Source organism: Thalia democratica, chromosome 6, assembly GCF_965202585.1.
Source record: "Thalia democratica chromosome 6, ktThaDemo2.hap1.1, whole genome shotgun sequence".
Taxonomy (NCBI): domain Eukaryota; kingdom Metazoa; phylum Chordata; class Thaliacea; order Salpida; family Salpidae; genus Thalia; species Thalia democratica.
Genome location: NC_139170.1, coordinates 35,859,977 through 36,004,155, shown reverse-complemented (window position 1 = coordinate 36,004,155; position 144,179 = coordinate 35,859,977). Strand labels below are relative to the sequence as shown.

The 144,179-nt window shown below is 24.3% G+C and overlaps 1 protein-coding gene and 2 long non-coding RNA genes across 3 annotated transcripts; 2 read left to right on the top strand and 1 right to left on the bottom strand.

The window, feature by feature from the left end:
• The first annotated feature begins 44,423 nt into the window (after positions 1-44,423).
• On the top strand, positions 44,424-46,206 carry LOC145839577 (uncharacterized). Its single transcript, XR_014370073.1, has 3 exons — positions 44,424-44,529; positions 45,259-45,446; positions 46,131-46,206. It is a non-coding gene; the product is annotated as an uncharacterized LOC145839577 (long non-coding RNA).
• Positions 46,207-47,136: 930 nt separating this feature from the next.
• Positions 47,137-55,932, top strand: LOC145839396 (uncharacterized). Its single transcript, XR_014370056.1, has 3 exons — positions 47,137-47,477; positions 47,678-47,981; positions 55,811-55,932. It is a non-coding gene; the product is annotated as an uncharacterized LOC145839396 (long non-coding RNA).
• A 17,429-nt stretch (positions 55,933-73,361) lies between these two features.
• LOC145839586 (uncharacterized) lies at positions 73,362-93,552 on the bottom strand. Its single transcript, XM_082947198.1, has 18 exons — positions 93,379-93,552; positions 92,072-92,218; positions 91,168-91,337; positions 90,321-90,522; positions 89,909-90,061; positions 89,370-89,660; positions 88,902-89,205; positions 86,140-86,321; positions 85,317-85,759; positions 84,775-84,939; positions 81,081-81,265; positions 79,315-79,477; positions 76,346-76,485; positions 76,007-76,138; positions 75,200-75,329; positions 74,661-74,835; positions 74,322-74,432; positions 73,362-74,071 (listed from the first exon to the last, which is right to left on the bottom strand). The coding sequence occupies exons 1-18, from the start codon at positions 93,483-93,485 to the stop codon at positions 73,960-73,962; spliced, it is 3,312 nt and encodes a 1,103-aa protein (XP_082803324.1). The 5' UTR covers positions 93,486-93,552; the 3' UTR covers positions 73,362-73,959.
• Positions 93,553-144,179: the final 50,627 nt, after the last annotated feature.

Sequence of the window (144,179 nt, the reverse complement as noted above, 5' to 3'; positions counted from 1 at the left end):
TGATAAATGATAGCAGATTGTCGGTCAAGTTGCCGAATTTTAGGAGATTATCTGCTATTTTTGATCTCAAAGTAGATCAGATAAGCAAAATAGAACTTCATTTGGAAAATTTTTCGATAAGTTATCAACCGCAGCTTTAAGTTAAAACTATTGATTTTCAAAAAGAGTATTTTGAATAAGATTGAGTTTGTATGTGTTTTGAAAGTGTTACGAATAATAAAATAGATTTCAAAACAAGTACAATTATTTTTTTCAAAAAGTATATAAAATATAAAAAACACATATTTTAATCACTATTTAAATCTTATTTGACAACCTAATAAAAAATGGCAATCTAAAAATGTCAATTGAAACTAAGGTGGTTAATAATTTAGTCAAACAAACTTTATTTTACCACAGAAATTAAGTTTTATAAATACTAAAATTCCTCCAGGCTTTTTTGTATATTATGATAAATTGATTTGTAATATGTATGCTGTATAAGTAAAATTGGTTTCCAACTTGTTTTGTTTAAATCGACTATAATTTATCAACTAGAAGTTACTATTTTACATGATTTAATAATTTTTTTATAAAGAATCAAAAATATTGAATATAAATTTTATTGATTCACTTTTTTGTTTTTGTTTGACTGAAAATACTTTTAAATACTAAAAGACAGCAACAACACAACAAAATAAAAAAGTTGTTGTGTAATTCTAATTTCTAAAAATAAAGTTTAATTTGTAGTTGCTTGATAAAGTTTTCAGCCTTTTATTTCGGTAACTACGGTAACTTAATATACCAAAACTCAAAAAGTTAACTAAAAGTTTTCGTCTTCATAGTTATAAAGTTTTAATCTATTTAGTTAAGATCAGAAATTCCCAAATGGGGGCCATGAAGTTATAATATGAAACTTACTTTACTAGTTATTCTGAAGTTGCAGTAGAGGAGCAAAAAAAAAAGGTCTTAGGTGATTTTAATGGTAGTTTTTTGAGTAATACTTTTGGAGGGGGCAATAGCTTTTCTGTTTTCTTTAAGAGGGCCTTTTGAGAAATTTTGAAAACCTTGGTTCATATGTTGCCTAAGCGAAGTAATGCATTCAGCACGCAGAAAAGTTGTACGAATTCGCTAAAAATTACAAAGGTTCTTATAATGACGTCATAAAGGAAGAAAATAGAAAGTACTTCCAATCTGAAGAATACAACGATTAACTCCTTAGTATAACTTATACTAAACTTAGTCAAACTAAATAAAAAAAAAGTTTATTTTTCTTAATTAAAAATCTTTTGTAGAAAGCTTTATTTTAAAAACAAAAAATTAAGCTTCAAAAATATACCATTATAAATTTAAAAACTGTTTTATTTTTTTGAGCTTTTACAAGTTTTTATGTTCACTAAATTTAACAAACTTACAAAGGTTTGGCAGCAATTTGGCTGAACAAAGCAACAAAAAATGTGAACTATTTGAAGGAGGCAGAGGAAGGATATGAAAGATTAAATGAACAAAATAGTCCTAGACAAGACGTTAAAAGGTAACTGTGGTGTGCGACTCGATAACTAAAAGGTTCTTTATGCACCAGATCCGAAAACCAATTATTTTGAGCATTTTTTTTTGTCGTTCAAAAAAATTTAATTAAGTAAAATGCTTTCTACTTGTATGAAAAATAAGAGGCATCACTGTATGTTTGTTTTGTATTCAGCTTCAAAGTTCAAAATTTGTCACTTTATAATAATCTGTGTGTTTTATTATGATCTATATAGTTTGTATAGCTGTTATAAACAAACATAAAATTTTTTTCAAGTCAAACATAAGCTATAATGTAGTTGTTAAAGTCTGAAAGTATACTTTCAATTGTTCCTAACTAACAACATAAATACCCTTTTTGCAAATGAAAGTTTTAATTTTTTTTAATTTGTTTATTATAAATGTTTATATCGTTCTTGAACAATATTTGATAACAATAGACACCTATTTTAGCTTAAACCGTATGTAAAACTATATTTAATTGTATAACGATATTAAAATATTTTAAGTATTTTGATGTACTGCTTACATCGTACCATATAAAATATTATTTATGGTTAGACACGTGAACATTTTACGGGTTTTAAAACAAAGCTTAACGTTTTTAAAATGTATTGAACCATCGCGTTTTGTCTTATATTTAAATTTGGTAGAATACTTTTACCAGACCATCACAAAAATGAGCTGATTTTCTCTTTTATCTTTTTTTTGAATATATCTTTAAATTAATTTAAAAAATATTTAACAAAACATTAGTAATTAAAAACGTTTTGCAAATATAAAGTAATTATTTTGTAAACTTAATTTTTAAATAAGCAAACGTTAAACTTAAAAGTAAAGAACTTTAAACTTCCTAATAGTTGAAAAATGTACTAACTTTAAACAAAAAAAAAACTGTTATTAATACTTTAATTTATTAAAAAAAAAGATTTGAATTTTATTTATACAAAAGCTTATAAGCCTTTTCTAAAAATCTAAGAAATATTTTATTGAGCTAAAAGACTTTTCGCAACTTATATTGCGAAATAATTTGCTGTATATAAAAAAATATGTCAAAGAAATTTAGAAAAAACAACAAGTCTTCTCTTATTACGCACACAGATAGTCGCTTTATTGTCAAATCGACCTTTTATAAACCATTTCAAAGAATTTTACTGTTTAAAAGATTTGAAAATTTATCAATACTGAATGGAAATTACCAAATTATCATCAAGCGATTTATAATAAGAAGAAAATGAAAATAAGTCTTGCTTTTATTACAAAAAATTGAAAAATTGATATTTTTTTAATCAGATCAAAAATGGTAATAAATGGACGACTTGTGTAATTGCGTTTTAATAAAAAAAAATTTAACGGTTAAGTTTTTATTTCCTTTTATACTATAAATTTATTAAATCTACTAACACAGGAGTGTCTATAGATATGAAAAAAAAACCTGTGTAAAGGTTTTCAAAAAGTCTAAAGAAAACAGTTATTCATAAAGTTACAAACCACCGATTCTTTTTACTGTGAATTTATTCTTTCAAGAACTTATTTCACAAACTAAATTTCGGTCAAAGACTTCGTCAGTGCTTAAATAAATCTAAAAAGATATGTAACAGTCATGGAAAATACCATTTAAATGTAGAAGTTGAAATGTCTTTATTTGTTTTCTTAAAACCAAAACATACAATATTCTTTTTATTGTTATAGTAGATGAAAATGCATTTTAAGTTTTTATTTTGTTTTCTTATTTGTACTTACAAACATGTTATGCAAACAAACAAACAAAATAAAACATATTAGATATTTCATATTAGCTAACGTTTTAAAGTTACATTACGAAGTTTTTGTATTCATCTCTTAAGATTTTTAAATTTGTTTAAAACCTTAGTCGTTTGAATTCTATTTTTTAGTTATATCAAGCTTTGTCCTTATTAATATAGTTTTGCTTTGCAATTTTTCGTTCTAAATGACACATTTCTATTACTCCAGCATAGACTACCTTTAAGTGGTAGAAATATTTCAAACAAACAATTATAGCAAATCACGAACAAGTGATTGTTGTAGACATAAATCCATTTTTAATACTAACCGATTTTTATTCTAAATGACCCTATACTGGACAAGAAGTTGAAAGGCATACGTAGCGAGCAACTCGATGACTAAAAGGTTATTCGTGCACCAGGTCCTACGACCAAATATATTGAGCGCTTTTTTGTCGTTCAATAAACTATAGCATTGAATAATAATAAAATATTGGTATAAATTGCTTATAAGTATGTATGTTGTTAGAAAAAATAGTTTTCTGTCATTGTTTTTATTTTAATTTTATAGTTTGTGTTCAATATATACAACGAAAATATAAAAGTACTGTAGGTAAGTTATTTAAATTTTTTCTAAGTATTTATTATGTTAAGTTTGTACAAAAAAAAATTTGTTCAATACTTTTAGGAAAGTAGTAAGTGCTATAATTTTTTTTATTTTACATTATAAAGCAAGTGTATTTTAAGTACTTTTACAAAATTTGAATTACCAAAAGTAACAGATTATCTGTTTTTAAGAAAAAAAAACGAATAAACTTTACATTTAAAGAAAATCAAGACATTAATCTAATGAAAGATTGAACAATTTACTTTATTACAGCTTAAACATAACACTTTAAAGAAGATTTAATTGTCATGCGGTTGAAAACTTTCAAAAATTGTACATTTTTACAGATTAAATGTGAAAATTTGAAATAAAACAAGTGTTTTAAAATTTAAATACTCTTTTAACCACCAAACAAATTCGTAAAAGTTTTTATTAAATGTAAATTTTAAGCTTTGCATATGTATAATAAAAAATACTTTTAACGAAATTTAAAGTACGCTGTACATTAAACTGTAGTTGTTTAATAAACTTAAACAATTTTTCTTAATTAATTAATCTTAAGTCTCTATGTAAAAGTTTTAAATTTAATTCGGTATGTTTTAAAAACAATTCGATAAAAAGGACAAAGAGAGTTACAATACTTTAGTGATGGTAACAATTTAAAATAATAATAATTTTTAAAAATATCGAGAAAAAAAAGTGTTTTTATAAAAAAAACCTGCTTTTGTTGTTTTGAGAAGGTAAAAGATGTTTTATTTTAAGCGGTTAATTAACAGATAAAACTAAGAGAATTCAAATATCAACACTTCAAGTACTTAAAAAAGATGTTTAGAGGGTCACAACTAAAAAAGTAATATATTTTTGAGAAGTAAAAAAAAGACTGTAGGTCTAATTAATAAGATTATGATAACAACAAATAACTAAAATAAATAAAAAAAGCAAACAACTGTATTTAAAAAAGTATTTTTTTGTCATATCTCAAAAAGTATTTTAAATCTTCTATAAATAGAAAAAAAAAAGGTTTGTAGGTATTAATTAATTAGACCTGATTCGTTTTATTTTTTTTTAATTTTTAATATTTTTTGTGCTTTAGTCCTTTAAACTTCTTTTTTAAAGAATTTAAATTGCCAAAACTTCAGTTTTTCGGATTTTATTAGTCGTGAACCCATTTTAAGCAACAACGATAAAAAAGTAAAAAGCAAAAAATTGTAATACTGGTAAGCATCAGGTCTGACAATTAGTAAACAGTACAGATAAACCTCTTAACTATTAAGTAATACATTTTATGGCATATAAAGTTTAATATCCAAATTGTTATTTAAAAAAGAAAAAAAATACTACAAAATCTACTTTTTATGGAATTTATTTTCGAACCATAAATAAATAGCTATGTTTATTGCCTTGTATATTAAGTCTTTAAAACATGGTCAGTTACGATTGATCACCAAAATTAGCAGGAGCTTAGGACATAAAAAAACATAAATCTTATAAAAGTAAGTGCAATCACATTTTACAAGCTTTATGTGAATATTTTTGTTAAAGCACAATAAAGGTTTTCACTTTTATTAAAAAATGACTTTTAAATGAAAATTAAACATTGCAGGATTTTATTGTTGGCGTTGTCCATTTAAAATAAAAAACATAAGAATTTAGAAATAGACACAGATTTGCGTATTATTAGTAATTAGATTTTATTTCAAGTCATGTTAACCACTGTATTTTTAAGACAGAAAAAGTTACTGTAATTAGACAAAAAAATTATAAATTATATTCGTAAGTTTTAAAATTTAGCTTTTATAAATTTTACTTAATCTTAAGTTAAATGTTTATCGTATTTTTCACACTTTCAATGTCACTTAATTCTATTTTTTGCTAGTTTAAAACAATTACAAGATTGCACAAATATATATTTTTTTATAACAAAGTATATATTATAAAGTTTAAAGTTACAAAATTTGTATTTCTTTCGATTTACTTTATAACTTTGGTGTTGCTGTTAATGTCTTTATTATGAACTGTTTTAAGCAATTAAAAAATAGATATTTAATTCATAATATTAGATAAAAATATTTAATTTAAAAAAAAACTTTGTTTTTACAATAGTTGCGTTCGTTTTAAAATGACTTTTGACTTTTTAACTCAGTATAAGCGGTAAACAATATGACAAATTTTAAAAATTTTGCTTTTATAAGTAAATGTTGTCTAATTTTCATACCGAACAAAAATAAACAGCTTTAATATATAACATTGGAACTTTTTTTGACATAACTTAATCTTATTCATATTTATTTGAATACAAATTTATGACGCAAGTACAGACTAATAGCATTTAAAACTGTTATATAAAACCAGTCTACTTTATTTTTTTGAAATTTAAATGTATGCGTACAGTTGATTAAAATATTTTTGCTGGATATCACGACTTTTCATAGAAAAAATACTAACTGGCCAATAAAGTTAGTTCAATAATTTATACTGTTATAACTTATAAGCAACCAAAATAAAAACTTTGTAGAAAAGTATTGTTGTATATGCTAATTTTTAAAATAATGTGTTTGATGTTTCAGCAAAAGCATAAACTTGTAAATGGACACATTATATATATTACCAAGTGTTTAAACTTTTAATAAAACTTGATGTTGTAAAATCATTAATTATATTGTTTGATAACGCCCACTATAGCAAATGTTTTAGTATAATTTAGCAATTAACATTATTTTTAGTGTTAAAGATTTTTACACAGCTTAAGACTAAAGTTTGTATATTTTATTTTGTTTGTATTTTACTATATATTGTTGGATAACGCCCACTATAGCAAATGTTTTAGTATAATTTTGCTTAATATTAAAGAACTTTATACAGCTTAAGACTAATATTTGAATGTTTTTATTTGTTTACTACTGCTTATAGTATATATTTTAGAAATAGCGCTTGTAGCTAAAACTTGCAGTTTTTTGATGTTTATGTTTCAATATTTAGAGCTATATTCAATAGTATAAAAAAAAACTGTTTTAACTGAAACTGTTATTGCTTAATAACATTCTAAGTATCTTATAAAATTAGGTATGAATGACCAATTGTATACTGTGTTTTTAGTAAATAACACAAATTCAAGCAGTTTTATTTTGTACTTGATTGCAGATTCATTAATTGTAGTTATTTGCACCTTACGATTACAAATCTTGGTTTTCTAATTGTTTAGTGGAAGAAAACTGTATAAATATTTCAACTTTATAGCATTAATGGTCAGTTTAATTGAAATTTATTTACACACACTAAAAAAACAAATCATCCTAACTTAACAAATAACATCCCATAACAACTAAAAGAGTATATTTCAATAAATTAACTATTTTACTTATATTTTATTTTTTATATCACGATGACTTGTAAGTATTTTGATTAAAGCGATTATTTAGTTTACTAAATGCGATTTGAAAAATGCATAATGTATAGCTTAAATATAATACACTTAATGTTATTTATTCCTAATTATGAGTTGTTTTAAAATAGGGGTGGGCAACGTACGGCCCGCGGGCCGGATCCGGCCCGCAGAGTGAAAATGACCGGCCCCCAAACTTTTTTTAATTTTAAATGGAATCCGGCCCGGGGACAACATTGATCCGGCCCGCAAGTGGATGATCCGGCCCGCTAAGCATTTTCAAATTTTATATAAAATCCGGCCAGCCAATTTAGTTATTACAAAATTTGTACAAAACCTTTTTTGAACTATTTCATTAAACAAAACTGTAAGACTTTGACCCTAAAAAAGTTTGTTAAAATGGCTTATTATTTTGTGGGTTCTGTTTCATGTCAATTGAAGTAATCCTTTCTCAAATTATCCAAAAACAATTGTTTGCTGAACTAACTTTGATGATCTTACCTACCATAATGTTTTCATAAAAAATAGACGTGTCAAAAATTGCTGTGGTTTACAAATAAGTATTAAGTTGTTTTTTAAATGTTTAAAAAAGTAAAAAAAAATATCTTTTTAAACATCGACGAATTTTTTAAGTCAAACTGCTCAAATTTAAATTTTTGTCAAGTTTTTCAAGTTTAGACTACCATTTGCACTTTTTCTGCTATTGGTTTTCATGAAGGACTTTTTGATTAATTATATGTTAAGTTTAGTGATGACCAATTGATGACAATAGTTTTGCTTGATAATAAGTTTAGTCGTCGTTTTGCAGACTTTTAACAATTAAGTGAAGAATTCGACATTATTTCATCACTGTCGACGTTTGACACCGAAAATGTAAATAGTAATATTGTTAGAACTGTTGAACTTCAATGTGGCAGTACACAAAAAGAAAAGTTCAAAACTGAAAAATTGACAGATTTTATAACTTACTTAACAAGTAAAAGTCTGTTAATTTAAAATAGATGACAATGAAGTTATTTGTTCTGTTTGAGTCTACATATTTTTGCAAACAAACATTCTTAACCATGTATATAAACAAAAGTAAGCTGCGTTCAAATCTTACTGATACCAATTTACAGTCTTTACTGAGAATATCTACTTCAAATAAACTTCTTGATTTTAAACAACTTGTTAAAAACTTTTATGATCCAAAAGTGTCTCATTGATTACTTTTTATTGTAATTATTCTTGTTAAGTTCTTTAAACTTAACATTTAAAGTATGATGTGACAGTTTTATGTTTTAGTTTTTCGTCTTGTAATATTTTCACTAGTGAAACCGATCTGAATCTAAAAGTCTACTAAACTAAAATGTTTGTTATGCTAAAAATATATATTAATTTCATTTTTGTTTAAATATTTTTTTATTTTATGTTAGTACTCTTATTAAAGTATTTTAGGTGCACTGTTTGATTAATGTTTTTAAAGTACAGAATTTAGTTAAATTTCGTAAGTTAATTATAACTATTTGATATTTTGAGAGTAAAAGTGTTAAAATTTCAAGCCAAAGTAATTTGTTATCTAGACTTAACTGTTTTTTAAATAAGTTAATAAAAAAAATTGATATCAAACATATAATTTTTCTTGCTTTTATAAGATTTTTAGATATATTTTATGTATTATTTATCGAGTCAAAGTTTGTCAACTTCTAAAGATGACCACGGAACTAGTTGTGTTGCTCGATACTTCATACATTTAAAAAAAAACATTTCCGACCATAAACATTACGAGGATAAACCATCTTCAAACCTAATCGGTATTTCAGTGCATTTGCAGATTTTCTAAAACTTTCATGCAACTAGATTTAAACAACTCTAATACATGATCAACCTTAAGTATATTGTCTATTTTTTTGCTTTTTATGGTATTATTGTTTATTAAATCAGAATAATTTTTTATTTTGTTTTTTTTTATACATGCAAAAAATGTAATGAATCTTATTTAGCTTAATTAAATTAAATAACAGTAGTTTAATATTGTATTGTTTGTTAATTTCTGAAAAAAATATTATCACTATAAACTCCAGATAAGGATTTCCAAAATTAATTGATTTCGAATAGTTAGCAATTTTTTTTTGTTTTAGCTGGAAATGTTAGGCTCGAGCAACTTTTAGTAACCAAATTATAATTTTTTAGGACTAACTAGTATTAATTCGGTCCAGAGTTATAATATGCATAGAATTATGAATACTTAACTTAATTTAACATAAAATTTCATACTTAAGAACCTTGGTAATTAATATATTGATTCAAAATTCTGAAATACCCGATCAATAAGCATCTAACCGGATCCAAACCTTTTTGAAAATAGCTTCCATTCGGGTCCAGATTTTTGTCTAAAATTAGTATTTAGCCGGATCCGGATAATATGTTTAAAATGGGATCCGGATCTAAAAAAGGATCCAGCTGAATCCAAAAGATCACTAACTTGAAATAATCCGGCCCGCTGAGGACTATATTTTTCTGGATCCGGCCCGTCAACTATTTACGTTGCCCAACCCTATTTTAAAAGAATAACTAACTTTAAAAATCCACAAAAGTTGCAAGAGTTATGAAACTGATAAAACTATGCTATTGTATTTACACACTTTAAATTCTCCTATTATAAAGCTTCTTTTTTATTATATCTTAGTCATAAATACATAAAAACACTGTTTAAATTCTAAATTTTAGATTTTATGTTATTCTATGATGAAAAATAAAATGTACGTAAAATAATATTTTATCGGTAATTCTATTTTATCTTGATAAGAAGTAAAATTATTTGTTTTAATTGAAGAGTAAATGTTTATTTCCAACCGTTAACTTTACAAAGTTCTTTACCTTAGAAAAAAAATAACTAAAAAAACTTACTTAAGTACGAATGTTTTTCGAGCTCTTATCTGTATGAAAAGTATTTAAAAGTATTTCACAGTATAAAAATAATTTAAGTATTTTGATTTCATTGAAAACAGCTAATGTTATTTTTAAACCTTTATACTTAAATTCCATTTTTTTTTATTCCAAACATTTGTAACATAATTTAAATACATAGTTTAAAAATTTTTTATTAAAACTAATAAATCACGAACTAAAGTATTAAAAAAAGTTCACTAAAAGTTTATGTGATTAGAAAATATTATTTAGCGATAGTTTTACAACGTATAAACAAGTTTTAAAAACGTCAAGATTTTATTTCAAACTGTTTTAAAACTTGTAAATAACATAAATTTGTTTAAAGAAATTAAATTTTTCAGTGAAAATTTTTCCGTATTAAAATAGTATTGTAAAAAACAACCAATATTTTACTTCAGTCTCTTTATAGTTTATAATAGAAACAATTTCTAAGGTCGTAGTTTGTGTAAATGGTAGTCAATTATATAAAACTGTAAGAGGCTTGTTTTTCAATATATAGTTTGAACATAATTTTAAGCGGTTAATCTTTGACCAAAACAACTTTAATATACTATACGCCTTTATACTTAATTATTGTTTAGTTTATGTTATAGTATAAACAAGTTTTGTTACCTTGTAAACTAATTAAAGTTTACAATAACACAATGTTGATGAAACAGCATCCCAAAATGTAACAACTTTGAATGAGTTTGATTAAATTTGTTTCTCATCATAAATATCAGCAGTCTGTTTATAATTTTATAAGTTTTAATAAAATATGTTTTAATATTCTAAATACAAGGATGGATTTTCTTAGTTTTAATTTTTTAGATTGCAAATATAAAAAAATGTCTGAGATTAAGTTATCGGCTCTAAAACTCAGAAACATAGTATTAATCTCAAGCTCTTCTAGTATATTTTATCATACAAAGTTGAAAACAGTTTGTTTAAAACACATATTTACTAAAAATATGTTTTCTTAAACAATCTGTAAAAAAATGAATTAGTTTCAACAATATATATGTAAAAAAATCTTTTTTAAATTTTAAAAATGGTCTTTTAAAGTTGTAATTACAAATTTTTAATTTACTTTGTTTTTTGTATTAGTATGTAAAACTGGTAAATTATGTTTAGTTCAGTTTTGACATGGTAATATCATAATCTCTTTTTACGCTTGACAGCTAAATGTTTTTATGTCGGTTTGGTTGCTTATCATGATAGACAGCTGTTGATAGCAATCAAAAAGTTAAAAAAAGATTAAACCTAAAAGTATTAATTTCAGTTCACTACTATTATATATTTAGTAGATTAGGCATAATGTATTGATTTTTATTTAGCAGAGAAGTTATTATCAAATAAAAAACAAATCAAACTGTAAGTTGTACAAAGTGTTTACTTCAATCTGATTTTATACAAAAACAAACAAAAATAAACAGAGAACAAATTAAGTATAAGTCAACACTGCAAACATAGACAAATTTATTATCTATAATAATAATTTATATGTTCTAAAAGAAACACAAATATTTTCGAGTATACTTAACCTATAGATATCAATTTTTTTTGACTAGTTTTAATAGTCTTCATTTAATAAAATGTTCTTAAGAATGGTACTACTAATTTAAAAGTTACTTTAGTTCTTAGCTTTTTATCCCTTTCTCAACTTTCAGTCACAAATATTTGCAAAACTTTATATTAATTTATTTATAAATAAAAAAAAAATATTTTGTTGTTTTAAAAAGTGCTAAAATGTTTTTAGTTGTGTTCATCTTATATTTTTTACAACAAAACCGTAATGAAAGTCTTTACATTTCATTTAATATTCTTGAGTAAAATATGATAATTCAAATGTAGAAAATATAATATTTTCTTTAAAACTCTACTTTAACAATACAGACAGACATACTAAACTTTGTTTTATTTGATGTAAAAGTAAGGATCTAAGTTTACAAGCTAAATACGTTTATTTGCTAAAGTTATTGTTAGATTTAACAATCTATTATTAAAAAATCAAAACCTTTGTAACCTTTTGCGACATTTGAATTTTATTGTTATACTGTTTTACTTTCTAAGTAATTTATTTATAATGTTTTCGTAGATTGTAATTGGCAATTTTCGGTATGTTCATTAATTAGAATTATTTGTATCATACTAGTTAATTAAATCATAATAAAGTCTGTTTTTAAGATTTTATCATTTTAAATATTTGAAATTCATTGTTTTTAAATACTTTAATTTTAATTTTTATATTATAGAATATTTTTTGTTTGTTTTATAACTTATAAGTTTATAAAAGTATTGGTAACAAAAGCTAATTTATTTTTCTTATGTGTTTTTTGTTTATTAAAAAAAAAACTTTGATTGCTAATATTTCACGGATATTTCTAGCCTATATACTTACCTAATTGCTAGTTTAAAATTTGTAAGTGAAACTAAAAGGATCGATTCCTACTTTGGTGAGATAATTATTTTTAGCCACCTTTATCTTTTTTATAAATTGAAAAGTACAAAGATAGTTGCAAAAACGCTAAAAAAATTCAAGATCTTTCATTTATAAACGTGCATAAAAAAATTAAACAACACTACAACATTATTTTTTTAAAGTCAGTATATTTAATATAGATATATAATAACTATAGCATAGATTAAAATCGTCCCAAAATCATTACTCATAGAAAACTATAAATTTGATAAACATAAGTATGTTATGATTTTTTCTATTAAAAGTTTTTTATAAGGTTTACTGAAATGAAATAAATATTATAGTTTATAAAACTACCTAGCTACATTATAATAAGGTCACGCACATCTTTAAATTAATTTTTATTTTTAATTAAAAGGATAATTAGGTTAGGAGTAACCAGCTGTAGAAATATGTTTAAATGGTTAACGTTTATAAATGTTGATGAAAGTATTTCCTATTTTAATAATCTTTTTATGAAACTTTAGTAGTATACATTAGACTTATCTTTATTAATTTTTCTTGTTTTGTTTTCAAAGTTTGTAACCTAAAATAGAGCCAATGAATAAACTTTGCACGTGACTAGTTCAGATAAATTAATCATGATATTTTTTCAAAAAAAGATGTGGCAACCATACAAAGATACCTAAAAACTGCTTAAATTGTATATAACCATATAACCACATATATAAATTAAAGTATTAAAATAAGAAAACTTTAATGCTGCTAGTTCAATGAAACTCGTTTAAAGATTGGATATTATTCAACACTTATATTTGCATATATATTAAATATTTTGTTGTGTTATTTTTATACTTAATTTTTTAAATTGATATATACAAAAGCCCTTTCAGTGGGCTGTGTGAAAGTTATTAAACTTACATATATTATTTTATATTTATCAATATATATATATATATATATATATGTATTTTGGCAGCATAATTTTTAAAGAATTTTTTTGATACGATTTTAGTTAATAAGACAAGTTTGAGTAGTTGACAATATCACAAAAAATACTTCTATACAAAATAATTAAATAGTAAACGTAACATCAGGTTTCGAAATTGTTTGTTTGCTTATATATCTAATTTTGGTTACATTTTCATGTTATTATAAACAACTAAGGTTATCTTTTTTCTATGATGTTCAATAAACTAATTTATTAGTTTTGCCGGCATGTAACATAATTAAAACTCATTTATACGTTCATTAAATTTTGTTAACTACCACAAGCACAGTTTGACAACGTATACAAAAACCTGTTTCTAAATTGCAAAATTTTTATGTTGTTCGTAGATATGACCGATTATAGATACCTGACAGTTACTTAAGTATGTGGGATACCTTAGAAAAGCCGACTAGTTGAACGATTTCGTTTAAATTAAAAGTAAATTATCCCTAGTTAAAATCTAATCTACTAAAAATAAACTGAGTTCAAAATAAGTTTTTTTGTGTATTTAAATTAAAAAAGTATCATATGCTGAATTTTTTTGTTTATGTTACCTATGTTATTACAAAGTAAAAAAAATACATTTTGAAGAATTTTACGATAGCTACAATATTTTAATATTCATAAACCGCAACAAAATTTTTTATTAGTTTTGCTGTAGACCTCTACAACTTATTACTAAAAGTATATTATGTAAAAAAAAAGTTTTGATTTGTTATTTTTATTATTTTTATGAATTAAGACAACTTCTGTTAAGTTTTTTTTTATTATATCGATAATCTAACCATGTTTGGCATTTTTTTTGTAATTGTTGCTGATAAAAAAAAACATATAGTTTTTTATTTCAATAGTCTTCGTATTATCTTAATTTAAAGATTTTTTTCTCTTAGCTAGCTAAGCAAGTAAACCATAATAAACAAAGCAAACTTTGATATAGTTTGAATTTAGCTTAATAAAAAAAAATTACACCGTAACAATTTTAAGTTATTTCTGTTATGAAATGTAAACGTTGATTTTAGTTAATTAATTTGATTTACATACCGACTAAATCCGGAAAAATAACTAAACTAGAAGTTTCAAGATCATTAATATTAATAGCAAAAATAAAGTTATGAGTTATGTTTTACTTTCGTTTAAAATTTTACTCGATAAATAAAACTCGTATCTGAATCTATTAAATATTCTGTTATTCATTTGAACTAAAGACAGTCAGTCAGCTTTATACAAAATATTAACGCACTACGTATCATTTTAAAATAAAAAGTTTGTAATTTGTCAATATAAAAAACCACTATTACTAAAACAACTATATTTTCCCACAAAAAAAATCGTGGTAGAACTTAGCTGAATTTAGACGAAATTATTGCTAACATGTGTACAGTAAAACAAAAAAAAAAACATATTTTAATTTACTTTTTTCAGAAATACCAGTTCAGTAAAACCAAAATATCACAATTCAAGCGTTTTTTAACCATAAATATTACTAATCTAAAGTCATACAAAGACTAAATAGGCTTGAAAGATAATCATTTTAATATTTGTGCACACTTTTACTGAAAATAAGGTACTTATTGTTGTATTTTAGTTTTCTACAACAAGTGAACTTAATATTTTATATACGATGTACTTTGAAACTTTGTTGCGACACTAGCAATATAAGTTTTATGTTTGAAAATAAACAACTATAAGTAAACTTAATTAATAAAAACTTGTAAAGTTAAAAGTTCAAGAAGTTTAATATTTAACTTAGTTGCATGATATAATACTTTATATTTAAATGATCTTTTATAGCATAAATTAAAACATAAATAATCAAGTAAAAAAATTTTAGAGTTAGTTTTTAAAAAAAAATATACTAATAAAGCTTTTACATAACTTGAAATTAATTTACATTTGCGCATAAATATTTCTTTTACGAAATTCTAAAACTTTCCGATAATCTTCCAATTTACGTAAATAATGACAAAATAGTTGCTGTAATTTGTTTTCAATAAACTTCGCACGTAAAAGTAAAATTTTCTTTTGAGCACAATACTTTTACTTGATTTAATTTAAAGTTATGTATAAAATAGTTTAGAACAAAAAGTCAACACTAAAATTATGAAAAACAGAAAAAATAAAGTGTACTTGAAAAAACTGTATAGTTTAGTTAAAAAAAAAGTTAGTATATAAAGGGTCATGTTATATTTTGTCTTATTGATAAAACGGAAATGGGTCAAAATTGCACAAAGACAAAATTGCACGAGGTACTAGAATTAACGAGGAGGCAAAATTGCACAAAAAAATTTTGCACGAAAGACAGTTTTGCATGTAGGGTCATTTTTGCACGACGGTAAAAAAACTGAAAAAAGAACTATAATAAAAAAACAATAGAATAAAATAATAAGTAAAAAAAAACTACCGACCGAAGGTAAGGGTTAGGGGTAACAGTGATAGTAACAAGTAAAGTCACAATCGAATAATAATTAATATAAGAATAAAAAGATAAATTTAATTAATTGAAAAAAAAATACTGACCGAGGATAAGGGTAAGCAGTAACAGTGATAGTAAAAAAAAAAAAAAAATAGTATAAATAGATATCAAAAAACTAAAAAAAAATTAAAAAAATCATCAACTCGTGCAAAAGTTTCTTCGTACTAAATTGACTCTCTGTGTAAAAGTTTTTTCGTGAAATTTTATCTTAGTGCAATTTTGTACCCTTGTGCAAATGTGTCTTCATGCAAAAGTATCTTCTTGCAATTGTGTGTCCTCGTGCAATTTTATTACCTTGTGCAATTTTGACACCTACCCAGATAGACATTTATATTTTAGATTAAAAAAGTTTATAAATAAACAAAAAGTGTTATAGTTAGATTTTGTCATTGTTTGAATAAAACACAAAATCACTAAACAAAGTTAATTAAGTTTGAGTTCATATATGTAACCTTCTTTTGTTTCAATTTTTCAAACAAAAAAAATTGAGATTTTAGTACTGTTTAGTTTTTCAGTATTAGTAATTTTTGAAACTTAATAACCCTAAGTTTAGAAATATGCAAACAAGACTAACAAATTAAAAAAAAAAATGATTAATTGTAAAAGTTTTTATAAAACTTTCATTACTCGCACTAAGTTAATAAACTCTATTTTTAATCTAATTTCCTCATTACTTTGTTTACTTTTAGATTTTATAAAATACAAACGGTTGTGAAAATGTTTTACTATCATTTGTAAACTCAATATTGTTTATAATTTTAGTAAGGTTTAATGTGTCTCTGTTAATATTGACAACAGTTTTCTCAAAAATTTCAAAGGTTTTTAGATACCAAAATTTTTAGTATAAGAATTTAATAATCTAATATATTTTAAATTAAAATTAAGTGCCAAGCGTTATTTTTCAAAAATATTTTTTTAAACTAGTTAAAGTTTTATAGAGCTATTAACCACAAAAAAATCTTAAGTCGAACACATTTTTATATTTTAAGCCTACTTAATGCATGTTTTTGTACAAATATAAAACCAAAATAATTATTAAATTAATTATGTTAGCAATATTTATAAACTAGATTATTTTTGTAATAAAGACAACTCTTAACAATGCCTAACTCATACAGCTTTGTAGTTTCATCAAAACGGTTACTTTTATCAATTAAACTGTTTTAAGTTCCTGATAGTAAAATAAAATTTAAATTTTAACAAGGAAAATCTAAAAAAAAAAAACTTAAAATTTAAAAAAGTTAAACAAAACATATTAACCTTTTAATTTATTACTGTTTTTACGTTCAATTGAAACAATTGTAAATTGATTGATTAAAACGAATTATAAAAGTTTCATGACATCAAGAAATGCTTTTACTCAACAGTCATAACCGACAAAAAAGATCAAATGTATTGTTTTGCTATTTTCGTTTAACATTAAGGTCTTGTGATATGATTTAAATTTCAAAGCTATTAAAGAACACGGTAGGAATTAATGAAAAATTATGATTAGTAATGGTTGTAATAACTTAGTTTTAAATCAAGCTGACACATATTATTAACCGTTAAACAGTTGTACTTTGAAGGTATTATAACTTAAATAAAACATGTTAAATTATAGTTTATAAACTCTATAAAAATACTAAAAATAAATTAACTTTATAAACTAACTTTAAACTAAACTTAACATAATTAATTTGCAAAATTTAATTTACGATTTATCATTTATAATCTTCAATTAAATGTTATTCTTTTTGTTAAGTATAGTTTTATAAAAGCAAAATAGTAGTAATTTTTTCTAAAGTTAGTAAAAATTTAGATTGTTTTTATAGTGCTTTTAGTTTTGAACCAAAGCTAAATTAAAAATAATGGAAAAATGTTAAGATTAGCCTTTTACAAATTAAAACAGTATAGTTGTTTTACAAGTTCATACGAGTACAAAAAAAATCTATTAGTTTTTAATCACGTAACCGCTTACATTTTTTGTAGATTTCTTAATTTTTAATTTACTGATTGACAATTAATTTGATCATGATTATACGTTTTTTGACATTTACACAAGTTTTGTTTTAGAAATATAAGAGCAAAAATTAACTGAAATAAGTGTTTGTCAACCAATAAAACCAATATAATAACGTTTTTACATACATGTTTTTAAAGTGATCATAACATTTTAAGATAAGGTTCAAAAACTTCCGAAATAAATTTAATTTGAACATTAAATAGCTTAAATCAAGTATCTCAAGAATTATGCTACTGACTTTTAAATTTTTGTGTATCGATAGTTTATTAGCAATTATGAATTAAACTAAAATTGCTTGCCGCTTTTGAAACTTTGTCACTAATGATAAAACCAATATGTATGTTCTAATTGTATTGTTACACATAACAACTGAAAGTTCAGCTTATTAAGGAAAAATTGAAACTTAAAATTAAAAAAAGTCTATGTTTTAATTTATAACGTTTTTATGTTGTTTACATAATTTTAAATAAATAAAACCTCAAATTAATTATTAACATTTTCAACGTAAACAAGTAACTTAAAAGTTTTTAGTTTTTTTTGTTCGCTTGTTTACACTAGATTTAACATTTTTCCGTGAAATTTACATAACTGATTTAGTTACAACTTGCTGCTGTTATCACAGAAGTAAGAATCAATTATGAGAAAAACATCAAATCTGAAACAACATGTGGCAAATAAATTTTTAGCAAACGTATTGCAGTATTGCAGCAGAGGTTTTTGTCAATCAGTTTTACCTGACAATCATTTTAAAAGCTGACATCGCCTAATTTTGATTTATACATTAATTATCTTCTTTAGTCTTAAGTGGACAAAAGCAATGTTGTTTCAAAATTTAGTTAAAAAAAAAGCTAATTCTATTTTTTTTGATTTCTGTTATTTCAAAAGAACAATCTTAATTACAACCTCGTTCAAGTTTTGTGTTAATGTTTTTTGTAACAACAACATTTCAACAACAGTAAAAAGCTTTAGCTTCTAAATAATTAAACTAATTAAAGTATACATGTTAAGTTAAACCTAGTCAAACTCTAAACTGTTCAATTTTATTAACGTTGTTTCAACTGTTTACCTTACACTAAGTTTTAGTATAAAAGAACAACTCATATTGTTTATCTAAAACTAATTTATCTAAATTTTAAAAATTGCTTATACCGCAGTTAACAATAAAACTGTTATCAAGAAAAATACAAATTTTATTAAGTGTATTTTAATTCTTATTGAAATTACACAGAGAAACTTTATTATCTGTTCAACATATTGAACAAAAATATTTTTTTACTTTAGTTGAAAACCTTGAAGTTTTTTAAAGTTTATTTTAAGACTTTGAATTATTATCTAAGTATTTATTGAATATAATATATTTATAATTATTAATGTAAAACAGCATAATCTTTAAACTTAATGATGACCTAAAGTTTTATTTTTGACAATAATTAAAGGAAAATGATAGAAAACTGCATAAAAATAAGTTCTTTTTAGTAGTATGTTTTTAAGAAAAATTAAAAAAACAAATATAAAGATTAAAGGGAAAACTTATTTTATTTACTAAAAAGTTAAATTAAAAAGAAACAACAACATATATTCATAAATTGAAATTAAAAATAAAAAACTTTTGGTAAACTAGTAGCAAGATTTATAATTTTTTTACAAATGCAAACCTAAGATGATTTAAACTATTTAGAAAGTTTAAGTTAGACATTGTATTAAAATTTTTACTTATTGATTATTAAAACCAATTAAATACTTTTACTAAAATAGGGCAATTAGTCATAAACGTATCATACTTCTCGTAACGTATACAAAATAAGTAAAAACACTTTTATGGTAGGTAATGAACTTTTTAAATCTGTTTAGTTGTGATCCTTTTCAATTAGATATGTAGAACATAACTGGTTGAATATGAATTATTTAATATTATCAAATAAATATAATATACCTACGCATACACGTTATTAGAAGTTTTATCTATGTTTTATCAAAAATATTTTAAGATAAACACTATAAATACTAAAATATTTTCAAAAACGTTTTGTTTAAAATTTACAAGTGGTCTTAAAAGTAGTAACTTGAGTTTTAAAGTGTCAAAAATAAGTTTAACAACAAACAAAATGTACTAGTAAAGTTTGAATTTAAAGTCTAAATACAACTTCAAGTATTTAGACTATTCAATTATTTAAATAACTAGGTTGCAATTTAAATAATATTTATTTGATTCAGATTACTATCAGTCAATAGTAGATGTTCAAGCTTGCAAGTCAAAACATTTTGTTATCAATAAGAGAAAAACTAGCCTAACAACTTGAATTAAAAATGCAACTGGTTATGTAAACAAAACGAACTAATTTTACATATGCATGTTACACATAAAGTTCCGAGTAAATATAAACTAGTTTACCATAGTGTTTTATCAGTTGTATTACTAAACTGTTTCATACCAATACTAAGTTTATTAACAAACAAAAAGATCTGACAAAGTTTAGTTTAAAATATAAACAGTTTATAGGCGAATTATTAAGTGTTTATACAAACATATTTACAATCGAGTTCACTGTGCAATAGTTAGCAGAGGTTTTCAGACAAACCTAAATGTTTTTTAATCGTGGTCTGATGAGAAATCTAGTTTGTTTTTGTTTACGTCTACTGCAGTTTCCTAAATTAACCATAAGCACTTATAATGTACATAAGTTTGTGTAAAGTTGTTGGTTTTTATCTTCAAGAGAATTTTGTTTAATCTCATTAAAACAACATATTTTTCGAAAGTAGTTAAAAAATTAGAAAAGATAAAAACCATTTTGTTTAATTTAAGTTAAAAAAAACAAATTAAAACAAAAATTTTGTTAATATTTTTCGTTTTTACCCTTTAGGTATTAATTATTTAGAAAAATGTAATTTTTCTGGGAAACATAAGAATTATTATTAGATATCCCAACTTTTAAGTAGTTTTTTAGTTTAAAAATATAAAAGTTATTGATTTTCTTAATATGTTCAATAATGTACAGCGAATAAAAAACTTTTTGTTATTATGAAGTATGAAGTTGTAGCTTTATTTAATCTATATAAAAATTAAGTATCAACAGCAAATGACAATCTACATCTACAAAGTTATTCAAAACTATTTTAAAATTATCAAACGATTAAAGTAGGATACACATATTAATAGTTTAATTTTTTTTTACTTTCCTAACAGTCTTTCCTCCAGTCTTTGTGGTTAATGTTTTTTTTACCGCAAAAAAGTGTAGTTTTAAAACTTGTCGTGCATTAGGTTTCGCAACAAAAATTATTAAAAAAAAATTTTTATAGAACACAAAATACTATTTAAAACCGACTAAAAGGAAGAAACTCTTAAATAGTGAAATAGGTAAGAATTCTAGATTATGTGTTATACTAAATTATAAGTGCGAAAAAAGTGTACGACTTTTCTTTGCTTAAATGGTCACTTAAAGTTTCTCTATCACTATCTATGACCACAAAAGTTGTCAAAATCTGCAAAATACCTCTAGACTGTGTTAATGTAATAATGTAATTAAGAAAATTTGAAACAACATGTGTTTATGTTGCTTAGTATCAAATAAGGACATTATTTTTATAGTCTGTTTCAATACTGCTTAAATATAAAAGTTTACGCTTTAAGCCAATAAGTCGTTATTAATACCTATTAAAGTTTAAATTACTAGAAGCTTTTGTTTTAACAAATTTTTATAACTGTCTCAATTAAAATAATTATATTTTATTAATTTAAGTACTTTTGAAGTTATATACTAAAAACATATATAAAACTTCTTTTGTAAGTTTTTTAATGTTTTTGTATTCAAAATAACTTTAAGATATACATGTTCCATAAAGTTTAAAGAAAAGAAAAAAAAAAACAGGAACAATAATTATGCCTATAAGTTTTTTTTTATAAACCAAAACAAAATAAAATAACTAAATAAAACGTATATCAAAAACTGTCTTAGAACGATTAATGGTTTAATGTTTTTCAGTCAAATAGTCAAATGGTTTTATTCCTTTTATAAGTTTTATTGAACTGACTATAACTTCAATCATTTGATTGACATGAAATAAAATGAAAAACGAAACGTCAAAATTATTGATATCTTTATTAGTTATATCAAATATACTGTTTGTTGTCAGATATTGTGTTGCAATTGCTAATGATAAAGTTTTTGTTGATTTCGCTGAAAAATAATATAAACATGTACTAAAAAAAAATGTAATACACATTTTTTGTTAATCTACAAGTTAAAACATTGTACAAAATGTTTTGAAATAAACTATTTAACCTAATTCACTTAAAAATGATTTTATATTGTGTATTTTAGAATTTTAGTTGTACTACAATGTAATATTCAAACTGGCTATGTCAAAAGTAGATCGTTCAATTAAAAGTGTTTATAAAAATTAATACGTCGCTACGACAAATATTTTCAGATGTTTTTATGTAAAACGACGAAATATGATTGATTTTTTTATGAGAGTTTAAACTTTTTGTTTTTCCCTAAAATTTTTATTTTTAAATATAACAAAATTATTGTAGTTAACTTTTTTCATACATGACTTTAAAACAGTTAAATGTGCTGTTATGTTTTTAAATTTACAATAAAAAAAAACAAAAATTAGCGGTTAAATTATTAAACAATAAAAACCTATAATATTCTAAAGGTCAAATAAAAGTTTTAAAACTAAACTTTTAAGTTCAAATTTTGTTTTAAATATATTTTAAGAAAAATTGAATTAACAAAAATAAGAAGTATACTGATACTAAAGTTTAGTTTTAGTTTTGCTTTTATTAAGTACAAAAATAAGTTTTTTAAGAGTGTTTTAGTAACATAACGTACATATATTTTTCTTATAATTTTTATCAAGAGATTTAGATGTTTAAAAGAATAAGTTTTTATAATAAAAGTATTAGTTTAAACCAGGTGTATAGTTAAAGTTTCTAAAAATAGATCATACTTTGTTAAAAATAAAATCTTTAATATTCAGGTAAAATTTCAATTAACTCTTATTTAGATATTCAACAATTTTAAATGATCTATAACATAAAAAAGTGATAATTAAGAAATTAACGTTGTCCGTTACGGTATAAAGTATGTTTAAAGTACAAACAGATTTAAAGCTTATACATAACAAACATCAGAAAACTTTTAATCTTTTTTTTTTCTAAAAGATCAGAATTATATTACACGTTCAAGTCTTAAGGGCTCTTATCATTAAGCTTAGTGTATTTAAAAAAAAACACTCAAATGAAGTTTTAAATAAATCTTATTTTTAAACAGTATTCTTTTGACCATTTTGTTCTTGATTGTTTTACCTATAAACCTATTAGTTTTTAAAATTAATTTAAAAGCAAGTTTGTACATTATGTGCAACTACTAATTAATTATTAATACGTCAAGTTCAGTTAAATTTAAATTCGAACTTTAGATCAGACATAGTTCTCAGGACAAGAGAAAGGAAACCCTGGAATCAAGTTTGTATGTCGACTCGAGAAAGCGCGCCAATTTTCAAATTGTCGGATTTTTTCCCACCAAAACTGGCAAGTTTAAAGTTGGCGACAAACTTAGTGAGTTTTAAAAATAAATAAAATAAATTTTAAACATATGTCTGCTAATTTTAATTTTTTTTTTTTTTTATTATTTTTTTTTTATACATAAAACAAGTCTTTTTCAACAACACAAATATATTTCAACAATTTTCTTCAGTGTGATTACAATTGTAACAAGGTAAAACAAATTTTAAACTTATATAGCCTTTTTAATTATATGAGAAATTATCAATCAATTAGTAAAAAAAACCCTAAACTATAACAAAAAATTAAAAACAACAAGGAAAACATAATTAACTGTAACATTTAAAACAAAACAAAATTAGTCTAATTTAAACAAGGATAATGAGTAATCAAACTCTCTTTGTTTGCATAATTCTGGCTTGTCCAAGTGAATATAAATAGCTTCTATTTTAATTAAATCAAAAATGTTCGTGCAACTTCTTAAAACTTTGAACTTTGTCTCACTGTAATTATTACCACATTTAGGATTTTTTACTAAGCGCTCTGAAATTGATGATCTTTTTGTTGCGTTTAAGGTTGCAATACTCATTTTCTTCGGTTGATTTTTGATATGGTCTTTCACGCACTTAGGTACGTGCTCTTTTATTCTTGTTTCTAAATGCCTAGATGTTTGTCCTATATAGCTGTTTGCGCAACAGCATTTATACGTGTATACCACGCAACTTTTGTGTTTGTAGGATATTAGATCTTTACCTCTAGGATTTAGGATAGCAGCAGATGTAAAAATTACTCTTGGTTTAGAAGCATGGTAAACTTTTTCTGTCATATTCTTGATATCTCTTTCAACTTGTTTTGATTTTTCACCCACATAGGGCAAAATTAATAGAACAGGACATTTCTCTGGTCCATAAGGTTTTGTGTACTTTAGTCTTTTCAATTCAGTTTTGAATACCTTATCAATCAACGGATTAGGGTATCCGTTCTTTATTAGTAATTCTTTTATAACCTTAAGTTCATTCTGAAATACTTCTGGCGAACATATTTTATTTGCTCTATGAAATAGGGTTTTAATCAAACCAATTTTTTTTCTTTTACTGCAATATGACTGAAAATTAAGGTATTGACCAGTAAATGGTTTTCTGAAAATAGAAGTTATGAAATTATTATCCTTTCTTTTGATTAAAACATCTAAAAATGATATTTGATCATTTTCTTCATTTTCTTTTGTAAATTTTTAGCACTATGCAAAGAGTTCAACCTCTCAAACAATAAATTACTAACTTTTACACTATCACTGATAACAAAACAATCATCCACGTATCTCATGTACTTACAATTTGAATCGAATTCTGGTAGAACTTTGTATTCAAGATAGCCCATAAATATGTTTGCCAATGTAGGTCCTAATGGGGAACCCATGGCAATACCATCAATTTGTCGGTATAATATATTATTAAAACTGAATTCAACTTCTTCTGTTGCGAGTCTCATTAGTCGAACAAAATTACTTCTTTTCAGAGTCGGATTTTCAAGGTTATATAACATTTCTGCACAAATATCTATCACTTCATTTAAAGGTACACTTGTAAAAAGACTTTTTACATCAAAAGAACAAAGAAATGTGTCTTTAGCTCCCTGGAGTTTTAAGTCATCTACAAACTTGAAAGAGTCTTTTACAATATATCTAGAAAATTACTTCAACACAGGATCCAAAAGACTATTTAAGTATCTTGCCAATTCATGTTGTGGAGATCTTATCATAGAAAGTATAGGCCTCAGAGGTATATCCACTTTGTGTAGTTTTGGTAAACCATATAAACGAGGTCTTATGGAACCTACCGGTCTAATTAAATTATAATGTTCTTGAGAAAGTTCATTTTTATCCACTAAATCTTTTAATATTTGAATAATTTTCTTTTCCAACTTAACTATAGTTAGCTTATCTCCTACAGGACCTATTTTCAAAAACTTCTTCTCATCATTAATTATGTTCAACATTTTAGAATTATAGTCCTCTTTATTGAGAATTACGATTCCTGAACCTTTGTCAGGTTTGGTAATGACAATATGTTCATTACTTTTAATCTTAGTCAGGCTACTTATGATTTCTTTTGAATTAATTACAGAACTATGTTCTGGCTTAAGTTTGCAAAAGTTGTGTGCAACTGAGACTAAGTTTGCTTTCAAAGCAACTTCATCCTGTTTTGAACTTGGCTGGAGTTTTAAAAGTTGATTTAAATATTTCTCAAATCCTAAATAAGTAGCAACTTGATCAACCTTTTTTGCGGGGAGTGAAAAATTCATTCCATAGCTTAACGCAGTCAAGTCTTTTTCGTCAAATTTTTTTTGAGAAGATAAGTTTTTGACACTTTGCTTGGTGAAGTTTCCAAATTTAAGTTCTACCAGTCTGTTTAGGTTCTTTTTGTTTTTTGCCAAATACTTCTCTTGCTGCTTTTTAGTAATATTTTCAGAATAACTAATAAATTCATTAAAATGTTCTTCTTTTAACTTTATTTTTAAACTATTTTTAATACTAACTGCAGAGTCTTTTAATAGACTAGTTAATTAACCTCTCTTCAATCTTTCTGATTTCCAACTTTAGAAAAATCTTTTCAACTTTGTAGCTGTATTTTAATCTACTTTTGTAGATTCTAGCAATAATCCACTTAGGACAAACCAATTTATTCAAACATTCCTTTAGAAAATTATTTAACAGTTCATTTCTTTTCACTTTACATTCTGTTGATATAAGCTTATTACAAACAAGAACATTATAATTATTATATTACATTATTACATTATTACAAGAACATTATAATTTAATTAGACCGGTAGGTTCCATAAGACCTCGTTTATATGGTTTACCAAAACTACACAAAGTGGATATACCTCTGAGGCCTATACTTTCTATGATAAGATCTCCACAACATGAATTGGCAAGATACTTAAATAGTCTTTTGGATCCTGTGTTGAAGTAATTTTCTAGATATATTGTAAAAGACTCTTTCAAGTTTGTAGATGACTTAAAACTCCAGGGAGCTAAAGACACATTTCTTTGTTCTTTTGATGTAAAAAGTCTTTTTACAAGTGTACCTTTAAATGAAGTGATAGATATTTGTGCAGAAATGTTATATAACCTTGAAAATCCGACTCTGAAAAGAAGTAATTTTGTTCGACTAATGAGACTCGCAACAGAAGAAGTTGAATTCAGTTTTAATAATATATTATACCGACAAATTGATGGTATTGCCATGGGTTCCCCATTAGGACCTACATTGGCAAACATATTTATGGGCTATCTTGAATACAAAGTTCTACCAGAATTCGATTCAAATTGTAAGTACATGAGATACGTGGATGATTGTTTTGTTATCAGTGATAGTGTAAAAGTTAGTAATTTATTGTTTGAGAGGTTGAACTCTTTGCATAGTGCTAAAAATTTACAAAAGAAAATGAAGAAAATGATCAAATATCATTTTTAGATGTTTTAATCAAAAGAAAGGATAATAATTTCATAACTTCTATTTTCAGAAAACCATTTACTGGTCAATACCTTAATTTTCAATCATATTGCAGTAAAAGAAAAAAAATTGGTTTGATTAAAACCCTATTTCATAGAGCAAATAAAATATGTTCGCCAGAAGTATTTCAGAATGAACTTAAGGTTATAAAAGAATTACTAATAAAGAACGGATACCCTAATCCGTTGATTGATAAGGTATTCAAAACTGAATTGAAAAGACTAAAGTACACAAAACCTTATGGACCAGAGAAATGTCCTGTTCTATTAATTTTGCCCTATTGTGGGTGAAAAATCAAAACAAGTTGAAAGAGATATCAAGAATATGACAGAAAAAGTTTACCATGCTTCTAAACCAAGAGTAATTTTTACATCTGCTGCTATCCTAAATCCTAGAGGTAAAGATCTAATATCCTACAAACACAAAAGTTGCGTGGTATACACGTATAAATGCTGTTGCGCAAACAGCTATATAGGACAAACATCTAGGCATTTAGAAACAAGAATAAAAGAGCACGTACCTAAGTGCGTGAAAGACCATATCAAAAATCAACCGAAGAAAATGAGTATTGCAACCTTAAACGCAACAAAAAGATCATCAATTTCAGAGCACTTAGTAAAAAATCCTAAATGTGGTAATAATTACAGTGAGACAAAGTTCAAAGTTTTAAGAAGTTGCACGAACATTTTTGATTTAATTAAAATAGAAGCTATTTATATTCACTTGGACAAGCCAGAATTATGCAAACAAAGAGAGTTTGATTACTCATTATCCTTGTTTAAATTAGACTAATTTTGTTTTGTTTTAAATGTTACAGTTAATTATGTTTTCCTTGTTGTTTTTAATTTTTTGTTATAGTTTAGGGTTTTTTTTACTAATTGATTGATAATTTCTCATATAATTAAAAAGGCTATATAAGTTTAAAATTTGTTTTACCTTGTTACAATTGTAATCACACTGAAGAAAATTGTTGAAATATATTTGTGTTGTTGAAAAAGACTTGTTTTATGTATAAAAAAAAAATAAAATAAATATTATGTAACTTGAAAAAAAGACATACAAACCACATAATTCATTAGAGGTCTTATGACTATCTTAAAAGATATATATTTTTACCTAATCCTGACTAAGTTATGATTCTACAGCGTTTATTTATAATTATATGAGAAAATTTTTGCTTTTAAAGCTTAAATTTAATTATGTCCTAGTTTGTGTGAAAATCAATTATTTCAATGGGAAAATACTAAGAAAAACTATATCTATATGGTTATATTCTTTTTTAACTTATAAAATGCTTTACTTTAATTTGATAAATCGTTTTGTTATGTTGGTTGAAATGTACTGCTATACCTATTTAGAATTAGAATTATATTTTTTCGAAAATTAAAGTATATTGTTTGTAGAAAACACGTGTTAAATTTTAACTTTTTACTTAATGTAATTTGAAAACAACTACAAAAATCGTACAATTGGTTGATACTTGGTAGTAAAGTGTGCATGAAACCAAACCACACCTTATACAGCCTCATCCAGTCATGTTATAATCAAGATGGCAGTTAAATACAGCTGTTTTAATTGTAAACACGCGCTTTAAAGCTCTATAGTAAATTGAGAGAAATTTGGAGAAATAGAAGAAACTAAAGTGAAAAGTGAGAGAGCTAGAAGAAAAAAGAAATTTATAAGCCAATAAGCTTTTGCTTTCATAAGAAATTTTAATTCTATTGCCATGCTTTTTATTTTTTTATTCTACTGCGGGGATTTTTCGCTCTCCGATTTAACATCACTGGCCTCATCACTAACTTTTCGACTTCTCAAAGTAAAATGACAAAATATTGTCGCAAAAACTTACATTTGTAAATTTATCATGTTTTTTATGTTTTTTAGATATTAAACATCACCGGCTAAACATGAACGTTTACAACGCAACCAATTTGTTAAAGAGTCGAAAGTTTTGTGATTTCGTAACCATTGACAACTGGTTACCATGTCAACATGCTGGGACCCTTCGGCAAAGCGAAGTCGTGTCAGCGCGTGATCGAAGGATATCAACTGACTATTTTCATGAAGATAGTTTCGGGAAGCAATTCTGATTTTGTTCCAATCCGGTTCCAGCTTCCGAGTGAAATGTTTAGTTTTTTTGCAACGTCATGGAAGGCGAGATTTAGGACTATTTTTTACGGGAAAAAACGTTTTATATTTTGATATTTTCTTTTATAACTCAAAACTGTAAGTTCGTTTTAAAAAATGTTTACAAAAGAAATTGTAAAACTTGTATAAGTATGTAAAATATGTGGACTTTATCTAAACTAGGTATCTTTTTAAAAATAAACTTTATTATAAGAAAAAAACACAATACCAAATATTTAAATTAAAAGCAGTAAAAGCAGTTATTAATAAATACACGTTTAGGTTTATGACTAAAAATGCGAAAATGCATTTTTATATATGTGGTCAATAGGAAATCCCAGAATATGTTTAATCTTTAATTTGAAAAACTTTTTTTTGATCGTGTGGTTCTGTTTAAACATTAAAAACATCCTTTTTAAATTTACAATTTAATTTGTAATTTTGTTAACGACTTTTCGACTTGATTAAAACAGGCAAAAAACATTTTAGCTTTTTATAAACGTCTAGAAATACTGAAAAATTAAATGTGTAAAATAGTTAAATAAGTGTTTTAATAATAATTAAAAATAATATAAAGTTAAAGTTGTTTTATAAAACTTAACACTTTACCTTTAGACAAAACAACTTTGAAAATGAGAAATATACTTTCATCGGGTTATTCCCCTCTTATGGTTGACAACAGGGCGGCGGTTTGTAACCCTAGCAACCGTCAGTGCAGGGTCGTGTGCAGATTCGGCCACACGATGGCGGGTTTTGGGGTGGCGTTCAAGGTTTGCAATATCATCACTGGTAACTGGATGCCCCAACCCATACCTATGTAAATATTGCTTAAAATAAAATTCAATGTGCATGTGCAGACTCATTTTTTAATAGTTTACCATTTTAGAGTATATAAAATTTTGATTGGTATTTTGTATCCATATACAAAATACCTTGGTTAAGATATTTTTAAGATGAGTTTTTTATTTTGGTTTTACAAAGTTTTAAAGATTTTAATTTTTTTCTTGTAAATATTATTTTTTTTAAGTATTACATCACTCGGGATTGGGAAAGTTTTAAAAAAATAAGCGCATAAGTACTTTAAAGTATATTTTATTTTTGTTATAACTTTGAAAAAGTATTTTTTCTCACATTTACTTGATATAGTAAAATGTTTTCGAAAAAAAAATTTCTTTGTTACATATTACAAAAAAAAAATCTTACTAACTTCTGTAGAAAAAAAAGCAATAACTTTTAGAATATTAAAAAAAAAAGCAAAATTTTTCTTTCAAAACAAAAATAACAGTTCACGTTAAGAAATTCCAAAACATAACCCAATGAACTCTGTTGTAAAATTTTTAATTACATAATTTAAAGGTCCTTTTTTCAATGTAAATCACATGTAATAGCACATCTGAGTACTGCCAGTTTTTTCCCATAAACAAATCGTGAACAAACCTTATTCTGTACACTTACGAAAACGACTTAAAGTTAAACTTTAAAGTGTTATTTTATTGATTGTTAAAGTGAGTAAAACTTGACTTAGTTATATATTTTGTACAATATTTCTTTAGATTACAAGTTTTAATTTTTGATAAGTTATCTTTAAGTACTCTTTCCGATAAAATCTAAATGTTTTATATTGAAAATTTATTTAGTCAGACTAGTTATAAAGTTCATTCGTTATTTCTTACAAAATGCATAAAATAAAAAAAATAGTTTGACTAAAAATAAAAAAATGTTTTCTTACAGACTTGATCACGTATTAAGCTAGTCAGTTTTTACAAGCGAATCGTGCTTAAAAATATGGTGCATTACATAGAATTATAAATTTAAATGAAACGTTTTCCTTACAAAACGTTTTGAAATATATCATATAAAAAATAAGATTAAAAAATAAAAAATACTGTTTAACTATTAAAAGAAAAGATAAAGACAGTTTAATTTTAATGATAACCATTTTTTAGCAATAAATTTAATTTTCTTAGTAAAGCGGTTTTTATTACACTTTAAAACCATATTAGATTCTTAACATCTAGTAAAAACAACAAATTTTAATTGAAATTTTTTTCTTCAGTTAAAAAATACATTCTGTAATACAAGTTTAAAAACATTTCAAACTACTAACTTAAGTTTAAAAATCTACTCTAAAGAACTGTTAATTTTCAAGTTGAATTTTATTTCTACAAAATTTTAAGTCTACAAAAAAGTAGAAAACTTAGAAAACTGCTACATAGAGTCTCCAGATAAGGTAAAACCTTTTTTTTCGTATTAAAAACGTTTTAAAATACTAATACCTTATATCTTGATACCAAAGTAAAACCCTTATACCATGGTAGTGATGTAAGATGTTTATAAAAACAAATTGGCCATCAACCACAATTAATACAAGTTGTTATGTACTTTATCTTCGAATTTTAACCTCAAAGCCGTTTCTTAATCACGCTATTTTGTTTACACTTACAAGTTTTATAATATATAGGTTTTGTGAAGAATTATTTTCTAAAACTATATAAAGCTGTCAAAAGTGACAATTAAATTATTAATTGATATTTATAGTATTAGCATTTAATGCTAACTACATCAATAATTTTTTTTAAGTTTTTGATTTGCTTAAAGCTGCTGGTGATCTACAGTCTTATTTAAGTACTGATATAGTGAAAATTTAAGTGACAAAAGTAGAATGAGTAGAACTTTTGATACTTAATTAAAAATTAAAAACATAAAATTGCAAACTTTTCTCATTAATATACGTATTAAAGCTCAGTTGTTGTAAACCTTTTGTAGTTTTTGTTTAAAAATAGTCAAGCTTAATTGTCAGTAAGTATTTTAAATTCTACGAGTGAAATTGTTTGGTATAGCACATTAGGCGTAAAAATCTAACACATTATCAATGAGCTTTAACTTGACTTACATTTTTCTGTAGCTAATGTTTTTAGTGACGTAACTATTGAAAGTTTAAACAATTTTATATTTGTAATAAATACAAAATTTTGAAATTTAGCATAAAAGCTTTATAATAAATTTCAGTTTCAAGAAAATAGTAGCTACATAAACACTTTTTAAGACTACATAAAAACTACATAAAAGCACATAACATAAGATACTTATCACCAGTCACTTTTTAAACAGATAAGTTTTGATAAAATAATTTTTTATGTTTTACATGCAACGATGAAATGTTTAGTTTTAAAGTTTTAGATTGCAAACATAAAAAATTGTTTGAGAGAAACTTATCGGTATTACAATTTAAAAACATAGATTTAATATGAAGCTCTTGTAGTTTTTTATCATGTAGAACTTAAGGTTTATCTAAAATAAAGTTTTATTAAAACTATCAAGTTTTTGCTTAAACAACTAGTAAAAAATTAATTTCAACAATAGATTTCAAAAAAAGCATGTTTTAAAAATACCTGTTAAAACTTGTAATTACAAGTTTTGAATTCTTTTTTTTTGCGTTAGTAGTAAAAACTGGTAAATTTTTTTCAGCTGTGTCATGATAAATATTAAATCCTTTTCTAATGTTTGACATCTTGACATCTTAATGTTTTTATGTGGGTTTAGTGACTTTTCGTGATAGACAATTATTGATAGTAATTAAAAAGTTTAAAAAAGATATCACTTTAAAGTTTTAATTTAGCTCACTACTATTACGTATTTAGTAGACTGAACATAAAATGTTAATTTTATTCTAACAGATCATTATTGTCAAATAAAACACAAATCAAACAAGTTGTATAAGTTGTTTATTTAAATCTAATTAGAAAAAAAAAACAAGGAATAATTAAATGTTAGTCAATAATGCAAACATAAACAAAAAAATTATCTATAATACCTATAAGTCATATGTTTTAAAAGAAATACAAAATAAATTTCGAGTATACTTAACCTATAGATATCAATTTTTTTGACGAGTTTTAAATTGTCTTTATTTTACTAATATGATGTTGTAAGAATGGTTCTACTAGTTTATAGTAAGTTTAGATCCAAATTTTAAATACTTTTAAAAATTTTCAGCCGTTATCATTTGAAAAACTTTAAAATAGTTCAATCATTAGTTGGAAAAAACTTTTTGTGGCTTTAAAAAATTCTAAAATGTTTTAAGTAGATCTTCTAGTTTTTTTTTACCACACAAACGTAATGAAAGTCTTAACACATCATTTAATATTCTTAAGTAAATTCTGAATACTTAAATGTAAATTTATAATATTTTCTTTAAAACTATAACTAACAATAAAGACAGAATACCAAATTTTGTTTCTTTGATGTAAAAAAATAAGGGTCTATGTTTACAAGCTAAATACGTTTATTTTCTAAAAAGGTTATTGTCAGATTTTATAGTATGTTATTAAAAAATAATCAAACACTTTGAAACCTTTTGCGACATTTAAATTTATTGTTATACTGTTTAATTCTGAAATAATTTATTTATAACTGGTCTTGTAGATTGTTATTGGCAAATTTTTGTATGTTCCTTAAAAAGAATCATTTGTATTATAATAAATGATAGAATCATAATTAATTAAATTTTTAAACTTTTGTAAATTCAATTGTTTTAAAGTCTTTTTGTTTTAAACTTTAATACGAAAATTTTTTCTATAGATAATTTTATGTTTGTTTTATAGCTGTAAACTTATAAAAAAATTAATAATGAAAACTAACTTTTAGTTCTTGTGTATTTTATATCTTATTGAAAACTTTAATAGCCAATATTTTACGACAATTTTATAGCATCTGTATCTATGTTATAGCTAATTTAAAGTTTGTAAGTAAAACTAAACGGATTGATTTGTACTCTTGGTGATGTATTTAATGTTAGCCATCTTTATCTTTTGTATAAATGGAAAAGTATATATATATAATTGCAATTATACTCAATATATGAGATGTTTCATACCTAAACATGTACACAAAGTTTCAAACAACACTACAAGATGATATTTTTCTAATTAGCAAATATATGTCTTTTAATGTTTACTGAGATTAGTTACACCGAAGTATTTTTGAAAGTATTTTATAAATATGTTGGTATATAGATAGTGTACAAATTTTATATTGTGCTATTAAAATTCGTAGAAGATTTGATAAATGAACAAAGTTAGGACCAGTTTAATTTATTTGTAATACCTAGTTTATCATTTTTTTACAAAATTTAATAGTTATACCGAACGTCGGTGTCGTCCAAAAATTATTTTTTAAAATAAACTAAAAGTTTGATAAATAAACTTGATCTTCATAAATATGTTTTGATATGTTCTAAAGCTTTACTGAAATAAAACAAAACTATTTTCTAGAAAACTACCTATCTAAAACATTATTAAGGTCATGGTCATTTAATAAAGCCAAAATTAGGTTAGGAATAACCAGCTGCAATAATATAATGAAGCGGTTAACCTTTATAAACGTAGATGAAAGTATTTTTTATTTGTGTTTTTTATAAACTTTTAATATTATACATCATATTTATCTTTATTATTTTTGTTTCTGTTTGGTTTTTTAAGTTTCTAACATAATTAGAGCTAATAAAACAAACCATGTACGTGACTAGTTCAGACAAATAAATTACGATTTAGTCTCAAAAAAGTAGGTTTTCAGGTTTCGGTGCAACCATATAAAGATACAAAATACTTAAATTTTACCATAAAACCACATGTAAAGTTTAAAGTTTTCAAACAAGAAACTTTTAACGCTGCTTAAAAATTGGTGTTTACTCCACACTTATATATATATATTTTAAGTTTTGCAGCTAAGTTTTTAAGTTTCAAAGCTATGATTTGTTAGTCTAAACGTTTTTGACAATTTTAGTTTATAAGAAACAGTGTTTTGACTTTGAGTAACTGACAAAAAATCTTCTGCACACATCAATTCAATGGTGAACGTAACGTCAGGTTTTGAAACTGTTTGTTTGTTTTTATATCCAATTTTGGTCTCATTTTGGTGCTATTGTAAGCAATTAAGTTTATCTTGTTTCCATGATGTCAAATAAACTAATTTCTTGGTTTTGCCGGCATGTAATATAATTAAAACTTTTTATATTTTGCTACAAGTACAGTTTAACAACGTTTTTGAAAATATGTTTCTTAAAAGGAGAATTGTTATGTTGTTAGTCGATGTGATCGATGACAAATGCCTACCACTAAGTTAAGTATGTGGGTTACCTTAAAAAAAGCCGATTAATTAAAAAAAATATTTTTATTTTAAAGTGTTTTATCCGTAGTTGAATATAAATTTTACTAAAAACATATTGGTTTCTTAATATGAATTTTGTGTATATAAATTAAAAAAGTATATTATGTTGATTTTATTGTTAATTATACAAAGTTTTAATAAAGTAAACAACTTACATTCTGAAGAATACTACAACAGCTACAATGTTTTAATATTCATAAACCGCAACGAAATTGTTTATTAGTTTTGCTGTAGATCTCTACAACTTATTATAAAAGTATAATATGTAAAAAAAAAGTTTTGATTTGTTATTTTTTATAATTTTTATAAACTAAGACGGTTTATAATAAGTTTTTATATCATAAAGCCTCGCTAATCTAACCATGTTGGGCAACATAGTTTTGTAACTATTGCCGCATAAAAACAAAACATAGCTTTTTGTTTCAATAGTCTTCGTATTATGTTAGGTTAGTTAATATTTTTCTCGACTAACATAACAACTTAAACATTATAAAAAAAAAACAAGGCAGAACTTTGATATAGTTTAAAATAAATTTAACTAAAAAAAAATAACTCCGTAAACAATTTAAGTTATTTCACTGTTAAGTTTTAAAGTTAAAATATAGATTTTAGCTTAATTAATCAAACCTACATATCGACTAAAATCGGACAAATAACCAAACTAAAAGTTTCAAAACAATTAATTTTTAAAGCAAAAATAAAGTTATGAGTTTTATTATATGAATAATCGTTTAAAGTTTTACTCATTAAGTAAAACTCGTATCTGAGTTTATTAAATATTCAAGTATTCATATAGACTAAAGACACTCAGTCAGCTTAAGACAAAAGATTAACGCACTACGTATCATTCAAAACAAAAAAAATATAATTTGTTAATAGAAAAAGCCATTATTACTTAAACAACTACATTTTCCTACAAAATAAAATATCGTGGTAAAACTTAGTTAAATTTAGACGAAATCATTGTTAACATGTGTGCAGCAAAACAAAAAAAAAAAACATATTTTAATTTATTTTTTCAGAAATACCAGTTTAGTAAAACTAAAATGTCACATTTAAAAATTTAAATATTTTTTAACCTTGAATCTTTATAAGCTAAAGTCATACAAAGACTAAATAGGCATGAAATATAAGCATTTATTTTTTTGCAGTCTTTTTCTGAAAAGAAGGTAGTTATTTGTTGTACTTTAGTTTTCTACAACAATTAAGACTAATACTTTACAAACGACATACTTTAAAATTTTGTTGCTACACTAATAATATCAGTATTGTATTTAAATACATATAATATAAACATACTTAATTTATAAAAGCGTTTAAAATTAAAAGTTCAAGAAGTTTAATATTTAAAACGTTGTATTTTATCAGACTATACATTTAAATGATTCTTTATAATATAAAGTAAAACATAAACTTTATTCATGAAAAACAGTTTTATAAATAGTTTTTGAATAAAAAATTAACTGTTAAAACTTTTACATAACTTTAAAATTAGTCTGAATTCGTGCAGAGGTATTCCTGTACGAAATTCTTAAACCCTCCGATAATCTTTAAATTTACGTAAATAATGACAAAATAGTTGCTCTAATTTGTTTTTAATAAACTTCGCACATGAAAATTTATTTTTTAAGCACAATTCTTTTATTTAATAATAACTTTAAGTTATTTATAAATTAATTTGAATTGAACTCATGAACAAAAAGTTAAACGCTAAAACCACGAAAAACAGTAAAAAAGTGTATCTAAAAAAACTTTATAGTATAGTTAAAGTAGAAGTAAGAGAAAAGAAGTTTTCAAAAATATTCATGTATATCAAAATTAAAAAAAAGATGAAAAAATTATTATCAAGCTTAATTTAATAAAGGTAAAATGCTAAAAATTAATTAACTAAAAACTATTGTAATAAAATTTGATTAATAAATTTTGAATATTCATCAAGTTTTACTTATTGTTTGTCGTTATATTAGAGTTATATTAAAACTAACCTATAACTGTTAATTTAATAAATTACTTACACACTTATGACAAAACAATTTTAACTTATGTTAGTTAGTATATTGAGGATTAGGTTATATTTTATCTTATTGACAAAACATATACAGCTTGAATACAAAAAGTTTTAAATTAATAAAAAATACGTAAAAAAAACTGTTATTGTTAGAATTTTTTATCAAAATAAAGTACAAAATCACTAAACAAAGCTCATTATATTTTCAAACTTTAAAGTCATATATACAACCTTCTTTTGTTTTCAATTTTTTATTGTTTAAAATACAATCAAAAATAGTTTTGAGATTTAATTATTGTGTAGTTTTTGAAACTTGCTAATCCTATTGTATAAATTTGTACATAAGACTATTTAACTAAAAAATATTATTATTAATTGCAAAAGTTTTTATAAAACTATTATTTCTCGCACTAAACCTTAGTTTTAATCTAATTACATTATAACTTTGTTTACTTTTAGATTAAATAAAAACAAACGGTTGTGAAAATGTTTTACTATCAGTTGTAAACTCAATTTATTCATAGTTTTATAAAGGTTGAACGTTTTTCTGTGAACATTGACAAAATTTTTCTTAAAAACTTCAAAGGGTTTTAGATACCAAAATGTTTAGTATACAATATAAAAAATCTAATATTTCTATGTTAAGTTAAAGTGATAAGCTTTATTTGTCAAAAGTTCTTTATTAAACTATTTATGTCGAACTTTTAATTTGTTTAGTGTTGATAATTATCTTATTAAAAAAACAAAGCAATGCCCAGCCCATATAGCTTTGAAGTTTTATCAAAACGCTTAGTTTTATTTATTAAACTATTTTAATATTTAAACTCTTTATAACAAAACAAAGTAAAATAAAGCCAGAATAGCTAAAAAAAAAATGTTTAACTCAAAACTTAAAAGTAAAAAAAAAATTAAAATATAAGATTTGATAACTTAATACTGTTTTTATGTTCAGTTAAAAATTATCTTGTAAATTTATAAATTACAAAGAGTTATAAAACTTTCATGAAATCAAGAAATGTTTTTGCTAAATAGGCATAACCGACAAAAAAGATCAAAAGTATTGTTTGTTATTTTCGTTTAACATTAAGGACTTATAATATGTGTTTGATATTAAAAACTATTTACAGAGCACGGTAAGAATATATGAAAGATTATGATTAGTAATGGTTGTAATAACGTGAATTTAAAACTAAGCTGACACATATAACCTAGCGTTAGACAGTAGTACTTTAAAAGTATTATAATAATTTAAACAAAGAATGTTAAGTTTAAGTTAATAAACTCTATGAAAATATCAAAAATAAAATGGCTATATAAACTATCTTTAAACTAAATTAACTTAATTAAATTTTAAAATATTATTTACGGTTTATCATTTATAACCTTCATCTAAATGTTTTTCTTTTAGTTAAGTATAGTTTTAGAAAAGCAAAGTAATAATAATTTTTTTAAAATTTAGTAAAAATTTATAGTGTCTTTATAGTGCATTTAGTTTTAAACCAAAGCTAAATTAATAATCTAGGAAAAATATTAAGATTAACCAATATTAATTAAAACGATAGAGTTGTTTTAAAAGTTCATACGAGTACCAAATAAATTTTTTAAAATCTATTAGTTTTTTACCACGGAACCGCTTACATGTTTTGCAGATATCTGAACTTTTAAATAATCAATTGACAAATAATTTAATCTATGTTTTACGTTTTTTTGAATTTAGAAAAGTTTCGTTTGAGAAATATAAGAGCATTATATTAATAAGTGTTTGCCATACGATTTTCAACCTACACAATAATTAATTTACACACATTTTTTAGAAAATATCACAACACGTTTAGATAAGGTTTCAAAATTTGAGAAAATAACTAAATTGAGAACTTAAACTTTAAAAGGCTTAAATCAAGTATCTCAAGATTTATACTACTAACTTTTGAAACTTTTGTGTATCGATAGTTTATTAACAATTGTGAATTAAACTAAAACTGTTTGCTGCTTTTGAAATCTTGTCACTAATGACAAAAAAATATGTATGTTCTACTTGCATTGTTATACATTACAACTAAAATTTTTGTTTATCAAATAAAATTGAAATTTAAGATTAATAAAACTATATTTTTTAATTTATAAAGGTTTCATGTTGTTTACATGATTTTTTAATAAATTAAACCTCAAATTAATTATTAACATTTTTAACGTAAACAACTAATCTAAAAGTTTTAAGTTTTTTCTTTTGCTTGTTTACACTATATTTAACATTTCTGCGTAACATTTACATAACTGATTTAGTTACAACTTGCAGCTGTTAACACAGAAGCAAGTATTAATTATGAGAAAAACATCAAATCTGAAACATTATGTGGCAAATAAATTCTCAGCAAACGTATTGCAGTATTGGAGCAGAGATTTTGCCGATATGTTTTACCTGACAATCATTTTTAAAGCTGACATCGCATAATTTTGATTTATACATTAAATGTCTTCTATAGTCTTAAGGGGACAAAAGCAATGTTGTTTTAAATCTTAGTTAAAAAAAAAGTTTAACTCTATTTTTTTTTAATTCTGATATTTCAGAAGAACTATTTTTATTTCAACCCTGTAACAAGTTATAAGTTAAAAAGATATCGTAATAACAATTTAAAAAAAAATAGATAGCTTTAGCTTCAAAATAGTTAAACTAATCATAGTATACAATTCGAGTTAAACCTAGTCAAACTCTAAACTTTTATTAACGTTGTTTCGACTGTTTACCTTACACTAAGTTTTAGTATATAAGAATAGTTTGTAATGTTTTAGCTAAAACTAAAATATCTAAATTTTAAAAATTGCTTATACCGAAGTTAACAACAAAACTGTATTCAAGATTAATAAAATTTTAATTTGATTAAAATTTTTTGAAATTATACAAAGAAACTTTTTTTACCTGTTCAAAATATTGTACAAAAATTTTTTTTAAATTTTAGATGAAAATTTTAAAGTTTTGTAAACTTTATTTTAAAATTTAAATTTATTATCTAAATGTTTATTGAATATAAAATATAGAATTGTTAGTGTAAAACTGCGTAACTTTTAAATTTAATGAAGACGTAAAGTTTTATTTTTTAGAATATATAAACAAAATCACAGAAAACTGCATCAAAATATGCCTGTAAAATTATTTATAGTAGTATGATGTTAAGAAAAAAAAATGTTTAAAACAAAAATATATTTTTTTACTTTAACCTTAGAAAAAAAAGCAACAACATATATATTATAAATTAAAATCTGAAATAAAACAATTTTGGTAAGCTAGTAGCAAAAATTTTACATATTTTTTAAATACAGACCGAAAATGATTTAAACTGTTTAGTAAGTTTAAGTTTAAACATAATTTTTAAAGTTTTACTTATTAGTTATTAAAACAAAATAATATTTTTGCTAAAATAGAATAATTAGTCATAAAATAACGTATCATTCTACTTCAAACGTATACAAAATAAGTAAAGAACTTCTCAAGCTAGGTATTTGAAACGTTTTAAATCTATTTAGTTGTGATTATTTTCTATTAGATGTGTACAACATAGCTGGTTGAATATGAACTATCTGATGTTATCTTAAAAACCTAATGTATCTATTCATAAAGGTTGTTATAAGTTTAAACTATATTTTATAACTATATTTTAAGAGAAATACTCTTAATACTAAAGTATTTATAAAAATATTATGTTTAAAATTTACAGGTGGTCTTAAAAGTAGTAACCCGAGTTTAAAAGTGTCAAAAATAGTTTAACTACAAACAAATTGTACTAGCAAAGTTTGAATTATGAGTCTAAAAATATTCTTTTTGAAATTAAATATTTATTTTGGTTCGCAATATAAGCAGTCAATAGATTATGTTTAAGTTTGCAAGTCAAACATATTTATATCAGTAAGATAAAGACTCGCCTTAAAACTTAAATAAAAAATGCTATAGGATATGTAAATAATTCATAGTAATATTACATATGTATGTCAAACATTAAGCTCCGAGTAAACAAAAACTAGTTTAAGATAGTGTTTAAACAGTTATATTACTAAACTGTTTCATACCAATACTAAATTTTATAACAAATAAAAAGATCTGACAAAGTTTACTTGAAAAGATAAACTTTTTACAATATGATTATTAAATTTTTATAAACATGTTTACATTCAAGTTCACTTTGCAATAGCTAACAGATTTTTTCAGACAAACCTACTGACGTAGATTTTAACGTGACATAATTAAATTTTAAATGTTTTTAAATCGTGGTCTTATGAGAAATGTAGTATGTTTTTTGGTTCGTGTACTGCAGTTTCCTAAAATAAATTTAAGTAGCACTTATAATGTACAAATTTCTGGTAAAGTTTTTGGTTTTAAACTTTAAGAGAATTTTGTTTAATCTCATTAAAACAACATATTTTTTGAATGCAATTAGAAGATCGGAAAAGATAAAAAATATATTGTTTTATTAAAGCTAGATAAATAAAATGAAAACGAAATTTGCAAATATTTTTTGTTTTAATCATTACTGATTTTTAATCAAAATGTAACTTTTCTGAGAAACGTAAGAATTAGTATTTAATATCTCAACTTTTAAAGTAATGTTTTTTTGTTCAAAAACATAAAACAAACTACTGAAAATTTATAGCATGATCAATAATTTATAATAAACAAAAAAATTATTTCTAATTACTATGAAGATATAGCTTTATCTAAACTATATAAAAGTTAAATAACAACAGCAAATGAAAATTTACATCTACAAAATTATTCAAAGCTATTTAAAAAGTATTAAACATATATTTAACTTAATGATTAACTGTTGATTTGTTTACTATACAACAATCCATTCTTTGTGAATTGTGTTATTTTTTACCGCAAATAGTTGTAGGTTTTAAATTTGTCGTTCATTAAGTTTCGTAACAAAAATTATTTGTAAAAAAGTTCTATGGAACACAAAATACTATCTAAAACCGACTAAAATGAAGAAACTCTTGATTAGTGAAATGGGTAAGAATTATATACTATGTTCCATACTAACTTATGAGTGTGAAGAAGTGAACAACTTGGAATGCTTTTCTTTGCATAAATGTTGACTTAAAGTTTATCTTTTACTATCTATGACCACAAAAGTTGTCAAAATCTGTAAAACACCTCTACGCTGAATTAATGTAATACTCTAATTAGCAAAAGTTGAAATCTCATGTGTATATATTGCTTTATAGTAAATAAGGACTTTATTTTTATAGAATGTTTTAATACTGCTTAAATATAAAATTTTAACGTTTTAAGCTAATAATTGGTTATTAGTACCTATTAAAGTTGAAGTTACTAAAAGCTTTCGGTTTATCAAATTTTTGTAACTATTTAGAAAAAAACATTTAAATTTTATTAAGTAAAGCGTTTTTGAAGTTATATACTAAAAATGAATATAAAACTTCTTTTCTAAATTTTAAAATTTTGTACTCAAATTACTTTTAGAATATATATGTTCCATAAAGTTTTAAAAACAGAGAAAAATCACAAACAATAAGTATGCACAAGAGTTATTTTAGTAAACTAAAACAATATAAAAAGTATATATAAAAATGATTTAAAAAGATAATTATTTTAATGCTTTTCAGTCTAATAGCCAAGTGGTTGTATTCCATTACAGATTATTGTTTTAAGTTGTATTGAACCGATGATAAAATCAATCATTGGATTAACCAGGAAAACAAAAACCATAACGTCAAAAAGATTGATGTTTATATTAAATAGTTTATTTGTTGTCAGATGATGTGTTCCGATTACTGATGATGAAGTTTTATTTGTTCTAAAATTGTATAAAATAAAATTCCAAAACACTGTTTTTTTTTTAAGTACTAGTTAAAGGATAGTAGATAATAATTTAAAATATATTAATTTAAAGCAGTTCACTGAAAAATATTTTATATAGTGTATTATAGATAATTAGTTTTACCGTAATGCTGTATTCAAATAAACTATGTCAAAAGCAGATGTTTCAATTTACAAATGTTTATAAACAATTACTACGTCGCGACAAAAAATATTTTTTAGGTGTTTTTTTAAGGTGACGAATTGTGATTGACGATAGCTTTTTAACGTTTTATTTTTTCTACCAGTTTTTTTTTAAGAAAATTATATATAACATTTTAAATATAGTTTAATAAATTTCATTTTTTTAAACATGTAAAAAAAAATGAATAAGCATTATATAAAATGAGTGTAAAAAGGTATATTATTTTTAAGGTGTCATAAAGTTTTAAAACTAAATTTTTTGTTTTTTGAAAAAAAAAATGTTTTGACAAAAATCAAATTAACCTTTATAAAAAGTACACTGATACTAAAATTTGGCTTTCAGTTTTGGTTACATGAATTACAAAAATATGTTTTTTATGAGTGTTTAAAAAACATAACTCGCAATTATATTTATTTTAAGATTTTTAAAGACATTTTAGATGTTAGAAGAATTATAATACTTTGATAAAATTAGCAGTTTAAACCACCAGTAAAGAAATTAAGAAAAAAAAAACATATTTAGTAGAAAAAAAAACTAGTTATCAAATAAAAAAATTGATTAACACTTATTTAGATATTCAACAACTTTAAATGGTCTACAACATAAAAAGTGATAATTAAGAAATTGACGTTGTTCGTTACGGTATATAACTTTGTTTAAAGTAAAAACAGATTTAAAGCTTATACAAAACAAACTTTAAAATTTTTAATCTTTTATGTTTCTAAAACACCAGAATAATCTTGCACCTTCAATTTTTAAAGGCTCTTATCACGAAGATTAGTGTAACTGTAAAAAAACATCGAAGCGTAGTTTATTACAAAGCTTTTATTTTTAAGATTATTCTGTTTTACTTTTTCGTTCTTTTTCTCTCTGCAAGTTATTTGAAAAGTATAGAAGAAGGTATGTACATTTTGTATGACTATAAACAATTTTCTAGTTAATATATTTTCATTTTACGACAATATCAGTTCAATTTCTAAACGATCTTTAGATCATATATAATTGTCTGGGCAAGAGCTTTAAAAGTAAAATCTTGGTATCCAAGTTCAGATGTTGACTCGAGAAAGCGCGCCAACTTTCAAATTCCCGGACTTTTTCCCACCAAAACTGGCGGGTTTAGAGTTTGCGACTAACTTTAGTGAGTTTTGAAAACAAATAAAATGTATATTATGTAATGTAAAATTATACATTTAATCGACAAAATTGCTTAAAGGTCTTATAATTAATTTCAAGTACATTTATTTTCATCTATCCTGACTGACTTATTTTTTTAGCGTGTATCAAGATTATATGAGAACATTTCAAATTTTAGAGCTTAAATTTAATGGTAATTCTCCTAGTTTGTGTGAAAATAAATTGTTACACTGGGAAAATACTAAACAAACTAATAAATTACACATAATTGCTTTTATTTTTTGTAACTCATAAATTACTTTAATTTAATTAGATAAATCGTTTTGTTATGTTGGTTGAAATATACTGCTATATCTATTTAACTTTTACAACAATATTTTTTCAAAAATTAAAGTATATTGTTCGTAGAAAACACGTGTTAAGCTTTAACTATTTACTTAATATAATTCGAAACTACATAAATCATAAAACTGATTGATACTTGGTAGTAAAGTGTGCATAAAACCAAACTACACCTTATAAAGCTGCATTATCATCAACTTTTCGACTTTTCAAAATAAATTGACAAAATTATTTCGCAAAGGTTCACATTTATAACTTTACTTAGTTTTTTGTCTTATTTAAACATTAAACACCACTGGTAGTCCACGAGCGTTTACAACGCAACCATTTGTTAACATGTCGACAGTTTTGTTGTTTCGCAACCATTGACAACTGGTTACCATGGCAACAGGTCAGGACCCTTCGGCAAGGCAAAGACGTGTCAGAGCGTGGTCGAGGGATACCAGCTTATTCTGTCCCTTAAAAAAGCTTCAGGAAGAAAGTCTCAATTTATCTACTCAATTACAATTCGGTTCCATCTTCAGAGAGAAATGTTCAGTTTTATCACAACGTCATGGATCAAGGAAAGTGAGATTAAACGTAAGCTTAAAAAAAATATTTTTTTTCAGAAGAGAAATATTTTATATTTTGACGTTTTCTTTATAACGCAAAGCTGTAAGTTTGTTTTAGAATATGTTTAAAAACTTTTTGATAAAAATACCACAAAAGGAACTTGTAAAACTTGTATAACTATGTAAAATATGTAGACTTTTACTAAGTAAGGTATTTGTTTCAAAATAAACTTTGTATAAGAAAGTTATACAATACTAAATATCTAAACTGAAAACAATAAAAAGAGTTTTCTTATTTAATAAACTTTCATGTTTATGACTAAAAATGCGAAAGAGTATTTCCATGTATGTGGTCAGTAGAAAATCCCAGAACAAGCTTAATCTTTAATTTGAAAAACCTTATATCGATCGTATGTTTTTGTTTCAACATTAAAAACATCCTTTTCAACTTTACAATTTAATTTGTAGTCTTGTTAGTGACTTTCCGACTTAATAAAAACATGCAGAAAATGTTTAAGCTTTTTATAAACGTTTAGAAATACAAAAAACTAAATATGTAAAACAGTTTAAAAAATTTTTTAATAATAATTAAACACTATGTAAAAATAAAGTTTTTTATTATAAAGTTTAACACTTTAGCTTCTGACAAAACAACTTTGAAAATGAGAGAAGTTCTTTTATCGGGTTATTCCCCTCTTATAATTGACAACAGGGCGGCGGTGTGTAACCCTAGCAACCGTCAGTTCAGGGTCGTGTGCAGGTTCGGCCACACGATGGCAGGTTTTGGGGTGGTGTTCAAGGATTGCAACGTCATCACTAGTAACTGATGCCCGAGCCAATACCTAAGAGAGTATTGCTTAAAATAAAGTTTAGTGTGAATGTGCAGATTTATAATATGTATATTTTTTAAATAGTATCTTAAAGTTAATAAAATTTTAATTGGTATTTTGTATCCATATATATTTACCTTGGTTAAAATATTTTTAAGATGGGTTCTTGAACTTAGTTTTATAAAGTTGTTTACAAAGTGGGCAAGCTTAAGCGAAGGTTTGCAGGTTCGTCGAGTCAAGTGAGAAGGTTGAGCAGTTTGAGGGTTCAGAGGGAAAAGAAGCAGCCAATAAGATTCGAACCTTTTGAAGAACAAAAGTTTTTTATAGTAGTAAAATGTCAGCAATTTATTTATGGCATAAAGCTGTCTTTCAATTTGTAAATTTCTTTAAAGCAAGTTTTCCCAATATTTTTCATATGCTATCCCTTTGAATAATAGAATAAGATTCTATTTGAACAAGACTTGTTCGTAAATAAAAAAAAAAATATTTAAAACGATTTTGATAAATACAAAAAAATCACGAAGAACAACAGACAACCAAGGGAAGATTTGAGATACTTAAAACTAAAATATTCTTACTACCCCTTTGAAGAAATTAAAAATGCTATGGTCTCCTCAAATAGAATTATTCAAAAAACTAATCTTAGATAGATCACACCACCTCCAGAATATCTAGTCTAAGTTTCAAATTATAGTCACGACCCACTTAGCCCCTTTGCAGCTTAAGTTTCTGAAATTGCCTCAAATTTGAGGCTGTACGGCCCATCTTGCGATATGTTTAATAACTGATATAAACTACTGAAAATTCTAAAGGTTGTTCATAACTTGTTATAACATACTTAATATTGACTATTTTGTTGATTTCTTAGCTCGAACTTTTAATGTGATTTTTTTTTCTGCTAGTACATACCTTATAAACTTGTAAATTTTTTATTTAAAACAAATAAAAGTTATAGTGAATACGAAGAGGAAAATTAATTTGAAGAATTTAAAGAAAAAGAAGAAAAATTAGACGAGGAAGAAAAATTAGTTCAATTTACCATCAACATGAAAATATCAGAAAAGAAGCTCGGAAACAACAAACTTCATTTCCAAGAAATTCTTGGAACAAGCAAGAAAGACCCACACTTGTGGCGGGAAAAATTTTTAAACTTGAAGGGCTCGAAAACTTTCCGGAAGAACCCTAAACTGAAGAAGATCCCCGATAAAATACCCTGACTATTCGTTCAGGTACAAAATAACATTTAGAGAAAAATACTAGCTAGTTAATGCAATTTAATTAAACAAAAGTATTTTTTATTAATGCTATTTCAATATTTTCAAACTTAATTAAAATTAAATACAAGTGTTAAACTTAATTTAAAAAAGTCTAAAAAAAAACTTTACATAAAAAAGCGAGTAATTGCAACAACTAAAATTTTTTCATCCAGGGACGCCAGATGGGGTGGGTACACCCAAAAACCGCTACTTTCCCCCTTCGGTCGCGTGATAGGCTGCCCCCCAGTGACAGGAACCGTGCGGGTGTTCAGTGTGTGGCCTGGGGGCTTTAACGGTCAGGCGTACTTCAGCAGGGCGACCACTCCATTGTACGGGGGCTGGGTTGCCATGGTGAGGTTCAGCATGCCGGTTGTCAGGTTGGACCCGTTCAACACGGTGCCACATTCGTCGTCCAGGTCGGGGTACGAGTACTTGCTGCTGCCTAAAGCCTACGCCGCTAATTTGTACCTCGATCAGGTTGGTGCAAGAATTGTAGTTTTAGTTTCGACACTGCACTTGTTTATGTTTAAGAATATTATAAACAACAAGTTATATAACATTTACTTTTTTATAAGACAAGTTATATTTGTAATTTGCGTACTTAGAGTTTACATAAAGTGTCTTATACATAAAAAATAAACAAAAACTTTTTAAATCATACTTTTAAAAGTTATGGTTGTTGTTTGAGTATACTTACTTTTGTATTTTAAACAAAGCTAAAAAAAAAAACATCAATGTGCAACTTATACTAATATACTTTAAATGTTAAAGTCTAAATTGTTAAGTAAGTGTTAAAACAAAATTTTACAAAATTTAGAATCAAAGTAAATCACTTTTCTGAGTTATTTTGTTATAGTCTAATGGTTTAAAACGCAAAATTTGCTTAATCTAAAAGAAAAAAAAAAAAAGTTTGTACAATTAAATATATTAATAACAAACTTAAATAGTACTTCTCCTTTATTACACTAACACAATGTTCACATAGTTTTCACACATTTACAATTTAACACAGAGAAACATGTGTTAGTGTAATAAAGAAAACGTACTATTTAAATCTGTTAATATTATATTTTCCAGTAAAATTTTTTCGCTAAGATCTTTATTAGCAAACGTTTAAATTTATATTTTTAATAGTTACAATAAAAAGTACTCAGTTTTTTCATCGAACAGACAAAAATACTCAAGTTAAATAAAAAACTTATTTATTCAAAAAAAACATCTACTCACGTTTAAATATTTCAAAACTAAACCTAGTGACCTCTATTGTGAGATGTTTTTAATTACATAAAATGTTCTTATTAAAAATAAAAGTGTTTTTCTTAATGTAAATTAAACTTTCTAATTAAAAAAGTCACGTGAAAGAACCGTTATACATTCACTATCTGAGTTCTGTCAATTTTTCTCATTTACAAATCGTGAAGAAACCAAATTTTTCCACTAACGAAAAAAATAACTTATTATTAAACTTCAATATTTTGTTGATGTTATAAAGTGAGTAAAACTTTTATTAAGTACAGTTTTTGCACATTGATCACTTTCGTCTTACAAATTATTATTATTTAATTATTTGTTTTTAAATGCTATTTCTCATAAAATTCATGTGTTTGACATGCAGAATTTATTTAGTCAAATTAGTTCCAAAGTTCATTCGTTACTAGTAACTTAATGCCTAAAAATAAAAAAAATATGATTAAAATAAATCATCAACTTTTAGACTGACTTGATTACGTATTAAGCTAGTCAGTTTTTACAAGCAGATCGTGCTTAGGTATATGGTGCATTACATAGAATTATAAATTTAATTTATGTTTTCTGAATATTTGTCAGAGTTTTACTTACGAGAATTACGAAATACTTTGACACATATCATACTTGTTATATAAAAACTGTTTTAACAAACCAAAAATACGTAAAACATATAAGAATTAGAACTGCTTACACGTTTTGTTACTCATGTTTGTATATTAATACAAGTCATAAAGACAGTTGAGTTCTAAGGATAACCTTTTTTAACAATAAAGTTGTTTTCTTAATTTTGCAAAAACGTTTTATTGCATAAAAAACATCGTTAGATTCTTAACATTTAGTAAAAACAAAATTTGTTAATTGAAAAGTCTTTCATTAGTTAGAAATCATATCAGGTTATAAATATTGTTTAATGTTTCACAAATGCAACTTAAAACTTTAAGTATTGACCTTAAAGAATTATTACAAAATTGTCTTGAAAATGTTTTGAAACTGCTATCATTCTATAAAAATCTGATTTCCAGATAAGCTTAAAACAATACTTTCGGAATAAAAAAATGTTTTAAAATTTTAATACCTTAGTTCTTTACACCAAAGTTATAGCTTAATACCGTGGTAGTGATGTAAGGTGTTTATAAAAACAAATTGCTTCTTAACCGCTATTAGAAAAAAAATCTTTGTTTTTTTCTTCATATTGTAACCGCAAATTCATTTCCTAATCACGCTATCTTATTTACACTTACAGGTTTTAAAATGTAAAGGCTATGTGAGGACTTTATTGTAGTTGAAATTATATAAAGCTGTCAAAAAGTGGCAGGATGATTTAGTAATTAAAATTTAAAGTATTAGCATAATACTATAACAATAAAACTCGCAAAATGTTTATTTCTAACTTAAAGCATCTACTTTTTACAACTGTAGTACTACGTTGGAAAATTTAAAAGCCAATTATAAATAAATGAATAAAATTTTATTATAAAAAGATTTACAAAAAAACTTGAGGTTTCCAAGCTAACATCATTTAATCGTGTTTACAACTTTATTATGAACCATAAATATATCATGTAAAGTTTTTTTTTTTAATTTAATAAAACTTAGTTTTTTTCAAAACAAAACAATTATTAATTTTTAGAAATATCAAACAGTTTTATTTATAAATAGTTAATATACTTTTTAATTAAGAATAGTTCAAAAGCAAACACGATTGTATTTAGAAAAAGTTTGAAAGTATTAATAGAAAAATTAGGCTATTACATTAAATTGTAAAGTTTTTCAATGCACAATTTTACAACATAAGAAGACAGAATTTATTTTTAAATTTAAATTTTTGTAGTATATAGACAAAACGATAAAAAACACTATCAAAAGTAATTAACCGTTTAAAAGTAAGTAAAATTATTTTGGTTTAATTTCTAACTAAGAATAATTAAAATTAGTTGTCAATAAATTATTTTTTATATTACAGTTCTTTTATTTTAATGCATAAAAGGGAACAGTAAGTCTGTCATGGTAATAATTCTAAAAAGTTTGAAAAAATTATGAATTCGATTGACGTTTTTTTAAATGAATTTATAAATAGAAATATTTTCATAAATATACTTAAATGAACTTTTGTCAGTGGTAAAACTTAACATAGTAAAACTTCTTTAACTATTATTACCAGTTCTTTTAAAACTTATAAAACGTTAAACTTACAATTCTAACTATAAAATCTGTATTATATTTGTTAAAAAAAATAGTAAATTCTACTAGCCTCACAAAATATGATGAAACTTTAACGTAAAACTTTCGAAGAAAAAAATCTTTAGTAAACATTAAAAATTTAAAAATGTTTTTTCGTTATTGTTTAAAAAAAAGATTGAAAGTGTTTTAAAAAAATTTAAGGTAATGAGGTATTTTAAAAGCAGTGAAACAAATAAAATAGATTACAGCTATTTTTTGCCTTTGTTATTTATTCAATAAAGTCTCTGTTTGGCTATTAAAGTTGTATAAAATTACTTTAACTGTATATAATGTCTAATATTAATATGTAATAAATGTCTAATAATGTTTGATATAAAAAATAACTTTTTTATATCAAAACACTCTTTAATTACGCATCAAAAATTTTTTAACTAGTTTAACTAAAACTATAAAAGTTATACTATTGTAATTAAGTTGAATATCTTTAATTAAACACGACTTTGATAAATAAACAAAAAAGAAAAAAAGTGTTGAATAAATATTATAGATCTAATTTTAAACAAACAAATTTTATATCAAATAACACTTTAAGTCTGGTTTAGTAAATAAATATACAATTATATTAGGGTGACTAACAAAATATTACGGCAAGTTAATAAATAAACAGTATAATCATATTTTCTGCTTTTTACAAATATGTACCTACAAGAGTAGGTCTCAAATATGCACGAGCAGACAAAATTGCACGTGGGGATTTTTTTGCACGAAGATACTTTTGCACGAGCAGAAAATTTTGCACAGAGACAAACTTTGACTATCAATTTTAATTATTTTTTTATTAATTTTTTTTTTTCATTTTACTATCACTGTTATCCCTAACCCTTAATTTCGGTCGGTAACTTATTATTGTTATTTTTTTAATAATAAATACTTTTTAAATTATTTTTATAACATTCATACTTACCCCTAAGCCTTACCCTCGGTTAGTAGCTTTTTTTCTTTTTAAGTATGTAATTTATTTTAAAGTTTTGAATATAAGTTTATTTTATTTTTCTCTTTTTGTGTGTCCTGTTTAAGTGGCTCAGGTTTTAATGCATGAGTCCAACATTGCACAATAATCAACATAATAATAATAATAATAATAAAGTAATTTATTTTTATTTAGTAATTTTTGTTTAATGACAGTTTTTATAAGTAATTTATTTATTTTTATTTTTATTATCACTGTTATCCCTAACCTTCGGAAAGTAACTTTATTTTTATTTTTTTAATTTTTTTTTTCTTTTTTTTTTTACTCTGACTGATTTTATTTATTTACTTTAAAATGACCCTCCGTGCAAAATTGTAACTCTTACAAAATTGACCCTTGGTGCAAAATTGTCTTCGTGCAATTTTGTCTTCTCGTTCTAATATGTCTTCGTGCAAAATTAACCTTTCGAGCAAATTGTCTTCATGCAATTTAGTCCCTTCGTGCAGTTTTAACCCGTTCCCACCTACAGAGTACATATGTAAAATTATTAAAATTTTAATCTATTATGGCTTATTAAACTGCTAATACCAAACTAGCACTTATCTTTTTTACACAAACTTAATGACTCTTTTATGTGTAAATAAAATTAGTTACTTTGGATTAGTTACTCTATATTAACATGGTGTAATAAGGTCCTTATTTTTACTAACATGTATTACAGGTCACAGTAAATACACTTTGCATATATTTAAAAAGCTATTGGTATTTTAGATTTCAATAAGTTTTTACGAGGTGTTAATTTTTTAAGTGAACTAAAACTACAAAACTAAGCAATGTTTAATTGATTCTGCGCGAAAAATTTTTAACCTTAAACCTAACAGGATTTATTTAGATTTTCCTAAAGCAGTTTTTTAAACAAAACTAACACTGAAAGTATTCTATTTAATTTATTTAAACATTTAAATAATTTTAAAGCACTACTTTAATTTTTCACACATTTAAAGTAAGTGAAAATTTTTAAATTTTTGCTGGTTAATGTGCTTAAACCGCAACAGTTAACTTTCAGACTATCTTTCTTTGAGTTTTAAGTCTTTTGATATAATTGAAATATATATACAACATATTTACGAAGCTACATAACTTATATTAATTTATTTATTATACGACTTACTGTAATAAACAACGAATTTTAGTTCTAGAACTTAGACTAAACTTATTGACTGCTATTTATTTTACAATTGTTTTGTTTTTCTTGATTTTTTAAATTGTAACTCGTTTTAGTAAATAATAATTTGTAATCGATGCTTTGTTGCTTTGTTTGTTTGCATTGAACATAACTAAGTTTTTAATTGAAATTTAAATGGTTTAGTTCGTAAAAATATTAGCATAATACTTAAAAAGTACATTGATGTATGAAATTTGTGTTTTTTTTTGAATAAAGTCATTATCTGGCTATTTAAATTGCATAAAACTTTGTAAACTGTGCAGTGCATAATGTCTTAATATAACAGTTGCTAAGTTTGCTGCATTATATTTTCATGTTTAGTAAAAAAATCGAAGAGGTATAAAATTGTTGCTTATTGTTAAACAATTAGTAGCATATTAGTGGAAAACATAGCTTATTTTACTTGTTTACCTTTTTAAACAAAACCTTTTTGTGTCAACAGTATTTTATTCTGCTTGAAAGCTTTCTAAAATTTTCAAAAACAATATATAAATGTTAGAAATAAAAAACACTTTATTTTTTCAAAGAGCATCAAGATTATTATCGATTATACTAGATATTTTGTTTTAAAAATTGAAAGTAAATCAATTATTTCCTACAAAATTTAATAGATCATTTCTAGTTAATGACTATTGAAACTTTTGTTAACTTGTGAAAAATAAGAGCCATATTAAAATTTCACATCAGATACCATGAAAAAATAAACTGTAGTTGTGTCAATTCTTATTGATACTTAATCAAATTACTTATAGTTTATAATTAACACAAATTAGTACATAAAACGTTGTATTTATTAGTAAATGTACTCTCGACGACCTTGTAGAAAACTTCACAGAAAATTACTAAACTACATTCGAATAAGCCGCTTAGAAACATGCTTGATCTTAATTGCGATAATTCAAAGATAATTAATCATTTCACGGTTTAATTTCTGTGCAAACCAAACTCACTTCTAGAAAAACCCAATAGCATAATCGAACGTTATAACAAAATGATAGTTGTTGAAAATTGTTTTCTTAGAAACAATTTTAGCAAACTGTAAATAGGAAAAAGATGTAACGATTAGTTACATAAGTTATTTCTAAAGTTTATTTATTAGATTTATTGATATGGTTTTGTGAAATTAAGAAAATATGTAAGTAGATAAGGTAAGTGTAGGTTTTAGTATTCGTTGGATATGTACTTCCTTGAAAAAGTGCATTATCTTAGTTATTTAAAGTGAGACGTTTGATATCTAAAATTAATTTAAAACCTATACTTAAAACTATAACTTTCAAAATATACGATCTGTTATGACGTGTAGTTTTATATGTAGACATAATTTTTTTTTGATTTATGTGTTCGATTTGTTGATATATTAGTTTAACCAAAAGTAAAAAGTAAACTTTTAATAAAGTAACCTAACATTTTGGAGTTGTTTACATATTATTTTTTTTCAAAAACTATTGTTTCTTAATAATGTAAAATAAAAGGTTAGCTACTTAAAATTAATTAAATACAATTAGTTGAAATAAACCTTATAAAACAAAAAAAAAAGATATTTAAAACTTAAGAGGCTAACTGATCATACCAGAAAGTTTTGCTACAATATTTCTAAATAAGTACTCTTTTTGTACTTTATTTACGTAAAATATTTTTTAGTAACTTACTTAAGTCAAATTAGTTTTAATATAATTTATACAACTATTAATTTAAAAAACTTTATTATAATTTGTTGACTTTAATAATTTAAGTACGTATTTTATTGCAACAAAAAATTGCTTGTTTCTTTAAGTTTTTGGAAGTGTTTTTTTTTAATGCAAACTATACTGCAACATAGCTTTGAGAACATTTCAAACATCAAGTAAAAAAATCAGTAGCAGTTTTAGTTTGTTTATTTCTTATCATAAATGCTTAGTATCATTATCTGATAAGACTTACTTGATGTTTTTACAACTTCCACTTAATGATAAGTTTGTTCAAGTTTACCTAGCGAGACCTACTAAAAAAAAACAAAAACAGCTTTAAAGTAAAAAACCTATCACTAAGTAATCATACTTATGGTCATTATGATTAACTATGATCAATTCTGATATTTTTACAAGATTAAGTACACTTATAGATTTTTACGTAGTCTTTAATGTTCGGGACATAGACTAAAATAATACTCAAAAGTTTAAATGAGTTTAATTTCTAAGTCTAAAACAGAAACAAATTTTCTTTGATGTTTTATCTTCTGTTTTTAAAGTTTTTTATATAAACTAAAGTTTGTAGTTTGCTTATGTTTTAGCGTTTAAAACTCTTTAAATTTTTTTCAGTATTATTTGAAAAATAAAATGTTTATTTTTATCTCATTAAATTAAACTTAATCAGAAATTAATGCTAACAAAATACAATTTGTAGCTACAAAATTCTAAAAGTACTAATTATAAGTTAATAATTTTCTTTTTTCTATCATGAAAGTCTCGTCATAAGTTTATTTATTAATATACTAATTACTAATAAAAACAAACTTATATATGTTTAATTACTAAAATTTATTTATCAGCTATTAATAAAATTTGTTTGTTTAAATGTGTTTATTTTCGGTTTAGAAAGTTAACAGGAAATTTTAAAAGAATTTGAGAACTAGTGAAAAATATATTTAAAATTTCTTTTAAGTTATTCTTAATTATTATAAACACTAAAACACACTATAATCAGGATCGGGAAGCGTGAAAACAACGATGATAAATGCATTCGGAGCCACCATGTTATCATGGGGTATTCAGGAATTCAAACAGGGATACCAGTCATCAGGTTTGTACGAAGATGCGTTGGATCAGGTCAGGTGGGCAACTGACTACCTGATGAAGTGCCACCTCGATAAAAATAAACTCGTTGTTCAGGCTCGTTTTTTTTATTAGTTAAGTAAGGTTTAAAATAAGTTTGAAAAACTAAACTAAAAAGTATTTTTATGTTTAAGTTTAAAAAAAAACTTTAGCACTTAACACTTCAAAATAAGAAACGAGTGGAATACTAAATATCTGTATAAATATCTAAGCCTTTAAGTATAATATATGTAGAAAAAATAATATAACTTTTAAATTTGTTAATAATAATTAAAATTTACAACTAATTGTTTTAAAAATTACTTTATCTTAATAAGTGTTTTGTGTGATATCTAACATCTTTTGCATACTTTTTAAGCTTCTGACATAAGAAAAACAAAGAAATTTTTTAAATAAATTTTATTTGAAAAACTATTCATATGTTTAAACTACATATTTGCTTTTGTTAAAATTTCTAATGAAACATTAACCTAAAAAATTTCAACAATTTTTTATTACTTTAAGTACAAACGATATATTAACCGTCTTTTTACAAGTTTTTAAAGCTTATGATAATTTTAAAATAAGAAAATAAATTAAATTGTGATTTATGATTAACTACTACTATACTAAATTAAAACTAATGTTTAAAGATCGTAAAGTACTTAAAAAATAATTTTATAGATAGTTACTTATTTTATTTTGTACAACTTATAATGTAATTTGTACAGTGTTAACAATTTCGATGTTAATGCGAAATTATTTTAATCGAAACATTAGAAACGCATTAAGGTTAACAGTACCCTTTGTACTTGAGAATTATGGTTTTATGGTAATAAAAATTTTCACCATAATTATATTCCTAATTTCAAAATATAACAACCACGTAAAACGTATTTTGGTGTTTTTTAAGGAATTTCAGAAACGTTAAATTGTATTTATAGTGAGAATTCTGATGTTTTTGTCAAAAAATGTTTTAAAATTTTAACAATTTTTTCATTTGACCAATTTTGTACTTTTATTATAATAAATAATACAGTAAGTTAACCATGACGTTTTTTTCAGTTTTTCATTAACTTTAATACAAAGTTTAGTGCTCGTATGTCTTTAAAACACTTTTGAACTTTTTACGTATTATTGTTCTCAAGATTTCGTAAAAAGTGATATACAGTCTTGAGCCACAATTTTAAATTTTTTTATTTTTAAAACCGCTTAAAATGTGACCAAATCACAAGTTAAATGCAAAAAAGTGTGACCAAATAACAAAGAAAAGTCACGCTAAACAACATTTTTTAAACAAAATTTATATAATTTTTATCAAGTTCAATTTCACATTTCAAGTACTGTACTTATTTTTCAGAACTTGAAAAAAAACAAGTAACTTAAAATCAAAATTTAAAGTATTCATACCTGGAATAGAGCTCATTCTTTATAGCTCATTCTTTTATAGCTTTAAGAACAATTTAGAGGGATAAAACGATTAAAGTTTGCTTTTTTTGCTTTACTTAGCGCACGTCATTAACTAACTAATTTTTGTTTTATACAAAACTGATTATCAAAAACTTGGTAGAATTAGAGTTTTTAGAAAATAAATGTTTTTGTTAAATAAACACTAGTGAATTTAGACCAAAGAAAAACTAGGACGTTATAAACTAATGTAAGCAATATTATGATGTCATATTTGACTACTAATTGTTTTGTTAATTACAAGCTACTATAACTATAGTCTTGGATAAATAACTAAATAATTCATGTGTATGCTAAAGTGTAGACTAAAAACAATGCCTAGAGTTTTAATCAAAACTAAAACCTTTACCTAAAAGGTAGGAGCATACCAGAAACTATCTGAGAGTTGGAATCCACCTGAAGTGGACAGTGCGGACCAAAGACCGGTTTATTCTGGAGATGTTGGAAGTCCTGGTACTGACGCGGCTGCTGAGACTTCTGCCGTACTGGCCGCCGCATCTATAATTTTCAAAAATATCGGTGATATAAATGTAACAATTTATTTTGTATTCATAAACTTTTAATTGAAATTTTATTACATTTGGTTTTTATTTATTTATCAAATTATTAACTAAAACTAGTTCTGGAAAAAAGTTTAGCAAATTGTAGAACTATTTAAGTTTAACATTCAAAGCTTAACAAAATAGGTGCGATTCAAATACTTTTAAATAATCTTTTTATCTTCAATGACAAATCTTAAACTTATATAGTTAGTATAACTCGAATTAGGACTTGAGTGTTAAATTCGGAAATAAAAAACTTTAACTGTTAAAAAAGCCTTCGATATATTAAATATTAACAAAAAAGGTTTTTGATAGCAGTTAAAAAATTAAATTAATATCGTCAAAAGTGTTATATAGGGTTTTTAAATGTACCTTAATAAAGGTAACTTATTGCTTTCTTCTATTTCGATTTTTTATTAATTTATCTTTCATTTGTATTTATTTTTTATCGTTTTTAAAAGCATTTATTAAATATTCTATTTGATTTTATCCGAAAATTTAATATTCTTATACAAATTGGAGTTTTACCTAAATATTTATTTAAAGGTTAAAAACAAAACTAAGGTTCAAAAAGAGTTTTATAATTAAAACAATAATTTAGTTTACACATGCTGTAGTAGATAAAAGTCATTATTTTTTTCTAATATTAATGTAATATTATTTTAAACAATACATTAAATTATAATATTAAATGTAGAAATTTTTTCAACTACAATGAACGCTTAAAATAATTTCTTTAATTAAAAAATTTGATTCTATGCATTTTTGCATCTTGAAGAAAAAATCAAACATTTGCACAAAGTTAAGAAACTTTTTTTTTGTAAAAAACAAATGAAATTGAACTTGTTATTTGTTAACTAAAATTTTTGCTGCTTTCATCTCTAATTACTTTAACAACATTGTCAGAAACCTTGTTCTATTTTATTTACTGAACTGCTATTTAGTTTTAAAACTTTGCATCACTTAGAAACAAAGTTTAAATATTTTATTTTATTTGTAATAATGCTTATTCGTTAAAGTTTAAATTGGTATCATATGCACAACACTTACTATACTCTTAAGACTGAGCTAAGAGAATAAAAATTTAAGATAAAACTTTTATTTACACCAGTTGGTTATCAAGTTTATGTTAAAAAAAGGCTTTTAATTGAAAATTGTTCCAATATAAATGTTAGTTTTGAATATATGTTTTGTTCATTCATTTTAGTTGAAAGATAGCTCATATTTAAACAAATTATGTTTAAAAACACTATTTATCTATTATTTGCATGTGTTATTATTTTATTGTTACAAAATTCTTTAAATTTTACTTTTATTTCTTAAATTTATTAAATATTTCTAAATAAGATTTTACTTTTATTTGTTTCACGATGATTTTTAATAAAAGCTGAGATACTACACAACATTTTTAAAAGTACCTCATTATATTTCTAAACGCTGTATCCCTGGTTTGCTATTTGTTACTTAAATTGTTGCGGTAATAATTTAAAGTTGTTTCGTAATAGAAAACTTTTTGTTAGTTTATGTAATAAATATGCAGTAAATTTCAAACAGAATTAAAAAAAAATGCTTATTGTCGTTAAAAATGTGATTGATAAAGTTTGTTTCTAAAATGAAACACGAAGAAAGAAATATTTCTACCAGACCATCATAAAAATTAGCTTTTCTGAAAACTAATTTAAGATATATATAACAAAACATTAGTTGCTTAAAAAAACAGTTGACAAATAAAATGTAAATATTTTGTAAACTTTATTTTTAATAAGTAAACCTGCATGAAACTTTTCTAAAATAGATATAAAAAGTTCTTGATAGTTGATAAATTTAAAAACCTGATACAAAAAGAACTATTGATTAATTGTCATTACTTTAAGTAAATAAAAAAATGTTTTTCTTTTTATGTATAAAAACAAGTTACAAGTTTTTCTAAAATAAATGAAAGCGTTCATTATCTAAAAGATTTTTCGTAATTTTTATTGCGAAATCAATTTATGTAGGCCAAAACGCGTCATAAAACATTTTAAAAGAGCTAAACAAGTCTAGTTTTATTATGCACACAACTAAACCTTTATTGTCGAGTTGACTTTTATAACGTCTATTATAACTTTTTTCAAAGAAGTATACTGTTTAAATTTTTTTAAACAATTATCAATGCTGAATGGAAATTACCAAATTATCATCCAGCTTCCAATAAAAAGAAAGCAATCACAAAATATAAGCTGTGATTTTATCACATAAAATTGGTTAAATTTAATGAAATTGAAAAATTGGAAATTTCGTAATTTATATATCTGCTATTAAAAGCTTATTCTTAATAAACTTATGATAAACACGTACATATTTTGTTATTTATATCAAGTTTTTTTAGTTTTTTTAACTCAAAACTATTTTAGTGCATTCAGTTTTATAAAATGAATATAATTAATAATGTCATAAAAGTTTCTAAAATGTTCTAAAAGCTAAAAATTAACTTTAGTTTTTGAGAAGACCTAAAAAATTTAATTGCACTTTTTTCAAATTTTTTGTTCAATTTTTATTAATTTATTTCTGTTATATTAGAACGTAATAGACAGAAAATATTTAAAATGCAAACTTTTACAATAAAATGATGTTAATATTAGTTTACCGACACAAATTATTTTTAACCTTAAAAAACTAGTCGTTTATTAGGTTAATAAATATAGGTGTTATACTTTTCTCCTATAAAAAACTAATTCAAAGAAATAAATTGCAAATTTATTTAATTAAATTATTAATAATAAAATATATTTAAATTCAAATATTAGTTTCGGAAAAAAATATCTAAATAATGAAACTAAGCTTTTCAATAAAATAACAATATTAAGCCTGTAAAAGTTTATATAAGCTATCTAATTGTTTAATATGAATTTATTTGTTTGTTAAAAAAATATTAGTTGTAGGCTAAAATTAATTTGAATAGAAATTCGTCGTCAGGGAGTTTTATGACAAGTAACATCATATTCTATCACAACTAAACTTGTAAATGTTTATTTATTATAATGTTTTAAACTTACGGACTAACATAATTAAAATTAAAAAAAATATTTAAATAAAAGTCTAAATTGATCATCGTAAATAAATATAAAAAAACATTTCATAATCACTTTGTTTAACGACAGTACTTTCCAATCTGTGAAAAATAAAATATTCTGGTTCGATAATATTTTCTTTAAAAGTAATATCATTGAAAATAAAAAGATGTAGTAAAAAATAAAAAGGTAAATTTATTGTTTAAGTAAGCTTAACTAATCGTTTTGTTTGTACTTATTAGTGTAAACATTTTTATTAAAACTCATTATCGTATTAAAGATAAATAACAAATTTTTGAGCTAATAAATTTTAATTTAAACAAAATTATTTAGTGCTACGTTTATTATGTTTAGACAGTTATTAATATTTAAATAAATACCAGAGCTACTAAAAAACAAATAAATAAATAAGTAGTTTAGCATCAAAATGCGACCACTAAACTAATTGTTTTAAAAACTAAACTAACATAGAAGTGTATTTGAAATTATAACAAAACTGTGCATAACGTTATAATTAGTAACGTGGAAAATCAATTATTGTAAAAACACTTTTGTAAGATTGTCTTAGCTGGAAATAATATTTAGATTCTTATCTATTTTTTTTCAATTTGTACCTTTAAACATGTTACGCAAACAAGCAAATTAAAACAGGTTTAATACTTCATTTTAGCTAAACTTTAAAAATTAAAATGCAAAATTATTGTATGTATCTCATTAAGTTTTTGTTTTAAGAAAAAATATTCATTATAATCATAATCTTAAATAAATCAAGCTTTTTCCTTATTAGATTGTTCAAATATTTTTCTGAATGTCACGTTTTTATTACTCAACAATTTTAAAGTGGTTTTAATATAGCAAACCACGATAAAGGAGAATGTGGAAAACATAAACCTACTTATAAAACTGATCGAATTTAACTAAATAATAGTTAAAAATCTTAAAAATGTTTTTATTTTGATATATTAAATATAATTAACTTTTTAATATTTTATTTCCTTTAAAAACAAATTGAAAAACATCTTTTTACTTTGTATAGAAAAACTATTACTATTCATTGAGCAAAAAGTTAAACTAAGTATATATTAAATAAGTTTATATTAAACTTAAAACAGTATTCGAGTATTTTAAGAAAAGTTTTATTTCAACTTTTTTTTTAAAGAATGTATATTTTCAAACAATGGAAAATAAAATTTTACTGAAAATTACAGATTATGTTTTTAAAGAAGATAAAGCGACCAAAAGTACATTTTATAGAAATAAAAATTTTTATCGGTCAAAAATTTGATTTTTTTCGTGTTAATTAAACATAATACTTTAAAACAGTTTTAATTGTCAGATTGTCACATGATTGAAAAATTCCTAAAGTTTTTAACGTCTGAATGATTGCATGTAAATGTAAATTAATATGAATATATATACAAGCTTAAATACGTTTTTAAACACGAAAATAATTTGTAAAAAGTTTGACTGAATGTAAATTTACAACTAAATTGTTACTACTCTATCTCTACAAAAGTATATTTAGTGTTAGAAAATCAAATAAAAAGTTTACTGGACTAGTTTAACTTTATTTTTTCCCACTTTAGTGTTTAATAAAATTTCAAAAAGTGCGTTAATTAAATAAGAAAATTCTCTTTTTTCGGAGATTTAAACTATTGCAAAATAGGTAACTTAATAGGTACAAAAATTCAATCAAAAATACTTTCAAAGTAATTAAAAAAAAATTTTAATTTTTTTTTATAACGTTTACAATATTTTTTAAATCCTGAAGTAATTATAGTAGTTTTTTTCATAAAAATTTTGCTGCTTTAAACTAGAAAATTTGTTAAATATATAAACTTATTAAACAAAAAAATAAAAAATAAAAATCCAGTCACAAAACTATAGTATTTACTAAATAAAGTTGATAAAAATGTCTAGATATTATATAAAGTATGTTAAGTAAAAAGCACTGTAATTACATTTTGAATAGTAGCTAGTATGTTTTAAAGTGTTTTAATTTAACTACATTTCAATTTAAAAGCTTTTTTTATGTTAAAAACAAAAAATAAAAAGCCAACTACAGATACTTACTTCTATTTATGTAATTTATTGTCAAGCCACAAAACAGCAGATGAAATTTTCGGTTAAAACAATAATTCTCAAAAAACTATTTAGTTGGTTTCAGCTGAACCACTGAAAAATAAATAGAAACTTTTGGTCATTAAACATCAATATTTCATGTAAAACAGGTTCAAGTATATCTATTTTATTTTTATTTAAATTTCACTGGTTTATTCATACAGGAGATAAAGGTTTCTACTTATGTTTGACCTATGGGACTTTTAACAAAAGTATAGTAAAACTGTTTTTTTTTAAATGTTTGTAATAAAAGGTATCTTCTTTTAGACACAGAGACTGTTTCTAAAAATTACTAGTAGTTTTAAACGTTTGTCATTTACGTAAAACTGTGTCTATTTTAACTACATATTAATTTTATAGACAAGCTACTGAAATTAGACAAGAAAATTACTAATATTGTATACAAGTTTTATCTAAAAATAAATATGTTTAAAAATTTGAATTATAAATGTTTTTATTAAACTATAAATAGGTTTAAAAAGTTCTTTTATAAGTAGTATAACGCATTTTTTTCATTATTAATGTCAAACTAACATTATGCATACTTCAAAAGGTAAACTATATCATTTAAAATAAAACTCAAACTACAAAGATATATACTACTACAAGTAATTTTGTAACAAATTTTTATTTCTTAAGCTTAAATTTACGAAATTAGTGTTTCCCTAAGTTTCTAATGTTGTTACCAATGACTTTTTTGGTGAATACAGCCGTATGCGTTTAAGTATTCAAGAATGGTTTTTTGTTCAAACTTAATAAGGTTAATTAATAAAAAAATTTTAACAAGAAAATCAATTTTTTTTTGATTAATTTTCTAAGGTAAAAAATTACAAAAAATTGTAAATTGTTTAACTGTATTACAAATTCGGCATTAATAAAATCTTGTTTGAAAATATTTTATAATGTTTCAATTATATATTGAATGCTTTAATAAAAATATGTTTAATTATTTCTTACTTTTATAATCTGAAATTGTGTTACAAAAGGCAATCATTTTAAGAATCACTTCATAATAAGAAAGCTTAAAAACATCGAATCCAGCAAACCTTATTTGTTTTGAACCTTAAAAGTTGTTCAACTTAAATAATTATTCTATGTTTCACAAGTTTAGTTTTGGATTCCAAACACAATTTAATCAAGTTTGAAAAACGTTATGGTCGTTCAGTGAAAGTCGTGTTAAAAACAACTTTAAACTGAACAGTAAAAAATTATTAAGCGGTATTAACGAGTTACATCCATTTTGGTAAAATCTAAGTTATTTTGAATTAGAGCTTATATTCAAACTTAGTCATGTCTTAGTTTATTAGTTTCAATGAAATTTTACCTGAGCAATAAGTTAGTCTTAAAAAGCTAACTTAGTTTGTTAATTTATCTGAATGCTATAACTTTTTCAATAATAAGTATTTCTAATAAACGTTGAAAAAACAAAGCAATTTTCTGTTTTCTGATATTGATAGTTTTCTGAATATAATATTAGTATTGATGTTTTTACAATTTTATGTTCAATATAAGCGGTAAACAGAACAAAAGGTTTAAAAGCTAGCTGCATGCTTTTATTGATAAACGAGATCACATTTTATATTGTTATGATATTATAATTTAGCATTTTAAATTTGTTTTGACAGCTAGCGATGTTATAAAAATTAAATTAGATACAACTTTTGACGCAAGTTTAATAGCATTCAAAACTGTCTCATATAATCACAACAGCTATAATTTTAAATTCAACCAAAATGTACGTAAAAGAATGTGCTTTTTTCATTTAAAACCACGAATTTGTGCCAATGTTTTTATCGGCCAACTTGAAAAACTTAAATATACTTACTGTTATAAACAGTGTGCATGAAGAGCTTAGTAAGAGCTTAATTTATTAAAGATATAAAGCATTTACTATATATGCTTTACAGCTGTTTGATGTGTGTCTCGTAAAGTAAAGAAAGAACCCTTTTACTATATAGTTTTAATATTTCGCTATTTACATCGTGTTTGATTTTATTTTATCAATGTCTTCATTATAAAATTTTGTTGTACAAAAACTTTATTTATTTAATTTATTTTCCATTTTCTAAATTCTGAGTATAAAAATAATCTAAATAAAACTTTTTTAGTTGATAGCTTTGTAAATATTATTTTTATTCTATATCATAAATATAAGTATAAAAAAATAGTTTTTATTCATGTTTATTTTTTAACTTAAAAAAAAATTGACAAATTGTTTTAACAAACAAAATTGTTTTTTCCCTAACATAAATTTTACAGATTTCTATAGCTTAGAAAAATACTAATAAACTTTGTTGATAAGTTTTGATGATGAAGAAATGATCTTAAAATGCTTATCCGTACTATATTTCTCTACTATACTAGGTATTTAAAATACTTCTACAATAAAACAAATAAGTTAAGTATTTAAATTTTACCTAAAACAATTAAGATCACTTTTGAACCTTCATATTTAAATTCTAATTCCTTTATTTTAAAAATATGAACGTTCTCTATATATAAATTTAAAATAAAAAGTTGTTACCGAAACTAATGAATCACGAACTAAGGACTTTACAAGTTCGTTACAAGTTTGTGTGATTGGAAAATATTTATTTGACTATAGTTTTACAGCGTCGAAGCTACTTCTAAAAACGACATTTTAACTAATTTTTAACTAGTTTTATCCAAAAAATAAAACGTTATCTGTGTAGTTTTACTATATTTTTTTTTGATAAGACACAATCACAAGGTTTTAAACTGTTTTAAACGATGTTGAAATGTCAGTTCTTCATAGTAAATACACAAGTCGCTTTTTTTTTATATTATAAGTTGTAGTAGTATCTATCTTAACATTCTAAGTGCAGGAATTAACTTACTAAGTTGTAAGGTTTTAGGTTGCAAGCTTAAAAAGTTTTCAGAGAAACTTGTTTATCGGCGTAACAACTTTCAATTACTTTTATATCAAACTTTAGTAGATTTTTTCATACAAAGCTGAAAAATAAAGTTTATCTAAAATAAAGTTTTATTAAAACTTTAACGTTTCTGCTTTTAAAATCTGTAAAAAAAAACTTTATTTTCAACAACAGACTTCAACTAAAGCATCTCTTAAAAAACCTGTTTAATAGAATAAATAACGGACATTAAATATATTTCATTAGTATTTAAAACTGGTAAACTATGTTCAGTTCAGTTTTGACATGATAAATATCATAATTCTTTTCTAAACTTGACAGCTAAATGTTTTTATGATGGTTTGATGGCTTATCGTGAAAGAAAATTGTTGATAGCAATCAAAAAGTTTAAAACAGATAAATTTTAAAGTAATTATTTAGCTGTACTTCTACGACATATAAACTAGATATAGTATAAATTGATGATATTTTTGTAAAATAGAAGTTATTATCAAATAAAACACAAACCAAACTGTAAACTGTACAAGGTATTTAATATTTATTTCAGTCTAGTTTTCTACAAAAAATAAACAAAAATAAGCAAGGAATATCTAAGTATTAGTCAGTGAAAACATAGATAAATTGTTGTCTATGAAAGTTATAATTGTTATACTACAAATATCTAACACTAAAAAAATTTCAAAAAAATTAGATCTTGAGATATCAATTTTGTTGAATGAGTTTTAATTGTCTTCAATTCGCTAAAGGTCTAATAATTTAAAAATAACTTAAGTTCTTAGCTAAGTAACAACTTTTTAAAATATCAGTCGAAACTATCAGCAAAGTTTATTTAATAATTCGTAATAAATACACTGTGGTATTAAAGTGTTTAAAAACGTTTATAGATGTTTTTTTTTTACCGCATAAACCTAATGAATACTTTTTTTCTTTTCATTCAGTAATACTTAGTGAGTTATAAATATTTTAAATTTTAAATGGACAAAGTTTTGTTCTAAATTTTTTAAAAAATAAATACAGACAGAAATATTAAAATGTTTTATGATGTAAAATATTAAAGGTGTAAATTTAGTATATAGTACAAGTTTAATACATTTCTTTGTTAAAATTGTTCATTTGAATCATCTAAAAAAACTTTCAATGATAACTATTTTTTTATTGTCAAGTTTTTTTAACCGTTTATTTATAACTGTTATTGTATTTTTTTTCTCAATTTATTATGTTATTACAATAAAACTCCTCGTATTATACTGGTAAGTAGAATCATAACAAATTCTTTTTGATTTTGTTATTTAGAAATTTTTATAGTTATTTTGTTACTTGCAATTAAAACTTTGTACTAAATATATTTTTCTTGGTAATTTTACTACTTGGAAACATAAAAATTATTACTAATAAACATTTTTTCACCATTTAAAAAACTCTGATAGCCCTAGTATTACGATTATTTTGAATCACTTTAACGTATCTTAAAGCTAGTATAAAGTTAGTAAACAAATCTAAAAGACGGATTTTAACTGTCGGTAAAGTTATTAGTTTTAGCCATTTTTTTTTAACATAAATAAAAAGTAAAATATGTGTTTAAAAAATACTAAATAACTAAATAATTTTGAATGTTTAAATGTATTTACAAACCTTGAAACAATAGAATGAATTAATGTAGTTTCATAGCTAATTTTTTTAAACTTGAGCTTTTCGAGAGTGTTTAAGAAATGCTTCAAAAATAGATTTAATATCAAAACAAACAATGTTTTGTATTTGAAACTTTAAATTAGTATATGTTTTAAAAAGTATTAATATCCGATGAGTTAAACTAATTTGCAATTTCCTAGTTTTTTATTTTGTTTGTATAAAACTTATAGCTTCTTCTTACTCGTTTAATCCTTCCAAAGTTTATTGTCTATAGACATTTAAACAGATGATAAATATGAATTATATATAATTATATATAGAAGTGATAATTGTATAACAAAAATCTTTTTATACATTTTACTTAAATAAAATGAAAATTTTTGTCTAGGAAACTAGTTTGCATTAAGTAGTTAAAGTAGCTTATTTATTTAATAGACCTCATATTAGATTAAAAGTAAGCAGCTGTAAAAAATTTACTTTAGATGAAGAATGTTGACCTTTAGACATGATGAAGAAGGTGTTTTTTTATGTATTTTGTTTGTGTTTGGTTTTTTCAAGTAAGTAGTCAAAGAAAAAGTTATTAAATACACTCTATACGTGACTCACTGAATTACATTAATAAAGATTTAGTTTCAATAAAGTAGGTTTTCAGGTTTTGGTGCAACCATAAAATGATACCCACCAGCTGCTTAATTTGTAACCATAAAACCAATAGCAAGATTTATATCTTTCAAGAATGGAAGTTTCTAATGCTGAAAGTGTTAGTAAAATTCCTTAAAATTTTGAAATTTTCCTTATTTTTATATATATGTATGTAAACTAATTTTCTACTTTTTAAATTTAGCAGCATAATTTTTATAATTATAAACTACTGTTTGTTAGTCTAAAACATTTTGACTTTGTTTTATTATACGACAAGTACCTCATTTTTTCATAACTGACAACAAAAAAATACTGTATACACATTAATTAAATGAATTGTAACAAAATTTTAGAAGCTATTATTTTGCTTTTATGTCTAATTTTGGTCTCATTTTGGTGTTATTATAAACAATTAAGGTTATCTTACCTCTATGATTTTCAATAAACTATAATCGTGGTTTTGCCGGCATATAATTAAATTAAAACATAACTGAACATAATTTAAGTTTGAAGAAATACCACAAATACAGTTTGAGAACTTATACAAAAACCTGTTTCTCAAAAGCGAAACTGTAATGTTAGTAGATGTCACCATTTTTAGACAACTATCAGTAAATAAATTATGTGACTTAAGCTTAAAAACACCGCTTATACATACAATTTATTTATTATAGATTTTAATAAGCCGAAAAGAAAAACAGTTAACAGAAACTGTTTTGGTTTCTTAAAAAAAAAACTACTTTTAATTATTTATTTAAGTAACAGCTATCGAATTACTCTGATTTTTTTTACTAAAAAAATAATGAATCGAAAGTATTTACATTCTAAGAAATATTTTATCTACAATATTGGTAATTAGCTAAGAAACTTCATATTAATTTTTGTATAGACCTAAGGTATAAAAATTAGGTTATATGCATAAAATTTTAACAAATTATTTGAAAAAAAATTATACAAAATTCAATTCTAAAGTTAGTTCTTTTACATACATCTTATACAATATTTTAAATTCGTTTTTTTTTAATATATTTTCTAATCTTCTTAAAACGCGTTATTGTTTATAAAAAATTGTTATTGTTTCAAGTTTTTGTCAAGGTCCTAATCTGAAACAAGAATCAAGTACGTAGATCTTAATCCCTTAAATCAGCAAAACAGCAAATAAATTTAGCTGTGGGCTTTTTTAAGTATGATAAAAAATATAAAGATTAAAGATTACAGGTAAAATTTATTGATTTGTTTTTGTCAAAATAAAAACTTATATTTTGTATGTTTAGAAACAGTCGCTATATATTTTTTTTAAAGTTGTTTAAAATATTAATACAAAATATGTAAAACTTTATGATTCGTTAATGTAGCTTTGAAAATATAGTTTTCATAATAACCAATTAATCTATCATCTAAAACGTTTCAAAACCAAAAAAAATTTTGAAAAATATAATGAAAGTTCTTAAGTAATGTATTCAGATAAAAATAATATTTTATCGTACTGATAAAAAGTATTTTTATTTGCAGTAGTTATTAGAAATTCATTAAAACTTTTAAATATTTTTCTTTGTTGCTTTATAGAATTTTTTTTTCTGCTTGATTTTTGTAACTCGTTTAAACCAGAAAATGAATTTATTAGTCTCATTTTTTACTTAAATTAATATTGCTTTACGGTAATGAACAGGAAACTACGGTCCAAGATCCCGTAAGCTAAAATCCCGACCTGCAAATTATATTTTGAAAAATTATTTTTTTAAACTTTTTATTTTTGTAATATACCAGTCTTCTCTTAATTTAGTTTGGACTGATCCTTGTTTCTAACATAGTATAACTTTTATTTGATTTTATTTTTCTTACAAATATATTTTTCTTTTAATAAAAGTTTTAAAACATAGTTTCGTCAGCATAAGACTAGGTTACTTATAAAAAGCTGTCTTTCCCTACTTTATGTACTTGCTTGTTGGTTTACATATATCTTGTTTAGTTTCTTTATTTTCTTTGAATAAACTAAAAAACAAAATGTTTAGTACAACAATTATTTAACAGTCTCTGATTTGTTTAGATCTCTCTAAATGCAATAAAAAAATTAAGTTACTTCTTTATAATGCTTTGTACGAAACATTTTGATGTAGAACTTGTTAAGTTTTTATAAATCAACTATATTTTAGTGTAACAATTAACAAGGTTGTACCGAAATAAGGTTTAAATTTTATAAACTGTGTACTAACAATTTTTTAACGAAAATAATTAGTGATAATGTAAGGAAGATTATAATTAAATTAGGAAGGTGTGAAATTGTTTACGGCTTATAAAATGTAATTTAGGCTTGTGCATAACATTAAATATGTTTGTGACTAGCTGAGGTTATTGTCAAAAATAAAAGCACATCGTTAAGTGTTGATGATGTAATGAAATCAACCATTATAGTACCAATATATAATTTTTGTATTAAAAATACTTCAAATTATACAATATTTACCAAAAACAACGATATCTTTCCTTACATTAGAAGATTTTAAATTGCATATAAAAATTTAATTTTTTATAATTGTTTGTACCACTTTTACTACAGAAGTTTGATTTGTTGTTCAGAATAGTTATAAACTTGTCCAGCTATCAAAAAAAACAATTCGTGTCAAATACTTGATATAAATATTTAAGTTAAACAACTGTTGATCTTATCAAACTTACACATTTCAAAACAAAAAATAGTATTTTTTAAGCTTTTAACAAAAATAAATGTTTTTCCGAACAAAAATTTTAACAATTACTTTTTGTTTCTACAGCGAAATAAGTTACTATTAACTTATAAAGCAACAAAGTTCACGATTTCAACAATGTTTCAACATACTGGGAAAATAATGAGGCAAAATGTGTATTAAAAGCATTATACAGCGCTCAATTTGTCAATTCACCTGTAATTATGGTTTTAGTAAACGGTGCATGATATCAAGTGCAAAACCAAAATTGTTTTTGCGTACAACAACAAACTATTATACTCTTTGAACGCAAAATAAATTAGGTAGTTATAGTTTATAGTGTTTTTATACTGTTTGTTGTAGTGTAATTTTCGTAAAATTTAAACCAAACATTTTGTTATACGTAAAAGTTATTAATAAAGTTTGTACGTTCTAGAAAAAAATAAAGATATATTTTACATTTATTGATTTAACTGTAATGGTTTTAAAAACCAGGCTTTATTTAAAAAACAATTAGTTTCGACGTACAATAATATTTACTAATAATTAAGCTTTTTTTTAAAATTTCATATTTATTTTTGAACTTGTTGAAAAATCTGTTTTTAACTGGATATCTACGAAGTATAATTTACAAGCCGTTACTAACAAAATGTCAAGTTATTACATAGAAGATAAATAATAAACCAAATAAAAACATACTAAATTTTCATAATACACTCTCAAAAATATAATTAGTTTATAACACAGAAAAGAGCTTAAAGTAATTAATGATTGTTTTTGACTAATTTAATTTTAAGTATCTTGGTCAATTGTCTAAAACTATGAAATTTTTAATAAAAAAAAACAACAATTTTCGTTTGATAAACATTTTCTATAAAAAAAATATTTTATTAAAAATGAGTCGGTAAACAAGAACTTCTACATTGAATTATTAATTTTTTTTTAATGACAAGTTTCTTTATTTATGTTAAAACATATAGTAATTTTTATAAATAAATAAATATATTGAATAAACAATGCTTAAAATTATCATCATGATTGCTAAAGTTTAAAAAGGTATTCTTTCAAAATTCAAAGCTTCTCAACGTATTGAAAGCATAAATTTCAAAACTACTTTTGAATTTTTACCGTTTCTCTCTGTAAGTGTTTTCCACTAATTTTTAAACTACTTTCTTGCAGTTTTAGCACTTTTTTACAACTTTTACTTTTGTTTATTTTTAATGCTACAATACATTTTCTACTAATCTGAATTTACTTCAAACATTTTTTTTAAGCTGAAAGTTTAAACCTCTATTTGAAAAACAAAAAATAATTTACGACTAAAAAATACTTAAAGTTTATTTAAGTTCTTAAAAGGTGATTATGGTCGAAAAAGTAGGACGGTGTCGTATTTACAGCAGCAGTTATGCCTTAACTTTTCATTAACTCACGGAACACAATACTTCGGTTGTGTAATAATTTGATGGTTAAACGTAATTTTACTCTCAGTTAACTTAACGTTCAATGTTCAATTTACGTCACCCGATACCGATTTTGAAGATTAAAACTTATCACGTTACTGGAAAGATCATCAAAAAATGCCAAGATTTGTACCAATATCAAACTGCAGTTGAACCACTTAAATCATGTCGGTCTGTTTACGCTTTGAAAGTTCAATATTTGCACGTTTGTGCGCTTCGAAATTCTTGTGGCTAAAAGAAAGCTCCAAGGCTAGAGATGACCACTTTTAAAGATTTGAAATAAATTTGTTTTATTTAAAATGTTTAATTTTACGGTGTGGTTGTAAAATGAGCACTAGTGTAAGTAAGTGGTTTAGGTTGTTTGAAAAAACTTATTCAACTTTTATTTTGGTTAAGAAAAATGTCTATAATTACTAATATTATATTTTTAACCTCAGACAGGTCTTACTTTATAAGGATTTTACAAACATGCTTATATTTTTAAAGCATCAAAAGCTTTAAAAATTGTTCTTCATTTTTTTTTTTGAGCAATGAAAATATATAAGTTTTCTATATTTACTTGTGAATTGCAAATTAATGCTAATTTTATAGTTGTTTGCAATCAGAGCTATTATGCATAAGTATTTTTTCCAAATATAGTAAGTAAATTGGAACTGAATGATTACATACAGTTACACTAAAACCACCAATAATTTATAAAACAAACAAAGTTTTATAGACTAGAGAAATGTATTGTAAAGTTAGGAAAAACATATCAATCATCAGTATATAGAGTTAAGTAATTTAAAATTTCGCGTTTAAAAAACAAAAAAGGTACATTTTATGCTATTAAACTTTTTGGTTTAAAGATAAACAACTAAGGTTTATCATATAAATAAAGCTATCAATTTAGAAAGCTTTATGTTATAGATAAAATACGTAAGTACTAATTTATAATAAGTACAAAAACGTTGTTAGACTTTAAATAGTATAAATCGAATTGAAAAAATTGCTAAATCTATGATAAGAAGTAAAACTTTGAAGTTTTTAGTTAGTGTAAAAATGTACTACGTATTCTAGTAATCTATAGAAGTAGCAAAAAAAATGTTTACGAAATTGTTCTTAGTAATTTCATGCAGGCATAAAAAAAATAATAATAACAAATAAGTAAAATAAAAACGATAAGTTTTTTTGTTTGTCGCCTATATATTTTTTAAGTAATGTATTACTGTTTCCTTTGTAAAGTACAGTACACATTACAGACGTATTTAAACTATTTTATATGCTTTGCAGGAATTAGATTGTATGAACAAAAAATTACAGTATTTGATCTAAAAATAATCTTTAGGCAACTTAATGTAAGAAATTGCACGTGTTGCTATACGCGATACATTTTGTTAGCCGGTAACAAATACTAATTTAGTGTATCAAAAATAAACATAAAACACAAGTAGAAAAGTGTTAGTCATAGTACTTACGGAGTGGAACTGAAAATTTCAAAAATAAAACAAAAAGAAATATATGATTAAAGTGAGCGCTGTGATTTTCAGCTTGTCTTTCTGTTGTTCAATGTGCTAACCAACATTCCTCATAAACTTCTGCAATCCAACCGCCAGACTTTGGAAGGCGGCGTTCGCTGCTATGGAAACGTCATTACCTAGCTCGTTGCTAGCAATATCTTCATACCTTATCAAAAAGTTATTTTAAATTAATAGTTTAAACACAACATTTTTCAAAGAAAATGGTAATCTGTATTTAAGAAATAACTAAAAGACTCCATAGTTTTTTGTTGCTTTGTTTAGAACTTAAAAGGTTTTCTCTTTCTAGTCAAAAGTTTTCGTTTTGTGTTCAAAGTATCTCGTATAGAGTTTAAGTATAACTCTTAAAAAACTTATTTAGCCTTTATAGACAAACGAAACACTTGAAAAAAACTGACTTTTTAGTAGGACTTGGTCCGCTAACAAGGGCCCCGTATAACTTATTAATGCTTGTTTTTGATTCGTACAAATGTTCTTGTTTACATGGCAACGGAGATGTCGGGCACGAACTGTAAAAATATATAATAAAATATAAATTCTACGCAAACACAACATGTTTTTAATCTTTTAGTCATTGTATAGTTAGGTGTTTAGAAGTACTTAAAAAGTTATACTAAAGTATTTAAATAAACAAAAAATTTAAAGACAAACCATAAACTTAAGTTTTAGTTTTTTTCGTATGAGCTTAAAACATACATTACAGTTTTTGCTATTTATAGTGATTTTGAATCTCAAACCTTCCTCTGTGATGAGGATTTTCAGGAGAATTTTCACCGAATCCGACGACATAACTCATCTTATCCCCACCAACCAGCTGCGTCATCTGTTGCTTGGCAAATAAAACGTATCTCCTAGCAAATCTAGCATTGGATGCCATAGGAACCGATGACAGCGCTAAAAAGGCCGCGTTTGCTGCATAAAGACCATTTAATTAGTTTAATTTACTGTTTTACTATGTCAACAAGTTCTAAACAAGTTTATATTTGTTCTAAACAATAATTGATAAAGCTTATCTGATTGTTGTTAATATGGGTTAATAAAAACTTTTAAGTCAGCTAAAAAAACTCTACATTACGATAAACTCGTGTTTCAATATAATGAAAGAAAAATATGCTTAAGTTTTGATCTTTTAAACATTGATTTTATTAACTTTTATCGTAAACATTTCATTCATAAGTAACGTAACTAATATTTTCGAGTCTAACAAAACGATTTGAAATACTAGAGATTCTTAATGAAAAATATTATGATGTTAAAAAAACAGGTTTTTACAAACCAGTATTCATATTGGTGTTGAGGCCGAGTCTTAGAATGTCATTAGTTTTGTCATTTTTCATCAACCAGTCTAAGTATTCCCATAGCACCAGTTTGTACCTCATTTTCTTTGTCTTCTTTGCTAATAATAACTGAAAAGAAAAATTATCTAATAATGCACAACACTAAACTTTTTAAAGACATAAACAAAGTTAAAAAAAATATATACACTTTGCTAAATTTAAATACAAGAAAAAATATGTATAAAATGTCTGGATTCAAAATAACCAGATTATGAAATATAAAGTTCTATTTCTAAATTACTGTAAAGTGTTTACGTGTTTGACCTCAAAGGATTATTCAAATGTTTTTTATGGTATGATTATAAGAAGTACTTAACTGTTATAGAACTAAGTATAGTTTTACATAAAACAGAACCGGTATTTATCAAAACGGTATAAAAACTTGCAACAAACAAAATACAAAAGGTCAAAACATTTATTACCTAAAACGGTGTTTATTTTGTTGATGAGTAACAATTTAAAATACTATATCACAATTTAAAAACCAAAATTAAATTCAAATACCTATTTTTTTATTAAAATTAGCTATTGATTTATAACAATTATATAAGCAAAGTAGCACAAGGTAAAAACATAAATGTATATATTAAACTAAATTGAAACACAATTTTTTTAGAACTTAATACATTATTTATTAAAAATATTTCAGTGCTGTCTGTTTTTAACACTTATAAAACTGATACTACATACATACTAGTAGGGTGCATTAAACTTTGAACTTAAAGCCATATAAAAAATAAACATACAGTGATGCCTCTTATTTTTTCATCCCAGTAGAAAGCATTATTTTGTTCATTTAATTTTTCATACCCTTCCTCGGCTTCCTTCAAATAATTCACATTTTTCGTTGCTTTGTTTAACCATATTGCTGCCCAAACCTGTGTCAAAAATTATTGTCAAAATAAAACAATATCAGCTTGAGCGAAAACTTTACTCATCGTTTTTAATGATTTTTCACAATTCAAAGATATGCTTTTTAAAGTTATAATTATTCTAGGTTTTCAAAATACTTTTTAACTTAGCAAAAAGCTTATTTCAACTGTTTTAAATATTTAATTAGTAAAATAAATGTAGATTTTACTGACGAGTTCATCATTGTATTCTTCAGATGGGAAGTACTTTCTGTTTTCTTCCTTTATGACGTCATTATAAGAACCTTTGTAATTTTTAGCGAATTCGTACAACTGTTCTGCGTGCTGAATGCATTTCTTCGCGTATGCAACATCTGAATAAAATCAAATAAATTTCCTTCATAATTTTATTCACAAACTTCTGTGGGTTTTAGTTTGTAGGTTAATGTAATTACTGAGAGAAACATTATTATTTTATCTAGCAAATACAAACTAAACTTATCTGATAAAAATTAAAACAACGATATTTTTTAAAATTTGTTGTAGTACAGCTTTTTATTTGATATTATGAAAAAATTGTTGAAAAAATTGTTAGTCTACATAAAAAACACAGAGTTTAACCTATACAAATAGTTTATTTAACAGATGTAATGTATTGTAATTAAATTACTGCATTTTAAAAAATAGTAAATATATTTAATGAATTACTGTTGATTTAGACAACACTAATTATAATCCAATTTTATTTGCTTAGCGTTAGCACACAATATACAAAAGATTTTAACAAGGTATACAGAAAAGATTTGTGGAAATTTTAGTATTTCAAGTACTGTAACAAACTTTGTTTTGCTGAGTTATTTACCGCTTAATTTCAGTTGAGAACTTTAGATTGTCACCTTTAATTAGGTTGTCAAATAAAGTTTCAGTTAGGAATTCTGTGTTAACTTTTTACTGCAAAAAACGAATCTTTGATTTTGTTTACCATTTCAATATGTGCTTTATAACATTTACAAAAAATACAATATACATGCTATTGCAAAATAATTTCCATGACAACCAGTTGTGTCAGCTAAAAGCTGCGGAATAATTTATAGAACAATTTTCCAACTGAAGTTCTATTTCGCTTATCTAATCTACTTTGAGATCGAAAATAGCAGATAATCTCCTAAATGACGGCAATTTGACCGACAATCTGATATCATTTGTCAAAAATGTAGGTTCGGTTACACACTTGTATCTTAATTTGGTTTATAAATAACGTTCAATACCTTTAATGGGTCACTATTGTATATTGTTTACACAACAAACGTTTTAGTACGTATTTTTATAATGTTTGCCTTTTATAGTATCCACGAAATTACTAACTTGTAACTTTTATTTCAAATTATAGTTTATATCAAAGTGTTTTTTTTTAATGGATCTTTTAAATTTTGGGAAATAATCTCACTAGTTATTAAGTACCATTTTTATAAGTTACGAAAGAAAAAATATGAAATAGAAAAATTCCGAACATTTAAAATTTAAATTTTAATGCTTCTAATATAAATACAAAAAATATTTTTTTAAATTTTTTGAAACATTATTTAGTTTTCAGTTTAATTTTTTTATGCTTCATTTTTTTAAACCACAAACATCCATCAATCTCCTTTAAGAGATTATTTTGACTTTTAACAACTTTAAATGAAAGTTTTTATCGATGTGTATGGAATTAAATTTAAATTTAAGTTATATTTAATATACTTAAACTGCTTACACTAACTAATCTTTTTTCATCAAAATCTTTATTTTGTAAATCTCCTTATAAAACTCTCGAAAGTTTTATGTTTAAAAGGTGTTAGAAAAAAAAATATTTGAGACCGAAACTTATCAAATACTTTTAATAATCAAAATACTGCTTTTATTTTTTTAATTCTGACTTGTACAATCCTTTAGCTATTAGTAGTATTGACTAATGTACGAATAAATTTCGTTAGATTCATACGTTTAAATACCATATATGTTACTTTATATCAATACTTTTAGAACTATTCATTATAAACAAAGGTTCTTATAAATACTTACCAAATGTTTATTTTTTACAATTTAAATTTAAAAGTATATAGTTTTTCTCCGAAAACAACCTGCAAATTCAAGCTCTAGTTACATTAACTATAAAAAAGTAAATTTTGTCATCAGAATTTAAAAAAAAACACTAAAAAGATTGTTTAAAACGGGTGCACGAATATTCTAATTCTAACAATTCAAATTCTCAACAATCTATAAATAGCCACAACTCAAAAAGTAAAACATACTTGAAAAAAAAAGTTTGTTAGTCTAATTAATACCTTAAGACTATTTTTTTTCTTTTTCGGAGATATTAAACACTTTTTGAGCTGTTTAAGCTTAAAAATTATAGAATATATATATATATATATATAGAATTAAGTTATTTAACTTAATAAATTAAATTTTTCACACTGAGCCCACCTTGAGGGCTTTATTATTAAAAAGGTTTATTTAAAGATGCAAAACTCAAAGGACTCGAGTTTCGTGACAATTCACTCATCAGCTTCAAAACAAATTTAAATTAAAGCACAAAACAAAATCATGTTTTGCATGATTTTTGATAGTTTCAAAATTACGTCATAATCTTTTTATGCAAACATTTTTTAAATTTCATTAGTGATTTTGTTTTGTGCTTTATTTTAAACTTGTTTTGAAGCTGATGAGTGAATAGTCACGAAACTTGAGTCCTTTGAGTTTTGCATCTTTAAATAAACCTTATATATATATATATATATATATATATTGTTTAATTAGTTTTAGAAAGTATGTTTGAATTTTTTTTAAATTTTTTTGAAAAATTTGCTTTTTTGTATATATTTATTATCACAATCTTATAAATTAGAACTAACACCACATATATATTAAATACGTATTACTTTTTGAGATATGGTATTTAAACATTTGTTTGGAATTTGAAATTTTTGAGTTTAAACTGTCCAAGTTTGAATCATAATGTAAGCGTATAGAACCCATACCTATATTATAAAGCAGCGCATGCTAAACTGACTGTATCTATAATTATTTTTACCAGTAGTGTTTATCCACAAATATTAAACAAAAGTTTAAATAAAACTTAGGTAAATAAGTTTTTTAAATATATCTATAAAATTATGCTAAAAAATTTATAAAAATAAACCAAGTTGTTGCATTTATCTCACCGATATTTTTGAAAACTATAGATGCGGCGGCCAGTGCGGCAGAAGTCTCAGCAGCCGCATCAGTACCAGGACTTCCAACATCCACAGAATAAACCGGTCTCTGATCCGCACTGTCCATTTCAGGTGGATTCCAACTCTCAGATGGTTCATGGTATGCTCCTACCTTTTAGAAAAAGGTTTTAGTTTTGATTTGAACTTTAGTTTAAGTAACGTGTAAATAGCAAGCAGTTAGTGGTTAAGTATGACATCATAGTACTACCTACGCTAGTTTATTATAAAGGCTCTTGGTATGCTCATACCTAAAATTAAGAAACAAATGTCTTTTTTATTTTTAGTTTAATTTAAAGAGCTTGTGAATAAAAAAACAATGATTATGCGTCACAACAATGATTATGCAAGACAATTCTTTCATTTTTACATAGATTTAAGTCATTTTTAAAATTATTAGACGGACTTATATCTAACACTTACTTAGTTTTCTAATTCATTTCAAATATGTAAATATTGAATTGTTTTTAGAGAAAAAAAGTAAAATCTATCTGTTTTATAGTTGATATCTATAATAAGTCTGTAAAGAATAAGCGTTGTTTCAACTATAACTGCAACTTAATTAAAGTTTATAAATATTTTATCTTAGATAAACAAATCTTTTAATCGACGTTTGAGCAAAATAACAGAATGTATTCAAAATGTTATATGGTTTCCGAAATATACTGTATATAATATTTTTGTCTATCGTGACGTTTCTTTGTTATTCAGTCACACTTTTTGCATTTAACTTGTGATTTGGTCACATATTATGCGGTTATTATTATAAAACATATTTTCGTATTTTTTTTGGCTATAAAGAATGTATGACTTTTTACGAAATCTTAAGAACAAAAAAACGTTAAAAAGGTCAAACACGGTTCAAAAACATACGCAAATTAAACTTTGTTATTTGTTAAAGAAATTTTTGGTATAAGTTTGTTCAAATATGTATTTTAAGTATATTTTCATTGAGTTTTTATAATTAAAAAAAAAATATTGTTGGTTTAGTTCGATTAGCAACATATCAAAACCTTTCAATATTAAAAAAAATCCTAAGTTTCCTTGATTGTTAAAACAGTTTTACATTTTTGAAATTCCTTCAAAAACACCAAAATACGTTTTAGATGGTTGTTATGATGCTTTGAAATTAGGAAAATAATTATGGTTAAAATGTTTATTAGCATGAAATTATAATCCACAAGTACTACTATTTAACCTTAATTCTTTTTAAATGGTGAGACTAAAACGGACGGGTTGAAAATTAAAAAAAAAAGTATTTTGTAACAACAATTTTGATGTATTTAATGCAATGAAATTTTAACTACTTTGAAATAAATTTTATAACATTGATTTAAAAATTAGAATAGTGCTTAAAAACATAACTTTTTAATTTTTTTTAATTGTTTTTACAAATAAGAAGTTAAAGAAAAATGCAAAAATATGTTCTTCACCACACAAAACACTTATTAAAATAAAGAAAGTTTAAAAACTTTTAAGTTTTGAGTATTAAACTTTTACTAATAAACTTAAACTATATATCTTATTTAAATCCATAATACATTTTACCACACATTTTATACTCAAAAACTACTTAGGAATGTTTCTTCCACTCGCTTATTATTTTTGAAACATTTATTTTAGTAGTAGTTTTTAAAAAACTAGAAAATAGGATATACTTTTTATTTTAGTTTATCGTACTTATTTTAGACCTTACTTAATTAATAAAATAAACCAACTTGAACAACGAGTTTATTTTTATCCAGGTGGCACTTCATCAAGTAGTCAGTTGCCCACCTGACCTGATCCAACGCATCTTCGTACAAACCTGATGACTGGTATCCCTGTTTGAATTCCTGAATACCCCATGATAACATGGTGGCGCTAAACGCGTTTATCATCGTTGTTTTCACGCTTCCCGATCCTGAATATAGTGTGTTTTAATGTTTATACAAATAAAAAAAAAACTTAAGATAAGTTAAAAAAAGTTTTACTAATGTTCGAACTTTTTTAAAAGTGCATATTAATTTTTCGAACCAAAAATAAATACTTAATTTTTGAGAGCCATATTTTAATTTATCATTAAATACGAATTTAAGCTGAATTTTAAAATTTAACTATTTATTTTTGATATTATTGTACTTATATAAATTTAAAGAGTTTTAAACGTTAAAATATAAGCAAATTACACATTTTTCTTCGTATAAAACTTCGAAAACAGAAGATAAAACATCAAAGAAATATTTTTATGTGTTAGACGTATAAGTTGAACTCATTTAACTTTGAGTATTAAAAGAATTTATCTCCTGAACATTAAAAAATCACGTACTAAATCAATAAGTATACCTAACCTTTTAAACATTTTCCGAATTTATTAGGTAGTAACTGAAAGTATGAATAATTTATGATAGACGTGTTAATGTAATTGTTTTCTTTTGTTGGAAGCGTAAGGTAACCTAAATAGACTTATCCTTAACTGAAAGTACTAAAAACATCAAGTAAGTCTTATCAAAAACTTATATTAAACTTTTTTTTATTGTATGATAAAACAGCCAACTTAAATTAGTATTGAAAGTTTGTACTTGATGTAAAAAAAGATTCTCAAAGCTATGTTGTAGTATAACTTGTATTCTGTTCTGAAATCTGTAACTGTTCTACAATGAAAATTTATATTAATAAAAAAATATTTATCACTTTTGGTAAAGCTACAATACTTACAAATCTAACTCATGAACTCAAAAAACAACTTATGTAACTTATACACTTCAAAACAGATCAATATAGTTTTATAGTTATTATGTTACTACTGGTGTAAAACTTTAAAATGTCATAATTTTAGATGTCATAGCTCTAACTTGGAAAAATAACACTTTTTTGAGGAAGCAATTTTTCAACGAATACAACACTTACCTTATAAACTTAAGTATTTTTTAACTTTTATAAAACCATATCTATTAACCTAACTAATAAACTCAAAAAGCATCTTATGTAACTAAAAAACTTAATAACTAATCAATAGATCTTTTTCCTATTTACGATTTCCTAAAACTAATTTTTAAGAAAATTATTTTAAACTATAATTATTTCGTTATAACGTTCGATTGTGCTATTGGGTTTTGGTAGATGTAAACTTGGTTTGCACAGAAATTAAACCGTGAAATAATAAATTATCTTCGAATTATCGCAATTAAGATCAGGCATGTTTCTAAGTGGTTTATTCGAATGTGGTTTTATGATTTACTGTGAAGTTTTCTACAATGTCGTCGATAGTACAGTTATTAAAATTTTTAATGTATTAATTTGTGTTAATGCTTAGTATTTATTAATTTAATTGAATATTATTAGAAATAAACAAGATTATGTTTAAAACTTTATGGTATCCTGTGTGAAATTTAGATATGATTTTTAATTTTCACAAGTTGGTAAAAACTTTAAATATCATTAATTAGAAATAACCTATCTAAGTCTGTATAGAAAAATTGCTTTATTTTCTAATATCGAATTAAATTTCTTGTATAAGTGGTAATAGTTTTGATAATCGTGGTTAGGTAAATTTAAAAGTTCTTATTTATTTTAACTGTTTAAAAAATAACTTAGTAATGCAAAATTAATTGAACTTTTAAAGCAGTCAATATAAGTGTTTTTAGGGTCAGTTTTGACCATAAAATAATATAAGTAAGTTAAGATAAGTTGTATTTGATTTAATATAAAAAATTATTAAAAATTTCGTATATAATTAATTATTTTTTTTTCTTTTTTGTAGTTAAATTTTGGTTTTAAAGTAATTACGTAGTAAAAAAACAATTATATCCTATCATTTAAATTTTATAGTTTTTGAATATATACAAAATGCGTTTACCGACTGAATTAATTAAAAAACAGTTATCACTGAAAACGGCCTAACTACACCATGTTATTAAATAAGAATTATTTAATTAAATAGATTTAAACATGAACAAATATACCGTTAATGTTGTGGAAACAAAGTCTTATGAATAAGTGTAGTTGTGCTAATATGGTGCAGGCGAGTTGATAAGTTCTGTTTAGTCAACATTTTGAACAATTTAACGTATGTATTCCGTAGATAGGTATTTTAAATAATCAAAAAGAAGATTAAACTATTTATATATTGTTAAGCCATAACAGTTTATTAGACACTCAAAATTTTGTACTTACTAAATAATATTTAAGACTGTATTTTAATCTATATATAATATGTTTAAAATAAGATCTGTAAAACTTATGCTACGTTTATTTTAATTTTTCTAAATATTCAAAAGAAGTGTTTTTCAAAGCAATTTGCTTATGTTATGTTAGTTAAAGTTCATAACTTTAGTCAAATTAAGTGAAATTTTTGATGAGTATTTTAAGACTACTTTAATCTAAAATGAATATTTTCAAATATTTTAAAGCTTAAATTTAAATTAATATTTATCTTAATTCAAACATTTTTTTTTAATTTTGCAAAGGATGAAAAAATCAGTACTTGCAACATACTAAGCTAACGTTAAAAACTACAATTTATCCATTATGTACCGATAACGAAGTTTCATGCAATTTAAGACACTTTGTTCAATGAAGTACAAAATGAAAAAAAACGACTAGAAGCTCTTTTATGTGTAGTAGTACTTTAAAACCACATTATTATAACTTACTTTGAAAGCTTTTCTTTCAAATGATTATAACATAAAACAAAATTTGATGTTTGAATGTGATATAACATCACAAACCAAAAAAAGTATTATTTATATTTATCGTACTTTGCTAAATTAAATAAAATGTTTATTTTCTAACTACAAAAAAAAATATATATTTATTTTAATTCACAACATACGATTAATATATTACAGACACTATAACTAGTATATTTTATCAATTTTAATAGTTGATTATTAGAGTTTTTTAAAATTATGTCTTACATATTAAAAAAAAATTAATACTCTTATATGAAACAACTTAAATCAATCTTTTGAATTTAAAATAAAACTATTTTATCATAGAAAGACGTTGACAAACTTAATGATTATTAAATTTTATAAAATTCTTACTGCTTTTTTCCATCTATCAAATAGTTTTTCTCGTTTAAATGAAATAATACTGGGAATAAAGCTTAATTATTCCTAAATAGAAACTAGAAAAGGTTTTGAAACGAAGGGTATAAAACAAACTTAAACAATTTGACATAGGCCACAAGTATTCTTAAATTTATTCAAGTATTCTAAAAGGTTTATTCAAACCTTTTAAAAATCGTTTCTAAACGTGAAATAAATATTTTATTTACCAACAATTGCTCTTTTTTTACAAACTTTTAACTTTGCAAGTTTGAATTCTATGTATACGTATTTATAATGGAACATTCTAATTGTCCATATTATTCAAGTAAAACTTTTACAATTACTACGTATCAATCGAATCTAACTACAAAATACAAACCATCGTAATATCCTCCACTCAGATCTTCACCAATCTTACATCCATCTTTCAGGTTGGAATCCCCTCTCCAGGGTATCCTGTTGTTTTCAGGAAGTTTTCCAGATCTTTGAGCTTCGAAGAACAAAATGGATCCCCTGATTACTTCAACGTAGTTCTTCAGTACTCCTGAAATTTATCATAATTTTTAATCTGTCAACTCTTTTGACCTTATCATTTTTTTTCTTTTACTTTTAAAAAGAATTTCAAACAATTTTTACTTATTTTAAATTCATCATGTATGTTTCGTTTCTTTTTTTTTATTGATAAGAACGTAAACTTAATAACATTATTAGTTAAAGTATTTATCAGCTTAAAGTTCAGGAAAAATCATAAACTTTTATTTTAAATACCGCACAACAAAACCATAATTTTGTATACTGTTTTTATTTAAAGCATTTTAAATATTTTTTAATGTTTTAAAATACTATATGGTTATTTTTTTTTAATACCAAGAATTTTTTTTTTAAATACACAATTTATACGTTTAAGTTTCAAATTTTCACCATTATTTTCATTAAAGTCGGTTTGTCCACCAATTGGGTTTCTACCGTTAGCAGCTGTTGAACTGCATCTAGTTGTTACTTTCTTTGTAGTTGCTTTTGTTGTAGTTGCTTTTACTGTAGTTATCTTAGTTGTAGCTGGCATAACTGTTGTTGGTTTTACTGTCGTTTGTTTTCTTGTAGTTTGTTTTTTTGTAGTTGGTTTAGTTGTCGTTGGTTTTATCGTAGTTGATTTTACAGTAGTTGGTTTTATTGTAGTTGGTTTTGTTCTTGTTTTTTTCGTAGTTGTCATTATATTCATTGCTATCATTGGTTTATTTGACGGTTTTTGCGTTGTTGCTTTTGTAGTTGTCGTTACTTTTTGAATTAATTTATTTGTTAAGCTACTTTTTTGATTATTTCGTTGTGATGATGGCTTTGGTTTGAAGTTTTTCTCTAACTCTTTGCTGTAAATATAAAAAATAAATTATCTTTAAGAAAAAAAAGCCTATCAAAACTGTAACTTGAAATCATTTTAGATATTTAAAGTTAACTTTATTTAAATAGTAACTCGGAATATTGAAAGAAAAACAATTAACACTTTTTAAAATTAGTTCATAACTTTCAAATTAAATTCTATGTAGACTAAAAAACTAGACCTTCTAATAGAATGAACGTTTTAGTTAACTCAAAAAAACTGAAACTAGTATGTTACCAACAACATTTCATGTTGATTTTTTGATTTTTTTTAAATTATTTATTAAAAGAATGGTTCTTTTTTTTTTCAAACTAACAATAACTAAAACAAGTTTGAACTAATGCAAAAAGCAGTATATTTACTACTAACAGTTTGTCATCTAAAACCCAGGCATAACTAAGTTCTTGCGAGTAAGCATCGAATGGCAGGAGTTTTGGCACACCCTCAGTTGAACTGTCATCAGGGCAGAAACCATACAATGTGGCTGTACCGGTTATTGGTCCGACCCCGTTGAGTGGGTTCGTGTTACCGTTGAAACCAATTGTTAGACTCTGTTGGGGTGCAAATGTTAATATATCACTTACTGGTTGTAGTCTTTCAAAAAGTTTTCAAACTTGACAATACAAATTTGGAACAAAACTTTTCATAAAAGTTCGGTGTATTTCGTATCTTTTGATTATTTGTCCAAATATTTTAAAACTTTACATATAATCAAAAACTTGTTTTAATATTGTAAAATTGTGCATTAGTAAACTTTTAAATTAGATAAAGTGAAGATGATTTTAAACCTAAGAAAAAATATTTAAAATATTAACACTTTTAAACTATTTCTGAAACACAAACCTTTTTTAATCTATTATAAATTACTAAAACTTTATTTAATTTTAAAAGTGTTTAATAATTCTTAAAATGTAAAATTGTTTAGTCTAACTAAACTAGGTTATTTCTAGTTTTGTAACAAAATTGTAGATACGTCTAATTGATGTGAGCTTACAACAAACACTTTTAGTCATTTTATTACGCTTTTTTATTGATTTTCAGTCATTTAATATTAAAATTTAAACTTTTAATCATTGTAGTTTACAAATTTTAGATGGTCAACAGATTCAGTTAATTTAGTAATTTTTTTAATTTAGTTGTTGTAGTTAAAGTTTAATGTACGAGCAATTTTAATAACTTCCTACATGTCACTTTTCGACAGCTTAATATATTTTACGTAGAAAAAGTATTTAATGCATATATATATGTATAACCTAATTTTTTAAAGACTTATTAGTGTAAACAAAATAGCGTGATTAGGAAATAGCTTTGCGGTTATAATTTTGAGAAAATTACAAAATAGTTTTTTCTAATTGTGATTGAGGGGCGATTTATTTTTTTAAACATCTTACATCACTGACATGGGTTTAAGTTTTAACTTTGGTATTAAGTTCTAAGGTAGTAAGGTTTTAAATTTAAAGCTAAATTCAAAAGTAAAGGATTTAGCTTATTGAAAAAGTACACATCACAGTTTTCTAATTTTAGACACTTTTGAAAACTTGAAAGTTTTTAAACTTATATTTTCAATTCGTGATTTGACAGTTTTTCGAAGTAATTTCTCAGACTAAAGTTAATAGTTTGAAAAACTTATTAGTCTGTTTATGATGATGTGTGCTTTAACTATTAAAAAGTTTTGTAATGGAAGTTTGTTGTTTTACTTGATGATAAAATTAAAATCATGTTTTTTAATGTTTAAAAGCGTTTTCGCTATGCTAAGAAAACAACTTCATTGATAAAAAAAGGTAATTTTAAAACTAAGCTGTGTTTATGACTTGTTTTAATAATTAAAAATGAGTAGCTAAATGAGTAAGTAACTTTTATTCTAATATGTTTTAGGTATTCTTTGTTTTTAAAATAATTTTTTATATAACAAGTAGGATATATGTAAAAATATTTTGTAATTTTCGTAAGTAAAACTCAGACAAACATTCAGAAAACATCATTTAAATTTCTAATTCCATGTAATGCACCATATTTTTAAGCATGATTTGCTTGTAAAAACTGACTAGCTTAATACGTGATCAAGTCTGTAATAAAACACTGGTTTATTTTCAGAAAAATTATTTTTACTTATTTTAGGAGTTTGTAGGCAGTAACGAAAAGCTTTAAAACTAATTTAACTACATAGAATCTAAATTTAAAATTTGTAGACTTTATAAAAAAGAGTTCTTAAAGACAACTTGTCAAAAATCAAAACTTGGAAGAAAAAAGTTATTAATGTATAAAAATTATACTTAACTCAAGTTTTCCTGACTTTTAAACGTCAACAATACAATAATGTTTAAGTTGTATTTTCTTAAGTATAAAGCTTTTTTATTTACGATTTGTTTATGGGAAAAAAGTGACAGCATTCATATTAACGCATGTCTATCGGTTCTTTCAAGTGTTTTTTCTTAATTAGAATTATATTTCAAAAATCGTTTTTAGTTTACGTAATTTAACTTTTTTAATTTAAAACATCTCAATGTAGAGGTCACTGGGTTTTGTTTTGGAATGTTTTAAAGTGAACTGATTTTTTTGTTTTCGAAAAATATTTTTTCTTTATATTTTAATTAAAGTTAAGTATTACATGTGTTTTTGACGAAAAATATACTCATTGCTTAAATTTTATCATATTGAAAATAAAAGTATTCTAAACCATTAAACTGTATCAATTTATTTGAAGAAAGTTAGTTATTTTCAAATTTAATTCAAAACATTGTAAAGCAATGATTAAACACTTATTAGTCTTCTACAATAAAAATTATATAAAATATAGTATATTGGTATAATTAAAAAAAGAACGATTTTGAATTATATAAATATATTATTTGATGCAAACTTTAACTACACCTACAACAACTATATTTTGAAGAAGTTTAACTTAAAAAATAATGTTGTTTAAATTTTTCATGCATTAAATAGATTAATATACTTTGTAAATTATGTAAATTCTATTGACAAAAACCACACAAGAAATATAATTTATCAAGCACCAAAATGTTCAAGATAAAGGATAGCGGCGCATGATTTACACTAAAGACACTAGTATAGTATTGAATTTAGACTCGTACTCCGCAAACTACATTATTATATTTCAAACAAGCACCAACCTGATCGAGGTACAAATTAGCGGCGTAGGCTTTAGGCAGCAGCAAGTACTCGTACCCCGACCTGGACGACGAATGTGGTACCGTGTTGAACGGGTCCAACCTGACAACCGGCATGCTGAACCTCACCATGGCAACCCAGCCCCCGTACAATGGAGTGGTCGCCCTGCTGAAGTACGCCTGACCGTTGAACCCTCCAGGCCACACACTGAACACCTGCACGGTTCCTGTCACTAGGGGGCAGCCAATCACGCGACCGAAAGGGGAAAGTAGGGGTTTTTGGGTGTAACCACCCCATCTGGCGTCCCTTGAAAAAATAGGAAATAGTAGTTGCAAACTTTGACTACTTTAAAATGTTTATTTAGCTCAAGAAAGTCTGGTATTTTATTTCATTTTTACAGTTGAACACTTGAGTATCTAAATAAGTTGGGTCAATTTTTTAGTTTTAATCTGTTAAAGTTAAAGTTTTACCTGAACGAATCGTCAGGGGTGTTTTGTTGGGGCTCTTCTTCAGTTGGGGGTTCTTCCTGAAAGTCTTCCATCCCCTCCAATTTAAAGACCTTTCCCGTCACAAACTTAGGTTTTTCTGACAAATGGTCCATTTTCTTGCTGCTTCCGAAAAGTTCTTGGAAATCGAACTTGTTGTTTCCGAGCTTCTTTTTTGAGACTTTCTTGTTAATTGGAAATTGGATTAGTTTTTCTTCCTCGTCTAATTCTTCTTCTTCTTCAAATTCTTCAAATTCACTTTCCTCTTCGTATTCGCTAAAATAAAGTTTTGTTTATTTTGAGCAGAAATTCAAAAAAAAATCACGTTAAAAGTTCAAAATAAAAACTTATCGTTAACAAAGAAGTCAACTTTAAGTGTAGTAAAGTAGGATGTAAATAGTCTAAAGAGTTTTTGCTATTTTTTACCTGTTTTTAAACTTAAATGAACAGAAACATTTTTCTAAAAGAATTATAAAAAAAAACACAACGTTAAGTCATAACTACATAGTTTACAATTCACAAACTTTTCTTCTTCACTATATTCCTCTTCTTCTGTGTAAGGCTCGAATCTTCTCGACTGCTTCTTTTCCCTCTGAACCCTCAAACTGCTCAACCTTCTCACTTGACTCGACGAATCTGCAAACCTTCGCTTCGGCTTGCCCACATCGCGAACACACCTACAGAAGAAAAAATAGGTTTAATTACTCATAAGTAATTAAAAAATAATAGATACAAAAAAAAATTAATAACACTTTGTAAAACCAAAATCAAGACCACATCTAAAAAAATACATTAACCAAGGAAAATATATATGGATACAAAAGTTTCAAAATTAATTGATAAATTACTTATTTTAAATAAAATAATGAATTAAACCGTGTAAAACAACATTTTACGAACACATCTTGAAATAACTTAACCAAAAATTGAACTTACTTAGGTATGGGTTGGGGCATCCAGTTACCAGTGATAACGTTGCAAACCTTGAACGCCACCCCAAAACCGGCCATCGTGTGGCCGAATCTGCACACGACCCTGCACTGACGGTTGCTAGGGTTACACACCGCCGCCCCGTTGTCAACCATAATAGGGGAACAACCCGAAGAAAGAACTTTTCTCATTTTGTTTGTTGTTTTGTCTGACAGTTTATTTAACTATTATATGCTAAATGCTGGTATAAAGACACGTTTAAATTACAAATTTTTCTATTTGTTTAAGCTTTTAAATATATTTCACTTTATAATATTGGAAAAATTTAATAAAGGGCTTGAAGTTTCTCAGCATGTTTCAATTAAGAAGAACATACTTAACAAGATTACAAATTACGTTGTAATTTTGAACAGGATGTTTTTAATGTTTAAACAGAATTATGTGATAAAAAAAAGTTTTAAAAACTACGAAAAAAAAGACTAAACTTGTTCTGGAATTTCCTATTGACCACATACATAGAAATACTTTTTTGCCCTTTTTAGTCATAAAAAAACGTGTATTTATCAAAAAACTTTAGATTTTGCCTTTAGGTTAATCTAGTGTATAAGATTGTTATAGTAAATCTGTTTCAAAAAAGAAATTAATCAAAAACTAACACCTAGTTTAGAAAATATCAAAGTGTTTTACATACTTTAGACGCAAATTGTTTTATTAAAAATTACTTAATGTTTTAAAATATCTTTAAAAAAAAACAAAATCGTGTTTAGCTCCGAAAGAAAGTTATGAAAAAACCAAAGTATAAAAACTTTCTTTTATTTTAAATTATTTTTTGTATATTCTCATTGAATTTCACCTTCCATGACGTTGCGGAAAAACTGAACATTTCTGCCGGAAGCTGGGACCGGATTGTAGCTGAGTGGAATAAAATCAGAATCGCTACCTGGAGCTTTTTTAAGGAACAGAATAAGTTGGTATCCCTCGACAACGTTTTGACACGTTTTCGCCTTGCCGAAGGGTCCTGACCTGTTGTCATGGTAACCAGTTGTCAATTGTTGCGAAACAATAAAACTGTCGTCATGTTAACAAATTTGTTGCGTTGTAAACGTTCATGTATCACCGGCGATGTTAAAGATTTAAATAACATAAAAAACATGTTTGATAACAAATGTGAACTTTTGCGAGAACTTTTTGTCATTTTACTTTGAGAAATAGAATAGTTGATGATGATGCAGCTTTATAAGGTGTGGTTAGGATTTATGCACACTTTACTACCAAGTATCAACCAATTTTATGATTTATGTAGTTGTTTTCAAATTACATTTAATAAAAAGTTAAAGCTTAAGACGTGTTTTCTACTAACACTATACTTTAATTTTGAAAAAATATTATTCTAATTTTAAATAGGTATAGTAGTACATTTTAACCAGCACAACAACCGTTTTAACATATTAAAATAAAGTAATTTATAAGTTACAAAAACAAAACCAATTATGTATAATTTGTAAGTTTTTTTATTATTTTCCCAGTGAAATAATTGATTTTCACACAAACTAGCAGAATAACCATTAAAATTAAGCTTTGAAAGTACTCATTTTCTCATCTTATTATAAATACACGATGTATGTTTAGGCAGTCAGACAGAGGTAAAACTAAACAAATTATAAGAGAGTCAATTGATAAGATCTCTAGGCAATTATGTCATTCATAGGTTTTTAAAAGGTACATAACAAATTGTCATATGTTGTTTTAAAACTCACTGAATTTTGTCGCCGACTCGAAATCCGCCAGTTTTTGTGGGAAAAAGTCCTACAATTTGAAAATTGGCGCGTTTTCTTGAGTCTATATCTGAACTTGGATTCCAGGGTTTCACATCTAAAGCTCTTGGCCTGAGAACTATGTCGGATCTAAAGGTCAACTTATTAGTTATATTAGCGAATACATATAAAACATACTCATTAGAAATATTCTTTTTGTTTTGATAGATATTCTATACTCGCTTATGTAGTTTTTAAATACTCTGTAAAAACCAAAAAGGTTTTATATATACAACAATTAAGAACAAAAAGTTAAGCAAAATCTTTTAAAAAACATGAGCTTTATTACAAACTACGTTTAATTATTTATTACAATTACACTTATCTTCATGGTAAGAGCCTTTAAGACTTGAAGATGTAAGAGAATTTTGGTGTTTTAGAAAAAATAAGATTAAAAGTTCTAAAGTTTGTTTTGTATAAGCTTTAAGTCTGTTTGTATTTTAAACAATTTATACTCCGTGACGGACCACGTCAATTTCTTAATTATCATTTTTTATCATATTAGCCATTTAAAGGTGTTGAATATCTGAAAGTGTACTAGGTAGATTTGTTTCTTTAGTATATGGTTTTTAAAATTTAATCTGTTTTTAGTTTTACTTTACAGACGCTTTTTCACTTTTCTATTATAAGTTATACTTTTTTTTACAATCTTAACATTTAAAACCGAAAAATTGTAATAATTTTAAAACAAGTTACTAAAACCTCTTGAAAAACTAGGAGATTTTTTTAAGAACAACTAAAAAAAAGTTTTTAAGCAGTAATAAAAATATATCGCTGCACTGTTTTACACCAAAGTCTAAAATTTTATTATATTATTGTTTTTATAAATTTTATATCATGTAAAAAAAAAGTTAATATTATTATTTTTAATATTGCTTATGAAAAAGTAGATCAAAAACATTTTGTATGACTTTTAAACAAAAAGTTGTAGGGAAAAACAAAAAATTTTTTTAAGTCGTCAATCATACATTATCGTCTTTCAAAAAACATCTGGAAGTATTTGTCGTAGCGACGTAGTAATTGTTTATAAACATTTGTAAATTTAATGACTTTTGACATAGTTTATTTGAATATTAAAGCGCGGTGGACTAGTTGTTTTACATAAGAAATTTTAAAAAATGATTTCTTTTTTTTTAAACGACTTTTTATTCTTGCTTAAACATTTTGTACATTGTTTTAACTTGTAACTTTGCAAAAACTATGATTTAAATTTTTATTTAGTACATGTTTAAAAACAACAAAAAATTTACTTTTCAGCGAAATCAACGAAAACTTCATCATTAGTAATTGGAACACAACATCTGACAACAAACAGTATATTTGTTATAATTAATAAAAGTATCAAAAACTTTGACATTTCGATTTTTGTTTTTTACTTTTCAACCCAATGATTGATTTTGTCGTCGGTATAAAAATCTTTATAAAAATATCTGTAAAACATAAAAATAATAATTTGTTTTAAAACAACTTGTGTTTAAACTTTTATAGTGTTTTTCTTTTAGTTAATTATAAAATTTTGAGTATTACTATTATTCTTGAAGTGTAAACACTTTGTTTTATCAAAACTTTGTTGGACACATAAATGCAAAATTAATGAAATGTACAAAAACAAGTACTATGTAAATTAAATAGTTAATCACTTCCCAATATTTGATGTGGTATAAAAAAAAAAGAATATTTTTATAGATAGTTATAGAAAATTGATGCACCAAATAAATTCTGATAATTTCAATTTTAACAGGTACTTAAAACCACCTATATGCTTAAAAAGTTACATTTTTTATTTAAGTAGCACTGAAACAATTTACTTATAAAAATTTCTTTTTTTGCTATTAAGCAATATATACACACGCTGTCTCAACTTTTCTTAATTAGAGTAGTACATTTATACAGCCTAGAGGTGTTTTACAGATTTTGACAATTTTTGTACTGTATAGATAATGATTGAGAAATATATAATGACCATTTGAATGAAGAAAATCGTTCCAAATCGTTAATTTCTTTTACACTCATAAGTTAATTTGATAAATATTAAATAAATCTTATCTGTTTTAAAACATTACTTATTTTAGTCGGTTTATAAATACTATTTTGTGAACTTTATAAATTTTATAAACATTTTTATGTTTTAAGACTTATTGTAGGGCAAGTTTTAAAGTAGTGTTCTTGAATTCAACCTAAAACGTTTTACTGTAAAAACACCTCTTTAGGGTGTGATTAGAAATACAAATAACAAAGACTGTAATGTTGATGAGGAAATAAATTACTTTTAATCTCTATTAGTAATTTATATTACGTTTTTATAGGTATATTATTGATTCCTGTTGCAATCTAATCTTTATATAAGTTACACAAAGCTAAAACTTCTTTGTAATTAAAAATTATTATTTAGTTCGTTTTAAACTATTTAAGAAATTGAAATGTTTCAATTTTGTTTTTAAACTAAATCAGCTAGTAATTTTGGGTATTAATCAATAACTTTTATGATCCTCAAAATATTTAGATTTAAAAGTAATAAAATAATGGTACGTGAAGAACAAAATATAAAAAATAAGAAAAATGTTTGGTTTTAATTGTTTTTTCCAACTTTAATGAAACTAAATATTATTTCATTCTTTCTTAATCTTTTAATTACTCAAGAAATTTGTGTTGTTTTAATGAGATTAAACAAAATACCCTTGAAGTTATAAACCAAAAACTTTTACATAAAGTATACTTTGTACATTACCTGTGCTACTTACACAACCAATAATGTTTAAAGCTTTACTCTGATTTAACAAATAAAAAAAAGTTTTTATAAGAAATAAGTTTATTCTTTGTTCGAGTTTATTAATGTTTTGTTAATTTGAACAATATAAACTGTCTTAAACATAAGTTTTAAATTCTTGAAAATGTTATCAAACTTTTCCAAAAACTTATAAGCTTATGTAAAAGGTTTAAATTTATAAGCTGTTTTTAAACAAAATTAAAAACTTGAACGTTGTTCAGTCTTTCAAGTAACAAGTTCTGTTAAACACTGAACAAAAAATAAGTTTTAAACAACTTTCAATTTTAGGAAAACCTTAAACACGTTTCGTTTTCAAACGTGTTGGAAACAATGACACAATGTTGAAAAATTTCAAAGTAGCTAATTCATCAACTTATCTATATTAAGTATGCCGAAACCATTTAAAAGAAAAAAGGTCGTGAATTTATAATAAGAGTACTGTGTTATTAAATATACTAAATAAAAAATGCTAGTTTTATGTTTTTATAATCTTTATATTTATAATTGTATGTATCATTTATATTGAAAAATAATTAAAATGAGACGTATGAAAACAACATTTGAAAAAAATTAAAGTTAATTATTCCCATAATTTTATTTTTAACGTTGGTACTAAACCGCTAAAGTTATTTTGTTATAAATCCTTCTCAAATCTTAAATTCTTCAAACTTGTCATTCAATTCTCACCAAGTAATTAATCAAATTTAAAAGTTTGTATAATGTAGTTTGGATTTTTTTTTGTAGAATAAACAACAAGTTTATAACAAAAGAAATACACTATATGTTCTAAGAAATAGTTTTCAATGGACGTATTTTCAACAAACAACGCTCTTCTTTAGTTTAAATAAAGTATAATAATCTTAATTCAAAACTAATCTTACAAAATTAATTTTTTTTTGTCAAGCCTTTAAAATTAAAACTTATCATTAAACTATTTTATATACTTTTTATCGTTAGTAGATAGAAATTCTGTGGCAATCAGATTGATTTCTATAGCATATAAAATGCGTTTCACATCAAACAATTAAAATATTTGATTTTGACTGACATAAAGGGAGATTGAAAGAACACTTTCTTAACTTAACATGTTAATGTTTATTGAAATTAAACTAATATTTAATAACTACTAGCAATAAATAAAAAAAAAATTTTTTAATTTTTGGTAAATTTTTATCATAAAAAAATAAGAATTATATGTTTTGGCAAGTAAAAATGTAGAAAAAACTACTCAACTGACTTAAAAATTTAATTTTGTACAAAAACAGTTATTCTTTCTTTAAATTAATAACTCTATTGTAAAGACTGCATTTTGTACTCTAGCTTAAAAATTTTAGAAGATAGTAATTTTTAGTTGTTAAAAAACTATCGCAAAAACAAAGTTTTTTTTTCTATTTGCAAAAAAAAACTCCTCTATCTATAAAACAAAACAAGTTACAAGCTGTTTGGCATACTTTGAAACTTATATGGCAGTACTTTTCATTCACAAGTTACATTTTTACTTTTTTCTCTTCTATATTTTTTTTTTGCAATACTCTCTGTGGTACACCGTTGGCAAAATTTTTAGACATATTAAAATTTGCGAGAAACATATTAATAAAACAAACTTTTTATTTTTTTAACACACTGTTTTTATATGTTTTAAAATACTTTTTGAAAAAATTAGAAAAATTAAAAACGATTATTTTTTTTTTCAAAAATTTTATATCTTTTCTTTCAAAATTGGAACTTACTAACTAGTTTATAGAATATTTAATAAGACCTTTTTACCTTTTTTAATGTATATTTTAAATAAATTATGTTCAATTTTGTACAAGAAAACATATAAATTACTTATAGAACAAATTTTTATAAAAATAATATAGTAAAAACCGTATCAAAATTTAATAACTTCTGTTCTTTTATCCAATCTTTCTAAACAATTCTCAACATATTATTTATAAAAAACTTAACTTAATAGCCAGTTTTAAACTTTTTATTAATCTCCCAAACTAATTTCCAAAATTTTACGAAAAGTCGCTTAAGTCAACATAAAAGAACAAAATAAATTTGTGCAAAATAAATTGATTTCTCAAAATCTAAACATAATTGTGTGCATGCTATCTCATACTACAAGTAGAAGTTTATTAAAAACTAATTGATTTCAAATATATTTAAAACCTTACAAGCGAAGTTAATTTAGGAAACTGCAGTTGACGTAAACAAAATCAAACCAAATTTCTCATCAGACATTGATTAAGAAACAACTTAACATAGTTATGTCACGTTAAAATTACGTTGGTATAGGTTTGTCTGAAAACATCTGCAAGCTTATGCACAGTGAACTTAAATAAAAACATGTTTATATAAATACTTGGTAATCCGCCTATAAACTGTTTATCTTTTTAACAAAACTTTGTCAGATCTTTTTGTTTGTAATAAACTTAATATTGGTATGAAACAGTTTAGTAATACAACTAATAAAACACTATGGTAAACTAGTTTATATTTACTCGGAACTTTATGTATAACATGCATATGTAGAATTAGTTTGTTTTGTTTACATATCCAGTTGTATTTTTAGTTTAAGTTGTAAGGTGAGTTTTTCACTCTTAGTTAACAACATGTTTTGCATGCAAACTTTAATATTATCTTTTGACTGTTTGTATTTTGAATCAAAAAAAAAAACTTTAGTTTCAAAAAAGTTATTTTTAGACTCATGATTTAAACTTTACTAGTACATTAATGTTTATGATTAAAATTTTTTTTGACATTTTTTAAACTTAGTGACTAATTTTAGGACCACCTGTAAATTTTAATCAAAACCTTTATTGTAAACATTTTAGTATTTAGAGCAGGTTAGCCATGACAGATATTCAGGGGCCATAAGCAGCAAAGGGGGGACATGAGGTCATCAATTGAAACTTACACTAGATATTCTGGAGTCGATAATAAAAAGTAAAAATATAGGTCTCAGGTGATTTTAATGACAGTTTTGAAACTTACACTGGAGATTCTGGAGTTATTGATGAAGTAGTTTTTGAGTATTTTTGTTAGAGGAGGCCATAGCTTTTTTTAATTTCTTTAGAGGGGCCATTTGTAAAAAGTTTGGGAAGCCCTGACTTAGAGAATTGCTCTTAAAAGATAGTTAAAAACATATAACCTAGTGTAAACTTTATTAAACTTTGTATGAAATGCATATTTACTTGTATAAACAAGTTGATTTTGGAGGTATCTAATAATTCATATTCAAACAGTTACGTAGTATACATGTTATAGAAAAAAAATGTTTTCAAATTTTTAAATACGTAGTTTGACTGTGTTATATATTAAAAACTTTATGTAACTTTATGACTAATTGCCCTACTTAAGAAAAAATATTAATTCGATTTAATAGTTTGTAATTGAAAACTTTAATGTAGTGTTTAAATTTGCTTAAGCTTGTAATAAGAAAAAAAGTAATTTAGTTATAGTTTAGTCTTTCATGCTTGTTTTATTTTAAAAGTTAAAGGCTTATTTTTAAGCAGTTTTCTGTCATCTTCTATTTATTTATTTTCAAATAAAAATTATTTTGAAAGGAATTTAGTTTAAAATAAACGAAGATTTACCAAATAATTAAATATTTTTATAAATAAAAAAAATAAAATGTAAAGCAAAATCAAACAAAAGTTTAAACTTTTTAACAAAGTTAAGACACAAATTGTAGAACTCATCGATGGGTTATAACATTTTTCTGTGTAATTTTAAAGAGAATAAAATTACATTAAAATAATATTTATGCATCTCTTGAATACAGTTTTATCATTAACTGCGGAAAAAGCAACTTTTAAAATTTAGATAAATTACTTTTGAATAAATTATTAAGAACCATTCTTTTGTACAAAACTTCACGTAAGTAAACAGTTGAGACCAAGTTGTTAAAGAGAAATAGTTTAAGGTTTGACCAAATTTTACTTTACTTGTAGACATTACAAAACTTTTTTTTTTTAAGCTAAAATTCTATATTTTCGTCTAAAGACTTTAGTTGAAAAGGCTTCTTAGAATGAAATTTTGTTTTGAAGTTTACATTATCATATTTATATAACATTTATATATATAGTGATAGTAAAGTTTTACAAATCCAATTTCTATAACGAGATTACTTTTGTCCATTATAAACTATATAAAGTGTCAATTGTAGAAGTCAAAGTTAAGCGATGACAGCTTTAATAAAATTTTTCGGGCAAAGCTGATTTGCACAATCTCTGCTGCAATTCTACATTACATTTTCTAACAATTTTATTTGTCATTTACTATTTCAAATTAGTATTTTTCTCATAATTGATACTAATTACTATGTTAACAGCTGCAACAATTTAGTAATGCTTTTATAAAGTTACTTCTGAAAGTTTTATTAAAAAGTATTACAATAAAATTCATTCTGGTAAATTGTTCACGCTAAAAATGCTTATAATTAATTTAAGGTTTGATTTGATAGAAAAAATATATATAAATATCATAGAAAGCTAGATAGTTTTTCTATGTAATGGAATACCCGTTACACTACTGCTCCATTTAGTTGAAAATTGAATCATGTAGAACAAAGTTACAGTTTGGATAAATTGAGTGTGAAATATTTCTTAGGCTAAGTTCAGCTATATGTATACTAAGTTCGGGTAGTTACATGCATATTCTAGACCACCTTGCTGCTGCCAACATTTAGACACTTGTATTATTTGTTGTTTATTGTTAACTTCTCTCTTTTAAATTTTATTTCTTATTAGCTGTGTTTTGATTTAAATTTGAAGTAGTTAAATGTAATTTAATTCTATACACTTCTTAAAGTATATTATCTTAAACTATAAATGTGTTTTAAGGTTCTTATGACATTTAAAGTAATTTCTAAACGGTAAGGTTATTTTTATATTGCAAATGGTTCTTTATTTTTGTTAGTGTTTGTAATTGTTCGTAACATAAAATACGTTCATTCATGTCATGCCTAGTTTTGTATAGAATAGACTAGGTGTTTTTAGTATCATTATTAGTAAGGTTATCATTATTATTTATTGTAGGTTACAATGTAGGTTTAAAGTACACTATACCACTTCTACAACTTTATGTAGGTTATTTAAAGGTAAAAAATACGTAATTTTTGCGAACGCCAACTATAATTCAAAGCTAAAAACTAGTATGAAATAACTTTAGATATTAATTAAAGTTATTGTTTTAAGTTTGTTGTTTTATACTTTTGTCATCTTTGTAAGTACTACTGTATGTAAACTGTAGTCGAAGTTTTTGGTTAATAAAAACTTTTTGTTTATATGTTTACAAAATGAGTATACATACAGTGTTTATTATTAGTGATAGAATCAAAAGTTGCAAACACTTTAAAACTAAATAAAAGTTGTTAAAAAACTGTTGATAAAAAATAACTTCAAATGTTGAGACTTTAAATGTTTAGATACTTGATTAAGATCCTAAATAAGTAAATTGATTTGCTTAAAAAACTTTTTTTTTTATCTTAAACATGTTATGGCTACTTTTTAAACACGTCTGTATAAATAAATTTTTGTTGGTTTACAAGTGTATGAAAACCGTTTACTTTAGCTTAATTTTATCTTATTTTCTTTAAACGAAAATTTTGTAAAGTCTAAAAATAGTAGAAATGTGGTTTAATTAACTGTCAATCAGTAAATAAATGTATGATATCTATAAAACATGTAAAAAGTTTTTTGAAAAAAAAGTAATAGATTGCAAAAATTTAATTTTTTTTCCTATGAACATTAAAAAAAAAGTCTATTGTTTGACTTTATATAAGGTTTAGTTTGACTTGCAATTTTTTTTTATTTAAATTTTTTTACTTACCTTTATGAATTTATACTTGAAACAAACTCAATTTTTTAAATCAAACTTGAGAACTTTTACTTTTAATTTTTTTTTAGAATAATTTCTTTTACTCAGTTTTTATACATTTATACTTAACTAAAAACTTTACATTTTATTAAAGCTTTTGAACTAATAAATCTTAATTATAGTTTACATGTTAATTATGTTCAGGCTTATCTAAAAAAAGGTATTTAGTTGTTAAGTTTTTAAATTTTTACTTGAAGTTATTAAAATACTTTCAAAGTACTACTTTCTAACGGTAGGTTATATGTGTCAGCTTAGTTCTAAATTCACATTATTACAACCATCACTAATCATAAACTTTCACTAATTCCTACCGTGTTCTGTAATCAGTTTTTAAATTCACTACATTTTACAAAATCTTAATTTTAAAGGAAAATAGCGAAACACAACTATTAATCATTTGTCGGTTAAGACAAATATACAAGAAAATGTCTTGATTTCGAAAAAAGTTTGAACATTTCATAATTTCTTTAATCTAATTTATAGTATCGTTTTAATGAAACATAAAACATTGATTTTTATTATTATTATTTTTCTTTAATACAAAAGAAATTAAAAGTTAAGCTACTATCGCTTTAACTTCACCATTTTTAAAGCTTAAAACCTAACTTAAAACTTTTTTTATAGATATCATTTAATAAATTTATAGGTGGATGTAAAACATGTGTTATAGTTCACATTTGTTAATTGCTATAAGTTAATTCTTTCTATTAGATTGAATTTATCTACTACGGTATATATATGTCACTCAAGCTCAATCTACTTGCTATAAAATCAAAAATACCGCAAAATATTACTAACACAATTAATTTAATAATGACTCTGTTTTTTTATTTGTTAAATTGCATGCATTTTAAGTCTTATTATATTTCATGTGTCTAACTGTAAAATTCAAATTAATTTACTTATTATTTATTATTAATTAGACAACTTCAGATTTAGAGTTTTATTCAACACGTAGTTTCATGCAAAGCAATGATCACGATTCAAAACTCTATAAAGTAAAATCTTATTATTTATTAGCCATAAACGTTCAAATAAGTTTATGCAAAAGTTGATGTCAACCAAAGCTAGTAAGTCTTAACTTAACTAGAATTTTTTTGGTTACTAACACTAAAAGTTTAGGCATTCAGAAAATTTTGAAGTTTCCAAGAAAAATATTGTAAATATTTACAGAAAGATTTTACTCTTATTAAAAATATAGATCAAAAATAATTAAAACTGACAACAACAACGTTTTCACAACTTTAAGTTTTATATAAAACTTAACATTAAACTAAGTTGATAAAAAAAATATATTCAAATTTTTTCAACTTAGTACGGAAGATGGAAAATCCTTAAACACTTTGTTATAAAGGCACATTATTTTTAATTAAATAATTTTATTTAGCGTTATACATTTAGGATTAGGAAGTTTGATAAACGACGGATTCCAACAAACTAAAGTAGTTCTTAAATTTCGAGAATTTATTTTAAATTTAATTTGAAAACAAAATAAATTGTTAAATTAGTTATAAATAACTTCAAACTTTAAAAAGTTAATGATCAATGTATAGTGATTTTAGTGTTCTAATCTAATAATAGAAAACATTATAATTTTTTGAATTTACTTGTAAATAACGTTTTAGTTTAAAGATACGTATGTTCAATCAACTAGTTAAAAAATTAAACTAATCTCAATATACTACTCTATTTAAAATCTTATGTTGTTTTTTTTTGTCTAGATCTAATAAATATTTTAGTAATTTATACAGTTGTGAGTTAGTATAAAATGTGGAAACTATAAGGATAAATAAAAAATACAAATAGTCGATTATTTAAAGTTTTTTTAACAAATTTTATACATATTATTTTTTATAAGTTGAACATTAAATACATTAATGTGGACTAATTTAAAACAGTTTACTTTAATAATAACTTAAGGTCGATTACCATTCAGAAATACTAACTTAGATTAAAATGTACATTTTAAAATAAAATACGTGTAAGTTGATTGATTAAATGTATCTATTGATTTTAATCCTTAACTCTATTTCAATAGTATCACCAAAAAATTACGAACTTATTTAAGGGTATTCTGTTTTTTAGATCTTTGACATTAAGTTTAAAATACCTTACTTTTACCTAATCTGTATTATACAAAACTTAAAAAAAATAAATAAATTATTGTGCTCCAAAAAAAAAAAACAATTTTCACGTTTATCAATTTATTGAAATCAAATTAGAGCAACTATTTTGTCAATATTTACGCACATTGGACGATTATCGGAAGGTTTAAAATTTTAGCAGAGAAATATCTTTGCACGGACTTTAATTAATTTGTTAGTTATGTAAAAAGTTTAAAAGTGTATGTTTTACTAAAGATCTAGTTATTAAACTTTTTTCAAGATAATGTGTTTCTGTATACTGTAAAGAAACATTTAGATAAAAACTATTATAGCATAAAATGTATTGAAATATTTCACTTTTTGAAATTTTAACTTTAAACATATATAGTAAATAACTATTATTTCGGATGTTTGTATTTAAGTTAAAAACTGAAATATTAATGAACGTCGTAATTAAACATGTATCTTAGTTGTTTTAGAAAAAAAATCTTTAAAGAACAATTCTTCAAAGAGAAAACTAAATGTTTATTTCCCATCCTTATTAAGAATCAATCCTTAGCCCATAAAAAAACATAGTTTAAATAACATTTAAGCTTTAAATGTGACATTTTGGTTTTACTGAAGTAAAGTTTCTAAACAAAAAATTAGTAAAAACCTGAAAAGATTTTTTTTTACTATAAACATGTTAACAATGATTTTGTCTAAATTAAGTTATGTTATACCACGATATTTTATTGTTTAGGAAAACATTGTTGTTTTGGTATTAATGGTTTTGAGTATTGACAAATTACAAGTTTTGTTTTTAAATTCTATGTAGTGTTAATATTTTGTAAAAAGCTTACAGTTTTTTATCAGAAATAAAAAGCAAAATGTATATAATTTTATTTAAAGAGTGGAACTTTGAATGTTTATTAAAAAAAAAAGTTTTATTTAGTTTTTTCAACAATAATAATTATCTTAAAATTGATAAGTTAAGTAATAACTCTTTCTTAACAAATTAAACTTTTGCTTTTTTCTTATTTTGCCATACTCTCTGTGGTACATAGTTGGTAAAAATTTTAGACAGACTTAAATTTGCAAAATAAAATTAATTATATAATACATAAAACAAATTTTGTAATTAGAAAAAAAAATATTCTGGTAAAAAAAAGATTTTGACATAATTTTGATAAATGAACGTTCGTTTTTTTTAATATATAGTATATCTTTTCTTTCATAGTTGGAACTCACTTACTAGTTTACAGACAGTTTAGTAAAATATTTTATGGCCTTTTTTTCTTAATATCTATTTATAAATAAATATTTTTTACTCTAATTATACAACTTTATATAACAACAATAATTATTTTTTTTTTACAAATAAAAGTAGTCATACCAAAATTAATGACAAAATTAAATAAATTGTTTTGTTTAATTATATCTCTCTGAGTATATCTCAAGATGTTATAAAAAGATTTACAAAAAGCGTTACTAAAAAAAAAGGAAGTCGCTAAAAAATATAAAAGAAGAAAGTATTAAGATGCAATACCAGAGGATTTCTTAAAATTAAACAAGTTGATTGTAAAACCTTAACAGTATTGTGTGCAGTCTGTCTCGTATATCAAAAAGAAATTAATTGAGAAACTCATTGATTAGAAATAAACTAAACTGCCTAACAGGCAAAACGGAGTTACGAAACTAAATTGCAGTAGACGTAAACAAAACAAACTAGATTTTTCATCAGACCACGATTAAAAAAAACATTCATTATTTAATTAGATCACGTTAAAATTTACGTCAGTAGGTTTTTCTGAAAACATCTACAAGCTATTGTACAGTGAACTTAAATGTAAACATGTTTATATAAATACTTTAAATCCGCCTATAAACTGTTTATCTTTTTAACTAAACTTTGTCAGATCTTTTTGTTTGTTATCAAACTTAGTATTGGTCTGAAACAGTTTAGTAATAAAACTGATAACAAACCATCGTAAACTAGTTTTTATTTACTCGAAAATATATGTATGACAAAATATATGTAAGATAATTGTTTATCTTTAAACTTTATCTAAACAAGCAGTTGCGATTTTGATATAAGTTGTAAGGCGAGTTTTTCTCTTATTGATAACAACAAACAACAAACATATAATATCACAATGTTTTGACTTGCAAGCTTGAACTTTATCTATTGACTGCTTTTATTTCGAATCAAAATAAATACTTGAATATCAACCTAGTTGTTTTTAGACTTTAAATTCAAACTTTACTACTACACTGCTTGTTGTTAAACTTGTTTTTGACACTTTTTAAACTCGAGTTATTACTTTTAAGACCACCTGTAAATTTTAAACCGAACATTTTTGTAAATATTTTAGTATTTAGAGCAGGGTTTCACAAAGATGGCCACGACAGATATTCAGGGGCTCATGAGCAGCAATAAGGCCATGAAGTCATAAATCGGAACTTACACTATATGTTCTGGAGTGAGTTGATGGTAAACACTAAAAAAAGTCTCATTTTATTTAAATGACAGTCTTTAAACTTTCACTAGAAATTCTGGAGTTGTTAATGAAGGGCAAAAAAAGGTCTTAGACATTTTTGATAGTAAGTTTTTGAGTAATTTTATTGAAGGGGGCCATTGCTTTTTTAATTTCTTTAAAGGAGGTCTTTTAAAAAACAATTTCTTATGTATTTTGAAAATCTGTTTGAATAATTTATATTCAAACAGTTACGTTGTATACATGTTATAGAACAAAATATATTTTCAAATATTTTAATACGTAGTTTGATTGTTTTTTTATGTGTTATATCCACAAAATTTTATGTTACTTTATTACTTATTGCCTTACTTTAGCATAAATTTTAATTAGGTTTAATATTTTGAAATTTTAAAAAAATGTTATGTTTAAATTTGACTTTATTTCACTTAAGTTGTTAAAATTAGTGTAAGACTGTAATAAGAAAACAAGTAATTTAGTTATAGTTTAATCTTTCATGCTTGTTTTAATTTAAAATTTAGAAATATATTCTTAAGCAGTTTTTGTCATTTTACTCTCATTTATTTTCAAACAAAAACTTTATTGAAAGGCATTAAGTTAAAGTACAGTAGACTATCACTTAAGTACGCAAATTGAACCCGACCAAAAAGTGCGTACTTAGCACGGGTAGTGCGTACTTTTTGACGACATAGTATTATATGAATTTTAGTTGTTTGTTTTCTTTCTTACAACAAGCCACCAAATAATTAAGCCAAATAAACAAGTCTTTTTATTTTAAACAACATTTAATACATAATTCTAATGTGCAAAATTTTTTAATAGATTTTAAAATGATTTATTTTTTCTAAAAAAAAGTTACTACACAATTAATACATACATTTAATATAGAAAGTCAATGTCAGTCAATGACATAAAAAAGAATATTAAGCCATTTTTTGTATTGTTAGAGGGAAAGTACCAAACTACATTGTGTTTACCAAACATTTTCAAAACATCAATGTGTGTACGTTTAAATTGAGTTATGACTTAACTATGTTATATTTGTAGGTTTTTTAACTTTGTCATCTAAATTTATTTGTTTTCTAGCATTACAACTCAAATATCATTATTTTTTCACATTTCTGCAACCACTGCATAAGTATTTAGTTTATTAACATTTAATAACGGGACTTTCACAATCTCAGGCCACTTAGACTACTCAGGATTACTCACCCTAGTTTAAAATTTGATATAAATATATAAAAAATTTAGATTTTTTTTGTCTTTCTGGATAAGTGGATAAGTCTTAAGACGAGATGCGTACCAAAAAAAGCGCGTACTTAAGCGGTAGTCTACTGTATACGCAAATTAAAAAAAAGAAATTATTTATAAAAATTTAAAGATATAAAACAAAATCGAACAAAGGTTTTAGTTCAAAAGAAAAAAAAAACACAAGTTGCAGAATTCATGAATAAGTTATAAATTTTTTCTTTGTAGTTTTAAAGAGAATATAATTACATTAAAATAACATTTATGTTTGTCTTGGATACAGTTTTATTGTTACTTGCGGTAATGCAATTTTCAAAATTGAGATAAACTACTTTTGAATAAAACATTAAGAATCATTCTTTTGTACTAAACTTCACGTAAGTAAACAGCTGAGATCTATTTACTAATTAGAGATAGTTTAAGGTTTGACCAAATTTTACTTTATTTGTAGACATTAATTTAATTTTTTTTTAGCTTAAATTTTTTATTTTCGTCTTAAGGTTGCTTTTGAAAAGGCTTCTTCGGACGAAACTTTATTTTATGGTTTACATAAACATTGTTATTTTTAAACTATATATATATAGAATGAGAGTGATCTTTCTATAACGCAAAATTCTACAACAATTTTTTTTTCTTCCATTAAAAAACTATATAAGATGTCAATTGTAAAAGTCAAAGTTAAGCAATGTCAGCTTTTTAAATGTTGGTCGGGCAAAGCTGATTTGCAAAAAATTTGCTGCAATGCTGCATTACATTTTTTGACAATTTAATTTGTCACTTAGTAATTCAGATTTTATTCTCATAATTTATACTGGCTATTGCGATAACAGCTGCAACAATTTAGTTATGCTTTTACCGCGTTAGTTATGAAGGTTTTATTAAAAACAACACGACACGAAAAGACAACAAAACTTCATTCAGGCTAGTTGTACACGCTAAAAATGGTTATAATAAATTAAAGGTTTGATTTTATAAGAAATATTGTGAATATCATTAAAACGATAAAGTTTTTCAAAAAAAAAATTAAAATACCAACTATAATTCGAAGGTAGAATTAGTATTAGATAACTTTAGATTTTACTTAAATATATTGTTTTAAGTTTATTTATTTTGTACTTTTGATGCTTACGTATAAACTGTTTACGTAAGTTTTTTCTTTAATAAAAACACTTTTACCTCTTCTGTATACAAAATTAGTATACATACTTTGTTTATTATTAGAATAAGTTTTTTTTAAATTGTAAACACTGTAAAATTAAATCTTAGTTGTTAAAAAACTGTCGACACACAAAAACTTCAAATGTCAGATTTTTAAATCTTGTGGTGCTTGATTAAAAACTTGTAATGTTTAAATTGAGATAGTTTTCAAAATAAGATTTTTAATTTTATCTAAACATGTTATGGCTAGTTTGTAAACATCTCTGTAGAAATGAAATTATATTGGTTGACAATCGTATGAAAACTATTTATTTCAGTTTAATTTTCTCTCATCTTCCTTAAACGAAACTTGTGTAAATCTTAAATAACGTAAAATGATGATTTAATTAACTGCCAATCGGTAATTAAAAATTTAAACATCTACGTAACATGTAAGCGGCTACGTGATTAAAAACCTTATAGATTTTAAAACTTAATTTGTACTCGTATGAACTTGTAAAACAACTTTATTATTTTACTTGATAAAAGATTTAATTTAAATTTTTCTTTTTTTTTTTTAATCACTTAATGCATTTATTTTTAAACGCACTTAATTTGTTAGGTCAAACTTGAGAGTATCTAATTTTTTTAGAACAATAACTTTTACTTAATTTCTATACAATTATACTTAACTAAAAACTTTACATTTTATTAAAGCTTTTGAACTAATAAATCTTGATTATAGTTTATATTTTATTTATGTTCAGTCTAATTATAAACAATTATTTAGCTGTGTAAATTTTAAACGATTAGTTTAAGTTATTAAAATACCTTCAAAGTACTACTGTCTAACGGTAGGTTATATGTGTCAGCTTAGTTCTAAACTCACGTTATTACAACCATTACTAATCATAATCTTTCATTAATTCTCACCGTGTTCTGTAAACAGTTTTTAATTTCAAGTACATATTAAAACTTATTAATGTTTAACGAAAATAACAAAATAATACTTTTAAAATTTTTGTTAAAGATACTTTTAAAGTACTACTTTCTAACGGTAGGTTATATGTGTCAGCTTAGTTTTAAATTCACGTTATTACAACCGTTACTAATCATAAACTTTCATAAATTCTTACCGTGTTCTGTAAACAGTTTTTAAATTCACTACATGTTACAAAATCTTAATTTTAAAGGAAAATAGCGAAACAAAATTATTAATAATTTCTTGAGTTAAGACTACTAGACAAGAAAATGTCTTGAGCTCAAAAAAGTTTGAAAGTTTTATAATTTCTTTAATCTAATTTATAGTATCGTTCTAATGAAGTACAAATCATTGAGTGTGTTTTTAATTTCATTCCACTATTTCAATGTAAAATAAATTAAAATTTAAGTTACTATTTAAATTACTTTTCAACACTTTAACGGCTTAAAAACTTAACTTATAACTGTTTTCATAAATAGCATTTAATAAACTTATAGATGCATTTAAAACGTGTGTTATAGTTCACATTTATTAATTGCTATCAGTTAATTCATTCTATTTTGTTTAATTTATGAACTTCGGTTAGGTATGTCACTTAAACTCAATTTATTTGCTATAAAGCTATATTTGCCGCAAAATATTACAAAAACAAATAATTTAATAATGACTTTGTTTTCTTTTATTTGTAAAATAGTATGCACTTTATAGTCTTAGTATATTTGATGAGTCTAACTGTAAAAAAAAGTTAATTTAATTATTATTTATTACTCATAAACGTTGAAATAAGTTTATGCAAAAGTTGATGTCAAACAAAGCTAGTAAGTCAAACTTAGCTGGTATTTTTTTAAGTTTTGGCATTTAGAAAACTTTGAAATTTTCAATAAAAATAGTTCAACATTTACAGAAATACTATATTCTTATTAAAAATATAGATTTAAAAAATTAAAACTATAACAACATTTTTTTAACAACTTTTAGTTTTATATAAAATTTAACATTTAAAAAAAGTTGATAAAAAAAATATATTCAAATATTCTAAACTTAGTACGGGAGATTGAAAATCTGTAAACACTTTATTATAAAGGCACCTTATTTTTAATAAATTAGTTTCATTTAAGACTTATAAATTTAGGGCTAGGAAGTTTGATAAACTACTACTACTAACAGACTAAAATAGTACTTAAATATCGAAATTGTTATTTTTTATTTGTTTTTAAAATGAAAGTAAGTGTTTAATGAGTTATAAATAACTTCAAACTTTTTAAAGTTAATGATCAATGTATAGTGGTTTTAGTTTTTAATCTAATAATAAAAAAAAATGATGTTTTAAATTTTTTTGTAAAAGTTAAATTAAAAATGCGTATGTTCAATCAACTAGTCAAAGATATAAACTCATCATGAATATACTAATCGTTTTAGAAACATATGTTCTTTTTGTTTTATAAAAGCCTATAAATGTTTTAGTAATTTATATAGTTGTGAGCCAGTAAAAAATAAAGAAACTACAAGGATAATTAATACAGAAAAAAATAGTCGACCACATCAAAATTAATTAACAAATTTTGTACAGAGCATTTTTTATATGTTTAATTTTAAATTAACTTATGTAAATTATTTTTTAATAATTAAACTTCATAATAAATTAAGGTTAATAAACATTTAGTAATACCAACCTAAAGAGGTTTTTAAATACTAAAACATAACACGTGTAAATTGTCTGATGAAATGTTTTTATTGACTTTAATTCCAACTTATACTTCAACAATATCACTAAAATTTCTTAAGCTTACTTTAGTATTTTGTTTTTTAGATCTTTGACATGAGGTTTAAAATACCCTCCTCCTACCTAATCTGTGATATACACAACTAAAAGAATATTAAATAAAAGTATTTTGAATTAAAAAACCAACCTTCACGTGAGAAGTTTACTAATAACAAATTAGAGCAACTATTTTGTCATTATTTACGTAAATTGGAAGATTATCAGAAGTTTAAAAAAATTTACATACATATTTTTACGCGAGTGTAAACTAGTTTATAATTTATTTGAAAACTTTAACAGTATTTGTTTTATTTTAAAAATAGTTACTAATGTTTTTTTCTTGAACCAAGATAGTTTATTTTTTATACTATAAAGAAACATATAAATATAATGTATTATAGCATAAAATGTATTGAAAAACTATACTTCTCGAAATTTTAACTTTAAACATATCCATAAGTTAAATATGTTTGCAGATATTTGTATTCAAGTTAAAGTTTGAAACATTAATGAATGTCGTAAGTTAAACATTAATCAAAATTGTTATAAAAAACTAAAAAAAATAAACAAATACATCATTTACAGAACAATTCTTCAAAAAAAAGTAAATGTTTATTTTCTGTGCTTATTAAATATAAGACCTTAGCCAATGAAAAAGCATAGTTAAAATATGATTTAAGCTTTAAATGTGACATTTTGGTTTTACTGAATTAGAGTTTCTTAATAGAAAAATAAAAACCTGATTTTTGTTCTATTAACATGCTAATAATGAACTCGTCTAAATTTAGTTGAATTCTACCACGATATTTTTATTGTGTGGGAAAACATTATAGTTTTGGTAATAATGGTTTTGCATACTGACAAATTACAAAAAAGATTTGATTACTATGTAGTGTTAATATTTTGTCTTAAGCTTACAGTTTTTTGTCAGATGGAAAAAACAAAATGTGAATAGTTTTATTTAAAGAGTGAATCTTAAATTATTATTTTTTAAATATTAACTTTAATTTTGTTATCAATAATAATTATTTATAAATTTAAAAGTTGAGTAACACTTTTCATTCACAATTTAAACTTTTACTGTTTTGTTTTCTATTTTTTTTTTCTAAATTCTCTGTGGTACACCGTTGGTAAAAAAAAATTGACATACTAATATTTGCAAGAAAGCGTTAATTAAATAATGTATAAAACATATTTTAGATTTTTGTAACAAAATGTTTTAATTCTGTTAAAATAACATTTTACAAAGTTTTAAGAAATAAACGTTCGTTTTTTTCTAATTAAATTGTATATCTTTTATTTTAAAATTGAAACTCACTTACTAGTTTACAGACAGTTTATTAAAAGTATTTATGGCATATTTTCATCAGTATAAATTTATAAACAAATACTGTTTACCCTTTTAATATAAATGTTAAAAAACACTAATAACTTTATTATATTACAAATTCTTCTAAAAATAGTTAGACCAAAAACAGTATTAAAATTAAACAACTGGTTTTATTTAATTAAGTCATTCCGAGTTTTTCTCAACAGGTTACAAAAAAGTATTACAAAAACTGTTATTAAACTAAAAAGAAAGTTTTAAATTTCTTATTTATCTTCCACAATTGTTTCAAAAATTTTACGAGTAGTCGCTGAAAAATACAAAAGAAAAAATTACTAAGATGCACTACCAATGGATTTCTTAAAGTTAAAAAAGTTGTCTATAAAATCTAAACAGAATTGCGTGCAATCTATCTCGTATATCAATGATAAAATTAATTGACAAAAAAATTGATTAAAAATAAATTAAACTGCCTAATAGGCGAAGCGGAGTTACGAAAATAAATTTCAGTAGACGTAAAGAAAAAAAAAAATCATCAGAGCACGATAAAGAAAATGTTTATCATTCAATTATATCACGTTTAAATTTACGTTGATTGGTTTGTCTGAAACATCTGTTTTGCTTTTGCTCAGTAAGTTTTAATGTAAATATATTTATATAGATGCTTGGTAATCCGCCTATAATCTGTTTAGAATTTTTATGAAATTTTGTCAGATCTTTTTGTTTGTCATCAAATTTAGTATTGATATGAAACAGTTTAGTAATACAACTGATAAAACACCATTGTAAACTAGTTTTTAATTACTCGCAACTTTATGTATGACAACAAGTATGTAAAAATACTTTGTTTTATTTATATTAAATATTTTGTATATAATTATATTATCAAATTAAGTTTTAAGTCGAGTTTTACTTTTATTATAACAAATGTTTTGCCTTGCAAGCTTGAACTTTATATGTTGACTGTTTGTATTCTAAATCAAAACAAATACTTGAGTTTCAACTTGAGTTATTTTTAGACTCATAACTAACTTTTCTAGTACCTTTTGTTTTGTTGTTAAACTAGTTTTTTATTTTTTTTAAACTAACTCAAGTTAATACGTTTTAACTTACTTCTTGTATTTAAGACAGTACGTTTTTGCTAAACATTTAAGTATTAAGTGTATTTGTCTTTAAAGATTATTAAAAACATTTTATCAAGTTTCAACTTTTTGTATGAAATACTTTTTACCTCCTTAAATCGGTTGCTTATGAGTTTAGACTATATCTATTTGTTTTTATTAAAACAGTTATGTTGTATACATCCGATGAAAAATATCACAACTAAATAAATTTTAACTTTTTTATACATATTTTGACTAATATCTTACTTGTTATATGTCTCGATAAGAATATTATGTTACTTTATGACTAACTAACCGATGTATGCAAAAATAATAGTTAAGTTTCAACAATTTTTATTTTTAACTTTAAATAATTCGTTTAACTTAAATTTACTTTACTAGCTTAAATTACTTTTAGCTTTTGTTAAAAAAATCAAAATAAACTAGTATAAATCTTGTTATTAGTTATTAACAAATTTTACCTTAATTTTTTTCCTTAAAAACATGTTAAATTCTTATTTTGTCTTTGAACGATTTAGTAATACAATAGGTTTTGTTTTACTTTTGCTTAATTGATCTCTGTTGAAAAAAAGAATTTTAGAGACACGTTTTTATGCGTTTTTTTTCTGTTTTCAAATAAATAATTATTTATTATTTTTTAATTTAAAGTACACGCAATGCTCAGAAATAACTTAATATATACTAAGAATAAGATAAATAATAAAAAACAATTTCAAATTAATACTGAACAAAAGTTTAAATTTTTAAATAAGCTTAATTTTTTTTTAGAACTCTTGAATAGTTAATAAAGTATCTATGTGTTTGTATTGATAACATTTTTATTGATAATTGCGGTAAAAGTTATTTTTTAAATAAGATAAATTACTTTCAAATTGAACATCAACATCCATTCTTTTGTACTAAACTTCACGAAAGTAAACAGTTGAAATCGCGTCGACAAAGACAAATAGTTTAGTGTTTGATTAAACTTAACTTGTATACTTTATTAAACTTTTTTCTTGAAGCTTAAGTTATATAGTTTCATCTAAAAGTTGTTATTTAAAAAGCTTCGTAGGACGAAATTTTATTTAGAATTCACATAAAGATTGTTCTCTATTAATAAAGGAGATATAAAGAAAATGAAAGTAAAATAAAGCAAAATTCTAGTATGAGGTTACCTTTGTCCATTATAAACTATAAAAGATGTCAATAGTATAAGTCAAAGTTAATTAAAAAATGGTTTTAGGAAAAACTGATTTAAAAAAATATATGTTGCAATATATTTTTGACAATTTAATTTGTCACTTGTTAGTTCAGATTTCTTTTTATTTTTCATAAGTAATACTAGCTACTGTTTTAACAACTGCTGCAATTTATTTATGCTGTAGGTTAGTTATAAATTTAAACTAAAAGGCACGAAAACAAAATTAATTCACCCTAGTTGTTCACGCTTAAACCAATTTTATGTTTGATTTAATAACAATAATCTAAATAGTTTTTTAAGATAAAAATATCTATTTTTTCTAAACACCAACTATAATTCAAATCTAAAAACTAGTCCTATAAACCAGAGATATTTTTATAATAATTTGTCTTTTACTTTTAATAGTTAAGTATAAAATGTAAGCGTAAGTTTTTCTATAGAAATAAAACTTGTAGTTCCTAAGTATTAATACACTGTTTATTATTAGTGATAGAATCAAAAAAATGTCAAACACTTTTAAGGTGACTCATAGTTGTTAAATAACTATCGACACAAAAAAACTTTAAATGTCAGAATTATAAATCTTGAGATACCTAGTTTAAGACTTTAAATGTTTAAACTGAGTTAATTTAAAAATAATTAGTTTTTTAAACCTTTTCTGAACGTGTTATGGCTACTTAGTAAACATCTCTGTAAAAAAGAAATTATATTGGTTGACAATCGTATAAAAACTATTGACTTTATCCTAATTTTATCTTATCTTCCTTAAACGATACTTGTGTAAAGCCGAAAAAAAAGTACAAATGAGATTTAATTACCTGTCAATCGGTAAATAAAAATTAAGTCATCTGCAAAACATGTAAGCGGTTGCGTGATTAAAAAGTAATACATTTTAGAACTTTATTTGTACTCGAATGAACTTTGAAAAACAACTTTACTGTTTGACTTTATATACAGTTTAGTTTGACTTTTGATTTTTAACTTTTGTTTTAATATTTGAAAAATCTTTGTGCATCTATATTTTTAAACCCAATCAATTTTTTGAATTGAAATTGGAAACTTTTATTATTTTTTAGAACAATTACTTTTACTCAGTTTTTATACATTGATACTTCATTATAAATACTTAATACTTTGTTAAAGCATTTGAACTAATAAATATTAATTACAGTTTACATGTTAATTATTTTCCGTTTAGTTCAAAAGTATTTCTTTTTTTAATATTTACATTTAGTTTAAGATATTGAAATACATTTAAAGTAATACTGTTTAACGGTAGATAATATGTGTCAGCAAAGTTATAAATACCACGTTACTACAACCACCACTAATCATAATCTTTCACTAATTCCTACAGTGTTCTGTAAATAGTTTTGCAAATAAGCTACGTTTTACATAACCTTAATTTTAAACGAAAGCAGCAAAACAAAGTTATTAATTATTTTGTAAGTGTGACTACTAAACAAGAAAATATCTTGAATTTAAAAAAGCTTAAACATTTCAAAATTTTTGAATTTAATCTACTGTATCGTTTTAATGAAAAGTAAAACCAGGTTAAATCGTAGATTTTTTTTAATTAAATTGTTTTAATTTAGAATAAATTTAAAGTTACTACCGCTTAAATGTAAAGCTTAAAAATAAAATATTAGATTAGTTGATAAAACTAAGCGTATATTTGCATCTACAAATTTATAAGGGAATTACTAAAACTATTTTTTAACACTTTTACTGCTTAAAAACTTAAGTTTAAGCTGTACTCATATATAACATTTCATAAACTTATACATGAACGTAAAATCTGTGTTATATTTCACATTGCTTAGTCACTATCATTTTATTCATCTACTAGGTTAAAGTTATAAACTTGAATTAGGAGATGTCATTCAAATTTAGTTTAATTGGTCGATGGTTAACCGCTAAATTATTACTAACATAATTAATTAGTGATGGCTTTATTTTTATTTGTACAGTAGCATGCACTTTATAGTCTTTATATATAAAATGAGTTTAACTGTAAAATTAAACTTTTTTTTTAATAAATAGCCGAAAACATTCATATAAGTTTACACAAAAATTTATGATAAAGAAAGCTAATAAATCTTAACTTAGGTAATATTTTTTCTTATTAATACTAAAAAATTTTGCATTTAAAAAATTTTCTAAGGTTTCAATAAAAATAGTGCAATATTTACAGAAACACTATATTCTTATAAAAAATATATATAGAAAAAATTTAAAACTGATAAAAAAATTTTTTCTTAAATTTTTAGTTTTTTATTTAAAAATAAACAAAGTTATAAAAAAATATTCCATTTTTTAAATTTAGTACGGGAGATGAAAAATCTGTAAACGCTTTGTTATAAATGCACATTATTTTCAATTAAATAGTCTCATTTAAGACTTATAAATTTAGGGCTAGGAAGTTTGATAAACTACTACTACTAACAAACGAAAATATTATTTAAACCTCGAAAGATTCGTTTTCGTTCGATTTGAAAATGAAAGTAAGTGTTAAAAGAATTATGATTGCCTTCAAACTTTGTAAAGTTAATGATTAATGTATTGTGATTTTAGTTTTTTAACCTAATAATAAAAAAATTATAATGTTTTCAATTACTTGTAAATAACTTTTCAAGTTAAAACTGCATATGTTCAATCAACTTGTTAAAAATATAAACTAATCCTCAATAAACTAATTGTTTTAAAAACATATGTTCTTTTTGTTTAATCAAAAGCGTATAAATATTTTAGTAGTTTACACAGCTGTGAGCTAATATAAAATAAGGAAACTATAACGATAAAAAATAAATAAAAATAGTCGCCCATTTGAAGTTTGTTTAACAAACTTTATACTGCACATTTTTTAAATGTATAATTTTAAATATACTTATGTGAACTATTTCTTATCATTTTACCTTCATAATAAATTAAGGTTAATAAACATTCAGATATTATCGATAGTTTGTAAATTTAAAACATAGTACGTGTAAATGGTTTGATGAAAAGTAATTATTGACTTTTAATTCCTAACTTCTATTTCAACAATATCATTAAAATTTCTTGAATTTACTTTAGTATTTTATAGACATTAGATTTGAAATACCTGAATTCTATTTAATCAGTCGTATACATAACTTTAAAACATTGGTAAATAAAAGTATTGTTAAGTTAAAGTATTGTGCTTCAAGGAAAAACCAAATTTCACGTGCGAAGTTTATTAAAAACAAATTACAGCAACTATTTAGTCATTATTTACGTAAATTTTAAGATTATCGGAAGGTTTAAAATTTTTCGCACAGGAATATCTTTGCACGAACTTAAATTAATTTTTAAATTATGAATTTCTTTTATCAGTATATGTTTTGTTGGAATACTAGTTATAAAAGTATTTTTTTAGAATAACGTTATTATATTTTTTATACTACAACGAATCATTTAAATATAAAATATTATATCATAAAACGTTTTGAAATAATGAACTTATAAAATTCTAGCTTTAAACATTTTTCTAAGTTAAGTATACTTATGGTTGTTTTTGTTTTAGTAAAAAACTAATATTGTTAATGTTGCAACAACATTTTAAACAATGTCGTAAGTTAAATATTAATATTGATTGTTTTGGAAAACTAAAAAAATAAATAAATAAACACATTCTTTACAGAACAATTCTTCAATAAACAAAATTTAATGCTTATTTTTAGTGCTTATTTGGTATCAGACCTTAGATTAAAAAAGTACATAATTTAAAATGTTTTATGTTTTATATGTGACATTTTGGTTTTACTGAATAAGGATTTCTTAAAAATTATACTAAAAAATATATTTGTTTTCGATATACACATGTTAACAATGATTACGTCTAAATTTAGTCAAACTCTAACACTGTTTAAAATATTGTTTTTTTGGTAATAATGGTAGTTTATAAATTACAAACTTTTTTTGAATACTGTAGAGTGTTAATACTTTTTCTAAAGGTTGAAGTTTTTAAAAGGTTTTTTTTTGTCATGCGTGAAGAGCAAAACGGATATAACTTTATTAAATACATAAAACGTAAATGATCACTTATTATAAAAATATTAATTCTAACTTTGTTATAAATATAATTATCTGAACGTTTATAAGTTGAGTAATAACTTAGCGGTATCTGGCCATATTTTCAAAAAAAAATCCAATTTAGCGGTGCTTTATGATAAAAAAGGTAACATAAGTCATTGTAGCTTTGAAAACTCACAAAGAAAAACAATTCTAAAGTAAGTGATAATAGCATCTTTTAATTTTCAGTTCTGGAGGTTTAAGAAAAACTAAAATAAAACTTCTTCTTGTTTATTTATATTATAATGTTGTATGTAGATGTTGTAATGTTCTTCGAAAGATAAGTAAATTTAATTGTTGAATTTTTAAGTAAAAGAAGCAAAACAACTCAAAATTTGAAACTTTATTAATGGAAGTACACTAAAATTTCTATAAAAAGATTTATGAAACTTACTGGATTTAAAGCTTTGATTGTTTATATTTAAAAAAATAAAACTTTACTACTTATTTTTCAAATGTTTTACCTGCAAAGAATAAAGTATATTTTTTTTTAAAATTACATATATCTAATTGTTACATCACATAGAATTGTGTAAAACAAGATTGTTGTGAAATAACTGTTAAAGCAACTTATTACGTTGATAAAAAATTTGTTTTTGTAAATTATTGAAAACAACCTCTATTGTTTAAGTTATAAAAATAAAAACGAAATTATTAAAATACTTTTGCCCAATTTTGGTAAAAGTTAGAAAGTTCCTTTTTTCTGCTAGTTTTTCACATAACTTTTCTTATGACATCCTCATGACCATCTTGGAAAACTCTGTTTTGAACGAACCAATGCTAGTTAGCTTAGTAAATCTAAATATATCTAACTTGTTAATTATTTTTCTACACATCTTTAAATTACTTTAGTGTTACTTACAAATTAAAATATTTTTTTATTATTGTTAAAGTATTTAAAAATTATTCAAAATTTGAAATATATCTAATGTAATTAATTTATCATAAAAACATTTTATTTGTACACTTTCTTGTTAAAAATTTAATAAAAGCAAATATGTATTGAAATATTGTAGTATAGATCCAACTAAGGAAAAATTATGACAGTTTTTTAGTAGTTTAATGCCCAATTATTTTTGTATTTGTTTTAAATTTTTACAAGTTACAACTAGCTACTTACTATGTATTATGATGTTTGAGTTATCAATAAAACTAATTGTATTGTTGATTAAGCCATACTTCGGCTAGATTTTGTGCTAAAAATGTTATGAAATAATGTTTAAGTACGCGAAAATTTCAGTATGACACGTCAAAAATATTACTTGTTTAAATTTCTAACAAAAGTCATACATCCATCAAAAATAAATTGCTTTTAAGAAGACATGTAAGAATTTTACTAGATTAACATCATTATACAACCTTATGTAGAACAAACCTTTAAACTAAGTGGTGGACAAGACGTTAAAAGGTTTCGTTGTGGTGTACGACCCGATAACCGAAAGATTGTTTGTACAGCAGGTTCTAGAAACAAACATTTTGAGCGCATTTTTTCAATCTTTAAATAAACAATATAGTGACTAAAGTTAAAACAAAAGTAGGTTAATAAATTAGTGATGAACCTTATTTTAAAAATACTGCTATTTCATACAACTTTACAACTTTTTATAAGATGAGTTTTGAGTATAATCTCAGGTAAGTTTGTACCGTGTCAGAATTCAAGCATTTAGAACACTTTCAAATATCTTTAATAATGTTTGATTAGAGTTAGATTTTATGCTTAGAATCGATACTAGTCGAATAAGAAAAAACCTAAGTTCTTAAGCATTGTTATTTTAGTAAAGAAAGTTGTGGGTAAACTACGTCCCACGCGCCTAATCCGAACCGTAGAGTAAGATTTACTGCCCCCAAACGGTTATGTAATTTCAATTTAATCCGGCTAACAGATGAAAATTGCTTGCCAAAGTGGACCAAAATGGCGTTTAACTAATAATAAGACGTAAACTTTTTTAAAATATCAGTATTTGTAAATCTTTACAACCATTTAGTTTAAATGTAGTCTAAGGTTACATCTATTAAATTCTCAAACTTAAACAATAAAAACTTCAATGAAATAAAAGTTATTGTACTTTAAGTAGTAGCTCTTATAAATTATTTTTGCTATCTATATCTTTTTCTTTTAATAAATATACCTATTTTAAACATGAAAACAAAGCAAATTAAAATCATACTTCAATAAGTTTTGGTTTATGACAGCTCGTAGATATTTAGTTTTCGTGTACCCCAAAAAAATTACGTGCTCACTAGTGTGCACCAGTGTAAACCTTTAAGACCACTGGTATAAAGGATTTTTGAACTTAGACTAATACATTTTTATATATAAAATCTCTTTTTTTTCATTTCTTTGAGGGTTTAAATTTAATAAACATTATATATATTATAAATTTAAAATTATAATGTTTGTCAATTTTTATAAGAATCCATTAAAACTTTCTCAAAACTTAAAAAAAAATTAGTAACATTAGTATGTAAATAAAAATTTCTATAATCATTAGTTATATTTTTAACTTTTATTAGTTTAACTGTTCAACTCAGTGTTTTAATAAGTTTGGAAAAGTAAAAAAATTCAATCATTTGTCGCGTAAAAGTTTATTAGTTTGGTTTTATATTACTTTGAATATACAATATATTATTAAAAATTCAGGCTGACCGAAGCTTTTCTGCAAATTCTTAGATTATTAGTTATTTAACACTAACGAGTGGCTTTATAAAATAAATTGGCTTTTTCCTAGTTTTTTTCTAAGCCTTTTTGTCTATCTGCAAAATTACATTAAATATTCACGCTTCAATTAATTTAGGAGTTCTTCACCTTTTAAATTTTTACTACTATTCAAAAGATTTGTTCAGTAATTCTGGCTATTTTCGAATAATTAAAATTTTGTTTTATACAAGGACTGAAAATGTTTATATGATACCAAAATTAATAAACTCATGTATCAATTTTTAATAATTTGTTTAAATTTTGGTTTACTAAAGCTTTGTAACAGGATATCAAATTGCATTTGAAAACTGTTTAAATTTCATGGAGAGTTTTGAGTTAAAGTTAATGTTCATTCAAGCGATTAAGAGAAAGCTTACAGGGTCACGTGTTTTACTGATGCAAGTTTGAATTCGCATACTACATCCATATATAAGTATTCACCAGTTGGAGAGGAGATCATTCTACACCACCTTGCTTCTGCTAACATGTTGTTAAAATATACATTTGTATTTTATTGTTGCCTAATGTAATTTGTTTTATTCAGATTTATTTGTTCTTTTTTCTTATAAGATTTTTTGATTTAAATTTCAAATAGGTAATTCTCTATTTAGTTTATGTATGTTAAAGTATACTTCTTATTGATTTGATTTTTGTTAAATATATTTTGTTTCATATAAAATAATTTGTAAAGTTGATGTTTTTATTTAATTGTTAGTGTTTGCAATTGTTCTTTAATACAATGTGTTCATTCACGTTTTGCCTAGTTTTATATTGAGTAACCTTTAGTATTATTTAGGTTAATAGTTTTATTATCCATTTATTTCGGTCCAAAATGTAGGTTCTAAGTACATTATAACCATACCTACAATTCCTTGTAGGTTATAATGGCGTATTCCAGGTAAAGAATCACTAGTCTTTTGGGTAACAGTTAAACAAGACTGAAACAGTATTTTACCCAAAAAAACTTGAAAATTTATCACCTATAATTTCAAGGTAGTCTTCATCACATTTTTATTCTACATTCTTCAAATTTTGTTATCTTTTTTTATAGTGCATGTTTTTTAAGAGTGAATTTAGAGAAACTTTACAATAAGTTTTGCATTTTATTTTTAAGCTGCAATAATAACACTAGCTTTCGCATAATTTTAAAACTTCTTAAATTTAAATATAGTCAGAAAAAACAGGGGGATAGCTATATCAACAGACAATAGAGGACCATATTTCAGGGTTGTTACTCGGTCAGGAAAAATCAGGAAATCAGGAAAAATTAAAAAAATTACAAAAGTCAGGAAAAGTCAGGAAAAAATGGGGGGTTTTGAAAAAAAGTCAGGAAAAGTCAGGAAATTTGATAAAATTAAAAAAAAAATTGAGATTTTCTCAGTTTAAATCTACAAAGCTCCTTGTTTTTTAAAAGCCTTAAAATGGTAAAAACTAATTAAAAGTCCTTTAAAGTCAGAAAAAAAATCCAAAATTTTCCTAGCAATTTACAAAAATTTTTAATTTTATTTCCAATGCCTTCCTCTGGTATAAATTAGTAAAATATCTTTTATAAAACTGCAAAATTTTCTATTAACATATTGAACAGCTTTATATAGTTTCAAGTGTTAGTTATGTATTTTAGGATAAGTTTAATTTAAGAGTTTGATTTAGAAAAGTCAGGAAAATTTTGGTAAAAAGTCAGGAAAAGTCAGGAAATTTTTCTCAGCTTGATCAGTGGCAACCATGATATTTAATAAAGTACTATAGAGAGACAAAATAATAAGTCAAAAGGAGGTTAATAGAATTTTAGTCCAAATAAGTTACAGAAAAGTGGTGACAAATTTTAAGTCCACAAAGTCAAGTTAAATCTAATAATATTAAGTGTACCAAATCAAATAAGATCTGATAAAGTTTTAGCCCACAAATCAAAATAGAACTGAAAAGTTTCAAGTCCATAAAATCACTATAGAACTTAAAAAACTTAAAATAGAACTCTCAAAATATTAAGTCTAAATAACTCACAATAGTTTTTACAATGTATGAGTAATTTTATTGTTACATAAATTGTCACAAAAAGTTGTGACTAATAATAAGTCAAAGTCAGTCATAAAAAAATTATGTAAGGCTCTGAAATCTTAACAGTGTATCAATCTAATTAAAAATATATTATTTATTTGTAACTAAGACAGCAAAGAACAGTAACATGCTAAAATTTTAGGGAGTTTGTGTTATAGTGTATAGGCATAACATCTGAGTATTTTTTTTTTGTTTCTTTTATTTATTTGTTATTTTTTAAATGATGCAACCTTAATAGAAGGTTGTACAACATATTCGATATCATTTATGAATTTAAAAAGAGTTGTTGAAATTCTGTTTTTTTACTTTTAATTTTGAAAAACAATAACTTTTTAGATCTAAAAGACCATTTGTTAAAAATTGCTAAGATATTTTACTTTCTGTTATACCTTAAACATTTTTTTTGAAAAACATTAACAGTATTTTGAAACCAAGCTACAATTTAATATGTGTTAATAATGTATTTTGCTTATGAATAAAGAGTATTGTTAAACTTCTACCCAAACACAGAGGAGTAGTAGAGTAAAGATTCTTTTTTAAAAGTAAAAGAAGAGAAAGTGTAACAGGGTATCAAACTGCATGTGATAACTGTATAAATTTAGTGGAATGTTTTGAGTTAAAGTTAATGTTCATTTAAGTGTTTAAGAGAAAACTCGCAAGGTCACATTTTATATTTATTCAGGTTTGCAATTGCGTACAACAGCACATCCATATATAAATACTCATCAGTTTAAGAGGAGGTGATTTTAGACATCTTACACTTTTACACTGTTGCTGCTAACATGTTGCTGAAATAGACATTCGTATTTTTCTTAGTTGTCTAATGTAAAGTTCTTTTTTAAACAACGTTATTCCTAATCAGCAGATTTTTAGTTTAAGTTCCAAATAGATAATTCTCAACTTAGTCTATAAGTTTTAGAGTATATTCTTTATAGATTTGGTTTTTGTTTAAAATATTTTATTCCATATAAAGTAATTTTGAAAGTTGATTTTATTATATAATTGTTAGTGTTAGAAATTGTTCTCTAAAAAAATATGTTTATTTATGTCATGCCTTGTTTTATAAAGATAAGCCGTAAGTATTATTTAGTGTAAGTATTATTTATTTATTGTTATTCATTGTGTAGATTTAAAATAATCTATAATTATGCCTGCAATTCCTTGTAGGCTCGCATAAATTTTTTGTTTTGTTAATTTAAGTTGATGAATTTTTATTTACTTTACTGAATGAAGTCTTGGATACGTACAATGGTTTTCTCAATTTTTTTTCTCTTTATTAGTCACTGTGTAACTACATAGGAAAGAAAAGAAAATATCAATTTTATTAAATAACAGCTGTTTCAACAGGCAACAAGTACTAGTATCTTCAGTCTGTTATAAAAAAGTGCTATTAGCATGTTATGCTATACTTTGAGTATCAAAAAAACTATTATAAAAGTATTATTCATTCGTAAAAGAAAGTACAATGTTAATGACTGCATCTAATTACATTATATTTTTTCAGAAACTATGGAATTAAATCGAATTAAAACAAACATAACTTACTTTTTGGTGTCTTTTAAACATTATTTTATCATTACTTAAATACATGCTTAGCATATCGACTAACAAATGTTGAAACACATACGTTGAAGTAAGTTAATTCCGTAAAATATAAAGTTTAATACTTAGCAATTAAAACAAATTCTAGTAACAACAAACACAAATATAGCTAGCACAAAAAACAAATTAAGTTCAAAAACTAAAAGTTGTAAAAATCAGCCTGTTTTTTTCTTTCCGGTTTATTTACTCAAACTTGATTCTGTGTCTAAAATTTTCAATCGGTTCTCTTCTTTTGTTGAAACAGTTTCAGTTTGTTTGAGTATCAAAATTGCACGTGTTTTTGCCATGTTAAGGTTTATATACTTTTTTTAAGTATCATCTAACATAGTTTTTTAGTCATTTTGTTTCAGTTTGTGAATTAACTTTAAAAGCTTTGTTGAGTTTATGTATTGTGTATAGTTCTTATTTTAAAATAAATAGGTAAAATGATTTACTAAATCTATTGTTTTTTGTCTTATCCACAAACTAATTTGCTTAGTTTCGTATCCCGACTATAACAAACAATCTCTTTTGAAAATAATTATTTATTTGATTAATAATCACAAAAAAAAAGTAAAAATTAGAAAAGAATACTAATGCAAAATCAAGAATATAACTTGGGACATTATAGCCACTGAGTATAACTTAACTTAATTGAAGTTATTTCTTCTACCAAAACTCAAAAAATAATGTATAACTTTTAATCACTTATTTTATATTTAAAACCTTTATAACAGTTGTTATTTGATTGTACTTTTATTAAACGAAATTTTTATTATAAAAACAGCTAAAAAACTTAATATTAAGCATTCAAATATTTTACCTCAAAAAAAAATGGACGTTGACAAAGGTACTAAATTTTTTGTTTTTCGTTAATCTAAAGTTTTTAATACTTAATTCTACGTTTTGACAAGAATGAACGTGATAGATTTTTTTTTTGAGTCAAAAAGTATTTAACTTAAAGTATGCTTTCATTTTCACCTTATATAGGTTAAATTATGATAACGCTTAAAATAGAGTTTATTATAAGTAAGTCAATACTTGTCTAACAAAATTTTATAATATAAACAGAATGCTACATTTGTCTGGAAAAAAATAATGAAAAATTAATCTCTCCCTGCCGATGCTCAGGTTTTTTTTTTTTTTTGGTTCTATATTTATGTATATAATGTTAATTTTATATATATAGTAAAAAAATTTAAATATTGACCATTCTAGCAAGATTTTTCAATAAATATATTGCCTTATGATAAAGGATACTTCACTTAAAACTAAAACTAAGTATCCTTTATTTTGCTTAAAATTATTACTTACACTAAAAAGTTTGAAAGTAACTTATACAAATTTTTATAAAAGTTTAACAGTAAAATAGCTTTGTGGGACAAAAAACACATTAAAACTATGAAAAAAAATATTTTTTAATAATCTATACTTATAATCGTAAATATTTACTTAAATCAAGCGTACTTAAAATTTACTTATATATCAAAAAATGTACAACAATTAGTTTTAATTATTATTTAGATTGAAGTTAGCACCAGTTTTAAATTTTAAAGGTTAAATTCTTAAAATACACTAAATTTTAAAACTTTACCGAGATAAACTTGTAGAAAAACGTAAGTGATAAAGTTAATTTGGTCAGTATAAGTTTGACTAAATAGTAGTCGCTGATTAAATAAAAAATGAAAAACAAAACAAATAATTTAAATTTTTATGGTTTTGAAGGAGGAACGAAGTATGCTCACGAGAAATGTTTGATAGAGATGATTGAGTATAAAGTAAACGGATCATTTTCTAATTACAGGGATGATGATCGTTATGTATATGTAGATGTCGACGATTTACGATGTGGTGTCTGCAAAACCATGTTATTTTTTTTTTAATTTATAAAGTATTAAGCATATAATTTATTTTAACATTTTCAGTATCTGGGCTAAAAACCAAATTTAAAGCTGCTATTTCTAAAATGTACTAAGCTATTTTCCACAATGTTTAAATAGTATTTTCGATTTTTTAAACTATAGTTTATAATTGTTTGGTAACTATTTTTACACAGTGTTTTAGAAGCATTGTAATAAATACACAATACTACTGTGTTACAATTTTATAAAACTTAATCTTAGTTTAAAGTATCAAAAAAACCATCGGCAAAAGTCTGCAGAGCCGTGAGCCAAGCTCAAATTTAGCACAGAATGATCATGAAAACTCGATCATCAGACGACAAGCCTTCAGTAGACTAAGACCAGTTTCGTCCTTACTAAGACTCATCAGTCAGTCAAAACCGAAAAATTTAGTCGTCAATCTCCAAAAAGTTTATCATGCTTTCACATAAAGCAACCATTTGCTGGCAACGATAAATGATGTTTAGCATTGTCTTTTGCCGTGCAAGGTTTAAGAAATTGTTCACTGCATTGATTTAAGACGTAGCTAATAATAAACCGTTTGTAGTTTGACAACTGCAAGTTTTTCGTTTGTGACTGACTGATGAGTTCTAATAAGGAAGAAACCAGTCTCAGTCTACCAAAGGCTTGTGGTCTGATGATCAAATTGGCATGATAAACCCTTAGTTTAAAAAAAAGCTATAAACGATAAAAACACCATTACTTTATTCATCAACAGATTAAACCCAAGTTTGCAAATAACGAATTTGAGCTACTTTCAAATTTTGAAATGCGACTTTCACTACACTGCTAAATTTGACAAAAAGATGAAAACTGCCAGTTTCCTGTACTTCCTCTTTTGTTGGATTCTTATGTTTATATCGTGCTTTTTGTGTATCTGTTATGGCGACCCTGAAACGTTCCTTTTCCTTTTTCCTCTTTTAACATATCCAGCGTTAGCTGTCGTTCACCATTTTAGCACCAAGTACGTAGTTTTTATTTTTTTTTTTATTTGAAGGTCTATTTATTTATATTTATAGAAATTATATAACAACTTATTTAAACAACGTTTCATTCAACTTATAATTATTATTTGTGAGATCTGCAGCTATAACAAGTGTAAAAATATTTTTTCTAAATGATGTTATAAAATTTTTTTTAGTTAAAAAAGTGTTTTGTTTTTAAGCTTGGAGTTTAAACCAAAGCAAGTGTTTAATACAAGATTACAATTAATTTAAATTTATATCTAAAAATTTCGAACACTAACATTTTTTTTAATTTTTTAGAGATCACCATACTTATATTCGCGTGGACTCTGTGAAAAATTTTGGTGAAGAAAACCTTAATGAATTCATTGAAAGATAAGACAGAAAACTACAAAAGAAAATAAATATTAATTTTTGCATTGCAGAATAAAAAAAAAAGTTAGAACTGTTGTTATACGTGTTATCCTTACCGATAATATTTTAGAAGTTTTAAATAATACAGATCCTATAAGTCTACTTAATCAAGAAAGAACATAAAGATTTAAGTAGTTAAGCAAAAATTTTTGCCTTAAATTTTTTTCAAATTTTATAATTATGTTACAAAAAGTATTCACTTGTTACAATTTTTATTTAAATAAATACAAAAATAAGTTGTAATGGATTTTATGTTAGTAAGTGATAATCAGCTGATCATAATTTTAGAGCAGACACTATCGCCAACATTTAGAAAACTTTTAAGTTTACATGTAAAATACATTTTTTAATTATTTTTTTCATAATAGTTTACCGTATCCTGCCTAAAACTCTAGTCAAATCCAAGCATTATCAAGTCAGAATAAATAAAAACGAATCAATTTTATTATTAGCTATTAACAAGAAATTTTTAAAAGATTATGCTGAAAAAACTTTTAGAAATTTAATAAAATAAAACACATAGCTTAAGCATATAAAGTTTACCTCTCTGAATCTTTAATAAAGTTTATAGTGTAAGCAATCTTTTTCTGGCTATAATTCCCAAAAATTTCTCTTAAAGATATCCTTAAAGACTCATATATGATTAGTATCTAAACTATTTTTAACTTTATTAAACTTACATGTTTAAGCTTTGTTAAACAATATAAATATCTTATAAATTATCATAATTAAATATAGTATACTATTAATAAGTAAATGAATACCATTTTATTGTAAACTATAATTTTTATTTTATGAATTCAAACAAATATACTTCTAACAACTTCAAAATTGTAATTAATGAGCTTTACAGCAAGATCAACAACAACAGCATCCGAGACAATCCTACGACCGGTTTTGTCCTAATTAGGACTCATCAGGCAGGAATAGTCGCGAAAAACCGCTGTTGTAATCTTAACCAATCGGACTTAAGTACAAAGTACTTAAGCGACCGTTTGTAGCAAAGTTGAAAAAGTTTACACAGCTATTATATCAATAAATAAATGGCTTAGCTGTGTCAATTTTTCAATTTTGCCCACAAACGGTCGCTTCAGTACTTTGTACTTAAACCCGCTTGGTTAAGATCACAACTGCGTTTTCTAGTGATTATTCCTACCTGATGAGTCCTAATTGGGACGAGACCGGTCGTAGGATTGTCTCGAATGCAGTTGTTGTTGTTGATCTTGCGGTGAAGTTCATTAATTATTATTGATGGCGCGAAATGTCTCAACTTTAAAATTATAAATGTAATTATATTATCAGGGTTTTGTAAACTCAGGTCACAGGATAACTCAGACTAGGTCAGGGTTTCCCAAACTCCTTTTTTAAATTGCCTCCTTTAAACAAATTAAAAAAGCTATTGCTCCCTCGAACAAAAATAATCAAAAAACTACATTTTTTTGCTCTTCATCCGCAACTCAATAGTATCTAGTGTAAGTTTCAAATATTTTAATAAAACACTTAAAACCTTTTTTTTTTGCTCTTCATCCGCAACTCAAGAATATTTAGTGTAAGTTTCAAATATACTATCAAAACACCTAAAACCTTTTTTTTTTGCTCTTCATCCGAAACTCAAGAGTATCTAGTGTAAGTTTCAAATATTTTATTAAAACACTTAAAACTTTTTTTTTGTTGCTCTTCATCTGCAACTCAAGAGTAGGTTGTGTAAGTTTCAAAATTACTAATAAATACACCTAAGACCTTTTGTTTTGTTAATTTTTGTGCAAAAATTGCATAAACTTTTAATATTGCCCTCCCCCTTTTCGCCCCTTCACTCATTTTCTAAACTCAACTGCTAATGTAAGTTTTAAATATCTTGTCGTAAAAACCGAAGACCTTTTTAATATTCTTTATTACGAACCCCATAAGATCTGAAGTAGTTTTTAAATTTTCCAGAAATATCAATATCTCGAAGTGCTTTTTTTACTTCAAAACGTTTTTCCGAAGAATATCTAACTAAACTAAAAAAAAATTGTTTCATCATGCTAGATTTACATAACGGTAAGCTGTAATTTTTCAGCCTCTGTTTTTGTAGCAATAAGAAAGTATCTAATATTTAAGTCTATCCTGGACAAGACGTTAAGAGGTACTAGTGATGTACAACTCGATAACCGAAAGGTTTTTTCGTGCACCAGGTCCTAGGACCAAATAAATTGTACGCTGTTTTGTCGTTCAATAAACAATAATAATATCAAATATTATAAATGTGTATTGTACATCATTAAAAACTTATTAAAAACATCTGTAGAGTTTATTTAGTTGGTATCATATTATCCATCTGAAAAATATTGAGTATAAGTTTAGTGTAGTTGTTTTTGATTATATAGATGTTTTGTACACATATATTTTTGATTAGACACTTTTGATTATAATGAATCATATAGAAATTAAAAACTAATTATCATTCATTGCAAAACGCTATGATTCTTAGACAAAATCTTCCAAAGTATTTTCAGCTCAAGTTTGTAAAACAATTTAGTCTTTTAAAAAGAGAAAAAAAAAAGTGTTTTATTTTTTGTTTAACAAGTTATGACTTAACAAAACTTGAAACTCTGTGAAACAAAACAAGAAAATTATGAAACAAATTAGTGCAAGTATTGTCTTGTAAGTTTAACAAATAAAATGCTAAAACTTTCTATTTCTAGGAGAAAAATGTACTAGAAAATCAATTAATTCTATTAAACAAAACAGTACATTCTTATTGTTTAAAACACTGTTTAAAATTCTGCATTTTAATTGAAGTGAATCAAAGTAAAAAGCTGATAAGAAAATTTAATCAAGCTAATCTCTTTTAGTATTTTTGTTGTATAATTAGAGCCTGTAGCTCATAACTTAACTTTTGATAATTGTTTTAATGAAAAAATATTACTGTTTGATAACATCGTTTTATTTAGATAAAGAAGAACTATCCAAAAATATTAATTTAAACGTTTATTAACAAAAGATCCTAGCGAAACAAGTTCACTAGAATAAATACTAATAACAAATGTATGCAGTATCCTTCCTTTATTACACTAACACATGTTTCTGTGTGCTAACGGATTAACACATCTCAACGGAGACACATAAATACACCTTTTTAGCTTCTATTCTTTCAATACAGTATTTATCAGTGGCGTAGCGTGGTATTTTGGTCAGGGGGTGCGCAATTTTTTTTCTCAAAAAATCCCCTAAATTAATACTTTTGGGCCGCAAATTTTTCGGGGTCAATTTTCTCAGAAATTTTAAAAATTACTAAAAGTTTATCTCCTACTTCATTTTTCAAGCAATCTTCTTCAAATTTTATAAAATGTTCCTTACATTACAAGAAAAATACGTTACTTATGAATTTAGATAATTGAAATAAATAAAAATTTATAAAAAAAAATTAGAAAAAAAGTCTTTTAAAAGAAAAAAAAAATACCACAAGTTTTTTAATCCACAAGTAATGTATTTTTGTTACTGTATATAGATTTAACTGTTAAAGTTTGAAGAAGATTGCTTAAAAAATGTAGGAGGAGATAGATTTTAAACAAACTAGCTTTTTTTCGCTGTTTTAGTTTCCCTTCCTATAGGTAACCTATTATGCGGCCCGACTTTGACTGATCTTATCTCAAAAAAAAATTCGAATTTTATAAAACAACAAAACGCAACTTAAAGCTTTAAAAAATCTTTAAAATAAGATCAACTTCTAAAAACATGGCTTACCCCCCTTATGGCCTTAAACTACATATTAATAGTCAACTAAGTATAACAATTAATACCTCAAAACATTTTTCTCTGTGCAATTTCTAAATAATGTTCAATATATATTTTATATCAACAAAAAAGAATTGTATTAAACTCAAAATAACTCATACTTTTAGTTTGTTGCAGCTTTTAATATACTATCTTTATCTTTCATATAAAAATGTTAAATCTTGAGTATTAAAATTAAAATTTTTAAATTTTTTAATTTTTTTGTAGAATAAATCTAAAGAGCTAGTTTTTTTTTAACTTCTACATTTTTACCAAATTACAATATAAAATTGTAAATATAAATCTTAACAAATGAATAAAATCTGAAATACAAACAAAACAAAAAATTAAAATTTCATACCACTTTAACTGCAGTTTTGATTAATAGCAATATCTGGTGTTGGTCTGCTATTTTTCAATTCAAGCTTTTGAACTTCAAATAATTTTCATATCTAACATATTTTTAGACTCGCAACATTCCATACAATATTACTTTGCATATTTTTTTTAAATAATAATCTAAAAATAAATGAAAACAAATGTTTACTTGTTTTTAGTAGTATAAAACATATTTTATAAATAAGAATAAATAACTTTGAAGAAATCAGGATTGCCTTGCCACTCTTTCAGTCAAAATAACTGTCCTGAGTTAGTTTAAAAATGTCATGTGTCATCATAAGCATTTTAAATTATTTTAGAGAAATTTTTTATTGTTTTTTAATTAGGCTTTATAACAAAGCTTTAAAAACAACTAAATCTACCCTGAGTAAAAAAATAACAATTCTATCCTTAGTCAGCCTGAGCTTAAAAATACTTAAAACATTCTGAGTTATCCTGACTTTTACTGAGTCATACTAAATTTTTCCAAAACGTCATAAAATCCTGAGTTTTCCTGAGTGTGTGGAAATATTTTACTAAATGTTTCTGATATAAAACAAAATGTTTAGATATAAATTTTTTAAGATCAACTTTTTTAATGCTTTTAAAAATTCACAAGAAATATAACTTTTCACTTATCTAAAAATAATTTTTTCTAAGGTCTTTAGGAAATAGCATTTTTTAAATACCACAAACAGTTTGTAAAAAGTATTTTTTTTTTATACAATTTAAAATTTGATTTAAAACTAAGTAAATTTAAATTTAAAATTAATCAACTATGTCTTTTAGACTATAAATTGATAATAAAAATTGTGTTTTACAAGTTGCTATAAATTTATTTATGATGTCACTAAAGAAATTATAAAATAACTTGTTACAAAAACTGATTATTTTTTAACCTTTACGGCTGATAGAAGAACAAAGTTTAATTTGTTTACATTAATAAAAAAAGAAACTACTTTTAATAAAAATTTTAAAATACTTTAATACAATATACTTCAAAATGTATAAGTTTAGTTGAGAAATACTTAGATTTTAGATCAAATACTGCTTATAGGAAATAGTATTTAAAAAAAACTTTTTAATAAACATCAAAAAACACAAATGTCTACATGTTAGCAGCAGCAAGGTGGTCTAGAATGCCTCCACGACTCTCTGTGGCTGATTTACATAGCATTGTTCCTGACGTTATTCAATATTACTTCAGGATTTTTTTGTCTGCTTTTTATTTTCTCCCTATTTTAAATGTATTTAATCTAAGTCAACATTTTCATGTGCTTCTTTCTTGGATTTCACTCAAAACACAAAACGGATTAAAACACAATTTGATGTACTATTACACTTTTGTTCTTTTTATTTTTGAAGACAGACTTCGATATTATCACTAACTGTATCTCAAAACTGTTATTGTTGTATATTTTTTCTCAAGCATTAAACGAAGTTAGAAAATGAAAATTACTAAATAATTTAAAATAAACGGTTTTATTAAATACTAAGAACTGTGTTTTAATGATAAAAAAAATTTACTTGTTAACGAGAATTTAAAATTCACTTTAAGTTTTAAAATGATAAAAAGCATTGAAACCTACAATAAAAGTTGTAGCGTTTATCAACGGATAAATATAAAATCCACAAAAAAAAAACACTCAAGTTTAATGCTTATACAAACCCCTATAACACAAGTTCCTAAAAACTTTAAGTATTTTACTGGCCTTTTTAGTCTTATTTATTAATAGATTTTTAATAATTTGTTACTTTAGTAAAAAAAAACTAAGTTTTACCGCAGAGCAGGTTTTCGTAGATTTGATGTATACTAATAATAGTAAAAATTCGAATAATTAAAAATTAGTTTTAATTAAGTTTTTTGTTGACAAAGTTAAGATTAAAAAAAAAGTAGAATATAAAAATATTGTTAGTATTTACATAAATTAATTTATATTAATAAATATTGTCATCTGTTTTATATTATTAAGAGCCTTATATGAAATATAACATGACTCAGTGTGACTTAAAATAGGTAAACTATTTTTTGAAGTATTTATACTAGTACTTTGTCAGCTCTACAGTCACTTTTAGGACTAAATTATGTCAGTTCTACTTTGACTTTTTGGACTAAATTATTCCAATTCTACATTGACTTTTTAAACAAAATAATGTCAGCTTTACTTGAACTTAATTAACTAAATTTTGTTAATTCTTCATTGACTTTTTGGATTAAATTTTAACAGTTCTGCATTGACTTTTTTGACTAAACTTTGTCAGTTCTACTTTAACTTTGTTGACTAAATTGTTTTAGTTTTTCTTAGACTTTTTGGACTAAATTTTATCAGATGACTTTGTGGACTAAAATTTAACAGTTCTACTTTGACTTTTTTGACTAAACTTCGTCAGTTCTTCTTTGACTTTTTGTACTAAATTTTGTCAGATGGCTTTGTGGACTAAATTTTAACAGTTCTACTTTGACTTGGTGAATTTAAAATTTTGTCAGTTCTACTTTTACTTGTTGGATTAAATTTTGTCAGATATGTTGTGAGTGTGACTTTGTTGACTAAAACTGGAAAATACCTTTTGTGAATTATTCGACTAAATTGACCCAATTTCTCTGACTAGAATTGTGTCTTTGTATTTTTTTTGGTTTACTTTGACTAAAACATTGTCACCTACTTTTTGTGACTTGAAAACTTGAATTGTGTCGTTAACCTTTGTAGTTAACGTTTTGTACTCCCTTTGGCATGTTTACCAATAAAACCCTTTAGTTTATTCAATTATTGCCTGATATTTTTTGCAAGCCTACAAGTCATTTTGATTACTATATAACCTGAAAAGATTTTAAATAGGCAGATTGAAATTGTGAGTATTGTGTATTAAAAAAATATGCAAACATTAGCGTAAATTTTTTCAAAATCTACTGTTAAATAAAATGCGAAAAATAAAAAAAATACAAAACTAGAAGAATGTTAGATACAAATGTAATAAATACTGCATTAAAAATAAAATACAATTAGCTAATAAAATTTGTTTTGTTAAAATACTGTCTTGGTCTTATCTAACTGTTACCTTAAAGATTGGTGGTTCTCAACCTGAATGACGCAATTATAACCTACAAGTTAAACTGACAAAGTTTAGTCAAAAAATCAAGGAAAACTGACAACATTTAGTCAACAATGTTTAAGTAAATCTAAAAATTTTAGTCCAAAAAGATAAAATAGAACTAATAAAGTATTAGTACAAATATGTCTCAAAAGTGGTGACTAATTTTAAGTCACAATAAGTCATATAAAATTTCATGTTAGACTTTTAACAGCGTAATTAAATTTAAAATTATTTTTTGATAACGAAGTCAGAAAAGACTAGTGATGTACCGGACCCACTATCCGGGTCCGGGTGCGGCCGGATATTGTCATTTTTGTCTGATATCCGGATCCGGCCGGACTCTAATTCGAAAAAAAAGTCCGGATCCGGGTCCGGCCGGATCCTAACAGAGATCCGGCCGGACCAGGATCTAGTTAGTAAAAAAGAGCATACTGAAAAGTTTTTTTTTCAAAAACAAACCCTGTGTAAATTAATAAGAGTCATTTTCGTCAGTTAAAATTAAACACCTACCGAGATTGGCTCATTTTGTACACGTGACTAATTTACATTTGTCAACTATTTAAAACTATGAATTAAACATTTCAGAAATGCAACTCTTTACATTTGTTGTAAAATTGAAAAGTTTACAATGAATACTTGCATTATTTATTGTTTAAAGTTGAGCTCAGAGAATATTTAGAGTTAATACGGTTGAATGTACGAGCCAATGAGAATCATATGACGAATTGTTTCAAACTAAATACTGATGCAACAAAACATCAGAACATGACAGTCAGTTTATATGTAAGCAGTTAATTAGTTTGGTGTGCAGCTTGAAGCAACAAAATACCTTGAACCTTTTTGTGAAATTTTGTGATAAGTGAATATTTCAACTGGTGTTTAATTGTTTTAATATTTAAGCCAGGTTTATAGTTTAATAGTTTATTAAATATTTTACAGTTTCTTGTTTACTAAAAGTTTGATTTAATTTTTAGTTTATTGTTTTAAGTCTTTTGATATAGATTTTAATAGCTTCCAATTTTTAAAGTGTTACCAAAGTAATTAATAATTTTGTATATGCTAGTATTTCTTGTTGTGTTTTATATAAAAGATTCATCACTCAAAACTGTCGTGTCTGATTATAGAAAGTAGTCTCAGTTAGAATTTAGTATTTGTTAGATATTAATTAAATAAGATAGGATTTAATTATGATGGGTAGTACTAATAAGTTAAGTGTACCACAATCAGTCCACAACTTTACTACCAAATTGTCAACCTTTGCTGGCTGTTCTACTGATTATTAAAGTAATTTTTTCAGTTTTTAAAAACCTCATTCTGACTCAGGCTTGTTTATACTCACTCTAGCAGTCTAGCTAGTTTAATTGACTTAAACAGTGGCAACCCTGCTAGTTTGAAAAATTTTGGGAATGTTAGAAAATCTTGGACTGCCTCAGGCTAGTTTAGTTTTTTATAAAAGCTCAGGCTAGTTTTCTTTTAAATTTTGAATGAGTTTGAGTTGATCCAGTTTTCAATATTTGGTAATTTTCTAGTGTATTTGGTTCAAGAACTTGATTTCAGATTTTTAATTGTAAATAAAACCTAAATTTGTAAACCTTGTGGCTAGCTGTTCTACTTATTATTAGATTAAAGTTATTTTTTTCTTCAGGTTTTAAAAACCTCATTCTGACTCAGGCTAGTTTATACTAGTGATGTACCGGACTCACTATCCGGGTCCGGGTCCGGCCGGATATTGCCATTTTTGTCTGATATCCGGATCCGGCCGGACTCTAATTTGAAAAAAAAGTCCGGATCCGGTTCCGGCCGGATTCTAATTTGAAAAAAAAGTCCGGGTCCGGTTCCGGCCGGATTCTTATTTGAAAAAAAAGTCCGGGTCCGGTTCCGGCCGGATTCTAACTTAAAAAAAAAGTCCGGATCCGGGTCCGGTACATCACTAGAAAAGACCAGTAAGATGCCTGAGATTTTCGGAATTTACATCTAAGGGGTTTGTATAAGCATAAAACTTAAGTGATTTTTTTGTGTATTTATCATTCGTCTCTTTTATTAAACTCTGTAATATTTATAGTAGGTTGTAACTCGTACTTAATATTGATTTTAAATTTAATTTAACTGTTAAAGTTCTGGCACAAAAAAAATGTTTATTTTATTATTAAAAATAAAATACTTTTATGAACTAAAAGAACATTAGTGAAAAATTGTTTAGTTATTTATACTTCTTAAATCTTTTTTTGAAAACCATTAATAATACTTTTAAGAACAAGTTACACTTTGATATGTTTCACTTATTTTATATATTTATAAAGGAAGGGTAGTACTTCTTTTCAAACAAAAAGATAGAGGAGAAGTAGAGTGAAGATTCACTTTCAAAATTAAAATAAGAAAAAGTGTAACAATATATTAAACAGTATTTGATAACTGTTTATAATAAATTAAAAGTTTTGAGTTAAAGTTACTATTCATCCAAGCGTTAAAGAGAAAGCTCTCAAGGTCACATGCTATACTGATGAAAGTTTGATACAGTTTAGATAAGGAGAAAATAAAGAGCAGTCATGCATTTGTTAATGCAAGTTTTCACTCCTATAATACAGCCATATATAAATACTTACAGTTGAAGCAGAAACTCAATTTAAACTCCTCATTAAAGTTGCTGGTAACATGTAGACATTTGTCATATATTATTTGTTTTAAAGTTCTATTTTTTAACTAAAATATTTCTAATCAGCTGTTTTTTGATTTAAAATCTAAGTAGTTAAATGTGTTATCATTTCATTCATTTCTAAAAGTATTTTCCCTTAAATTTAAATTGTGTTGAAAGGTTCTAATAACATTCAAAGTATTTTCTAAAGAAATATTTTTTTTTGTATTGTACATAGCTATTTATATTTGTTAGTGTTTACAATTATTCTTCACATAAAATATGTTTAAACATGTCATCCATAGCCTTATGTAGAGTAGCCCTAAGTACTATTTAGTATTAGTTTTAGTTAGATTAATATTGTTATTATTTATTTTTTATGGCATATAATTTGGTTTTTAAATATAATATAACCATACTGTTAAATACTTAAGTAACCTACATCTATAGGTCACACAATTTTTTTTTTGTATTTGTTAACTACTAGGTTTGGATTTTGGTATGTTCAACTCAGATAATTTACAGAACCGTCTCGTACATAAGGTCCCGGCCAAACTATAATTAAGGCACTATAATTATATTAATATTAGGTATCACATATAATTGTCATAACTCTGGTTGGTTTAAACTTAAAGCTTTACTTTAACATGTTCTTATTTGTCACTAGAATTTTTTTGTTTGTTTTAAGCTTAATTTTTGTCGGATTTTACCTGTTTATTTTATTCTACAACAATGAGTAGGCCACTTAAATCATGCTTTTTTTTTGCTTCAAAGAGTGATAACCCTGACTTAGTTAACTTTTCTGCAAAATTATAAAACCTTGATGTATAAAACAGCTAAGTTTATAAACAAAAAACTTAATTAAGTTAACAATTAGTATCTATTGATAGTTAGTATACTGAACACAGTACAAAATTTTACTCCTAAAAATATGGTCATGAGTTCTAATATATCTAAAAATATCTAATGTATAAAAAGACTAAAGAATAAATTTTAAAATAGGCTTCATTAAAATTTGTTTTTGCATTAATTAGATAAGTAAAGATTTTCTGTAGCTGTTTATTAGGTATTTTGTTTAAAAAGTTTGTTTTTATTATCTTTAAACTTAAAAAGAAAAAATATGTTTAAAACTTATTATAAAATTTAAGCTTAAAAAATTATAAATTGTAAAAAATAAATGTAAAGCTTTCAAAATAATATTTTGATTTTTAGATTTAAACTTGCACAAAAATTTTTTAAATTTTTTGCCCTGGTGTAATTTGAAGTTTTTTACTTTGATATTTACTAGTTTTCTTTGATTTTTCATTTTTATTTTGAAAGCTAATGCTAGGATTAAGAACTTATATATTATAATGTAAATGTTATGATACTAATATAATTAACTATGTAAATAAAGACTATTGATTTTTTTAATTCAAAATTTTATACAATTTGCTGATATAACAAAATAATATTAATTTCTTCGTTACAATACCATATTAAAATTAATAAATTAATTTAAACCAGTAAAGTTAGCTAAACATATATTTTTTTATTCAAGTGGTAGGTTTTACATTTAGCTTTAATTACTACTTGTATGTAATAAAAAACCTCTTTTTATACTTTAAATGACAAACAAAAAATGTTAAAGCTTTCAATAACTGACTCCATGATTCTTTATTGTAAAGTATGTAAAATAATAAAATAAGTACACTTATTATTTATCTATTACTAATTATCTTTATTTGTAGTTTTTTTGATACTAATTATTTAAACCTCAGAAATAAACAGTTTACTATCTCAAAAGATATTTTCTTATTTAGTTTTTTAAACCATGTTTATTTTAATTAAATGAAATTATTTAGAGTAAAGACATAAAATTAAAAGCACTAATTAAAACATACCTCATTATTGCTTATATGTACATTAAAAAAAAAATTTTTATTGCATATAAAAACAGATTTAAAACATAATTTAAAAACTACATTTTTCAGCAAAAAAAATACTTTATAACTACTCAAACTAAAAACTAACTACTAACTACTAACTTAACTAATAGATTTGTTAATCTTAGTTTTTCTTTAATTGTAATATTTTTTTTTAAAGTTTTTAGTTGTTTAAATATATTGTTTTATTGGTTAACAATAATTTTTTCTATATCTGAATGATAGTAACATACTACTTGTTTTTTTTACACATCCTGCGAAACTTTTATAGCCTAAACAACTATATTTATATAATTTGTTATTTTTAAACTATTATTTAAAACTGTTATAGGTTTTTTAAATTGTACAGTTTTCAAAGAAGATGAAAAAAAAACAATTAAACTAACATAAAGTTTAAGTAATTAATATATCGCTTTTTTAATGTGTATTTATTAGTTTTAAGTATTGAGTACTAAGAATTGTTGTTCAACTCATGTAAAAATAAAAATTGTCTCTAATATATTTGAATGTTAAGACATTTATTAGGATAATCATGTATCATATTATTAATTTTTCAGGTCAATTTAATAAATGATGACGTTTAAGGCATTTGAATTGGCTGTAAAAGCTGAAACTTAAATCTGATTGATATTGAATTAAAACTCAAGTAAAAGATTAAAATTAACATGTTAAATTTTTTTTCACAGTTTAAAGACAAAGCAATCAAGAAAGCTGAGAGCAATAAAAAATAGTTCTTACTTTGTTTCTAAAACATGTTAAATTTTATAAATTTTTGAAAAGCAAACAGATTTACAACTTAACAAAGTCAAAAAGTGTAAATCTTACTCCTGCACTTTTTCAGCATGATATATTATTTTTATAGTGAATTCTTTTGAGTAAAGTATTTTTAAATCAACGTTTAATCTTTTATTTTAACTTTATACTGATCATTTGATTAAATTAATAATATTTTGTTCATTGACCACACATACAAAAATAATTTTGAAAATTTTGGTTTAAAGGTCTGTTATAAAAAACTTTTCGATCATAGAGCCATACACAGCGCATTAATATCTAATCAATTGCGACCTACTTAAATTTTTTAATTAAAGCTTGTAATTTAAAATACAATACAGTGAATACATTATACTGATATTTAAGTGAAAGTGACAAGTTTTAATAAGAAACTTAATGTCACAGTACTTTTGATATGTTCAATAAAACCTATAAAAGTGAAGTTTTAAAGTCAAATATAATTCAAAAAATTTAATGGTAGTTAAAGTAAGTGCATTATTATTAGAAAAATTAACATTAAGTCCTAAAATAAATTTAAAGAAATTAAATACCAGCGAAGCTGACAAATTTGCATAAGTGTACAAAATTCCACGAGAGCACAAAATTGTACGAGAATTCTCTTGCATGAACAATGAACAAAAATTGAAGAACAAAATTGCACGAAGACACTTTTGCGCGAAGACCTTTTTGCACGAGAAGCAATTTTGCACAGAGACTTTTTTTTTTTCTTTTATAATTTTAACTTTTTTTTATTGATTTTTTACTAGCACTCTTACCTCTAGCCTTTACCCTTGATCGGTATATTATTATTTTTTTACTATGACTGTTACACCTAACCCTTACCCTCGGTTGTTAGCATATTTTTGTCTTTTTAAATAATTCATTTTTATTTAATAGTTTTTCTTCTTTTTTTATATCAATTTTTATTAGTTGTTTTATAATTTATTTTTTACTATCACTGTACCCCTAACCCTTACCCTTGGTCAATAACTTTTATTTTTTTATTTAATTTATTTTTTAGTTTCTTTTTTAACTTTTTTTCATACTCTCATTAAAAATGACTTTTCGTGCAAAACTGTAACTCGTGTAAAAGTATCTTCGTGAAATTTGTTCGCTCGTGTAAATTTGTCTTCGTGCAAAAGTATCTTCGTGTAATTTTGTGCCCTCGTGAAAAATTGTCTACGTGCAACTTAAATCCTTTACTAAATAGCATGTTGTGACCTAAACTAAAATATATTTTATTAAAATGTCCTCTAATATTTTTGACTATAGTTTCTTACCACATTTATTTGTAAAATTGGCACCAAAGAGTACTTATATTTTTTTAAATTTTTCAGTGTTATCAGTTGTTACTAGAATAGGTAGTGTATGTTTAATATTGTTTTCTTGAATAAAAGTTTGACAAGAGTTATTACAGTTGTTATATATATATGGCAGTAAAAAATATTTCGTATTTATAAAATGATAGTGATCCATTAAATTAGGCTGGAAAAAATAATTTATGATCTTACTAAGACATTGCACCTTCTAGCTAATTCAGGGGTATACTATCAAAATCCACCCGCGTTCAAAATTCACCTAATTGTTTACATATTTTCTTTATTTACAAACTTATTTTACATATTTTTTGCATTTTAATCTATCTATTTTTAATTTGTTTTTCACTATTACTGTTACCCCTAACCCTTACCCTCGATCGGTAAGCGGTTCTCAAATTTGACTGGGTGGATTTTGATCTTTCGGGAACACGTCCTCTAATCAAAACTGTTATAAATACAAATTATTGCAAAATAAATAAACCAACAGAGAAGTTATGTTTTGCAACAGCAGAAAAATAGCAAGTCAAGTTTTACTCAGACTTACCATAGATCAAATCAGTTGTGCAATCAGCAATAACTAAGTTTAACAAAAGCAAATACATCTATAAACTAGCGAAAAAAAAAGTACAAGTCACAATATGTTAACTACTAATAAAAAAAAGTGCGAAACCCCGTAAGACGTGACCCACGAGTTTGAATTTTTACTAAAAAAAGCTTGATTCCACTTAAAAACCCTTATCTACTTTAACTTAACATATTAAATTAAATTCCCAACAAAGTAATTTTTCACCCCATAGTTTTAATTCTAAAACTGTGAGTTTTTCTCCTCAAGTTGTGCGTTTGCAAAGCAACTTAATCAAATTTCACAAAATGAGCAGTTCTGACCTGACATAAAGTTATAAAGCATATCAGAAATTCCTAACAGAAAGGTTAATAAGTTAGCGAAATGACATCCAATATGTTCAATACCTTTTTTCACTGTCAACGGGCTATCCACCCTTTTAAATATGACTTCTAGAACTTTTTTGCTAATTTTTGCTTTTTCAAGTTGCAATAAAAGCTTTTTCATTTACACCTACAAATTGCTCAAGAAAGTACACTCCGCCACTGGAGTATCCAGCAAGGTCATAAGCATCATGATCTCTTTCATAGCTGCTGGAATTTCAGCTATGGAATAGCTGCTGGAAAAACATGCTTTTAACCATCAGCAGTCGCAATTTTAAACTGCCGTTTGTTTTGGTTGCCGATTAGATGGATAGAAACGCCGTCTCCGAAGGTAGAAGAGCAGTCACCAAGCACACAAGCAGAGTGATTCAAAACTGATGGCTCACAGCCGGTTAGTACTTCATAAACGTATTAATAAAGAGAACTAATAAGCAAATGCTCAACATTCAAACCAGGACAGTTTAATTATCATTTCAGGTCATGGTAAAGAAAAAAAAGAGGCACTAAACGTCATCGCAAAGTTTCTTTGATAACTTCATGGGTATCAACAAGCCCACCATTCGCTGATTGACTCGAGGCGGTGTCAAGTATTTTAGGCCTAATATATGAACAAACACCTGGTGTATAAAAGTGTTCTTGGAAATTAATTGTTCATGATGCTTGATTGTTCACTTAAACTGAGCATGCCAAGCGGAAGAAAGTTAACCGCTTTGGATTTTGTATACGCATTGATGCGTCAAAGACATGCTTTGTAGGAATTGGGACACTAATTGGGAAAAAGCTTAAACTAAGGATTTTTTTTATTTGATGGTAAAACTTTTCGGTCAAAAATTTTTTGTTAAATATTAAATATTTGAGTTTAACTTAAGTATTTACTTTTTAGTAAAGAAGTTACATAAAAAACACTTAGGCATTTATAGGGTTGCCAAAAAACCTGAAATCCTGGAAAATAGATTTTACAATTTAGGCTAAAAAAACCTTGAAAACCTGGAAATTGATTAATTTTGAGAAAAAAACCTGGATTTTCAAACAACTTTTGCATGTTAAGTAGTAAAACTTTTTTTTGACACAAAAAGTTTATGGTATAAATAAAATTTCTTAGCATTATCATTTTTTTTTCTAAATAACACATATTAAAAACTTTAAGATATCTTTTCAATGTTGCTACACTATTTAAGACAGTTTTTTTAGCTTTAACTTTATTTAATTAAAAATAGACTCTTATACGTTTAAATAATATCTTAACCTAGAGAAATTAATTAATTTAACCTAGAGAAATTTACAAAAAACATTTGACAACCCTGTCTCAGTTAAAGGTTATGAGAAGGGAAATGTAACAAAATTTACTTTGTTACTTTTGACTTTGATTTCTTAAAACATTTATTTGTAAAATTGATACCAGAGAGTATTCAAGTTTTCTTATGAATAATCTGTGTTATCAGTTGTTACAAGATTAGTTAGTGTATGTTTTATATTGCTTTTTTGAATAAATGTTTTAGCTAAGGCCACAATTACTTATATATTTATTTGGTAGTTACTTTAT

Bases quoted from the DNA above. Each gene is read 5' to 3' on its own strand.
- LOC145839586 (XM_082947198.1), bottom strand. From the start codon at position 93,485: ATGTCAAAGTTTTTGATACTTTTATTAATTATAACAAATATACTGTTT. The intron at 81,266-84,774 runs GTTTGTATTTTG...CACTATATTCAG, and splicing joins GAGTGGAGGATATTACGATG to GATCGGGAAGCGTGAAAACA. The intron at 76,486-79,314 runs GTGAGATAAATG...GATTTTATTCAG, and splicing joins TATAGTTTTCAAAAATATCG to ATGTTGCATACGCGAAGAAA.